This window comes from Helianthus annuus, chromosome 8, assembly GCF_002127325.2.
Source record: "Helianthus annuus cultivar XRQ/B chromosome 8, HanXRQr2.0-SUNRISE, whole genome shotgun sequence".
Lineage (NCBI taxonomy): Eukaryota > Viridiplantae > Streptophyta > Magnoliopsida > Asterales > Asteraceae > Helianthus > Helianthus annuus.
The window spans coordinates 17,703,202-17,847,380 of record NC_035440.2 but is presented as its reverse complement, the minus strand read 5'-3'; the positions used below and the strand labels follow the sequence as shown (position 1 = coordinate 17,847,380).

General features: G+C 38.5%; 3 protein-coding genes, 2 long non-coding RNA genes and 1 pseudogene across 5 annotated transcripts in view; 2 read left to right on the top strand and 4 right to left on the bottom strand.

Moving 5' to 3' along the window:
- LOC110872251 (cinnamoyl-CoA reductase 2) overlaps positions 1-1,527 on the bottom strand; it is a 3,325-nt gene extending 1,798 nt beyond the window's left edge. Inside the window, exons 1-5 of the mRNA XM_022121025.2 lie at positions 1,275-1,527; positions 1,027-1,196; positions 549-734; positions 204-366; positions 1-108 (exon numbers count right to left, since the gene is read on the bottom strand). The exon at positions 1-108 is cut by the window's left edge and continues 82 nt beyond it. Of these exons, the coding sequence (XP_021976717.1) occupies positions 1-108; positions 204-366; positions 549-734; positions 1,027-1,196; positions 1,275-1,395 (748 nt within the window). The 5' untranslated portion in view covers positions 1,396-1,527. The remainder of the gene's footprint in view (positions 109-203; positions 367-548; positions 735-1,026; positions 1,197-1,274) is intronic.
- A 33,819-nt stretch (positions 1,528-35,346) lies between these two features.
- LOC110872250 (cinnamoyl-CoA reductase 2) lies at positions 35,347-41,388 on the bottom strand. Its single transcript, XM_022121024.2, has 6 exons — positions 41,181-41,388; positions 40,910-41,079; positions 39,587-39,772; positions 39,181-39,343; positions 37,855-38,044; positions 35,347-35,750 (listed from the first exon to the last, which is right to left on the bottom strand). The coding sequence occupies exons 1-6, from the start codon at positions 41,299-41,301 to the stop codon at positions 35,612-35,614; spliced, it is 969 nt and encodes a 322-aa protein (XP_021976716.1). The 5' UTR covers positions 41,302-41,388; the 3' UTR covers positions 35,347-35,611.
- A 7,852-nt stretch (positions 41,389-49,240) lies between these two features.
- LOC110869667 lies at positions 49,241-101,807 on the bottom strand (annotated as a pseudogene).
- Positions 101,808-101,961: 154 nt separating this feature from the next.
- On the bottom strand, positions 101,962-127,576 carry LOC110869665 (cinnamoyl-CoA reductase 2). The gene is made up of 6 exons (XM_035975917.1): positions 127,334-127,576; positions 108,049-108,339; positions 104,051-104,236; positions 103,654-103,816; positions 102,789-102,925; positions 101,962-102,281 (listed from the first exon to the last, which is right to left on the bottom strand). The coding sequence occupies exons 1-6, from the start codon at positions 127,574-127,576 to the stop codon at positions 102,219-102,221; spliced, it is 1,083 nt and encodes a 360-aa protein (XP_035831810.1). The 3' UTR covers positions 101,962-102,218.
- A 1,060-nt stretch (positions 127,577-128,636) lies between these two features.
- LOC118481192 lies at positions 128,637-130,789 on the top strand. The gene is made up of 3 exons (XR_004864777.1): positions 128,637-129,585; positions 130,174-130,252; positions 130,737-130,789. It is a non-coding gene; the product is annotated as an uncharacterized LOC118481192 (long non-coding RNA).
- An 895-nt stretch (positions 130,790-131,684) lies between these two features.
- On the top strand, positions 131,685-134,402 carry LOC118481191. The gene is made up of 3 exons (XR_004864776.1): positions 131,685-133,220; positions 133,788-133,866; positions 134,350-134,402. It is a non-coding gene; the product is annotated as an uncharacterized LOC118481191 (long non-coding RNA).
- Positions 134,403-144,179: the final 9,777 nt, after the last annotated feature.

Genomic DNA, 144,179 nt, shown 5'->3' with positions numbered 1-144,179 from the left:
TGTATCTTCCATTGGCCTCGGGTTTCTCGTATACTAAAATCAGTGCTTCCGCTAGATCACGCACGTCTACAATCATCCGCAACATATTCTCTACTTCTTCATATCCTTCTTTTGGTTACAAATTGGTAAATAATAATATGTTGCATTAAATAGTGAAAAGGTAAGTTGCATAAATTTGTGAAAAGCTTTATAAAAGTGCAAACCTTTAAGATGCTTAATAAGAACCAAGCTACTAAAATTTACTGTCTTCTGAAGCATAGGCCCAAAAATATGAGTTGGGCACACGGACAAAAAATCAATACCATTCTTTTTTGAGAATTCCCAAGCCTCACTTTCGGCTTTTGTCTTAGAAAGACAATACCACTCCTGTATAACACAGTAGAAATTTGTGTTAAAATGACTTTTTATTGCAAATGAACCACTATTATATACATGTTACCTATGAATGAGTCGGTTCGGGTTATTTATTTATTTTTTTTAACGGGTCAAAAGGCTAAAAACAATTTCGAGAACTAAATTTTGGAGAACTAAAGTATCATATTGCTTACATTAATTGATCTGCAGAATTCTTGGTCAGACCAAAAAGTCTCATCCAATGGCCGATCCTGGGGTCGATTAGGTATGATCGCAACAGCAGCTACAGAAGACACATACACAACTTTCTTAACGTTCACTTCACAGCATGCTTTAAGCACGTTGAGTGTACCATCAACAGCTGGCTTAATCAGTTCTACCTGCAATCAGAGTAATTCTGATGAGGAGCTGATCCAAGAGATTTGGTCAACAAACAAGAAACTAACACCTGGGCCCATCTAAGGGCTAGGGCCGGCCCGTCCCTTTCTGCTCCCTCGCGCCTATTTATGGTTTTCATTTCAATTTTCTAGTCAATTTGTAATATCAATTTTCTTGACTTGAGAACTCTATCTCTGTGTCAAATTATCAAGATTTTAATTTTGAAAAGTCAAACTGGAAAAAGTCAATGTTCTCTGTGCATCCATAACTGATATGTAATCCAAAGAAACATACCTCAGGGTCTGGTACAGAAGTAGGTGGAAGAGGACTTGCAGTATGAAACACACCATCACATCCAGCAATAGCAGCACGAATCGACTCGTAATCCAAAAGGTCTGCTTTAAAAAGCTTCAACTTCTCAGATGCTTTCTCCAGCTTCTTTAAATGACCATATTTCTCGTCCACTAAAATCGATAAAATTAACGAACAATTTCAATATTTGATGATGAAGATATAACAAGGTTATTGGGGAAGAAGATTACTAGGGTTTCTAACGGTGCCATGAACGGTGTAGTTTTTGGAGAGTAAATGCTTCACTAACCACGACCCTACAAAGCCTCCCGCACCTGTAACGCATACAACTCTCGCTTTCTCCGCCGCCATGAAAACGCAGGTGGTCTAGAACTATACAATTTCTTCAGCTTGTTTCGTAAAAGTCGGTGGAACATTGACCGGGTAGTTTAGTAATTTTGAATTGTCCAACGATTCAGCCTCTGTCCTCTTGCACCAAACCCGTTTATTTAACTGAGTGTAGAGTTCTTTATTCTCCACGCTATACATTTTTGGCACGTGAAAATCCAAATGAATTTAAAAGTATAATTTAGGAAGTGATATACCAATATAATTAGTTTATTATTCAATTCAACTAGGTTAGTTCCCCGTGTATTACACGGGTTGAACAATTTAACAGTGGTGAATTCAAGGTTTTTTTATCAGGTTTCTTTTGTTAGATTTTCACTAATTCTTACTATTTTTTTTTTCCAAATTGTATAAGGTTTCCACTAATTTTTTCATTTTTTCCAAACCCCCAAAAACCCCCTAGATCCGCCACTGCAATTTAAACTATATATTAAATATTTCTTGTAAATGCAAATCAAAGACGAACACATTTATATATATTTGATAAATAATGAAACTAATATTAATAGTAAAAAAATCTCATACATGTGTATACTCATTTAAGTAATCGATATACATTTGATGTTATCCTATATTTTTTTGTATTCGATTAACATTTTTCTATTTAGTATTATCTACAATTAATAGAAGATTTATATGAAAGAAAAGCGGGAAAACTCAAAAATATGTGTCTTCCATGAATGTGGATTCGCCTGTTTGATTTCAACACTGGTGAAGAAATTGGTACGAGTGTTGCAAATTGTACTAAAACATAATATTAAATAGAAAAATATTTATCTGATAATTATAACCCTCTTATTGAAATTTGAAAAGGGTTTCACGCTTTTTTGCAGCTGGTCTTTTAAGTTTTAAATTCTAGGATCAGGCTAAAACACACTTTGCCATTAATCACATAATTTTTTGGATTTTATTAAAATTCATGACTACATTATATTATTATAAATATTCCAATGGTGCCCAGAGAGTGCTCGGAATTGAGTTTATTGGCCATTCAAAAAAATAAAATAAAATAAATAAAAATAAAAGAGATTAAGTATATGTATATGATAAATATATGATGTGATTAATAAGGGTTGAAAACATACTGATTTGCATCCCAGAATTTAACAGACGGTCCATCTGCAGTGGTTACAGGTGATTTGTTTCAAGAGTATGAGCCATTTTCCCACTTCTCACGTCCCATAGCCTGCCATAATAATAATAAATATCACATAATAATTTTTTCAAAAAAAAATATATATATATATATATATAATATGAACAAATTCAAGTACCAAATGAATGAATGATTGAAGAACATATTAGGTAACATAAATGTATGCAACCACAAAAAGAATAAAATATCTAGGAGTGTTTAGATGTGAATTTAGAAAGAAAACAAAAACACCCTGCCTATAAAAATAGTGTTTGGTTGTGTTTCTGCTATTTGAAATTTTAACAATTCACATATTCAACAGAGTTATAATGGCAATTTTGAACTGTTTGACGTTTTTAAAGAAACTCGTTATCTACAATTATTTAAACATTTTTCTATTTAATATTATCTTCAAATTAGAAGATACATTATTAGAAGATAAATATGAAATAAAGGCGGGAATACAAAAAATAGGCGTCTCCAATAAATGACACGTGTCACAAATCGATTTACTTTATTATATGTATAGATTTTCTTTTCTTGATTAACTTTTCAATTTAGGAAGTGATCTTTTGTTTTAAATTTTTAACAACGTTAGTTTTCATAAAAGCTTGGTTCTTTACTGTGATGGATTGAATTGATACCGTTTAAACAACTTTGTTAGCGATACCAATATGATATTTGTTTTTATGGCTTTCAATATAAATTTTGCAAAATACAGAGTTGTATAGGCAATAGAGTATTTTTAATATCGTATGTTGTAACGAGTGTTAGGACTGTACCAGTACTGTCACCAACCGAAGTGATATCGACTTAACAATACTGTTACCACGTTGATTCTGATTGAACAACGGTTTTGGTATTGATACTATCGAAACCGTTACTGATATTTGTTCTGTTAGTTATCAATTCAAGTAGATGTAAAACACGTCCTTTCGGGCATCTTACGAATGTATTTTTCAATCTTCTAAATGGAATAAAATTGTTTTCTAGTAAAACTTCTTTTATGTGTTCGAATAACGTTTGGGATTTGATTGAATTACCTAAGAGTGTTCATAACCAAACCAAATCCTAATATAAACGTTAAGACACGAAGAAGCATGATTGATTGTCAAAGGGTATACCCAGGAAGAGATAAATTATCAAAGAAGCTTTCTTACCTATCTTACAAAAGAATTCTTTTAGGATCATCACTGTTCTAGTAGCTTATAATAGTTTTGAGCTACATTATGGGGGGGGGGATAGTGCACGGTCCTCCCAACCGCCAGAGTGATCTCACTCCGGGAGCCGCTACCCGACCAAGCTAGCTTCGCGGTGACTTCCCCATGCCGAGTTTTTACCCTAGGCGACATATGTCACTCCCAAGACTCGAACCCGGTACCTCTGGGAAGAGGTGGGTGTCGGTGGCCAACTAGGCTACCCCAGTTGGTTAGTTTTGAGCTACATTAGATGAATATTAAAACAACTTTCCCTAACAACTGGCTGACATATGTACATGTTCATAAAACAAACTGAAAGTTCTAAACTTAAGGTTAAAGAACATTTTGTCTATAAGCTAATAAAATCCATGTGCGGGTTAATGCAAACATCATAATGCGATGAAATCTTAACGCAATTATTTTCATCAAGAACCAAGTGGATTAATGTACCTACCTCAAGATGAGTGGGAGCCACTAAGATAAACTTGTCTCTATATAGATGATATTCTATTGGCAAGTATATGTTACATAAGTCAAAGCATTGTTAACAAAAACTTTAATATAATAAATCTCAGAGATATCTCTTACGTGATAGATATCATAACATACTGAGGTAGACCTAGTGGGACATTAGTTTCATTCCATAAGTTTAACCTTAAATGGATCCTTACATATGTAACAGACAATACTGCTATCCTTTAGAGGATAATATGATAAATGAGATTATTCCTTATGCTTTCATTAATTAGAAGCCTTATGTAAGTTCAAGTCTATACTTGTTTAGATATTACTCACATTGCAACATATTAGATATGTCTAGATTAATGTGAAGCATCTAACAGAGTATTACAATATCTTTAAAAGAAAACGGGAGGCTATAATTTTAAAGAAGAAGTGAGAACTCAAACCGGTTGATTACTCTAACTTTGTAATATTCAAAGATGACAAAATGTAATTTCGGGTATATCCTTATGTCAGCAGACAAAACCTATCTCATGGAAGAGTCATAATGGACTAATATCGACAACCTAAGTTATAACGACATAATATATTGTTGATCACAAAGCAATAGTCACTAAATGTTGTTGGAAATTTATCAGTGGACTCATAAGTTTATTAACTACATATAAATTATATTGAAGACTTATTGTTATAAAGTCAGCTACCATGTCTCCTTGAACAGTAACAGGTTGAGATGTGCTGCATTAAATTTCGATAAAAGATTAATTATTCGTTTATGAACGAATTGAGGAAACTAAATCTTTGTATCGAATACATTCATGGTATGCTTAAGGATCCTATAACTGAAGGTCTATTACCCATAAGTCTTATTAAGAGAGCTCATAAAAGAGACGGGTTTTAATTGATGACCATGTACAAATGCATATCGTACTATGAATGAATGACTAACTATTAATTAATTTTCCTCATCAGTTTGTTTTTGTATGTGTCTAATATATGTTCTGCCAGTATAATGACATATAGACAAATATAAATACAAATCAAACTTTAAAGGGCTTACTTATTTTGATCATAACTGTTAGGTTTTAAATTGAGGCTGTAGTATGTTTAATGGGGTCCTGAGTCGAATGATGATTCAACGACTATATTTCTCTGCTACGGTTCTTGGTTTAAAGCTAAAATGAGTATTAACTGTTGATCATACTTATCTATTGCTCATGATAAATGATTATTCGGCTAAGTGGGAGAATGTAAGATTAAATATTATATATATATATATATATATATATATACGGAGCCGCTAAAATAGAAACCATCCCCAGTTGTAAGAACCGCGAGAACCACTCTCAACCAATCAGAATAAGGGGTATTTTAGTCATTTACTCTAAATGTCAAATCTTTCTCTCTCTTGCATTTAAAGTCTCCAGACAACTTTTGTCATATCTCAATCCCTTCTCTCTCTTAATTTTGAAATACTCCCATCTCTCTTAAAATCCTTCATCCCTACCAATTTACTAAACTAATTGCAGAGAATTCACCACTAACCTCTCTTCAAACCATAACCCCCCACCATATTTCATCATCTTCGATCCCCCTCTATAAACCCCCCCAACACCCCCTGTTCTCGATTTAACGGTCGGCCAACACCCGTCTCGGCCACCACAAGTACTCCTCCGCCGCCGCAACCGCCACAAGACTCCAATCCGTCAGATCTTTCTCTCTCTACTTGCTCACTTACCGGAATCAGATGTTATCTAGGTGGTGGTGGTCGCTACAGATCGGTACCGGTGGTGGTGTTTGGCAGAGTTGGTGGTGGTGGCATTGCGTGAAGGGCGGTTGGGGTGGTGGGCACCCACACCTGTGACGGCGGCCCCCACGTTTCTCCGCCGACATTGGTGAAGGTTACCGGTAAGGTTTAATGGCGACGATGGTGTTCCTTGATTCTGATTGTGTAAGTTGTTTTGAAACAAATTACGATTTGTGTTTTCTTTGATTCTGATTGTGTGAGCTGTTTTTGAACACAAAATTATGATTTGTGTTTTTGAGATTTTTGGCAGTGATAGTTTTTTGAATGCAAATTATGAATTGTGTGATAATTTCTCTGTCTAGAAAAAATGATTTGGGGTTTTGGGAGTTTTGGGATTTTGAGATTTTTGGCAATGATGGTTTCTCTCTCTAGAAAAAATGGTGGGTGTTTTGATCTGTGTTCTTGATTCTCTGGTGATTTTGAAAAGTGAACTATGTGGGTTTGATGTGTTGAATTTTGGGGCGGTAATGATGCAAAAAAAAACGCATATTTTGATGACGATGGCGCGGAAAGGATGGTGGAGGATAGATTTTTTAACCTGCAACCCCACTTTGCAGCCTCTGATTATCGGAAAATCTGAGCCCAAACACCGTTTTTTCAAGAATCCACTCGTTGTTTTGATTTTGGTTTGTTGGGTTTTTATATTTTTTTTTGAGGCGTCGATGATGATAGCAATCTATCTGAGTCACCTACCGAGTTGCGATTTTCTGGGTGCGTTTGTTTTGTGTAAAAAACTTTTAGAAAAAAATAGGGAAAACGTCACATAAATGTAACCAACTTTGATAATTGTTCTAATTAAGTCATCCAAACTTTTTTTGTCCCTCTAAAGTAACTAAACTTTAATTTAGTGTTTTAATAATATGTAATTACCAGGTAATCAGGTCATATTTTTTTCTCTTATTTTTTTTAAATATCTAGAAATTAGAAGATAGAATAATAACAACAATAAATCAGATTATAATAATACTGTAAAAAATTTAATGAAAGTGTAATATTTGCGTATGTCTTAAAGCGAAACTTGACCTTGAAGACACCCACACACACCACCGCTGCAACTCCCACCTCTTGCCGCCGCCCCTAAGTCGCCGTTTGGAAGCCCTCCGCAAGCAACCAAACGCTGCCCGACAACATGCCTGCAACACCCATCTCAACCCTTTGTCACTTCTCTCTCTATCTACTCTGTTTCTTTCGAAGTTCCGGCAAGAATGGAGATTCTCCGGCGAACAGAGGCTACACCGTAACCCGTAGTCGAACGCCATCAGTCTACATCTCCATCACGTACCATCTTCGTCGACCACCAGTAACACCACAGAAACCTATAACCGTCGTTCTACGATTTCCGGCAAAATTCATTTTCCAGGTCTGTTCAATTCTGCAACTGAGATACTAAAATGATATGCTATAAGTTACTTATGCATTTTGTTTATGTTTATAAGCATTTAAGAGAGTTTAATTGGTTGAATCAAAAACATGTCTACGCAAGTTTTGGCCATTTGAGTATAGTTAGAATAGGAAATGAAGAAGACGAAATGGCTGAATCTTAAGCATTTAAAATTACAAATATGATTTATTTATTTTTGCTCATTAAAGATTTAAAAAAAAATCAAAGAAACTTGGCAATTTCTTATTGGTGACCTGGTAACCTGATAATTACATAGTATCGGAACATTAAATAAAACTGCAATGACTTTAAAAAGACAAAAAATGTTTTAGTGACTTAATTGGAACAACTAGTAAACTTGATTACATTTCTGTAAAGTTACCCCAAAAAAATATGTTAAAACCGTAAACCTTTTTAACGTAAAACGTAAATTTTATAACGTAGAACGTAAACTTTTTAATGTAAATGTAACATTTGTGCTTGTAATCATTGTGAACAGTTCAATTATCAATAAAATAATGTTATTTGATCCGAATGTTTGTTTCATTGTGTTTTACATTTTTCGTGTTTTGACTTTTATTCAATTCCAAACTCTACATCACTTTCTGGAGAGTTATACGCTAACTGGTGCGTAAACGTACTCAGTTTAGTGCGACAAATACTCCGGAACATCAACATATACTCAACATACCTTAAATAACCTTTACATAACTTAGAAATAAGTTTTGAAGGTTTTGGTATAGCAAAAACAAGTTAATTCGCTTACAGGGACTAAACTTGACAAACTGCGAAAGTATGCCAATTTGAACTGTAACGAACATTCCGGAACATGTCCATAAGTTAAACATACCATAAATATCCTTTACATAGCTTAGAAATAGGCTTTGAGAGGTTTGGTATGCTAAAATAAACTTTTGGATCATTCAGGGACTAAAAGTGTCAAAAAGTGCATAAGTTTGCACTTTCGCGCATAACTTACGTTCTGAATACATCCGGACATCCAAAAATTTATATAAGCATCCTTATATTATGCCTTAGTGTTTGGCATGAGAAAAATCCATTCGTCGCGTCATTTGGATCGTCTTTCACGCTTATGCGCATTCCGTCGTAATTAAGCGAACATCGCGATCGTACGGCCAAACGAACCGACATCCGACATATTTTTGGGCATGTTTCATGTCCACAATGTTTAGGCATCATTTTAGGGCCTTAAAGGTGACTTTACAGGTCTTAAAGGGGCTGGAAATAGCTTAAAAACGCAACAGGGGCTGAATACGTAAATTCTGCAAGTGGTGCAGATCAGACGGGGCTAGGCGACCCGCGTAAGACCTGCACCCACTTTCACGCGGGCCGCGTGAACATGTCTGACAGCAGATTCTGCATTTAATGCAGAATCTGGCCTTTCGTTCGATCAAAGGGCGATGCCTTTTCACCCAAATGAAGGGCCAAGGGTCAAATACACTGAATCTAACCCCTGGACACGTGTACGCACGAGATCAAAGCACGTTATTCGATAAAACGATCCTAACGGTTCCACCTTTCCTATAAATACCCCCCCCTTTTTGTGTAAAAACCCACAAATCAGATCTAAATGCTCTAAGTTGATGCTTATGCTTCATACCTGAGCTATTGGATCTTGATTAGCACTCGGGGACCCTCCGTAAGTCTTCTTTCGCTCTTTTATTCGCTTTTCGAGTCCGAAAGTCAACGTTTTGTTGACTTTCTGCATTGACCAGCTTATGGTCGATGCGAAGTTCATGGAACTTCATAACGTGAGCGTGATCACGATGGTCATGGTCCGTAGTGACCATACCTACTGATCACCACGCTATCTAGGCTCGGTGACGAGTCGTAGTTTCGGCCAAAATGTGCATTCTTGCATATTTTGTAACCAAACTACTCGTGGGCATCAAAGCCGTTTGTTTTGATGTCAAACCTGTTTCTAAACTTAGTTAAGCATGTTCTAACATGCTTAGCTCGTCACTTTAGTTTAGTGCTTATATAGGGTCGTAAGGTAAGCGATCTAAACCATCGCTTATGCTTTCGAACCCGACCCTTTTGGTCGGTCATTAGGATCCGACCAAACATATTAGGTGACCATAGCTATAACCTTCCGAGGTTATACCTTGTGGTCACGATGTTAGGCGTTCCGAGCGCGTTCTACGCGAACGACGCGTTAGGGTAGCATAAGCTACCTAAACGGGTCGTGATGGACCGTAAGCACTTAGATTAGGTTTCATTTTAGTATGTGGGCTTTGTTAAGCCATATTACACGAGTCTCCATACTCGTTTGGTTTACGAACCCGCGTACTGTCCGATCCTTCCGATTTGGTCTGGTATATTAACATAGCTACCAATTAGGTGCCGTTGATATTCCGTGACCTCTCGCATTACCTGGTTATTTCACAAGAACAACAAAGCAACCTCAGGTGAGTACATAGAACCCCATCTTTTACTGTTTTCCAAACTGTTTTGGGGTGAAACACATGTGCCTATCTGTTACTTTCATGCTTTCCATGTTTTCACATCGTATATCTGCTATGCTCATTAGTACATTATAGTACATGATTTCATTACATTTTATGCTATGTATGCCCATTGTGTGCGTACTTAGTACATTGATTTACATAACATATTTGCTGCATATGTTTACTCAGCATATGGGCACCTCGATTTACATGAACATTTCTGTTGCATATGTTTACTCAGCATATGGACACATCGATTTACATGAACATTTCTGTTGCATATGTTTACTCAGCATATGGACACATTGATTTACATGAACATTTCTGCTTCGTATGTTTACTCAGCATACTTAGTACAATTGTTTACATCACATGCCTTCATTTTGTTATGACATTTGGTTTGTTTAACATGGGACAATACATTCATTAACACTAGCTACGCCGTTCGTTAGTAGGTAGTGGTACCATAGGAATTGACAACTCCCATTCCTGAAGTCCTGGGTTTGATAGGACTGGAAGGAATGACCGAATTCGATATACATAACTTAGATAAACCTTTAATTTGTTTAAGGGTTTATCGTCGCAGTCTCAAGGCTTGGATGTATGCATAGTTTACAATACCGCATAAATGTTATTATCAACTGAGCATGCATTTTCCGCAGAACATAACGTTGATTTAAACCGCGTTTTACTTCAACGACTTGTTTTGTGCATATGGTTTAAGTTGATACATTTCGCTTACCATACATGATACATTTTGGGATTACACATTACCTGATTTACATTGAACATAAACACGTCGACATTGACATATACATTTGGTGGTTTACATTTGAACATAAACATTTGACATGATTTACAATAACACTTGACATTTGGTTTACACATGAACAACTCACATGGTGGATTGGTTTGGGTAAATGATTTAAGTAACGTGGCGTATGTAATATGATACAAACCTGGTGGATACGCCGCTGGTACTTCCTACATATAAATGTTTGTATAATATTACATATCGTGGCGTTATCAAAGTCATTTCAGTTTAGACACATTACACTTTACATAAGTAACATATTCTTCACAAGACATTATTTTCACAAACAACTTATCTTATTCAACTCATTTTACTTGATTATTCATTTAACCTTGCACTTATCTATACATATCATTTGATGTTATCGTTTTTCAAATGATTTACAAAGCAAAACAAATTACAAGGTTCATGACTGACTGTTATTAAACATTCTTTAAAACTCAAGTCATGAATCCCATTTTCACAAAACCTATGTATCTCACAGGCATTTTTATGCTGACGTACCTATTTTCACATGTGTTTTCAGGAGCTATTCCATAGGGCGATGATCATGATTCTAGGGCGGACCTGTGCCTTAGAGCCTAAAAACGAAGCTAGACTAGTTTAATCATGTTATAAACTTTGTATTTTCCTGTTTTGAAACAATGGAACACTCTTGTCAATAAATAAAATGTAACTTTAATTTCCATGGTTGTATAACAATTAATTCTGTCCACGACACTCCCCGGCGTTTCCGCCGCGGTTGCATGTTACACGCGGCCGGGGTGTGACAGAAGAGTTGGTATCAGAGCCAATGGTTATAGGGAACTAGGTTATTAGTAATGCTTTGACCTAGACTATAACTTTAGGACCCTAACACAAGTTATCTTGTGTTTAGAGTTTATAACATGCACATCACCTATCCTTAGGTGATAACCACAACGGGAACTTCGGTTCCGAATCCGCTTTGAAAATTAATCATCTGTTCTAGGATGATTGATTACTAGGTTTTGAACCCTCTGTTATAAGGTTTTGAACCCCTTTGGATTTTCAAAAATCCTGTCAAAGTTTTGGGTTAATAGTGTGAACATGTGCGAACTGGAAGGGTGAATGCCTGTACCCTGAGTTTTCTGTCTAAGGCTAGAGTGTTCGTACAAATCCACATAATCGGACCAGTCACTCTTACCTGGGAACTCTTGGGGTGAGTGTTCACTTATAGGCGAGCATGTCTTCGCGATACACTAATCCTGACCCATTTACTTTGACTAGACATTTCATGTCGCATATTTGCTTTGCGATGCATAACCGCCATCTTTGCTTTTGTTGCTTTTGCTTCATCTCATTCTCTTCATCCAAACATCTCACTCGTTTCATTTCATGTTTTTCTCTTCTAGAATGCCTCCTCGACGCGACAACCAGATAGCTACTGCCGAGCTGGCGGAGATTATTGCGCAGCAGATGGCTGCTCAATTTCCGAATCTCTTTGCTCAATGGAACCAGGCCAACAATAACAATGGTACATGCAAATACAAGGATTTTAACCAGGCTAAGCCACTCAAGTTTAGTGGTTCTGAGGGAGCAACTGGGCTTCTTCAGTGGTTCGAAAGCATCGAGAACACTTTTCGCCATGTGCAATGTCCGGATAATCGCAAGGTCGAGTTTTCTTCGAGCGTGTTTCAGAAGAGGGCTCTTACATGGTGGAATGGGGTTATGAGAGATCAAGGTGCAGAAGTTGCTCTAGCTCAGACATGGGCTCAACTGAGAGCTCTTATGATGAGGGAGTTTTGTCCTCGTCATGAGCAACGAGCGTTGGAGAAAGAATTTGATGTGTTGAAGCAAGATAGTGGCGAGCACAGGGCTTATACAGATAGGTTTGAGGAGCTGAGTCTTCTTTGCCCGAATATGGTTACCCCACTCGATAAGGCCATCGAAAGATACATAGACGGCCTACCTGACTCAGTACAAGACATCCTTACTGGTAGCAACCCTACCACACTTCGTCAGGCGATCGAGTTATCAGCGACGTTGACTGAGTCGCAAATTCGAAAGAATAAATTGCACAGGAAGGGTGATAAGGGCAAGAAGCAGTCGGCTGACAAGGAGGATAGTAAGAAAGGCCAGAACAAGAATGGAAAAGATTCTGGCTCATCAAAGAGGTCAAGGAAGCGTAAGGCTTCCCAAAATTTTGCTGTCACTGCCCAAGCAAACCAGGCAGCTCCCAACCAGCCTCCAGCAAAGAAACCCTACTCAGGAAGTGCACCTTTGTGCAATCGATGCAACAGTCACCACCAGCCACAATATCAGTGCCGTTTCTGTACTAACTGTGGGAAGTCAGGTCATCTTGCCGATGTTTGTCGGTTTGCTCAGAATCACGCAGTCCAGAACCCTGCTCAACAGGTTGCTCAACAACAGGGTCAGGCTGCACGACCAAACTACCCACCAGGTGCTTGTTATAACTGTGGGGATCTGACCCACTACAGAAATCGGTGTCCAAGACTAGTCAACCAGAACCAGAATGCAAACCAGAATCCGGCACCGGCTCGAGGTCGAGTCTTTAACATGAATGCACAAGAAGCACAAGCAGACAACGAGGTGGTGAACGGTACGTTCTTTATTAATAATCAGCCAGCATCTATTCTTTTTGATTCGGGTGCCGACAAGAGCTTTGTGTCATTGTCTTTTGAGACAATGCTTCGCGTGTCTAGAACGAAACTAGGTAAACCTTTGACAGTAGAGGTTGCCAGTGGTGAACCCATTGTTCTTAATTCTGTTCTACGCAACTGCCAGTTGAACCTTAACGACCATATTTTTCCTATTGACCTCACGCCAATGCAACTTGGAAGCTTCGACGTTATTGTGGGAATGGATTGGTTATCCAAGCATCGCGCAGAGATAGTTTGTTCTGAGAAGATTGTTCGTGTACCGCTATCGACAGGTGAGATCCTACAGGTCCATGGTGAGAAGCCTGCCGGTGGTCTCAAACTCATGTCCTGTTTTAAAGCACGGAAGTATCTGCGAAAGCACTATGTAGCCTTTTTAGCACATGTTACAGCAGATAAGGGCAAGGGTAAGTCTATTTCAGATATTCCTGTCGTTCGGGATTATTCCGAAGTATTCCCTGAAGACTTACCTGGTCTACCTCCAGCACGCCAAGTCGAGTTCCGTATTGATCTCGTACCTGGTGCAAATCCCGTTGCTAGAGCTCCATACCGTCTTGCACCGTCAGAGATGCAAGAATTATCTAAACAGTTGCAGGAACTCTCCGACAAAGGTTTTATCCGTCCTAGCTTTTCACCCTGGGGTGCTCCCGTTCTCTTTGTAAAGAAGAAGGATGGATCTTTTAGGATGTGTATCGATTATCGTGAGCTTAACAAGCTTACCATCAAGAATCGATATCCCCTACCTCGCATTGATGATCTCTTCGATCAATTGCAAGGTGCTTCATACTTTTCAAAGATTGATCTTCGATCTGGATATCATCAGCTCCGTGTGCATGAAGAAGATATTCCAAAGACAGCGTTCCGTACTCGTTATGGACATTACGAGTTCACAGTCATGCCATTCGGTTTGACTAATGCTCCTGCTGTTTTCATGGACTTAATGAATAGGGTCTGCAAGCCTTATTTAGATAAGTTCATCATCGTTTTCATTGACGACATTTTGATATATTCTAAGACGCGAGCTGATCATGAGCAACATCTTCGTCTTACATTGGAACTCCTAAAGAAAGAACAACTTTTCGCCAAATTCTCCAAGTGTGAATTCTGGCTTAAAGAAGTTCAATTCTTAGGACATATTGTCAACGAACAAGGTATTCATGTAGATCCTTCCAAGATCAGCGCGATTAAGGATTGGGATACACCTACTACCCCTACTGAAGTTCGTTCTTTTCTTGGTCTAGCGGGTTATTACCGCCGCTTCATAGAAAATTTCTCGAAGATTGCAGTTCCTCTAACTGCTCTAACTCAGAAGAACAAGCCATTTGATTGGGGAGTCAAACAAGAGGAAGCGTTTCAGACTTTGAAACAAAAGCTTTGCGACGCGCCTGTCCTAACATTGCCTGAGGGCAACGATGATTTCGTCGTTTATTGCGACGCATCTAAATTAGGACTTGGCTGCGTCCTGATGCAAAGAAACAAAGTCGTAGCATACGCATCAAGGCAGTTGAAGATACATGAAAAGAACTACACCACTCATGATCTTGAGTTGGGTGCAGTTGTCTTCGCTCTTAAGATCTGGAGACACTATTTGTACGGAACAAAATGTGTGGTTTTCACTGACCACAAAAGTCTTCAACATATCTTCAATCAAAAGGAACTCAACATGAGGCAAAGACGTTGGGTTGAACTTCTAAACGACTACGACTGCGAGATTCGCTACCATCCTGGTAAGGCGAATGTCGTAGCCGATGCATTGAGTCGCAAGGAACGTATTAAGCTTCATTGTGTACGTGTCCAATCTGTTGTTCAAACCGATATCCAAGCCCGTATTTCTCAGGCTCAACAAGCCTGTGTTTCACAAGGTTTAATGGATAAGGAATTTCCTTATCACATAACACCTGCTCTTGAACTGAAAGACAATGGATCGTACTATTTCATGGACCGTTTGTGGGTCCCAAGCCAAGATGATCTTCGTACCTTGCTTATGGATGAAGCCCATAAGTCTCGTTATTCCATTCATCCTGGCTCGGATAAGATGTATAAGGATCTTCGTATTCAGTATTGGTGGCCTGGTATGAAGAAAGACATTGCCTTATACGTATCAAAATGCCTTACTTGTCTTAAGGTTAAGGCTGAACATCAGCGTCCTTCTGGCTTATTAGAACAACCAGAGATCCCAGTTTGGAAATGGGAAAACATTACTATGGATCTCATTACTAAACTCCCGCGCACAAAGAAAGGTCACGATGCCATCTGGGTAGTCGTTGATCGTCTTACCAAGTCAGCACATTTCTTGCCAATCCGTGAGGATTATTCAGCTGACAGACTTGCTCAAATCTACGTAGATGAAATTGTAGCCAGACATGGTGTTCCTTTGAGCATCATTTCTGACAGAGATGCTCGTTTCACTTCTCATTTTTGGAGAACCATGCAATCTGCTATGGGGTCTCAACTCAATTTAAGCACAGCTTATCATCCGCAAACGGATGGTCAATCTGAAAGAACAATCCAGACACTGGAGGATATGCTTAGAGCTTGTGTGATAGACTTTGGTGGTAGTTGGGATTCACATCTTCCATTGATTGAATTCTCCTACAACAACAGTTATCACTCCAGCATCAACATGGCTCCTTTCGAGGCTCTCTATGGTCGAAAATGTCGTTCACCAGTCTGCTGGAATGAGATTGGCGAGGCTCAACTTACTGGACCTGCCCTCATTTTAGAGACAACAGAAAAGGTAAAGAAAGTTCGTGATAACCTTCAGACAGCTAGAAGCCGTCAAAAGAGTTACGCGGACCTAAAACGCAAACCCTTGGATTTTCAAGTCGGTGATCGTGTATTACTTAAGGTCTCACCTTGGAAAGGTGTGATCAGATTCGGAAAGAAAGGAAAACTTGCACCTAGATATGTTGGACCATTCAAGATCGTCGAAAGAATCGGTAAGGTAGCCTACAGACTTGAGTTACCTCCTGAACTTGGAAATGTTCATCCAACCTTTCACGTATCCAATCTCAAGAGGTGTTTAGCCGATGAGAACCTCCACATACCGCTTGATGAAATTCGTGTTGATAAAACACTGAAATTTGTTGAGAAACCGGTAGAAATCATGGAACGTGAAGTCAAATGGCTCAAACGCAAGCGCATTCCTTTGGTCAAGGTTCGTTGGGAATCTAAGCGTGGACCCGAGTTTACTTGGGAACGTGAAGACCAAATGAAGGCAAAATATCCGCATCTTTTTCAATCAGTTTCCTCTAAATAAATTTCGGGACGAAATTTCCACAAGTAGGGGAGACTGTAACATTTGTGCTTGTAATCATTGTGAACAGTTCAATTATCAATAAAATAATGTTATTTGATCCGAATGTTTGTTTCATTGTGTTTTACATTTTTCGTGTTTTGACTTTTATTCAATTCCAAACTCTACATCACTTTCTGGAGAGTTATACGCTAACTGGTGCGTAAACGTACTCAGTTTAGTGCGACAAATACTCCGGAACATCAACATATACTCAACATACCTTAAATAACCTTTACATAACTTAGAAATAAGTTTTGAAGGTTTTGGTATAGCAAAAACAAGTTAATTCGCTTACAGGGACTAAACTTGACAAACTGCGAAAGTATGCCAATTTGAACTGTAACGAACATTCCGGAACATGTCCATAAGTTAAACATACCATAAATATCCTTTACATAGCTTAGAAATAGGCTTTGAGAGGTTTGGTATGCTAAAATAAACTTTTGGATCATTCAGGGACTAAAAGTGTCAAAAAGTGCATAAGTTTGCACTTTCGCGCATAACTTACGTTCTGAATACATCCGGACATCCAAAAATTTATATAAGCATCCTTATATTATGCCTTAGTGTTTGGCATGAGAAAAATCCATTCGTCGCGTCATTTGGATCGTCTTTCACGCTTATGCGCATTCCGTCGTAATTAAGCGAACATCGCGATCGTACGGCCAAACGAACCGACATCCGACATATTTTTGGGCATGTTTCATGTCCACAATGTTTAGGCATCATTTTAGGGCCTTAAAGGTGACTTTACAGGTCTTAAAGGGGCTGGAAATAGCTTAAAAACGCAACAGGGGCTGAATACGTAAATTCTGCAAGTGGTGCAGATCAGACGGGGCTAGGCGACCCGCGTAAGACCTGCACCCACTTTCACGCGGGCCGCGTGAACATGTCTGACAGCAGATTCTGCATTTAATGCAGAATCTGGCCTTTCGTTCGATCAAAGGGCGATGCCTTTTCACCCAAATGAAGGGCCAAGGGTCAAATACACTGAATCTAACCCCTGGACACGTGTACGCACGAGATCAAAGCACGTTATTCGATAAAACGATCCTAACGGTTCCACCTTTCCTATAAATACCCCCCCCCTTTTTGTGTAAAAACCCACAAATCAGATCTAAATGCTCTAAGTTGATGCTTATGCTTCATACCTGAGCTATTGGATCTTGATTAGCACTCGGGGACCCTCCGTAAGTCTTCTTTCGCTCTTTTATTCGCTTTTCGAGTCCGAAAGTCAACGTTTTGTTGACTTTCTGCATTGACCAGCTTATGGTCGATGCGAAGTTCATGGAACTTCATAACGTGAGCGTGATCACGATGGTCATGGTCCGTAGTGACCATACCTACTGATCACCACGCTATCTAGGCTCGGTGACGAGTCGTAGTTTCGGCCAAAATGTGCATTCTTGCATATTTTGTAACCAAACTACTCGTGGGCATCAAAGCCGTTTGTTTTGATGTCAAACCTGTTTCTAAACTTAGTTAAGCATGTTCTAACATGCTTAGCTCGTCACTTTAGTTTAGTGCTTATATAGGGTCGTAAGGTAAGCGATCTAAACCATCGCTTATGCTTTCGAACCCGACCCTTTTGGTCGGTCATTAGGATCCGACCAAACATATTAGGTGACCATAGCTATAACCTTCCGAGGTTATACCTTGTGGTCACGATGTTAGGCGTTCCGAGCGCGTTCTACGCGAACGACGCGTTAGGGTAGCATAAGCTACCTAAACGGGTCGTGATGGACCGTAAGCACTTAGATTAGGTTTCATTTTAGTATGTGGGCTTTGTTAAGCCATATTACACGAGTCTCCATACTCGTTTGGTTTACGAACCCGCGTACTGTCCGATCCTTCCGATTTGGTCTGGTATATTAACATAGCTACCAATTAGGTGCCGTTGATATTCCGTGACCTCTCGCATTACCTGGTTATTTCACAAGAACAACAAAGCAACCTCAGGTGAGTACATAGAACCCCATCTTTTACTGTTTTCCAAACTGTTTTGGGGTGAAACACATGTGCCTATCTGTTACTTTCATGCTTTCCATGTTTTCACATCGTATATCTGCTATGCTCATTAGTACATTATAGTACATGATTTCATTACATTTTATGCTATGTATGCCCATTGTGTGCGTACTTAGTACATTGATTTACATAACATATTTGCTGCATATGTTTACTCAGCATATGGGCACCTCGATTTACATGAACATTTCTGTTGCATATGTTTACTCAGCATATGGACACATCGATTTACATGAACATTTCTGTTGCATATGTTTACTCAGCATATGGACACATTGATTTACATGAACATTTCTGCTTCGTATGTTTACTCAGCATACTTAGTACAATTGTTTACATCACATGCCTTCATTTTGTTATGACATTTGGTTTGTTTAACATGGGACAATACATTCATTAACACTAGCTACGCCGTTCGTTAGTAGGTAGTGGTACCATAGGAATTGACAACTCCCATTCCTGAAGTCCTGGGTTTGATAGGACTGGAAGGAATGACCGAATTCGATATACATAACTTAGATAAACCTTTAATTTGTTTAAGGGTTTATCGTCGCAGTCTCAAGGCTTGGATGTATGCATAGTTTACAATACCGCATAAATGTTATTATCAACTGAGCATGCATTTTCCGCAGAACATAACGTTGATTTAAACCGCGTTTTACTTCAACGACTTGTTTTGTGCATATGGTTTAAGTTGATACATTTCGCTTACCATACATGATACATTTTGGGATTACACATTACCTGATTTACATTGAACATAAACACGTCGACATTGACATATACATTTGGTGGTTTACATTTGAACATAAACATTTGACATGATTTACAATAACACTTGACATTTGGTTTACACATGAACAACTCACATGGTGGATTGGTTTGGGTAAATGATTTAAGTAACGTGGCGTATGTAATATGATACAAACCTGGTGGATACGCCGCTGGTACTTCCTACATATAAATGTTTGTATAATATTACATATCGTGGCGTTATCAAAGTCATTTCAGTTTAGACACATTACACTTTACATAAGTAACATATTCTTCACAAGACATTATTTTCACAAACAACTTATCTTATTCAACTCATTTTACTTGATTATTCATTTAACCTTGCACTTATCTATACATATCATTTGATGTTATCGTTTTTCAAATGATTTACAAAGCAAAACAAATTACAAGGTTCATGACTGACTGTTATTAAACATTCTTTAAAACTCAAGTCATGAATCCCATTTTCACAAAACCTATGTATCTCACAGGCATTTTTATGCTGACGTACCTATTTTCACATGTGTTTTCAGGAGCTATTCCATAGGGCGATGATCATGATTCTAGGGCGGACCTGTGCCTTAGAGCCTAAAAACGAAGCTAGACTAGTTTAATCATGTTATAAACTTTGTATTTTCCTGTTTTGAAACAATGGAACACTCTTGTCAATAAATAAAATGTAACTTTAATTTCCATGGTTGTATAACAATTAATTCTGTCCACGACACTCCCCGGCGTTTCCGCCGCGGTTGCATGTTACACGCGGCCGGGGTGTGACAGTAAACGTTAAAACCGTAAACTTTTTAACGTAAAACGTAAACTTTTTAATGTAAAAACATAAATATTTTAACGTAAAACGTAAAAACGTAAAATGTAAAACATAAAAAGTTAAACGTAAAACGTAAACTTTTTAACGTAAAACGTAAAACGTAAATTTTTTAACGTAGAACGTAAACTTTTTAACGTAAAAGTTAAAACCGTAAACTTTTTAACGTAAAACGTAAACTTTTTAATGTAAAACGTAAAGTTTTTTAACGCAAAACGTAAAAAGTTTAACGTAAAACGTAAAAAGTTTAACGTAAAACGTAAACTTTTTAACTTAAAACGTAAACTTTTTAACGTAAAACGTAAAATGTAAATTTATGAACGTAAAACGTAAACTTTTTAACGTAAAATGTAAAACATTTTTTATGTAAACTGTAAAACGTAAAAAAACAGTGTGTATAAAACGGCGCGTTGAAAAAACGACGTGTGAAAAAGCCGGTCGTAAAAACGGCGATGACGCGTGAAAAAGCCGGGCGTAAAAACGTAAAAAGTTTAACGTAAAACGTAAAACGTAAAAAAAATTGTGTTTGTTAAAAAAATCTGAATTTAAAAATTCCTTTAATAAAAAAATTATGTTTAAAAAATAAAACTAATATAATAATACATAATAACTAATAAAAAACAACAAAGACTAAAGACAAAATATAGTCATTTTACTAAATTACACTTTTGGATTAAAATATTAAAGACATAATAAGACAAAAAGTATTTAATATTATTTTTAGTTACTTTTAATCTCATCCATTGATCTTGAAGATCTAATGGTTAGGAACTGGTTCTCGCGGTTCTTACAACTGGAGGTGGTTTTCATTTTAGCGGTCCACTATATATATATATATATATATATATATATATATATATATATATATATATATATATAGAGAGAGAGAGAGAGAGAGAGAGAGAGAGAGAGAGAGGGGCCGGTTAACATACAAATACACTAATTGTACATTATGTATGTCACACCCTGGCTTTGAGGAAACGTGGTTAATTTGGTGTGACTTCTTAATACCATAGCTTAACCATAACAAGCTATATGAATTTAAAAACCATGCAAGATCATCCATTAAATTAGGTTTGAAAAGTAAAATACCATAACAATGTCTCAACGGAAACACATCCTAACAACATAAACATTGTTCAACAGACACAAACATCAACATGACATAAACACAGTTTAAGAACTGTGACTCGTCCAGGAAAAAGTCACATCCCTTAAACTTGGATGACCTCGTAACTAGTGCAGCGGGGAAAACGTGCGATACCGTGCCAGATCCTTTAATTCCCTGAAATACATGTAAGTTGAAAAATCAACAATAATGTTGAGCGAGTTCATGTGTAAGTGAGTAAATAAACCTTTGTATGTATAAAACCCTGGTATGTAGCAAATAAGGAAAAAGAGATCGCCAATGGTTTGCAAGGCCATTGATATGTGTGAAGTGCAAGTAGGAAGACTCAAACCTAGCAGATTTATGCGTCGGGCATAAAGTCACCACCTGGTCCATTAGGCGGGCTCAGGGGTTGGGCTCGCTACACCCAGATAGATCTACCGCTACTGTCCCTCGGTCCTACCTTGAGGATTAATGGCCTCAAGTTTCCGCCTACCCACTCACATGATCTAAGTCGTAAACCTCCTTACGCTAACCATACCATGTATAAAGTATTCGTAATCAAAGTAACATGTATTTCACCCCCGCAGTTTAGAAAACTGAAAACAGTTAAGAGAAAAGGGGGACATGAACTCACAGTGGTGCGTCTCTACCAAGTATATCTCCTGATCAAGCAGCTGTGCGACGACCTACACGTACTAACTCTATTAGAAGGACGGCCGTGCCTTAGCTTTTTGGTTTAAGTTTTTGGGAAATAGTTAGACAACTATTTCGTGTTTACATTCTGTAAATACTTGGTAATTATTTTCCTTCCCAAGGATGGGGGATCTAATACATGTGCGTTCGTAAAATTCGAAATATATTATTAAGTCTCACTTAAAATATACTTTAATCCTTTCTCCAAAATATAAGTATTTTTCTCAAAAATATTATATTTTAATACACATAATTTTCCCAAAATAATACCTTGACAAAAATACGCGTTTGTAAATATTTCCTTAAATGCGTAAGTTACGTTTTATAGATCGTATGGTAATAATAATTACCGGTGTAACTTAAATAATTATCGCGAAGGCGTTTGTATCATTTTGGAATTGTTAACACGGTAATATTATTTTTACCCTAAAAATAATATTTGTATATTTCGCAAAATAATCATAAACACCTAACAAGTGACGTTATGAAGAAAAATATATCTTCCAAATATATATTTATCACGTTTTATTTTGTGAAAACCCCACCTCCGATATTTTGTAAATAAAGTTGTGGCGAAACTTATATAGGAAAACAAGTCAAAATGTATCTCTAACACTTGTAGAGAAAATATTTCCAAGTGTTAGGTTTTTAGAAAAATTTCGCCAGAGTTTCCCCTGTAACTGGAGGTGGCCACGCTTTCAAGCGTATCTTTTTCTTTTATGATTCAATTCAACAATATTTTCATTCAACCAAAACAATGTTCAAAGCAACAAACTAGCCAATAAACATGTAAATCGCAAAAATTACATGAACTTGTAGTTTATCCAAAAATATGAAGTAAATCCCATTACTTTTAGTGGATCTTTTTATAAATCATTCTGGTTTCGTAAAAGCCTCGCTTTTAAAGTAATTCCATCTTTACAACTTCTTGTAAAATTTGACAAAACTAGTTCTTTGTCGAAACTTTAGTGTTACACATGTGTTTACATACACACTTGTGTGTTTTAAAAGTTCATTCTTGTTAGTGTGAGATCCGGTTTTTAGAAAATAAGATTTCTTTGACACTCGGTCTTTTGAAAATACCGCTTGTAGATCCGTAGATCTAGTAGTTTTAAACACTATTTTGTAAGTAAAATCGTTTTTACACAAGTTCAAGTTTCTCGTGTGGTAGAGTTTCATCACTTAACCCTTGTTACACCAAAACAACTCTATGTCATGATCCATGATCATGACCAATCCGGGTTAAACGATGATCCGAGCTACCACAACATAGATCGGCCTCAAATAACTACACAAAACAAATCTTACAAAATTTACACAACCCTTGTGCTATTAACCAACATATTCATCATTTTAGTAAGCTTTTAACACTTCATCTTGTAAGTTTACGAGTTTTAACCGTCATATTTCTTTTTAACCACTTTGAAATAGATCAAGAGTGCGTTTATAGTAACTTACTACTAGCTCGAGGCTAGGGAAGATTCGAGTCGAAGAATGAGTGGATAAAAGCAATGAGAAGAGGTCCTTCACCTTCCGAATGCACCGAGCCTCCTCGTATGTGATCCTTAACCCTTGAGTGTATGTAAAATGGCAATAATGAAAATGGAAAATGGTTGGATGGAAGTGAATGCTCTCGGCAATGAGTAACAAAGAAAGGAAAGAAATGCAAATTTTCTTTGTTGAGTGTTAGGTTATATGTAGTGGACCTTTGACCATTCACCCTAATTAACCCAAGGATAATATGTAGTCAAGATCTTTAGCACTAGGATTATTAAAATCAAAAGGTGTAAGTAATTGTCCCCTCATGGGAAACGAACGGTCAGGGGGGGGTAAGATGGTTAGATTCGGACTAAATAGTTAGTGGTTAAATTAGTTTAGTTGGAGATCTAATTAGTGTATTATGTGGTGTGTAATTTATAACGGGTGTTAGGGTACTCGGGGACCCTAACTAGCTCAGAAAAAGAAGAATAATGTCAATGACAATAATTTTATGTCCCGGGTTAAATCCGGTTGTATGGTTGGATATTACTCCGTTAAAGCGCTAAATAATTATTTAAAGTGTCGTTAATATTATTTTTTTTAGTGACCCATTAATTCACCAACACTTTGGAAAGTGTCTAGGACTATTTTGCCAATTTTTTTATTTTTTTTTGCACTTTACTAGTTTAGATAATGCTGAATTTTTGTATTAAAGTGCAGAATTTTGTACTCAAAGTACATTTTAGGCACATCCGGTCAGTATAACTATCACCTAGTGACGCAGTTCTACAATCCTCACCTCCCTACACTCCCTACTAGTGTAGTAATCTATTCCCGGCTCATACTAGCCATAGAGACAGTAACTGTCTGATGCTCATAGAGACAGTAACTGTCTGATGCTGGCTATGTCAGCATGTTTACTGGGTATCCCGTATAGTGTGCTCACTGTGCTTTTGTGCATCAAGGTTGTCACTGATGTTTGTGTAAAAATAATAGAGTGACAGTATAAAATGTGATGCATGAGTATGTATGTATCAGAAATCAGTAAGCAGTTTAATCACAGTTGTAAGCAAGCACAGTAATTAAGCAGTAATTAAATATTAATTTGTTCGTACGGATACCTGGTTTGGTGAGGGTTGTCACAATGTACGCTACAACAACAACCGTCCGATCATCTCATTTAAAAGCGCGTGTTTAACAATTAAATTAATCAAATTAAAATTAATAAAAGAAACCGCCAAGGTTAAACTCGTCCATAACGAGAACAAAACCCCTGATAATCAGCACACAATAACTCACAATCATACCGTAAACCCAAAATCAAAACATTGCATTCTCCTTCTCCAAACGTTCCCTGCTACTCTCCATTGCGATTTCAACTACGAGTCATGAATATTGAGAAAAGAAGCAAAGCAAACAACGACAGACCACAAGCGAAGAAGATGAATCCAGGTATCTATTTACATTTGCGATTTTATAGTGGAATATACAGGAGCTTTAAAGTCAAATGCGATTTTGTTTGTTTATTAACGTTTTAACTAAAACGTATAGTTTTATAACATTACATATTGATAACAACTTCAATTTTGCTAGGGTTTATTACTGGTATGTTTATTTATTAGGTTTTGCATTTTTTATGCAGTTTTCTTAATGATATCTGATAGATGTGCGATATCATATAGGGTTTTGTGGTGGTTTTATGACATTTGCGATTTCATATGATAAAACAAAGTATGTCAAAGGTTTTTTGTTTTAGGTTAGATTAAACTTGCGAATTGATATAAAGGCACATGCGATTTTATATCATAAGTTTGTTGTAGTGTTTATGATTTATAATGATTGACTGGTTTAGGTAATGCTTATGTAACAAATGCGAAATCATAACTCATATATGCGAACTGATAAATAACACATGCGAATTGATACCTAACACATGCGAATTGATGACTGTTTTACATGATTAACTGATAAATGCTATTTTGTAAGTGTTTTTTAACTATAGCATGCGATTTTGTAGAAATAGAATCTGATGATGACTTTGAAGGACCAATATCAACTCTGATAAAAATTAACAAGAATAGAAAGAGATTGGTGGTTGAAGAAAGTTCAGAAGATGATGACTTTGTTAAGCCACCCCCAAAAAAGAAAAAAAGATGAAAAGAAAGCAGATAAGAGGAAATCAAAAATACAGACAAAAAAACATTCAAAAAAGGTGCAACAACCTAAAACAGAACATAGGGAGTTCTTCAAATACAGCAATGAAGCAATACTGCTGAGATGCCAACCTAACTCATATATGGATACTGTTAGAAGATTTTCAAAAAAACAGATTGATGATGTGAGGGATATGGGATTTGGAGCTATTCTGGATATCAACATCAACCATATTTCGACAAGATTGGCATATTGGCTAGCGAGAAACTTTGATGAGAAGTTCGATAAGCTAAACGTAGGAAAACACCAAATAAAAATAACATCGGACACAGTTTACGAGGTATTTGGAATACCAAAAGGTCCAAAGAAGGTTGAGATAATAGCCGATAAGAGAAAAGTCAAAAAGCAAGAGAAATTTGAAAAAAGTCAAGAACCGGGAAATGCTGTCTGGGATACATTCATCCGCCAGTGGGGGCAAAATGCGAGAATTACCCATGGCTTAATTGCAAATACAATGGAAAATCAAAGAGACGGAGGGAGTCTGTTCAAATTAAATTTCCTTGTATACTGGATGACCTTCTTTGCAGAAATTACAAAGGCAACACTTGCAAATGATAGATGTTTGCTCAGTGTAGAAGATGTCGAGGAAATAAAAAATCTAGATTGGTGCTCATATCTACTCGAAACCTTGCGTCGGACACGAGCGGGCTGGAAGAACTATAAGATACAGTTCGTGGGACCTGTTGCCTTTCTTACGGTATACATTACTACACTTAATAACATATTTAAAAAACTAGTTTGTTCCTTTATATAAATAAATGATCTTGCGATTTATACAGCTTCTATACACGCATGAGTACAACAAAAGACTTAACCTGTTTGAGAAAGCCGTGGAGATACCGGTTATTCGCTATATAACATCTTCGGAGATTGATAAAGTCGAAGATCATATTTCGGATAACGGAGCTCTATGGATATCAAGTGAGAGTGAAGAAGAAGAAAATGAAGAAGAAAATGAAGAAAAAAATGAAGAAGAAGAGGGTCCTCCGGAGGATGATTATACACTACGACCACCGGTTGACACCACGATAAGCTACAAAAGAAGGACTGCGCGCGGAGTACAAAACAAAGAAATCGGGGCAGAGCCAAAAGATAACGAGATCATTGATGATTTCATGGATTTCAGTTTTGAAATCAATGAAATGTCTCAGATGAACATTGACTTTGAAGTGGGAACGCAGACGCAGAAAATGATGGATTATTGCAACACTCCTGCTCAACTTTCACCATCGGTATTCTATGACACAGCCCACGAACAACAACTAGAGGCTTCGAGAGCAAACAAAAAGGTAAACATACAAAAATATTAATTTAACTTATTTAACTTAATCAATTATATTTAACTTCTAGATTGATAGTATCTTAACTTGAAAATTACAGAATCTGTTGAAAAAAATGAAAGCAAATGTCAAAAAATACCTTAAAATGGTTCGAGATGTTCAAGAGATGAACAACTTAGTGTCAGAAGCAAAAACTAAGTGTTTTTGGGATCCGGAGGTTATGAAGGCTTGTAAAGAGTGGGATCAGACACTTCAAAATAATTCCATTTGTGTGCCACCTGATCCGGTTCAAGAGCATGAAACTGCAGCCTCTCCTGTTCATCAAGAACCTGAAAACCCAGCTTGTGAAATACATCATGAAGTTACTACAACCGAAGGAGGTAGAGAGGATGAAGAAGCTCAAAAAGTAATATCAACAGTTTTGGTACAAATGGCATCAGAAGGTAAAACATGCGAACTCAATATCAACACATGCGATATCATGTAAAAATTCACTACATTTTGCACATGCGAAACCCTACAAAAACACATGCGATTTGTTAAAAACACTTTAAAATTTGATTTCGCACAAATATTTCATGTATAACCCTGCGATTTTGATTCTACTGTATTAAGTTAAATATTTTGTATCTATAGGTATACTGCAACCAGATGATGGAGGAGTCACAGACACCCTTATTGCAAAAATTCAAACTGTGGAACCGGGTGTATATACTTACCAAACAACTGCCAACGGTAAGAAAACCCTTTACTTTAGGAGAAAAATTAAACATCATAAATTATTGTATATCTTAAATTACTCTGGTATGCAGAAACTGGTGAAAATGAAACTGTTGTCGAAGAGACAGTGAACTTGGCAGAATCTACACAAAAAGTTCAGGAAGAAGTGCCAGAAAAAGACCCTCGACAACTCGATACGAACATTGAAGTTGAGAAGGAAAAGGAACCTGAATGCCCACAGGTAACTGCTGAAGAATTGCATTCAGTTGAGTTGGTTTTGAGCCTAGGACCCATGTTGGGAGAAGAGAAAGAAAAAAAACAAACTAAGGGGAGAAAACCCTCAAAGACAAAGCAAGTTCCAAAACAACTTATACCAAAAGGGTTAAATGAACTGCTTTATAAGACAATAGAACAAGCAAAAATAAGAGGTGAGAGAAGATGTGCAGAGCTTGGAGACAAATTTTGTTCCCCTTACTGCAATAGAGTGGTAAACATGCATGAAGCACTCTTGACCCAAGAATTGAGTGTGATCCGCTTCACATTTGCTACCTTTGCAGACTTGCAATAAGTAAAAAACATATATCAACAAACAAACATGTAAAAAAAATATACACAAAACAAAAACTAATTATTTATTTTATGACTGGTAGAGAAGAATTTTACCGATCAAAAACTGAGGTTGCAACATTCAAAGCTGTGTTTGAAAGCTTCTACAGGGAACAATACGTAGCATTGAACGGAATAGATGCATTTGTAGATATTCTAAACCTTGAAGAGAAGAAAAGGGATAGAAAATCATCACCACACAGATTCTTCTTGTATTCCACAATGATGGTATGTTTTCATATACATTTTGTCATTTTGAAAATCTAAAAGTAAATGCATATTAAATGATTTCGCAAACTAGTTATATCTAAATCGCATGTATTATATTTTTGCTTTTGAAACATTTTCATACTGTTGTAATTTCGCATGTGTTATATATACTATTCGCATGTGAAAAAAAAATCAATTGTTTGCATTTCTCATACTGTTGTAATTTCGCATTTGGTACATACACTCTTCGCATGTGAAAAAAAAACCATTGTTTGCATGGATTTGACTCTGGTTACATAACATACAGCCAAATATCTATTACGACGAGAAGAAATACACAGACAACCAACGACTCAAAATATTTGTCTCTAATTTTGAAGACATGTTAAGTAGATATGAGGTAAAAAAACTTGAATCGGTTGACCTGGTGTTTATTCCGGTACTTCAAGGTGACCACTTCTATGTCTTGTGCTTCAACTTAGAATCCGGCAAAATTGAGCTGATTGATAAGTCAGTAGCAGAACAAGAGTTTGAGAAAAGATACAAGGGGCTTCCAGACACACTGGTAAATACAAAAACTTTTTTCATATACATGTTATATTTTATGTAAAAGCTACTAACACAATGTTACAATGTTACAGAGAAGGGTATTGGTTTTATACCTACAAAATGCTTTAAAACCAACACCGGCTATAGAAGAACTTGCAACCTCAGTGATAGAAAGAAAAGAAATGGATTGGAGGACAAAGAATAACGGCGTAGACTGTGGAGTGTTTACGATGCGTCACATGGAAACGTACAAAGGAGACCAAAAACCATGGGTGACAGGATTTGTGAATGAAGATGAAGTAAACAACAGACAGAAAGCACAACTTCATCTCCTAAGGACAAGATATCTCAGCAAAATCATTCTATCAGAACACAATATGCATCGTCAAAAAATAATTAAAATGGCCAATGCTTTCGACAAAAGGCCAGACAAAGAGAGGTATCTGAAAGATCTGGATAACATAATCCCAAATAGGATGAGTACATATTTTGACAGGGAAAACTAAACTTCATTTGATGATGTATTTATGTTACATATTTCAACTGTTTCAACTGCTTTAGTTCCCTTATTAATTTCGCATATATTGGTGTTTCTGAATTGGCAATTGTGTTTTTATTTCGCATGTGTTTTGTTTGAAAATCGCATATTTCACATTGAATTATTAAAATTTGGGAAATACAAGTCCATTACATAACAAAACATGCAAATTTATTGGAACATACACCAGAAAAAAAAAAACAAAAAGTTCATTCAAAAGATGAAAGAAACTCTATTTTCATCTTCATTGAGCATCTTAATACAGTTATTGCACCGGCCAACTCTTTCAACTGTTTCTCATCCCTCTCACCCAAATCCACCATAAACATAACTGCAATTTCTTTAAGACTACTCACTTGCATCTGGGATAACAAGTTCAGAATTTCTTGTCTTCTCTTCATGTTTTTCATTACACGAGAAATGTTGGCCTCCAACATCTCTTGACAAGACTGATCCTCTTGAATCTGTTGCTGAATCATTTTCCTCAAAACCTGCTTGATACTTGGTTCAGAAGAAGAAGAAGAGGATGTTGGTAGATCTGCCATTTTTTAATTGGATGTTTGCAATAGTGATGAAAACATAAAATATATAATAAAAAAAATTATTGATATGAATAATTGAAATCAATTATTGAACTGAATTATTTGATTTCAATTATTGAAAGACACTGTGCGAAAATAAAAATAATTACTCATAAAGATTGCGAAATCAAAAGCTACAATTGATAAAAACTTTAAGGTTTGCGAAGTCTCGAATTAAACTTGCGAAATTATACATTAAACTTCATTGTTTGCGAAATGACTATTTTTAACATGCGAAATTATACAACACATCCATTCTTTTACTGGTTGGATTATTTTAAAACATCACATGCGATATATAAAAAGACACATGCGATATAGTAACACAACAATTAAACCCAATAAACACTTATCTTCTACCCTGATTGCAAATCTAATAATAAAAAAAAATCTTCAAATAAAAAAAAAAAAAACCAAAACTCAAATAAATGACGAATCAATCATTTTCTGAAAATGGCCGTTCTGTGAGGAATCAAACAAAAACCCTACAATCGAAATAAAACGAAGAATACTTAAATGGAACGGTTAGGAAACGAACTGCATAATTGACGGGATTCCATGATTAGCAGTCGAAAATGTTAGAATAGAATGTCTGATATACCCTTATTTATAGAAATTGAATCAGGACGCGTGTATGACTGTTGTTGTAGCGTACATAATGTACGATAGTGAGATTTGTACCATATTCTTTACCTATATATATATATATATGTGTGTGTGTGTGTGTGTGTATGTGTGTGTGTGTGTGTGTATTTAATCTAGTAGCCATCATTATCATTTATATAATATGGATCAAAATATATTAAAACCTATTATAAATTAGTTGGTAATTGTTGATGGGTCAGATTACCCTTATTAACTAATTGGGTTTCCCTTTGGGTGTATAAAAGGAGATTAATAGGGAGGGATTAGGGTTAGACATTCATAACATCACACTAAAATCGCCCCTCCTCTCTCTCAATTACTACGAGTTCTTCAACCCTAAGAACTCGGTACTATCATCAAGAACATACATCCTAAAGGGGAACCTGATCAAGCTGACAACTATATCGAACTTCATTGCTGCGTCTCTGCCTGGATTCTCTGCTGGCCTATCTGCTATATCAGGTATTATTTACATGTTTTCTCTTATGTTTAAACAGAACAGATCAACAATATTAAATTTATTTTGATTTCTTTATATTTATCGTAATGATATAGCATGAATGCCACTCTTTCTAGGTTATGGTGTTACATTAAAGGTAATAGGGCATGATGGGTATAATGGAAAAAAGTATGACCGAAATATAGAAAGATGCTACTTTCATGGCTAGATGGATATAAACACACATATATGGTTGCGAGAATAACTTCTCACAATTGGGTAGTTCAAATAGTTAGTGACTTAAAATTTCTTAAAGAAATGTCATTTAAAAATAGCTTGAAAAAACTTGTTCTTAATAACCTTGTATAATTTTCAAGCTAAGTAGAGTTCAAGTGACTCATTTAAATTTTGAGTCAAGCTCAAGCAAAGGAATGCTAAATCAGTAGCTTGATAGAATTATTTTAATTTTAATGTCTTATTCCATTTTTTTGGTTTCAATTCTATAACTTGGCTAAAAATCACACAGGATAGCATTTAGATAATATGGTGTTTTTGTATGGGATTAGGGTCAGTAGCGGACACAAGAACCTTTTTTAAGGGTGTGGAAATCTTTAAGGATTGTATGCCCCTAGCTATATAATAATTGTTGGATCCATAAAATAACGGATGATATTCAAAAGTTAAAACATGACCTTTTGATCAAGACATAAACAGTTGACGAAGTATTCTCCTCCCAAAGATAGTGAATCTTGAACACTAATCAAAACATCTGTTTGAAGACATTCAAAGATCTGTTTAAAGCCTTGGAACCACTGTTGAAGAAGAAGAAATTGTTGTTCAAGGCCAAAGCTCTGTTGAAGCAAAGCACTTATCATGAAGACCAAATATCTGTTGTGGCCAAATAGATGTTTGATACAAGCCAACAACAATTTAGCTAACAACAGTTTGAAGAACAAAGGTGTTTTCCATGTAACAATATTTAGCGTAGAATAGATTTTTCATGTAATAGAATAGATGTTAGATCTCCGCAGATGTTTGCTAACATTTGTGGAATCTTTTCTATCAGGAATGTTAGATGTCATTATCAGGGTGACGTCAGCTGATTGCAAAAAGACTTCTTGTACTTAGTATAAATAGATCTCACCTGTTAGAGATCTATTTATCACTTCATTTCATTGTCTTTTTGTATGAACAAAATTGTGAGTGATCAGGTTGAGGGGAGATTGTATAGTCATCATACTGTAATTGTAATATTTGAATTTCAATAGAAAACATTTTTTGATATATCTTCCCGCTAGTGTGTTTAATTTACTTTGATTTACAATTTACAAATTGTATGTTCTTCATGTCTTAAATACAAAAGTTTAAAAAACTCAGATCCTACAATTGGTATCAGAGTTTTGTCACATTAAACTCAATTTCACAATCAGTTTAATATACAAAGATCAGCTCGTATAGGTTTCACCAGAATAATAAAATCCGACAGGACCCAACAATCAAAACGAATCCCTAAATCCGTTTACAACAAGACCCGAGTTGTGCTTCCACCGGAACTTGTGAAACCCAATTCGTGTCAGAAACACTGATCTGCATGTGAGTGAAGGTGTGGTGGTGGAGTGAAGGTGAAGTGAAGGTGTAGGGGGGAGGGATGGTGGTGGTGGTAGTGCAATTGGGAAGGTGGCGGTGGTGGTGGTGGTGTGTGGTGAAGGTGGAGAGAAAGAAACGGAGATGTGTGTGTGTGTGTTTGTTTGTATATAATTATATAAATAGGTAAAATTAACTTGTAAATACATTGTGTTTTATTGACATGTACATTTGGTGTAATTGACTGAAATGCTCGTAGAGTTAACCTTTTAGATGGTGTTAAAATTTTGGACATAAAAGGTTACAAAAAGAGCGGTCAGGTACTTAGGACATTAAACTTTTTGATTTTGGACTTAATTGGTTAAAACCATTAAAACACATGGACTCGAAAAATAATTTACTCTTGTATTTATATAAAAGGACATTAAAAAACAAAAAAAAAGAAGAAAAAATCCACCAATAAACAATAGATACTGTAGTTGCTCCTTTTTATTGTATTTATATAGAATAGAATGTGCAAATGTTTTATGATTTTTATATTAGTTTAAACGATAGATGCTCTAGTTGAAGCCTGTTATTATATTTATATAGAACTAGAATTTTTACCCTCCGTGCGTTGCATGCTAGTATGGTGGTATAATTTAATGTACAAATTGACATGTGGATTTGAGATATTTTTCATACTCATGCTATGTAGACAAACTTGTATGCTCACCGGGCATTTTGTGTTGACGGATACTTTATATACATGTTACAGGAAATTGATGATGAATTCTCAAGAAATCTATTTAGGGTGGATTAGAAACTCGCCAAGATTTAGTTATGCATTATTATATTTTAATTATTAAACTTGCATGTTGTACTTTACTTTCTTTGAGACAATGTAACGTTTTGTGATGAAATGAAATTTAAATTTGAAGTTTAATTTATTGTCACAATATAATGTTATGTTATCTTTGAGCAATCTCGTTCATCTCACTTTGATGTTTCTGTTATTGGTTATGCTGTGACAGATAATAAGCCATCCTAACAATACCGAAAGAAGATACTTCATGAAAACCGGGAGAGACCAAGTGGTGGTCTCTCTCCCAAATCTAAAACCTTAGTTTGCAAATAACACAAGGATATGTATATATAGGCCCACCACCTTCACTTGGAAATTCCAAACTACAGTGGACGATCATTTGTAAACAAACAAAGTTAAACGAAAAATCCTTCTGTTTGACCAATTTAAACGAATGAGTCTAAAGACATTCGTTTGACCGTTTACTAACTATTACATAACTAGCTAAAATGTAATCTATTCTATTCGCACAGCAGCGGGCACAAAAACTGCACTAACAAATTCCCCCTTGTCCGTTGCTGTCGAATGCTGAATATGCAATTGCAATCGATCTTCAGTCAAGCATCTGTTGATGTCAGTTTCTTTGTGTTTAAACAGATTCCCCCTTGAGCGATGATCCAGGTACTTAGAGTCTTGGCTTGAGTCTTCATAGCAAAACCAAACCCTTGAAGCTTCTCGTATCAGATTTTCCCTCAAAGTACACATATCTATGTCGAGTGTTGTGCAATGCCCTCACAAGGCAACATTGACCGATCTTCCATTGATCTTCCAATACTCTTAACCAGCTTTTGATAAAGGTTCCATTCTTCAAAAAATGCATCAAATCTTGACCTTGTCATAAAACTCTATTCCATTTTAGAGCATACTGGATTGGTAAAGTCTTCCGGTGAACTATCTTCTGTAAACCATCATTTTAGTGGAGGCGACCAAGTAATGCACTTTGATCATCAACATCAGTACTTAGGAAGTCAGCTAAAAGGGTAATGTGGTTGTGTAGAAAAGTAATTGCTTTAGCTACCTTTCTCTCTCCTCTTATTTGAACTTACTGGTGACTAGCAAAGCTTAAGAATCATTCTTCCTTTCTGATTATTTTAAGTTGTGTGATGGTGTTTGGCCACTAAAATCCAATCCCAATACTAACCCGCATCATTGGTATCAAAGCTAGCATTCCTCGAAGCTCAAGACCGTGATTACAAAAAGTGTAGTGAAAAGATAGATCCATTGCAGGTTATTGGCGATCAGGTAGAACAATGAGTCTGACAATAGTGGTTTCAACAACAATTTAAAGAATCTTCCCAGTCAATTGTTGCTTTCACAAAGATCAATTGCTTAAATATACACGCAAGGATCATGCTCAATCTATAATGGCCATGCGAGAAGCAATCAAAGATTTGGCCAATACCATTAATAATGATCAACATAATCAAACAATTAGCGCTAAATTCGTTTCAGAGCATACAAACCGTAGTGATATATGCGCTAAACACAAACTTAATGCATTTCATCAAATATGTATGTAAGTTTAGACTTTGCAAGGATACAAACTTGTAATCTAACCATGGATGTAGGTAACTGAATGAACCACATAAATCTAAGTAATCATGAGTCTTTTTGTCATTTGTATTTGTGTACTCACTAGTATTCTCCTTACAAGTGATACAATGCCACAACAGACATGAAGATACTTAACTTTATTAGTTATATAGTACATTGTGTGGACCTTCTCCAGCCCGCTCGGAGCCATTAGTCACACACGTGGTCCACGCCAAAAGCAACACAAGTTTAACTTATTACAGAACTCATAATACAAGTACGAATAAAAGTACAAACCAACTTCATGAAAAGGACCAGATCTAATACTTACTAAGAAGACCGTTTTGGGCGTAATTCTCAACCGAGTCAACAAGCGTTTCTTCAAGTGGTCTGTAACTCCAACCCAGATCCTGTAGTTTCTGAGCAGTAACCGAAGACTTATCTTTCGACTCGATAAATCTACCAACAAGTTTAAGTAAATGAGGTTAGTATGAGAAGAAACACACACAAGATCAAAACGTTCCAAGCTGAACTTAAACTGAATAAGAGTTAATCATCTATGATTCATGCTTCCAAAACTAACATTTGAGGAATTGAGGGTCCACACTTTCACAAAAAAAAAATAATAAATAAATAAATAAAGCACAAATGTATCTTAAAAGCTGACATGGCAAAGATGATAAATAAAGAACTAGATGAACTCTAAAATCTTGTAAACAAAAATACAAATCCTAAAATGTCGATTTTGAAAGGGTTAATACCATAGAAAATCACAACATGCTTTGTTTTTTTTGAGTAAATTGCCATTTTGGTCCATGAGGTTTGACTACCTATGAAGTGGTATAGCGGTGTTAATATTTTGAGTAAATTGCCATTTTCATCAGTTCATCATTCAACAAAATTAAACCTAAATCATTCAACAAACTTTTGCCTAAGCGGTGGTATGGCGGTGTTATAGCGGTAATCTTTGTATCATGCATATTTTATGTAGTTACATATAATATTAATAATAATATCAAAATTTATAGTAATATCATATTATCATGCAAAATATTAGTAGTCATATCAAAATCCAAAACATGAACTGAGGAAGTCCGGCGATTTAGAGATTTAGGTTTAATTTGTTGAATGATGAACTGATGAAGAACCAGCAAATAAAACTTTTGGTCTCGATTGAGGTTTAATTTTGGGTTTGGGCCTTTACTTTTGGGTTTATTTATAAACAAAAAGTTGATTAATGTGGGCTTTGCCTTACTTTTGGGCTGAAATATGAAAAACCGCTAAAAGCAATGCTACGACCGCTATACGGGTTTCAAAATAGCGGTGCAATAGCGGGATTTAGCACCGCTAATAGCCGGACCGCTATAAGGAACCGCTATGGGTTCGTATGTCTGCTAAGCGCTATAGCAGTGCTAGCTATAGCACGCTGCTGACTGCATAAATGACTACTTTTGCGACTTTCATCGAAAGGGTTTTTTTTTTCCGCATTCGGATCCAAAAGATTTGAAATCTTGCCATTCTCATCCGACTTGTTAACTCCATCCATAGTTTTTAACGTTAAGTCAGGGGTATTTTTGCTTTTTTGGACATTTTTTGTGATGATTAAAGGGTTTGGGTGGGGAGAAAGTCCACAAAGGTGGATCTTTAATTCTTATAGAGGTTTTTTTTTTTTTTTTTTTTTAAATAAAAATGTCTAAAAAGGCAGAAATGCCCCTTATTTAATGAAGAAAAATGGATGGAGTTAACGACTCGGATGAAAATGGCAAGATTTCAAACTATCCAGATGCGAAAAAACAAACCTTTGGACGAAAGTCGCATAAGTAGCCAAACCTCGGGGACAAAATGACATTTTACTCTTTTTTTTACGGAAAAGTCCATCAACCTAATTTTGGTATATTCTCTCAACTTGTGAAAAATACACGGAAAAGTCACTATACTAATTATTGTACACTAAAGAAACATGTCTAAAAAGAATGTATATTTAGAATTTATTTTTAAATAATGACTTGTTAACTCTTAAATAGGTTAAAATAAGATGGTAAGACCATGTGTAGTGGATTACATGAATAATGCCCCCACCTATGGGCATTGTGCGACAAGTGTCATCCCAGTCAGCAAAGGGGCATTATGGGCGTTTTTCACAAATAGGCGTAGTGGGATAATGCCCAATAATGCCCCATCAATGATTACCCAATTATTTAAAAAAATTAAAAATAAACTACATAATATTAGTTGTAATATTCTTATTGGCCAAACACATCAATGATTACCCATCAATGGCGTGGTTTTAAAAACGCCAAAACAAAATTTGGCCAAGAAAACGCCCGAAAACGCCGGGCCGTAGTGGCTATGGGGCGTGTTTCGGCGTTTTTTTTGAAAATTAAAAAAAAAACGCCCCACTACGGGGGGTCTAAGTGAATAACTTTTTTTTTGCGAAATATTAAATGCCACTTTATCAAACTTTGATGAATTTAAAAGTTAACAAGTAGTTATATTGAAAGAAGTTTCACAAGTACATGCATTTAATCAATAAAATTTTCATTTGCAGGAGAAAGAAACTCACTTCTTTGGATACTTGTAGTCAGGATAATGCTTCTTCAAAATTTCTACTAGATCCTTTGCCCTAATCTGATGAGATACGCATATGTATCTTCCATTGGCCTCGGGTTTCTCGTATACTAAAATTAGTGCTTCCGCTAGATCACGCACGTCTACAATCATCCGCGACCTATTCTCTAGTTCTTCATATCCTTCTGCACATAAATAAACACCATGGTTAAACTATTTGAAGTGTATTCATTAAACTCAAGATCTTCACTTTTTATGTAACAAACTTTAAAAGGTTACGTGCTGTCGTGCTATATAGTAACTAAATACATCAAAATTAGGGGTGCAAACGAGCCAAGCTACTAGCGAGCTACTCAAGCTCGGCTCGAAAAAAAACTCGAACGAGCCGAGCTTAAACGAGCTCGAGCTCGATCCCGAGCCTAAAAACAAACTCGTTTAGTAAACGAGCCCGAGCTCGAGCCGGCTCGCGAGCCTAAACGAGCTTTCTGTTTATATATTTTTTATTAATATATTAAACATATATTTATATATAATTACCATTTATATAAATATAAAAAAATAACTAAATTATATGTATAATAAAATTATAACTAATATAAATTAATTAATAAATACTAAACGAGTCGAGCCCAAGCTAAGCTCGAGCTTGAAAAATTACATTCGAGACGAGCTCGAGCTTTAGAAATAAAGCTCGAATCGAGCCGAGCTTGAGCTCGAGCTTTCATATGTTAAACGAGCTCGGGCTCGGCGCGTTTGCACCGATTCAAAATCATAGTCGTTAATAGCGAATAGCGACAAGGGACCTATATGTTACATAGCGAATAGCGACAAATAGTGACCGCTATTTTATATATAGCGATACACTAGAAAAAGAATTTTGAAAATTTTTATATGTATATTATATCAAAATACCTTGGTATATATGCTATTTTACATGTATATTTAACAAAAACCTATAAATCCAGCTATTTTATAGCTATATCTAATTGATATTTACATCAAAAAAAAAAAAAAAAAACTGTCGCTATGACCCAAATAGCGACACTTGGTTGCTTCGCTATATAGCGCGCTACAGCGGTCGCTATAGCCGCTATTGACAACTATGATCAAAATCAATTTTTTAAAGTTAGTTACCAAAAATGAAGATCTTGAGTTCAATACATACAATCAAATATGTGCAAGTTTGATACATTTGTTGTATGTCTGATCAAATGGTTACAAATTAGTAAATATCAAATATGTTGCATTAAATAGTGAAAAGGTAAGTTGCATAAATCTGTGAAAAGTGAACAGTGACACATGGACATTATAAAGTGCAAACCTTTAAGAAGCTTAATAAGAACCAAGCTACTAGCATTTACTGTCTTCTGAAGCATAGGCCCAACAATAAGAGTTGGGCACACGGACAAAAAATCAATACCGTTCTTTTTCGAGAATTCCCAAGCCTCACTTTCGGCTTTTGTCTTAGAAAGACAATACCAATCCTGTATAACACAGTACAAATTTGTGTTAAAATGACTTTTTATTGCAAATGAACCACTATTATATACATGTTACCTATGAATGAGTCGGTTCGGGTTATTTATTTATTTATTTATTTTTATTAACGGGTCCAAAGGGTAAAAACAATTTCGAAATTAGCAATTCTCTGTGGCACATTTTATCCAAAATCTTTCATTCTTGTAAAGTTAAGCAATTTTGGAGAACTGAATTATCATGTCGCTTACATTATTTGATCTGCAGAATTCTTGGTCAGACCAAAAAGTCTCATCCAATGGTCGATCCTGGGGTCGATTAGGTATGATCGCAACAGCGGCTACAGAAGACACATACACCACTTTCTTAACATACACTTCACAACATGCTTTAAGCACGTTGAGTGTACCATCAACCGCTGGCTTAATCAGTTCTACCTGCAATCAGATTCTCATTTGGTCAACAAACAGAAAAGCAGTAAACGACGCAAGAGATTTTACGTGGTTCGCTCGTGATGTGCAACCTACGTCCACAGGAGCAACTAAGTTTTCGTATTATTGAGTTATAGCAATTACAAATATAGGAGATTCATTATATTTATAGACTAGAATTAGGATTAATCCCTTGCTAAACAAGAAACTAACACCTGGGCCCATCTAAGGGCTAGGGCCGGCCCGTCCCTTTCTGCTCCCTCTTTAACTCTCGGTTATGCCATGTGGGACAAAGCCTACATAATCCGTAACAATTTGAAAAAGGAAAACAATGCAGGAATGGCCAAAACTTAAGACGGGCATAACTTGGGCTAAGAGGGGGGTTACGGGGCCCAATAGCCAAATAATCTTAGGCGCTTTGCCCCAGTTGTCAGACGTGATTTCCGTCATTTACGTCTCCGAAATTTTGTCAATCTTCAATACTTTCTTTTTTTTTTTTAACTTAAAACGCGTAAATAACTGATTAGCATCTAAGTAGTTAATGCATTAAAATATCGGATATCGGTCAAGGACTGATATTTGAGATATCGGTTATCGCGGTGGGATATCGGTAATTTTAATATCATGCTAAATTTATATATATAGCAATTTAACACTAACAATTCAGTATACTTTCCTACCATTAACAAATTAACCTTTTGCAACTTGCAAAACACTAACAATTGTAGCATGTAGCAACTGACTAAGACTTAAAACAATAACATTTAACACTAACAACTAACAATTAAGACTTACAACACTAATAGCAGCAATAAGAAGAAAGACGAATGGTAGAACTAAGAAGAAAGGTACTGACGTCAGGAAACTTGATGATATATCGGTCAAATATATTGGTCAATATCACGTATATTATTGGTACTGATATTTTGACCGATATTTGCACCAATATCTCGGCAGAGGACCCGGGATATTAGCTACATAGATTAGCATAACTTATGTGCCTATTTATGGTTTTCATTTCAATTTTCTTGAGAACTCTATCTCTGTATCAAATTCTCAAGATTTTAATTTTGAAAAGTCAAACTGAAAAAAGTCAACGTTCCCTGTTCATCCATAACTGATATGCAATCCAAACAAACATACCTCAGGGTCTGGTACAGAAGTAGGTGGAACAGGACTTGCAGTATGAAACACACCATCACATCCAACAATAGCTGCACGAATCGACTCGTAATCCAAAAGGTCTGCTTTAAAAAGCTTCAACTTCTCAGATGCTTTCTCCAGCTTCTTCAAATGACCATATTTCTCATCCACTAAACCAAAATAGGACCACAAATCGATAAAATTAACGAACAATTTCAATATTTGATGAAGAAGATATATATATAACAAGGTTATTGGGGAAGAAGATTACTAGGGTTTCTGACGGTGCCATGAACGGTGTAGTCTTTGGAGAGTAAATGCTTTACTAACCACGACCCTACAAAACCTCCGGCACCTGTAACGCATACAACTCTTGCTTTCTCTGCCGCCATGAAAACGCACTACCAAGGTCTAGAAGCGTAAAATGAAATATATAAGTTTAAATAGGTTGAATTTACTTTAAATAGGCCGAATTTTTGTAATTGATTTTTGTTACCAAAAATTCGATTTTAATATTACTTGGTGAAAATGCACCAGCAAGGTCTAGAATTGGTTGAATTTCTGTATTATTATTATTATTTTTTTAATCACTAATTACCAAAAATTCGATTTTAATAGAGAAAAATGCCCGGATAGTCCCTGTGGTTTCGCCTTTTTTCACCTATAGTCCCTATCTTTCTAAAACTACTTGAATAGTCCCCAAGTTTTTGATTTTTGTTCTCGGATAGTCCCTGGGTCTAACTTCAGTTACTTTTCTCAGTTAAGTGGGTGTTGAAATGACCAAAATACCCTTTCCTTAAAAGGCCAAACCATAGGGACTATCCGGGCACCTTCTCTTTATAAAACCCATCCACCCTTCATCTTCAACATTAAGAAACCCTAATACCCACACCCTGCTTCTCTTTAAATCCACTACCAAACACCCCCTGCCTCTTGTTTTCCCTACCGACGAGCACAAGGGAGTCCGACTGGACTCCGGTGACGGGTCTAACTAGTTAATCGGCTGGCAAGACACCCCCAAACATCTCCCCTCGTCGACAAAACGGACCACCACCGTCCGGTGGTGGTGAGCGATGGCTGCGGAACCAGAGAGACAGAGAGGAAGAGAGAGAGAGACCGAGGAGAGGGAGAGAGATGGCGGAGGTTGGTGAGTGGCGACGGGTCGCGGCGGTTTCATTCAAACTGATTTCATTCAGATCTGATATACAATTCAGATCTGAAACACATCACTATTTCATTCAAACAATCGAATCTAAGTTGTTTCTACATAATTTTCGAACATAATCAGTGAACTTTGTTTCGGTGAAATCGAATGAGTTTCGATTGATTTTTAACGTGTCTAGGACTGATTTGAATGAGTTTCGGTGATTTTCGAACTGTTTCGGTTTGTTGATTAAGAGTTTCGGACTAATTCGGGTTGTATCGGATCAAATTTGTTCAAGTTTCTGTGTGAATCAGTGTTTTTGATCGAAGTTTTGAGATTTCAAAAATTATAAGACAATTTTAAACTGTTTACATACTTATTGAACAACTATATTTGAATGAACTGATCTGAATCTGAGTTGTTGAAAGAAGCTGGTGTCGATTCGTATTTCGATCTAGTTTCAGATTGTTTCGTTTGAATTTCGGACAAATTCGGTTGATTTAAGACAAATTTTGATGTGTCGTATGTGCTTTTCGAACCGATTTCGATTGATTTTCAGAGAGTTTCAAGTTGATTTGATCTATTTCGGATCAAATATTGTTAGTTTCGGACTGATTAAAAGATGGTGTTGGTGTCCCGCCTGAACAATGGTAAAAGATGGTGGTGAAAAGACGGCGCCTGAACATCGATAAGGTGTCGGCACCGGAGATGAAACAACTATGGAGAAGATCTAACAGATGGAGAAGAAGGGTGGGTGTGGGGGATTTTATAAATAAAAATGAAGAAGGTGCCCGGATAGTCCCTATGGTTTGGCCTTTTAAGGAAAGGGTATTTTGGTCATTTCAACACTCACTTAACTGAGAAAAGTAACTGAAGTTAGACCCAGGGACTATCCGAGAACAAAAATTGAAAACTTGGGGACTATTCAAGTAGTTTTAGAAAGATAGGGACTATAGGTGAAAAAAGGCGAAACCACAGAGACTATCCGGGCATTTTTCTCATTTTAATATTACTTGATGAAAATGCACCAGCAAGGTCTAGAATTGGTTGAATTTCTGTATTATTATTATTATTATTATTTTTTTAATCACAAATGAGTTGATTTTAATATGATATATTTCGGAGTGGTTGTTTTGTATCTTAGGAGTTGTTTGTCAAATTTTGAATCATTAATCGTTTATAGGCCAATGTCTAACTAATTTAGATAAAAGGACATAATCATTCAAACTTAGTATAATGCTTAACCATTTAGAGAAAAATGTCTATACCATTTAAATATTTGTTCACAAAACAAACAATTAAACTATTAAGTATTAAACCACTAAGATATCTGAACCATTAAAAGCGGAAAAAACAAAATTAAATGAAAATATAGTTGGTTCATATTGCTTTTTTCAACTCAGCAACCCATTGTTTACTTTTGTATTTGAAAAGTTAAAATGAAAGTAGTTAGCAAAAAGGGATTTTATTTGTTTATGCGGTCGATCTACCTGCAACCATTTGTATTATTCAATCACTATCATTATTTTATTTTTTATAAATAAAACTCAATTTTATGTCGAGTTAATAATTTTACTTTCTATCTATGACATTTTCTAACATGTATTCATCAATATATAGTTGAATTCTTCTATACCCGATATATATCCCGTAGATAAGTAAATGTGATTTTTTCAGTGATGTTTGGTAGCCTTTGAATGGTTATTAAGAGGCTATCTCTTAATGGAACCATTAAGAATTTTATCAATGAGAAGGTAGAAGAATGTGACATGTGATGATTTATCATTCAGATGTTACCTCTTAATCATTCAGACTTGAGGTTACCTCTTATTCATTCAGAGGTTTTAAACCATTAAGATGTAGCATCTGAATGGTTATTAAGAGGCTACCAAACAGCCCCTTAATTATTTACACGCTTATTTTCATGGACGTATAAACTAGCTACCTCATGTAATCTAAATTAGTTTTTAAGTTTAGTTTAGCTTTTAGGCTTTTTGTTAATTTAGGATTAGGATTAGGTTTTTGGGTGTGAGGGGAGTGGGGATTTAGGTTTTTGGGAAGTGCGGGTGGAAGGGGGGGGGGGTTAGGTAGAGGTGTACAAATTGGTTTTTTTCAAAAACCGGTTTCGGTTATTAACCGAACCAGTTTTTTTCACCCAAAACGGAAACCGGTTTTTTTTATAACCGGTTTCGGTTACTAACCGATTTTTCAAGTCCAAAACAATAACCGGCTAGGACCGGTTTTCCCAAAAAACCCGGTTTTAACCGGTTTTTTTAAAATTGGTTTCGGTTATTAACCGGTTTTTCAGATCAAGATTAGTAACCGGTCACAAACCGGCGGTTCAGTTATAAAACCGGTCTGGTTATAAAAAACGGTTAAAAAATTGATTTCGATTTTTTTCCCGATTTCGGTTCTAAAACCGGTATTTTTGTACACCTCTAGGGTTAGGTTTTTTGAGGGGTCTATGTGTGTGGGTGGGTGGGTGTGGGGGGGGGAGGGGTTAGGTTTTTTTGGGGTTTATGTTTAGGGTTTAGTTTTAGATTTTTTTTTTGAAGGGGGGGGGGGGGTTAGGTTTTTGGGGGGTGGGGTGGGGGGTTTAGGTTTTTGGGGGTGTCGGTAAAGGGTGAGTTAGGTGGTTTAGACTTTTTCGTATTATTGCATTTGTCTAGTACAATTTTTTTTTAAAAAAATGTTTTTTTATATATTAAATATAGCGAATTTTAATTAAAAAAATTAAAAAAAAATTGGTATGTTTTTTATGCTTTTTTTAATTAGTTTTTTGGTTTTCTCATTTAAACTAGTTTTTTCATGATCCATCCCCTATATATATATATATATATATATATATATATATATATATGAATTGCTTAACGTACAATATTCCTTAACATACGATGTGTACGAGATGAATTACGCACGTTATAAAACTTAAAACCTATAATCACGCATGTTGAAACCCATAATCACGCATGTACAAAATCAGAAATCACGCATGGGGTAAAAAACCTAATCACGCATGTTATAAAACTAATCACGTGTATGTTATATTTTCATAGCGTACGCAATGTACGTTAAGCAAAATTGTACGATACACTTTCACTATATATATATATATATACACACACACACATATGAGAAAGTGTATTGTACAATCTGGGTTAACGCACGCTGGGGAAATATAATATGCGTGATGTAACACCTCGAAAATTTGCGTCCTATAATGTATTGACACGTGTCATAAGCTTGAACGTGTTAATGAATACTATAGAGGGACTAAAGTTGACAAACATAGAAAGTATGTGAATTCAAGGGTTCAAAATGACAACAAGGGGTAAATATACTTTACAGTAACCCTACATGATGCTCATACCTTCAAACGAATAAGTCATGGACCATACGGAACTAAATGTGGAAGAAAGTGAGAGATTACAAACTACAAGGGTTAAATGTGTCAACATGTTTAAGTTATACCTCTGATTGACCTTTTAGCAAACCCGAAGCTTTGTAACGGTAAATTATGCTCACTAGAATAAGTGATTAAAATTTCACAAAGTTTTGATGAAGAATGAGGGAGTTATGACAATATTCGTATACTAGGGGTTAAAAGCGTAAACGTTGAAAGTTATGATTTTTCGGGTAGTAACAATGTAACCAAGGACCTAACAAAAGGGGTATAAGTCTCGAGGCCCTTATATGTAAATAAGAAGGGCTCATAATGCAAAGAATGCCCTTTCGAAAAGCCAAGAGCCAACCTGCAAATAGTGAAAAGTTTGGAAATCAGATCAGAAGGCCCACGCGGGGCGCGTAAGCCTGGTAAAAGTCTTACGCGGGCCGCCTGGCTTGCCCAGATGCAGAAACTTGTGACAGCAGCCTGTTTGAGCTCTTAACCGACTTATATTGCCCTTAAACACTTCCAAGAGCTGCCTAAACTAATCCTAAGGCCTTAGGGACACTTGTTAATCATCAGGGATCATGTATAGCCTTAGTTGTCATGATCATAATGGATCAAGAACACTATAAATAGCCCCATTGTTGCAAGACTTGATCATTCATTCACAACTTCTCTTCTGATCATCTCTGGAGCTCAAGAGCCTTCTCCAAGCCTCTCTGGTCGTGCATTAGACCTTAGTAAGTATGCTTGACCTTTCCTTATTGAGTTCTCGCTTAGTTTTAGCTTAGAAGTCAAGCCATCGTAATTAACGGTTGACTTAACAATAAATCACTATTGGTCCAGTGATTAGTCAGATCAAAGGTGGTTATAAGTTGGTAATCATGTGGGCTTTAAACCCTTAAAAGGGCACCCTCTGATTCCCACTCTAACTAGGTCAAATGTCGGGTCAAACTTGTTATTAAAAAGTCAACAGAATGCTTAATTTACAATTTATGCATAATTAGCAATGTAGAACACATACAACCTATTTGATCATTAATATAACTTGGTAATTAGTGTAAGAACATGTCTAAACATGTTCAACCCGACAATTTACTGTTTAGACCCGGTTCGGAACCAAAAGTCGCAAAGCTTTGACTTTTTCCTTGACTTCAGTTCTGACCCGTTTTGGTATGATTTAGAAATACCTTAGAGCTCTATTTGGACCAGGTTACATGCTAGTATAACCCTCTATATTATACACCATGGTTCATTAGTAACCAATTAATACGCATGATTCCATTAATTGCCCATATGTTGACCATTATGCCCTTTTCACCTTAAAACGTGATTTTTAAATATGTAAAAGAGTAAAAACCTTAGTCACTGATATATAAACTTGTACCCAAAGTTTGACATCAGTTTGAGGTGTAGTTTGAGAGTTATGCTCATTAGCGTAAATTGAAAGCTTTATGTTAATTAAACGACATAATTAGCGTATGGCCTATCTAAGCCTACTTTTTGATATCAAACTTATTACCCACTGATGTAATGTATTATTTTGGGATTTTTGAAGATTTTTAATTAATTTTAGGCTGAGCATAACTTATAGTCGTAGGCATAATCCGGTAATTGTCGGTTTTGCCCTTACGGGCTATAAAATGAGTTTTACATATCTAATTGACTCCAAACCTCTTGCTACTGATTACATATGATAAATTAATTATTTTAAGCCTTCTGGAATAATAAAAATATCAGCTTTATGTATAGAACCCGGAAATGGCTTCTAATCGCCTTTTTAAGCGTTTTTAACGCATAGTATGTACTAGAAGTATTTTAAACATACAAGGGTTGATACATACTGAAATTTTAGGCAAATTATAATATTTTAGCAGTAAGCAAAAGTTGTTTAACTCAGACTTCAGTATTGAGCTTTACGGCTTATGTGAAATTACCAAAATGCCCCTACGGTGCATAGTTTGGTTATAATTGATAAATTTCACATATATACTTTACCCTACTGTTATAACCTAGTAAACTAAGTATTTTTGCTGATATTATCAGACCTGTAACTCAGGTTAATACTGAGACTCTTTTATAAACTTGAAAATGATCAAACTACCCCTACGAGGCATAGTTTGTGTTTAAATTCGTTTCGGGCATAAAAAAAGACATCTTACTGATGTCACAACACATTTGAAGCGTATTAACTTAGGAAACCTGTATATGGCTCTTATGAATACTCGTTACGCTTTTTACGCGTTCGGTTCGGTTTATGTAACTAGTTCGCATAAATTAGCCGAAACGGGTCAAACCTTATCGGTTTTATCTCAAAATCCAGAATGTGTATGAAATACCCATATTAAGCAAGTCTCCGAACTTGATGGGTCTAAATCACATTCTATTCCGGTCTTAGCCTAATCGTGTGTTTGAACCGTATAATTAACCGGTCTAAGCTTAGGCTTAATTAAAGACCCGTTAGCATTCTAATTGGTTATTTATACCATCATTCCAGACTAAGAGCCTTCCGGTAAATTGTACCTATGCTTACTTAAGTGAATACGGCTGAGTTGTTATAATTCTTGCTATTTAAGACAGGAGCTAGCTCAGGTAAATACTCTTAACTTATTTTCCCTATTACGGGCTTGGGATACGGTAATATAAATACCGCATGGTCAGGTATGGGATTCAAAGACCAATAAGTCGGGAAATCCAAATAACCTGTTTTAATTCGTATTGCTTGACTGAAACATTGGGGGTTAATGCGACCGTGTCCTGGATATCCTTGACTCGTTAAATGCAATGGCCACGACCTAAGCACGGGGTGTAGGCATACACCTGACAGATGCCATATGTTTATTAATTAATTATACCCAATAAGGGATTCCCAATAAGGGAATAGTGGTGTGTCGGTTAATCACGAACCGGCATAGAACCGGGCCCTGTATGTAGAGCAAGATATGTAAAATTGATAACATGAGATATAGTTTGTCCCAAGTATAAAAGATTAATTTTGCCTTGTGCATTTTAATCAAAGTGTCAAAACATCTTCGTGCTTTGAGCACCTAAACAAATTTTCACAGACAATCTCAAATGAGTCGGTTGAGTGTATTTACCAGTGAAAACTAACGTATTTTCAAAAGTCTAAGTGACAGGTACAAGTACGTAATAGGCTGGAAGCTGCTCAGGACGTTAATAAGGAATCTTGCAAGTTCTAGGCGTCTAAAGTCTGTTGAACAATATTTATGTTTGAGATCCGCCTGTGGATCCTTTACTTTCCTTGTAATACTTGGATATTACTTTTTATTCGGATTGTAATATAATTATCTTTTGCTTCCGCTGTGCATTTATATATTGTGTTGTTGACTATGCTGACATCAATTACGTCATGATACTCCCCACCGGGCCCATCGGTGACACGTGGAAATTTGGGGTGTGACACGTGATTAGGGATTTTGAGTTTTATAACGTGCGTAATTTCCAGCGTATACATCGTACGTTAAGGAATATTGTACATTAACCAACCCTTATATATATTAAGGCCCCTCCACACACCTTAGGTCCATCATCTTAGACTCATCCCCCACACCTGCTTACATGAACCCTTACATAACGGATCATTATTTGAGAACTACCCTCCTCCTCCACACTTAATAGTCCTTAGTTACCTACAAATCTAGTATACATAGAAATTAAATGATTACCATTTCTCACTTCAAACCCTTTTCACATTAAAACCTAGTATATAATAATAATAATAATAATAATAATAATAATAATAATAATAATAATAATAAAATTATTTATATTATATTTATTATAGCAAATAGCTCACAACACAATTATTCCCATTAGATATTTGGCTCAGTTTTAGTTCAATACACTTCATATGAAGTAAAACAGAATCTGCTGGAAGCACATGATTACCTTCCACCAGCTGAATATGGTAATGGTAAATGATCGTGGTTGCAACTATCTTCAACTGAGATAAAGCCATATTCTTACCTAAACAAGTTCTTGGTCCAGCATTACGTAGGAATCCGTTCGTGTAAAATAAATAAAATAATTTATTAACTTGAATTACAAGAACAAAACAGAATTACAACTGAGAGAATAATACTATTACAACTGAAAAAGGGAAAAAACAATAACAGCAAACGCGAACAGAATAACTGTTCTTGGCTGAGGATCGTGTTAAACACGGGTCCCTTAAAACAAATTTCGTGTCTCCCAGGAGAGCACGCTTGTTTCCAGGATACAACAGCCGCAAGCAGTTGCACTGCCGGTCTTGACGCCAACCCGAAGGTGTACCTCGAAAGCTTGAAGGAAAGTGAAGAATTCTGCAGTGAGAAGATTGTACAGAGCTTGTGTTTTTCAGTGTTCAATCTGGTGAAAGGAGCCTCCTATTTATACACCATGTTGAACTCGAAACTGAAAAATTAATTAAATGGGAGAATTAAACTACATTAGACGTCTTTAATACACGTTAATTCGTCACTTAATTCTCAGTCAAACGCATTAACTTTGTCAGTTTCGAATGCTGAAACGTAACTGCACAGCATTAACTGCTGCTGGAAGCCTCTGGGCGCGCGCGCGCATGTCTGCACCCTCATGCGCGGTGCGTTCATTTGGCTCACTGCTATGCGTGCATGCGCTTCAGTCCCATGCGCACCTAAGCCACGTCACCTGGTAGCCTCTACGAGCACGCCACACAGTCGCGCCATTTTGGCTCACTTAAGTGCGCCGCGTACGTCACCTCAGTGCCCATGCACCATGCGCAACCACGCACCCCTATGCCATGTGTACTCACGCGCGCATACGCATGACTGTCACGTCATGCGCCGCATTACCTACCACTACCACTTGGTCCTTGCAACCCTTGTGCTCCACCACGCGCACGCGGTTAAAAATACAAAGGCGGCTCTCAAGCAGCTCGCGGCGATGCGAAGTGCAAAGTGCCCCATCAAAGCGCCACATTGCGCCTCATCACCCAAGCCACGCGCGCGCGAGTGTACGAGTGCGTGTGCGAGTGTGAGATAGGGTGCTCCGCACCCTTCGCGAGTACACTAGTGAGTGCTTCCATGAAACAATAAGGATGGAGAGTTCCCACTTAAATACACCTTTAAGTTCCATCTCTCATCCGATGTGGGACAAGGTGCCACTTTCCCACTTATTTCAGCATTCAAGTTTCAAACACCAAACTTTGAGCATCGATTTCTCATTCATCTTAGCTCCGTTTTGGACGTGGTTTAGTTCGTTGCGAAGTCCTTCCAACGTAGAACACAAACCCACAAACAAATATATAAAACCTGTTCATTTTATTATATTTATTTCTAGTCCAAAATAGGAAAAAATCATTTTCCTATATTTGTGAAAAAATGCTATTTTCACAAAATTTCTAACAATCCCCCACATGAATAGAAATCGATCTATCAAGTTTCAACGATACGCGTTCAACAGTTGAGCATTGCAAGATAGGTAGGTGTAACCTTTGAACCTCCTTTTGTGAAGCATACTTAGCCTCCTAGGGTCTTGTAGACGCGGGGTCTTTGAACAATCCTCCATTTATGTAGGCGACAATATACATTCACACAATGCTCTCCCTAGTCGAGTTAAGACCTAATGGTTATGTCCGTTCATGGTCATGGAACACGTTCGTGGTTCTGCGAGAGCTCTAGGATTTGCGCCTCCCCACAAATCCATTCGAAGCGACCCTACTTCTCTCTAACATAGGTGATTCTCTCTAACATAGGTGATTCCTCTGAATCATTAAAAACATCATGGTTATTTTGGATTTCCTCAAAATCCTTAACCTCAACATGCTTAACCTTTCCTTCATGTCACTGATTGGAATGGACTAGGAAGTATACCACTCCCTTTGTGAATTTTGGGGCACCCCCCACAGTGACTCCCTTTGGGTTTATAATTAAGTTTGCCTATTGAACCTAGATCTTGGGATCTCCAGTCAACTAGCTTAGGTTTCCCTCATATTCCCTTCATCTATGGGCTTTAGTCCCATTCCTCTTGACAACCTATACACCTGTTAGTGCATTACGTCTATTGACTTCGTCTTGTATCATGTAATAGGATAGGTTAGGATAATCAGTGCACGAGGTTCGAGAAACGAATATTAGTGGATATCATGCTGATTCCGCTCGAAATGATCAAATGCCATTTGGAGCGAAATCAGAACGTTCTGATTTCGCCCCAAATGACACTTGATCATTAGGAGCGAAATCACCTATAGTATAAATAGTGCATTGCTTGATTCATTTGGCACAGAACCTGAACTTGTAACGAAGTGCTGCCAATTTGTCTCCAGGTTGTAATTCAGTGTAATATCAATATAAGAGACATTATATTTACTTTGAGCGTTCGCGTCATTGATTCCGCCTTTGATTCGGATAAACAACTCTTCTGATTGACTCATTCGGGTCCTACAACGATCCTACAAGTGGTATCAGAGCTCAGGAAGAAGAGTTTAGCTCGACTGCAATTATATTCTGACTTCTACACCTTCTTTTTCGATTTGGACAAGATTTCATGGACGAAATGGAATGAATTTTTCACCGAATGTGCATAACAGTGTAATAACAAAGCCTTGAAAGTTTGAGATCAAAATACGGACTAAAAATGACAAAAATTGGACAAAAACCAGATTCCGCTCGAACGAACAGATTCTAGTTTCGCTCGAAAAGTCAGCTGATTCCGCTCCAAAACTTGATTTCGCCTGAAATTAATAGTTGATTCCGCTTGAAACAGTGATTCCGCTCAAAATTCAGATCAGATTTCGCTCGAATTGTCAATTATCTGATTTCGCTCCAACGGATTGATATCTGATTCCGCTCGAGAATTAACCTGATTTCTCTCTAAAACATCAAGTTCTAATTTAGCTCGAAAACCAAACACTGATTTCGCTCAAAAGTGATTCCTGTGATTTCGCTTGAAGAATCACTATTCCGCTTGAAAGTGGATGTCTGTTTAAATTCAGATTTCGCCTGAACTGTTATACAAGTGATTCCGCTCGAAAACCTTATTTCGCTTGAAAGAGGGTTTTTCACGTCAAGATCATTTCACGTTAACCGAGTGACAGTATATTTCAAGTTGGTTGATATTGCTTGTGCTGATTGTGTTTGTTTGATTGTCAGTCTCCAGGTAATTCAAGAATTTCAAATCATGGCTGATTTTGATGAAGAGACTACGCGAGATGGGAAATTGAAAAATACAGAGAACCATTCAAAGAAGCCCTAAGAGCCAAAAGATGGAATGACGAATTAGAATGTTACATGGATCCACGGGGTAATCCAGTTGTTGACCCATCAAAGGTGGATTTTGAAGCTGTATAAAATCTGCTTCCAAGTCAGGCTACTCTCAACACAAGAAGGTTATCTGATAAAGAATATTTGCCGGATTTGGTGAACAAGATAAGAGAAGTTTGTGAAGCAAGTTTGCCAAAGGTGGTAGAAAAGAAAAAGAAGAAGAGAAGAGATGAAGAGGTGAAAAAGATGGTTGAAGATCTGAAGAAGAAAGCTTTAGAAGAAGTCAGAATGGAAGTAGTAAAAGCTAAGAAAGAGAAAGAAGTTGTTACTGAAAAACAGAAAGTTTTTGAAGAAGTAATTTCAAAGAAAGAAGAATCTGAAAAGCCTGTATCTGTGAAATCTGAACCAGTGATTAAGAAAGAGGTTGTAGAAGACACACCAGTCTTTGAGAATGTTCAGAGGGAGAAGAAACAGGCTGAAGATATTCAAACTTTGAAAGATAAGAAGAAAGCAGATGATGAACAGATTTTGGAGTTGCGCCTGAACTGCGAAAAATTTAGATCTGAAAATGACAAACTTTTAAAGAATGTTGAGAGTTTGTCATTAGAAAACAAAATTTTTAAAAATTTAGAAAATGATTTAAAAAATCAGATAAAAATATTAGAAAATGAAAAATCAATTTTTGAAAAATATAATTTGGAAAAGCAAGATTCAGTAAATTCTCATCTTGAGAATATCATTCGACTTGAAAAAGAAGCCGAATGTAATAGAAATAAAATTGCTGATTTAGAAAAGAAGTTGAAAAGTTTTGTGACTTCTGCACCATATGTGTGTCCAAAACCGATCAACGTTGTTCCAATAAGTGATAAGGTCACAAATTTTGACAAAGTCAAAATTGAAGATTGCGATGACAAAGCTGATGATGAAATAGAAAAAGAAAAGAAAAGAAAAATATTTTTAGGTTTACAAGAAAATTTTCAAAATACTGTTTTGCAATCTACTGAAATAGGTGAATGCTCAAAGCAAAAACCTGTTAAAAAGAATGCAGAACAGAAACAAAAGATAAAAATTTGAAAAATTCTAAAAATGTAAATAAAAGCTCATCAGATAAGTCATCCAATCGTTATAAAAAATCACAAAAATTTAAAAATGAAAACTCACAAAATGTTGGTAATAAGTGGTGCAGGTTTGACCACAGTGCTCAAAAGCTAAATCCAGTATTGAAGAGGAGAAATGACTATCACCAAGCCCAACAATGTTATGATCTGAAGGTTTTGACTGAAAGAAGTGGATGGTACGATAACAGAGTGTGCTACACTTGTGGTGTTAGAGGACACATTGTTGTTAACTGCCAGAATTGGAATTATGAAACAAGAAGATGCTATAATTGCCATATCAGAGGACATATTGCCAGAGATTACCCAAGGAGATCGATGGGAAGGTCGAGGGTTGAATCTCAGAGAATTGTGAAGAAACCAGTCAATGTCAAGCCCGAAGAACAGAAGATTCTAGAACAGAAAGTGAAGCTTTCACAGGGGCAAAAAGACAGACTGAGGAAAAAGGGGAAGAAAGCACGAGAGTATTTGGAAAGGATTTTGTCCTCGGGTTCACCGGTTGGTATGAATAAGAGTTCTGATGAATCGATTAACTCAACTGCAAAGCCAAGTAAATCGAATTCTTCAGATGCAAATTTGAGGACAAAAGAGAAGAAAAAGGAAGCTGTTGGTGATGAATCTGGCTCATCAAAGTCAGACAAGACAAGTTCGGGCAATGAATCTGATTCCACAAAATCAGAAGAGCCACAAGTTGAGGTAAAAAAAGGAAGAAACAGTTCCTTTAATGAATGATGAGGATTTTCCGCCATTACAAGCCGCAAACCTAAAATCAAAAGGTGTTGATGCTGGAAAAATGTTTAATAGCAATGTTAAACATATTTTTAGTAAGATGGCTGATGCTAAGGAAAAAGGAGTGATAGAATTTTATGAAGAAAAGAGAAAAGCTCAAAATGCATCTAAGGCTGGTCAGGCTTGGGTGTCAAAATCTGTTGGTTGAATTCCTGACTTGCCGGAGCTTCCAGGTTGGTAAGTGTGAAGCAGGTATCAGCATTTTTCTTGAGAAATTCACAGGATGGTAACTGTGATATTTCGACTTACTAGTGGTTAATCAAGGACATTAAGTTGTACTTGATTTTCTACAAGTGTTTGTGGAAATTGATCTTATATTGTTAAAATTTTACAAAACGGTTTAAAGAGTAAAAGGTGATGATGTGAATCCCTAACCTACGAGTGGTTGGTAAGCAAACTATTATTCCGGAAAAACCATTTTAATTAAAACAAACTTAAGTGTTTTGAAATCATAATGGGAAAATAGTTTGATGTAAAGTGGAGTTTTGATTGAATACGCCGAAACCCTCACGGCTGAACAAACATGATTACTTTCACCAGATTGAAAAACGGTTTTCAAACTGTAAAAATCAATGGGTTGTAAATCATGGGGGTACTTTATATTTGTTTTTCTGTGAACTATGCTATATAGTATGTTATATTTTCTGTAATTCGGTACACAAGAAGCAGAACATGGATGGAGAGATAAAGCTATCAGTATCGTGTTGTCAAATTTTCTTTAATGGTTTTGCATTTTAGGGGGAGAAAAATTGTTAGAAAATACAAAAACATTAGAAAATTTTGAAAAAGCCAAAACCATGATAAAATTTGAAAATTGAGTTTTTGCGTAAAAAGAGGAAATGATAGTACATCAGTTGATAGTTACAATATGCTAAAGAAATGTAATGATTAAATAGTGTTAAACAGTCTCACTGATGATATGTCGATAGGTTTTTATACACTTAGTAAATTTTTTCGGGATATAAATCTAATTCAAACTTACTTATTTCGTGGGGAACACTACTTGGATATATAGGTAATCCCTGAAATATCGTTTGAAAGGTCCCTTATTCTGAGATACTAGGTCTATATGCTCAGTGATATCTGGGGTATTATTCCGGGACTTCTGCTGAATGGAAGTTCTGACCTAGTCCCCGAATAATACTTTCCGCAAAATGCTTGAAACATAGCATCGCCCTCAGCAAGCTGATGAAACAATAAAATTGATAGTCGCTGCTGTTGAAATCACAAGATCCTCTAAAGGGGACACACCTAAAAGTCGAAGCCGTAATCTCTCTGCGTATACGAAAGTATCGACCTGAGCTCTCACGGCCCTCGCATTTAACCCCTGACAGACATCATCTGTGGTATACTCACCTGTAAGACTGAATATTGGGATCTGGATACGGGAGTATATTCAAGAGGTGGGACACATGAATGAGTTTAAGTTCTTAAAACACATAATTTGTATCCTGAATCAGTTGAAATTTGTGTGAAAATTTAAGTGGACCAGTATATCGACAATCTAAGTGAATTGTTTAATTCTTAATGTGTAAGTAAGCTTAATGGTACTTGTGACTTGTCAAAAACTGATATGATCCTCTGACGCATACTCAAACAAAAATATTGTCTGTAAATATGTTTGTACATATTTCTTTATTGCTTTATATTTTCAGAAAATACAAAAAGATTTTGATTTCTGATTTATTTTCGACAACCGATATCTGTGATGCTGAGTTTCAAAATCTAAGTAAGCTGATTGTGTTTCTGAAATTAAAACAAGTTCATTAATTTGAAACTTGAAATGTTTATCAAAAATCAAAAACAGTTTGTGATATCTCCAAGGTCATTAAGTTGGACTTGGATGATTAGCTGTGGGGGATTTGGATGCTTATATTGTTATAAGAGCTAGTTTCCGATACGATTCGATGAAACTGCCAAATTCATGAGAAGTGTTTTAGAATGTTTGAATTGCCAGATTACGATTTCTGGAAAATGGATCTTTAAAATGTTATTACTTATAAATGTATGAGTGATTGCAGATAGTCCAGACTACGATTCCGAGAGCAGAGTCTAAGGGGGAGTCTGAAGACAAGCTGGAAGTTAGAGGGAGCTTATAGCTGGAAAGCTAGGTGTCGATCCCTAAAAGCACGGAAGCTTGACGAAAGGGGGAGCCTTATGATGAAGTTGTTGATGATAGAGCCAGTGATGAGATCCTGGTATAAATGTCAAAGAGTAAAGCTGATCAAAGAGAAAGATTGAAAGATGCTTACAATGTTACAATCTGAACGAGAAGGCAAAATGATCAAGACTGAAGAGGTGTTATGATAGAGATTAGTCACTGAAGACTTCGTCAATATCCGAGGGCGAGTCTGTTAGTGCATTACGTCTATTGACTTCGTCTTGTATCATGTAATAGGATAGGTTAGGATAATCAGTGCACGAGGTTCGAGAAACGAATATTAGTGGATATCATGCTGATTCCGCTCGAAATGGTCAAATGCCATTTGGAGCGAAATCAGAAGGTTCTGATTTCGCCCCAAATGACACTTGATCATTAGGAGCGAAATCACCTCTAGTATAAATAGTGCATTGCTTGATTCATTTGGCACGGAACCTGAACTTGTAACGAAGTGCTGCCAATTTTTCTCCAGGTTGTAATTCAGTGTAATATCAATATAAGACACATTATATTTACTTTGAGCATCCGCGTCATTGATTCCGCCTTTGATTCGGATAAACAACTCTTCTGATTGACTCATTCGGGTCCTACAACGATCCTACAACACCTTATCTGTGCTTAAGCCTTTTGTTAACGGGTCCGTAATGTTCTCATTTGACCTAACAGAGTCAACTAAGATCACACCCGTTGAGATAAGTTGTCGTACCGTGTTGTGTCTACGTCGAATGTGCCTTGATCTGCCATTGTACATCATGCTTTATGCTCTAGCAAGAGCAGACTGATTGTCACAATGTATGCAGATCGCCGTCAACGGCTTTGGCCATCTTGGAATATCTTCCACAAATTGACGTAGCCACTCCGCCTCTTCCCCGCTTTTATCTAAAGCGACGAATTCGGATTCCATCGTGGATCTAGCTATAACCGTTTGCTTGGAAGACTTCCAAGCTATAGCTGCGCCAGCAAGTGTAAACACGTAACCACTTGTGGATCTGTGATCCTTTATATCCGATATCCAGTTTGCATCAGTGTATCCTTCGATCACTGCTGGATCACGGGTATAATGTAATCCATAGTCTCTTGTGTATCTTATGTATCTAAGCACCCTCGTGATAGCTTTCCAATGATCCTCGCTCGGATTACTGGTGTATCTACTTAGCCTGCTCACAGCATATGCTAAGTCGGGTGTAGTACATGTCATTAGATACATGAGACTACCAATGATCCTTGAGTACTCTAACTGAGAAACACTCTCGCCTCTATTCTTCCTTAGGCGTTGGGTATTATCAATTGGAGTTCGAGCTACACTCGTATCATCTGAATTGAATTTCCCAAGGATCTTGTCCACGTAGTGAGATTGACTCAACACAAGACCATTTTGGGTTCTAGTGATTTTCACTCCAAGAATCACATCCGCGAGACCCATGTCTTTCATGTCAAACCTCGCTTTCGACATGTCTTTCGTTGAGTTGATCATGTTACCATCACTCACAATGATAATCATATCATCTACATAAAGACATAAAATAACATAACCTCTTGGTGTGTCTTTAAAATAAACACACTTGTCGCACTCATTTATTTTGAAACCATTGTCAATCATGACATGATCAAACTTTTGGTGCCATTGTTTTGGAGCTTGCTTCAAGCCATACAAAGACTTGACCAATTTACATACTTTGCCCTCGTTTCCTGGGGGTGGAAAAACCCTCGGGTTGTTCCATGTAAATTTCTTCTTCTAAATCGCCATTTAGAAATGCGGTCTTTACATCCATTTGGTGAACTTCCAAATTTCTTAGAGCCACAATTGCAAGAACCAATCTTATAGAGGTTATTCGCGTAATAGGCGAGTAAGTATCAAAGTAATCTAGACCCTCCTTTTGTCTAAATCCTTTGATCACTAACCTTGCCTTGTATTTATCAATACTTCCATCGGCTTTCATCTTCCTTTTGAATATCCAACGATATCCAAGTGGTTTACAACCAGGTGGAAGATCTACTAACTCCCAAGTATGATTTTGCAATATAGAATCAATTTCATTCTTAATTGCTTCTTGCCATTGAGGACCTTCTGTGGAGGTAACCGCTCGCGGTAGGTATTGGGCTCACCCTCAACCATGTAGCTCATGAAGTCTGGACCAAAGGATTTTTCAACCCATTGTCGTTTACTTCATCTAAGCTCACCCTCCTCGACCTCAGGTCGTTCATGTCTTTCATCTATCCTCGTAGATGAACTTGGTCCTGCTTCATCTAACCATGTAGACGAACTTGGACCGGCTTCATCAACCGCTCTTGATGAAGGCGCATGTGTTTGTCCTAACATAGGAAACACATTCTCAAAATATGAGATGATATTAGGATTTGCCTCCATGATAGTGTGTTTGTGTACATCGGGATTCTTGGATTCATGTACAAGAAAACGATGCGCACTACTTTGATGTGCATTGATGTACTGTAAAGTACATATTTTTATAGTGTATATTTCGGTCAGTTTTCAGTCGTTTAGAGTCTAGTTTAGGTTAGAACTGCGATACTGCTGACGTTAAGCTTTAATTTCAGGTCCCGTAGCTTAAAGTGTTGAAAAACGAGTAAAACCGAGCAGTTTGGAAGAAAATCGGGATTCGTACGCGCGTCGGAAAGGCTGGAAATCAGAATGGAATAAAAAATAATAAAATTGGAAGAGGGGGGAGCCGCGTCACGCGACCCCCCCTAGACGTCACGCGAGGCCTTGTAATTCCGAAAAAATTAGGGTTTTGATGATGGGATTTCCAAGAAACTAGGGGACAACTCTGATTACGAATCAAGAAACCCTAGGACGAATTTCGAAGGTGATTTTGAGCATTCTGGAGTATTTTGCCTAACAGGAATCAACCGGTCGAAGCTTGGATCGTTAGAGTGAAGATCTTTCGGGTTTTATCTCCCGGTGTTCCTTATTTTCGCTTTTTCAATACTCTACGATGAATTCTTGTTTTAGACTTGTTTTGTTTGTTTTGAAGATCATGATTCTTGGCTAAATTTTAGATACTACCTATATTTGATGATGGTTTAACTTATGTTTGGATCTTTTAACGGTTTTTATTTATTGATTATGGATTGACTTTGAAAGTAAAGTGTTCTAGATATTCTGATTTGGTGTGAGTGCGTATTTACTTTTGATTGTGGATTGTTTACTGTTTCACATAGATTTTGGTGGATGTCTTTCACATAATAGATCTGCGTTGATTATTTGCATCCTTGCGGGTTCGGGTGATCTTTGGGTAAATCGACCGATAGCCTTAGAAACAGTAATTAAAATATAATTAGAAGTAAATATTCTGCTTAACTTGTCGCTGAGAGGCTCGAGTTAGTTATTAGGTCGCGGTGCAGTATATAGCTAATTTAGATTTTGAGAGAAGTCGACGTTAGTTCCCTAATTGCATTTGTGTCTAGTAAACCAAGTTAGAACCTAGAATTGCCTTAGATTGTCGCGCTTAGAGGTAGATAGTCGTATTAGGGCACTTTTAGAGTCGTTAGAGGACTGAGAGGAAATCTAACAGTCGGTATTCATAACAGCCTTGTAGGGTTTCCTAGGTTTCTTCCTGAGAAGGGTCGGGAAGTCTTAGCATTGAAATACCTTAAGGTTTAGTATTTAACGATCCCGGCTCCATACAACAATAAAACCGTTAGAAGTCCATTCATAGTTAAACTGGATTCAAGTCTAGGTAGACCTTAATCTCATCTGAAGTAAAACCCTAGTTTTCGTTCGTGACTTAGCTTAATTTTAATTTAATCACAATTTTAGGATTTTAGTAAACCCCCCCCCCCCCAAAACACAACATTTGTTTAGTCGTGTCAGTGTCTAGTCTAAGTTTAGTAGTTAACGTAATTCATTAGAGTCCTTGTGGGTTCGACATCCGGACTTACTTTTCTGTGCTAGAGTCGACCGGTACACTTGCCGGTGAGTAGTTTAGTCAGGATAAAGAGTTTAGATTTTTATTACTTGAGTCTTAATTTAGGGTAATTTTAGTTTAATTAGTTGAACTACTTTTTCCACATCAAGTTTTTGGCGCCGGTGCCGGGGACTCTTGGCAATTGCGTTAACTTCTTTGTTTGGATTTCAACTGATATCGTTACGTGCTTTTTGTGTGTCTGTGAGTCGTAGGAGTCCAAGTAGTTTTAGTGTCTTTTTCGTATTTCTTTGATATTTTGTTGGAGTTGACTTACTTGTTTTATTCTTGGTTTTGCAGTTCATGCCCCACACGCGTTCGCAGGTACCAGTGAAGCCAACAATTGACAAGTCTTCCTTCTCCACACCAATCCCTCAGGTTCAAAAACCCCTAACTTCATCTTCAGCCCTTTCTGACTCTACACTTCCATCTAAACCACCGAACTACGACTTCACCCCGAAGTCATCACCCCATAATTCCCCACCACCCTCCCGTCACCCTAGTCCACCACCAGTTCACCAAATGGCCGAAAACCAAACTGTCCACCAGCGTTCCACCGCGGGTTTTACCGCAAACTCACCCATCACCCTCCTTGCAATCACCAATGATAAGTCTTGGCAAATTCCTTCATACATCATGACTGCCATTAACAACTCTTGTCAATTTCACGGTCGTGATGATGAGGACGCGCCAGCACATATCAACCGTCTCACCCGTCTGTGCAGCACCTTCGGCATCGAAGGTGTGAATCTTGATGCCCGCTATCTCCAAGTCTTCCCCTTTTCGATTGCTGGCCGCGCAACCACCTGGCTTGATTCGCAGCCAGCAGGTACTTACACCACTTGGGCTGGACTTAGAGATGCCTTCCTTGCTAAGTATTTCCCACCTGCGAAGGCCTCCCGCCTTCGAGATCAGATCCATTCCTTCAGAATGGAGCCTGACGAACCTTATCACTTAGCATGGGAGAGGTTTCAAACATTGCTCTCGCGTTGTTCCCAACATGGGCTGTCGGATTGGGCCTTAGTAGAAAAATTTTATAATGGTCTTACCCCTGAGTGCAAGGCCCGATTCGACACATCCGCAGGAGAGCACCTAATGGGAAAGAAAACTATGGCTGACTGCAATGACCTCTTTGAGAGCTTCGCTCATGCTGATATAGATCATAGTGCTACCGACAGGAATTCCAGTCCTGTGATTACTTCCTCATCTTCTCGAGGAGTGAATCAAGTCGTTTCAGACTCAAAGGTAATATCTCAGCTTGACTATATCACCAAAGAGTTGCTAGAAATTAAGAAGAAGGTAGATAGATGCGAGGTTTGTAGAGGGGGACATGACACCATAGATTGCCCAACCATCACCCTAGAGCAGGTCGAGTATTTAGCAGGTCAAAATAGGGGTCCAACTAACCCGTTCAACAATAGTAACTCTAATTGGCGTGCTAACAATTATCGCTCCTCAGGTAACCCCCCTGGTTTTCCGTCAGGTCAATATCAAAGTAGGGGGCCAGGTTTTTTAATCTAGTGGGGGTCGGGTCAAACAGGTCAATTTGCTAGTTCAGGTTCGGGGGGGCAGTTCAGAGGTGAGGTGTCAAACCAAGAGGTTCAACCTAAGAGTGAGGGGTCGGGTGGTAGTTTGTCTAGGATAGAGGACCTTCTTTCCCAATTACTAGTTAAGGATCAGGCTACCCAACGTACCTTAGAGGACCACGCTACGCTCCTAAAGAATAATCATTCAAGCTTCTTAGACCTTCAAAGGCAAGTTGGGGATATTGCACGCCAGTTGCAAGAACGACCTCCCGGTCAATTTTCAGGCAACACAAGGCCCAACCCATCTGACTCTTTGAAGGCAATTTCGACCCATAGTGGTAGGACCTTAGGAGAGATAGTGAGACCTGAGAGTGTTGAGATAGAAGAGGAGGATCCCGTAGATGAGGAGATTGAAATGGAGGCGCCCGGTAAAGTGCAACCTAGGTTAATCCCAGCAAGTACCGCACACACCAGAGCACCTTCGAGTGAGAAGAGTGTAGGAAAGAAACCCATTCAAGTTGTCCCATCACCCAATGTTGATATTTCCCGTGCTCCGTTTCCTTCCCGCCTTAAAAATCAAACCTATTCCAAAGAGTACGGGAAATTTCTAGAGATCTTTAAGCAACTTAGGATCAACCTTCTGTTCATAGAAGCTCTCCAATCCATGCCCAAATATGCAAAGTTCCTAAAAGACCTTCTAAAACGCAAGGATATGTTAGGAGAGGTTTCTAACATCCCCCTTAGTGGAGGATGTTCCGCCGTAGTGTTGAACAAGGTCCCGGAAAAATTGACGGATCCGGGCCTTTTTACCATCCCGTGCTTGTTTGGGTGTGATACCGAGTGCAGGGCCCTAGCCGACCTAGGAGTGAGTATAAACCTAATGACATATTCTTTGTATGAGAGGTTAGGTCTAGGAGAGTTGTCACCTACACGCATGTCTTTGTCGCTAGCCGATAGATCCGTTAAGTATCCACGTGGCATTATTGAAAACCTTTTAGTCAAAGTGGATAAGTTCGTCTTCCCCGTAGACTTTGTCGTTCTTGATATGGAAGCCGACGAAAAGGTTCCCATCATTCTAGGACGCCCATTCTTGTGTACCGCCAAGGCCATCATCGATGTCTTTGACGGGAAAATCACACTTCAAGTCGGTGAGGAGAGGGTCACTCTCGAGATAACACGCTCCATGGAACACCCTAGTGGTTCCGATGATCTTAGTAGTCCTTGTCATTCGGTCTATTTCATAGAGTCTTTCTTATCTTGTGTTGACCATTGCTTTGACTATATTAGTGGAGCCGACCTAGTTGAGAGTAGGATAGATGAGGTAGTTGAGAAGGTAGAGGAGGTTGTTAGTGAGAGTGAAGAGATAGACGAGGACGAGTGGGTCCCCGAAGTACTAGAATTGAGTGAAATTAAGAGTGAGAGTGAGAGTACACCTATAGAGAAGCCCGCCCCATTAGAACTCAAAGTCCTCCCGTCCCACTTAGAATACGCTTTCTTAGGTGCGGGTTCCGAGTTTCCCGTCATTATTTCGTCTAAGTTAGAGGAGGGGGAGAAGGGTAGGTTACTAGAGGTGTTGAGAGTGAATAGGGAGGCCATTGCATGGCACCTTTCGGATATTAAGGGCATAAGCCCCGCCTATTGTACCCACCGGATACTCATGGAAGATGACTATAAGCCGGTGGTGCAACCTCAACGGCGGCTCAATCCGAACATGCAAGAGGTCGTTAAGAAAGAAGTGCTTAAGTTGTTAGATGCCGGGGTGATTTACCCCATTTCCGATTCACCATGGGTTAGCCCGACCCAAGTCGTCCCAAAGAAGGGTGGGATGACGGTGATCATGAACGAAAAGAACGAGTTAATCCCTTCCCGTACCGTTACCGGTTGGCGTGTATGCATAGAGTATCGAAAGTTAAACGACGCCACCCGGAAAGATCACTTCCCCTTACCATTCATTGACCAAATGTTGGAGCCTCTAGCGGATCAACAATTCTATTGTTTTCTCGATGGATTTTCGGGTTATTTTCAGATCCCCATCGCCCCGGAGGATCAAGATAAAACGACGTTCACATGCCCTTACGGCACTTATGCGTATCGCCGCATGCCTTTCGGGTTATGCAACGCTCCGGCAACTTTCCAAAGATGCATGGTCGCTATATTCCAAGACACGCTTGAGACTTCCATGGAGGTTTTCATGGACGATTTCTCGGTTTATGGCACCAATTTCGAACAATGTCTTTTAAATCTTGATAGGATGCTTAAGAGGTGCATAGAGAAAAATCTTATGTTGAATTGGGAGAAGTGTCACTTTATGGTGACGGAGGGGATAGTTTTAGGACACAAGGTGTCGAGAGAGGGTATAGAGGTGGATCGGGCCAAGATATATACCATAAGTAGATTGCCTCCACCTACTAGTGTCAAGTCCGTTAAGAGCTTTCTAGGTCATGCGGGCTTTTATAGGCGTTTTATAAAAGATTTTTCCAAAATCACACGCCCGATGACTAGGCTTTTGGAGAAGGATGTACCTTTCGTCTTCGACGAGGAATGCATCAAGGCGTTCGACTTCTTGAAGGAAAAACTCGTGAGTGCCCCGATACTTGTGTCGCCCGATTGGAGCTTACCTTTTGAGCTCATGTGTGATGCGAGTGATTAAGCCGTAGGTGCGGTCTTAGGTCAAAGAATCGATAAACACTTTCATCCAATGTACTACGCGAGCAAAACTCTAAACGATGCTCAAGAGAACTATACCACAACGGAAAAGGAACTCTTAGCCGTAGTGTTTGCGTTTGATAAATTTCGCTCATATCTCGTGCTTTCCAAAACCACCGTGTTCACCGACCATTCCGCTTTGCGATTTCTGTTTCAAAAGAAAGACGCAAAGCCGCGTCTTATTAGATGGATTCTTTTGCTCTCCGAGTTCGACATAGAAATTAAGGATAAAAAGGGAGCGGAAAATGTGGCCGCCGACCATTTGTCACGTTTAGAGGATCCAAAGAGAGAAGAGGTGCGTGAGGATTCCATAGGAGACACTTTTCCCCACGAAACCATAGATTTTGTTAGTGCCGAGGCAGTGGGTTTGCCGTGGTTCTCGGACTTGGCGAACTATTTAGCGACCGGTGATCTTGTGAGGGGTATGTCCTACCAACAAAAGAAGAAGCTTCTTAGGGAGGCTAGGAAATACATTTGGGACGACCCATACCTATTTAGGATAGGTGGAGATAGAGTGTTTAGGAGATGTGTTTCAAAGGAGGATGGTTTAGACATCCTTAGACATGTGCACGAGGGTTTAACGGGAGGCCATCACGGAGCAAATGTGACGGCACAAAAGGTTTTTGATAGTGGGTTTTATTGGCCAACGGTAGTTAAGGATGCCGTAGAGTTTGTTAGGACTTGTGACCGTTGCCAACGTACTGGCAACATCTCATCCAAGGATGAAATGCCTCAAAATCCCATCCAAGTCTTAGAAATCTTTGACGTGTGGGGCATTGACTTCATGGGACCTTTCCCATCCTCAGGTGGGAATAGGTACATCCTCGTGGCCATTGATTACGTTTCGAAGTGGGTCGAAGCTCAAGCTTTGCCCACCAATGATGCCCGAGTGGTGGTGAGATTCCTTAAGAAGCTATTCACGCGTTTCGGAGTCCCTAAAGCTATCATAAGTGACCGTGGCACACATTTTTGCAATTCCGCCATGGAAAAAGCACTTGCACGCTACGGTGTCACTCACTGTCTTTCTACCGCATACCACCCGCAAACTAGTGGCCAAGTAGAGAATGCTAACTGAGGGGTGAAGAGAATCTTAGAGAAAACGGTAGGAAAAAGTAGAAAGGATTGGTCGGAAAAGCTCGACGACGCTTTGTGGGCATTCCGTACCGCCTATAAGACACCATTAGGAACGACACCCTTTATGATCGTGTATGGCAAAGCTTGCCATCTTCCGGTAGAGTTAGAGCATAGGGCGTTGTGGGCATTAAAAACCGTAAACCTTGACCTTACCGAAGCCGCAAGGAGGAGATTCTTCCAGATTCACGAGTTGGAAGCTCTAAGGGATGCTGCCTATGAACGATCATGGAGTATCAAGGAGAAAACCAAGGCATTGCATGATAGGCGGTTGCGAGGCTTGAAAGAGTTTAAGGTAGGTGATAAAGTGCTTTTGTTCAATTCACGTTTGAAATTAATAGCAGGGAAATTGAAATCGAGATGAAATGGCCCGTATGTGGTGAAAGAAGTGTTTCCATACGGCACGGTTGAATTATACGATGAGGTCGATAAAGGTGTATGGAAGGTAAATGGTCATAGACTAAAACATTACTTGGGTGGTCCTATTGATACTACCGAAGAGGAAGAAATTCCTCTAGAGGACCCACCTACCTTCACCGATCAGTGAGCGCGAAAAGCTTCACGTGTAGAGTATGTACCGTTTGTAAATTTCTTAATTTTTCGTAGCTTTTCGGTGTTTGTTTTGTGTCGTTGAGAATTTTGCAGGTTTCATCACCGATACGGAACGGAGAAAGTTTGAGAGAAAAGGTCCCAGGTAAGTGTCTTGGACACTTAGAACAATTTTTGAGGGTTTTGGATGGTTTGGGAAGAGTTTCAAAATTTTTCTAAGGCATGAAACAAATTTTTGGACGAAACATTCTGTGAAAAACGACCCCTCGCGCAACGCCTAGGCCCTACGCGTCACGCGAGGGCTAAAGGTCCAAAAACAAAATTTTTCCTACCCGTCGCGTAACGCGAGGCCTTCCATGACCCCCTACGCGTTACGCGACGCCCTGTTGACCCTTTTAAAATCGTTTTTTGCAGAACCTGTCGCTGCAATCTTCCTTTTTCCCCATTTCTAAACCCTAAAACGCGAATTTTACTAAAACCACCATAACTCACTCATTTTTCCACTTAATCACCCCATTCTTCTTCCTAAATCACCACAATCACATTCCCCACAATCTTAACCATCAATTTCACCCGAATTCGCGTTCCATTTTCACGTTTTTGGACAAATTCGTGCACAAGAAGTTCAAGACTTCATTCTTCTTGCTAAATCCGAATCCAAGGTATGTTTTCTGTGATTTCTCACTAGTAGGTAGCTTTATTGCTTAGTTTTAGTGTCGGGTCAGTCATGTCTTAGTTTTAGGGTTTGTGTAGGGTTATAAAGTTGGGATTTTTGAGCTTTTTATCATATAAGTGGTATGCGGGTGGTTATGTTTGGATGTTTACATACAAATCGGGTCTGCGGATGGTTAAGGTTGGTTTGCTTGAGGTTGTTTGAGACATGAGGGGTATGTTTGGACAACTAGACAACACGTTTGAGTTTTACGGGTTTGTTTGGGTATAACTATGAATTCTTGCTAAAAAAAATAATAAGTTTTTGAACTGATTTTTGCAAATGAAATTAGTTTTCTAAACAGATTTTGTTGCCACCAAAGTTGTGTCAAGGTTTTAAAATGTCAAACTCTCACGTGTTTTCGCCTCAAGTGTAGGGATATTTTGGCACTTACGCTTAATTGAGGACAATTAAAGTGCCGGGAGGAGATAGTGTACATTGAGTCGTAGGTCGTTCGAGTCATTGAGTCGAGTAGTATCTTTAGAGTAGTAGTTTGAGTCTAGTGTCGGGTTTACTTATATGCATGTACAAGTTCACAACTTTTTGCCCGTACTCAATCTCCATTCGGGTAGAATGATGTGTAACTTTAGCTTTTGTAAACGGAAACCCATGTTTTCGAAATTAGCCGCGAATGAAATGCTATACGGCTATTTCATATATATAAAAAAAAATTAAAAAATTAAAAATACCAAAAATAGCTTGTGATTACTAACAATCTGCATTGTTTCTCTTGTCAAATCTTTCTTGTTTTGCAGAACATGTCAGGTGCAGGTTCGTCGTCAAACCTAAGGAAAAGAAGAATCAAGTATCGTGGGAATGACAGGAGAGTGTATGCCTGGATTGAGAGGTTGGTTGATCATCCGGTATTGGATTTTGAAGAGGGTACCGAAGAGAGGGTAAAGCTTAAAAAGTATGTGGTAACTCAGACTTTGGAGCATCGTGTCATGAATTGGGAATGGTTACAAAGTATGGGAGTGAGTGAGCGTGTGGCAGAATTATTAGGGCCGAGGCTAAGAATGGCAATGGATGCTTGTGACAGGCCGCAGTATACCGAACTTACTATCGAGTTTCATTGTACCTTCCGTCACAAAGAGGGTGCTTTTTCTGAAGATAATGTGGTATCATTTTCATTGGGCAGAAATCTTTATGAGATGAACATGGCTCAGTTTGGGATGGCCCTAGGTTTGTACACACGAGAAGAAGTGGCGACGGAGGAGTTTGTTAATGGTTTTAGGGGTGTGTTTAATCACGCTCGGCCGAGATGTTTAGGCCCGGCGGACTAGGCTGAATTTTGGGATACGATTTCGACCCAACCGTTCTCGCACACGAACCTTATCACATCGGTTCGTGATCCTATATATAGGTATATTTTGAAGGTGTTGGCGACGACAGTTGTAGCGAGGAAGTCGGGAGAGAATAAGGCGAATTGGTTGGATATTTTCGCATTGATGTGCATGGTTGAAAAGCGAAACTGGAACTTGGCTAGTTTCTTTGCGTGGTCGTTCAATAGGCCTCGTCGAGGAGGAAAAAGGGCTGATATGGATCTTGGCCCTTAAATAGCTCGGTTGGCACAGAATATTGGGGCCCTCACAAAGTATAAGATTGAGCAGATGAATGTGGGAATGCCAACGGTTCGTTGGGATGTTGCGAACCTACAGTTGGCAGGTATTCTTACACACTCGGATCCGCCAGAGTGGAACTTCGAGGTTGGTGCTCCTCCACCACGACAGCCGGTACCTCGACAGAGGCGTGAGATTCCACCACAGCAGCCAGTTAGACCACCGAGACCCGACCCGTTCACTCCTGAGGCTGCTTTTGACTATACGCAGCAGAGGTTTGATCAGATTGAGAGCAGGATGCGGGTTGACCATCAGTGGACCATGCAGAGCCACCACCGACATGACGACATGCTCAGGTACATGATGTCGGGTATGTCACTAGATGCTCCGATACCTCCACCCTTTGCAGGATTACTACCTCCACCAGTTTATGGAGGCGAGCAGCGTCAGAGTGGTTATGCGTATAGTGGTCAGTTTGGTTGGCAGCAGGCTGGCGGTTCGGGAACGCAACAGATGGAGGAAGATTCTGAGGAGGAGTGATGTAGCAGACTGCAGCAGCATATATATATCCTTTCATGTTTTATTTTATTTATGCTGTTTCAGTAGTTCGATATGGTTGTATCCGTTAGATATATTTTTATTTTCTGTTTGAACTTCGGATGTTGCTACGGTAAACGTTTGTAGTAGTATGCTTGGTATGGTACTTATGTTTAGGTTTATGATGTGGAGCCGCTTTCCGTTCGTGTGAGAGAGAGTTTGGTATTGTTTGCTGAGCACGTTCGGTATTGGAGGGCTTATGTGGAAACGACTGGCACTTTGACAGTCTCACATATTCAGTTAAGTCGTTTTCCTTCTTGTTGTTGTTGTTGTATTTTTATTTTTATTTCGTCGTCCAGTTTTTATTTAGGTCGTTATTTAGTAGTAGTTAGGTATTGTCGAGTCGTGTTTTCGTTCTTGCATTAGGGACAATGCAATCTCTAAGTGTGGGGATGGGAATACATGTAAATAATCGAGTCTTTATTATAAAAAAAATTAAAAAATTGAAAAATCAGAAAAATGTCTTTCGAATAAAAAAGAAGTTTGCAAAATAAAGCGGAAAATGATAGAAAAGAAAAAAATTTTGCTTGGGTTCGAATAATAATAATATGAGATTTAAATTAATCGAGCTTGCGTCTAGTTAGGGATATGTGGATAGGCCCGGGTTTGGTTTTAAGTCCCTTTGAGCTAATATACCTTAATTGTCGGTCCGCTAGTGGGTTTTCGCCTGGGAGATATGGGAAACTGAAACCGCCAATAATAGTATAAGGGGCATCGTTATAAGTTAAAACCGTTAGAGTTTTTGATCATAAAAAAAATAGAATAAAAAGTGGGCTAGAAACTAAATGAAAGTAATGCAGTCCTATGTAGTTTGTGGTTGGGGATAGCGACTCTACAGCCGAATTACCTCTAGGGTGTGTGAAATCGACCGTGCTAAAAAAAATAAATAAATAAGTACCGAAACCTAAGTAATCTGTGGTTGGGGATAGCGACTCTACAGCCGGATTGCCTCTTGGCTAGGGAAAGCACCGTCTAGTCTCACGAAAGAAAAAAAAAAGAAAAGCGAGGAAAAAAAATAAAAAAAAAGTTTGATTGTAAACTCTATTGGTTTTGATATAAGACGGTTGGGAATTGGTCAAATGATCGTTCTTTTAGTCCTATAAGCTTGAGGCGGGAGTAGGTGGACTGTTGATTCTAGTGTGAGACCCTAGGTGGATTGACCGCACTTAAATTAAATTCACATGATAAGGGTTTAGGATTGGATTCGGGTTTAAAGTGGATAAAGTATATTCGCAATCGCAGCAAACGCAAGTCTTGGTTTTACTTAATTATACCTATAATTTTCGACCCAAGTGAATATTTATCTCTGATTCCGTTGCATAATTCTTTTTCGAGGACGAAAAAAGAGTAAGTGTGGGGATGTTTGATGTACTGTAAAGTACATATTTTTATAGTGTATGTTTCGGTCAGTTTTCAGTCGTTTAGAGTCTAGTTTAGGTTAGAACTGCGATACTGCTGACGTTAAGCTTTGATTTCAGGTCCCGTAGCATAAAGTGTTGAAAAACGAGTAAAACCGAGCAGTTTGGAAGAAAATCGGGATTCGTACGCACGTCGGAAAGGCTGGAAATCAGAATGGAATAAAAAAATAATAAAATTGGAAGAGGGAGGCGCCGCGTCACGCGACCCCTCTAGACGTCACGCGAGGCCTTGTAATTCCGGAAAAATTAGGGTTTTGATGATGGGATTTCCAAGAAACTTGGGGACAACTCTGATTACGAATCAAGAAACCCTAGGACGAATTTCGGAGGTGATTTTGAGCATTCTGGCGTATTTTGCCTAACGGGAATCAACCGGTCGAAGCTTGGATCGTGAGAGTGAAGATCTTTCGGGTTTTATCTCCCGGTGTTCCTTATTTTCGCGTTTTCAATACTCTACGATGAATTCTTGTTTTAGACTTGTTTTGTTTGTTTTGAACATCATGATTCTTGGCTAAATTTTAGATACTACCTAGATTTGATGATGGTTTTACTTATGTTTGGATCGTTTAACGGTTTTTATTGATTGATTATGGATTGACTTTGAAAGTAAAGTGTTCTAGATATTCTGATTTGGTGCGAGTGCGTATTTACTTTTGATTGTGGATTGTTTACTGTTTCACATAGATTTTGGTGGATGTCTTTCACATAATAGATCTGTGTTGATTATTTGCATCCTTGCGGGTTCGGGTGATCTTTGGGTAAATCGGCCGATAGCCTTAGAAACAGTAATTAAAATATAATTAGAAGTAAATATTCTGCTTAACTTGTCGCTGAGAGGCTCGAGTTAGTTATTAGGTCGCGGTGCAGTATATAGCTAATTTAGATTTTGAGAGAAGTCGACGTTAGTTCCCTAATTGTATTTATGTCTAGTAAACCAAGTTAGAACCTAGAATTGCCTTAGATTGTCGCGCTGAGAGGTAGATAGTCGTATTAGGGCACTTTTAGAGTCGTTAGAGGACTGAGAGGAAATCTAACAGTCGGTATTCATAACAGCCTTGTAGGGTTTCCTAGGTTTCTTCCTGAGAAGGGTCGGGAAGTCTTAGCATTGAAATACCTTAAGGTTTAGTATTTAACGATCCCGGCTCCATACAACAATAAAACCGTTAGAAGTCCATTCATAGTTAAACTGGATTCAAGTCTAGGTAGTCCTTAATCTCATCTGAAGTAAAACCCTAGTTTTCGTTCGTGACTTAGCTTAATTTTAATTTAATCACAATTTTAGGATTTTAGTAAACCCCCCCCCCCCCCAAAACACAACATTTGTTTAGTCGTGTCAGTGTCTAGTCTAAGTTTAGTAGTTAACGTAATTCATTAGAGTCCTTGTGGGTTCGACATTCGGACTTACTTTTCTGTGCTATAGTCGACCGATACACTTGCCGGTGAGTAGTTTAGTCAGGATAAAGAGTTTAGATTTTTATTACTTGAGTCTTAATTTAGGGTAATTTTAGTTTAATTAGTTGAACTACTTTTTCCACATCATGGATATCCAATGAAAATGCAATCAACAGTCTTGGGTCCTATCCTAAGAGCCTTAGGAGGTGGTACAATCACCTTAGCTAGGCACCCCACACTTTCACGTATTTGTATGAAGGCTTCCTTTTTCTCCATAACTCATATGGAGTTTCGTCCCTGTTTTTCAAAGGTATCTTGTTCAAAAGATAGTTTGCTGAGAGAATGGCGTCCCCCCACATTTCTCGGTCCACTCCCGAGCTTATCAACATGGCGTTCATCATTTCTTTCAATGTGCGGTTCTTTCGTTCCGCAATGCCATTTGATTGTGGAGAATAAGGAGGTGTACACTCTTGTACAATGCCACTTTTTGCGCATAAATCCGCAAAAGGTGCAACATATTCACCTCCTCGATCGCTTCTCAAAGCTTTTATCTTCTTTTTAAGTTGATTCTCAACTTCGTTTTTGTACAAGACAAACTCCTCTATTGCTTCGTCTTTACTCTTAAGTAAATACACGTAGCAATATTTCGTATAATCATCAATAAACGTGATGAAGTACTTATTTCCTCCACGCGTGGGAACCGCTTTTAAATCATACACATCGGTATGAATTAAATCAAGGGGTTTGGTTATTCGTTCAACCAATTTAAGCGATGATCTCGTACGTGTGGATTCAACACATGTCTCGCATTTGTGATCGGACTCGATATGGAATGTTGGTATCAAGTTTAATTTAATTAAACGTCGTAATGAATTAAAATTTACATGTCCTAGTCTACCATGCCAAACATTAGAAGACTCAACCATGTAAGTAGAAGTAGAAGTTTCATTCAAACTTTTGTTTTGGTTTACAACCATTACATTCATTCTAAACATACCATTAAGGGCACAGCCCTTTCCAACAAACATTCCACGTCTAGACAAGACAAAATTGTCCGATTCAAACACTAGACGAAATCCAAACTTGTTGAGCATCCATCCCGACACGAGATTGTTCCGTATCTCTGGGACATAAAGCACATTGGTCAAGGTAAGCTCCTTGCCCGAAGTCATCTTCAAGACGACCATGTCTTCCCCTTTGATGCTTGCGGTAGCTTTATTTATCATATAAAGCTTTTCTTCACCCGAAGCTTCCTTGAATGTAGAGAAAAGCGCCTTGTCTCCACAAACATGGCGGGTTACACCCGTGTCAACGAATCATCCTTTTGGGTTTTCACCCATCGCGTTGACTTCTTCAATCATAGCCGCTTCCTCGGTTATCATTGCCATTAGAAGCATACCATCCTCATCAACCATGTGCGCACGCTCACGCTTAGGTTTCTTGCATTGGTTAGCACGGTTCCCCGTCTCGTTACAGTTGTAATAAGTACCTTGGAAAGGCGCACACTTCTTTTTCACGGCCCCCTTTTTCGGTCCAAGGTTGTTAACCTTTGCTTTCCCTTTGTTGTCCTTTTTACCCTTGACTTTTTTGCCCTTTGAGGACTCCCCAACTTTCTCCATGTTTGCCTTAGCCGAAGCTTGCAAAATGGTGCCTTTTTGGGCCACCCTGTTGTCCTCTTCTATACGAAGACGGACGACAAGTTCCTCAATTGTCATTTCCTTTCGCTTGTGTTTAAGATAGTTCTTAAAATCCAACCAAGCAGGAGGCAATTTCTCAATCATGCCTGCCACTTGAAATGTCTCGCTAAGTACCATTCCCTCAGCGAGGATGTCATGAAGTATAATCTGCAACTCTTGGACTTGGTTCATAGCAGTCTTGTTATCAACCATGTTGAATTCCAAGAAACGGGCGACAACAAATTTCTTTGTTCCCGCATCCTCCGTTTTGTACTTCTTATCCAAAGACTCCCATAATTCTTTGGAAGTCTTGATACTATAGTACACATTATACAGCGCACGAGAGACCGTTGAGTACATAGCCTCGACATATGAAATCCGAGTGCTTCCAAGCCTCTACCGCGCTCAGAGCCTGAGCCTCGGTCTCCCATTCCGCAGGTTGGGGGAGCGGTTTCAGTTAAGAACCTCGCAAGGTTCATGGTGGTCAAATAGAAGAACATATTCTGTTGCCACCTTTTGAAGTGGAGACCCGAGAAATTCTCGCGTCGTTCAGCATGATTCGCCACTGTGGACGCTCCCATAGTGTTGGCAGGGGTACCGACAACAACGTTGACGTTAGTATTTTCAGTCGACATTCTGAAAAATTCCACAATACCAAGTTAATAAATTTGTTAGAATAATAAATGTGCTGATTTATTATTTTACTAACAAAATCGATGAGTAACAAAATCAGCCTCGTAGCTTCTAAGTCCAACTTTGAAGACTACAAGAGAAGATCTTAGAACCCAAAGACGAAGAAGGAGTAGAAGAACAGAATCTGTTTTGACAAAGTCGCTACTTTGAATCAAATCAGGAAGAAAAATCTGTTTTTTTTTTCAACACAACTGTATGAATTCAAAACTGGTTCGAATTCACAGCAGTATATGTTTGTGATTCTACACGAACGGTGTTTTAAAAAAAATGTTTTAAGATTGTAGGAATCCGTTCGTGTAAAATAAATAAAATAATTTATTAACTTCAATTACAAGAACAAAACAGAATTACAACTGAAAGAATAATACTATTACAACTGAAAAAGGGAAAAAACAATAACAGAAAACGCGAACAGGATAACTGTTCTTGGCTGAGGATCGTGTTAGACACGGGTCCCTTAAAACAAATTTCGTGTCTCCTAGGGGAGCACGTTTGTTTCAAGGATACAACAGCCGCAAGCAGTTGAACTGCCGGTCTTAACTTCAACCCGAAGGTGTACCTCGAAAGCTTGAAGGAAAGTGAAGAATTCTGCAGTGAGAAGATTGTAGAGAGCTTGTGTTTTTCAGTGTTCAATCTGGTGAAAGGAGCCTCCTATTTATACACCATGTTGAACTTGAAATTGAAAAATAAATTAAATGGGAGAATTAAACTGCATTAGACGTCTTTAATGCACTTTAAATCATCACTTAATTCTCAGTCAAACGCATTAACTTTGTCAGTTTCAAATGCTGAAACGTAACTGCACAGCATTAACTGCTGCTGGAAGCCTCTACGCGCCGTTTTGGCTCACTGCCATGCGCGCATGGGCTTCAGTCCCATGCGCACCTGCGCCACGTCACCTGGTAGCCTCTACGAGCACGCCACACAGTCGCGCCGTTTTGGCTCACTTAGGTGCGCTGTGCACGTCACCTCAGTGCCAATGCACCATGCGTAACCGGGCGCCCCCATGCCATGTGTACTCGCGCGCGCATGCGCATGACTGTCACGTCTTGCTCCACATCACCTACCACTACCCCTTGGTCCTTGCAACCCATGTGCTCCACCACGCGCACGAGGTCAAAAATACAAAGGCGGCTCTCAAGCGGCTCGCGGTGATGCGAGCGTGCAAAGTGCGCTATCAAAGCGCCACATTGCGCCTCATCGCCCACGCCACGCGCGCGCGTGATAAAGGGTGCCTCGCACCCTTCGCGAGTACACTAGTGAGTGCTTCCATGAAACAATAAGGATGGAGAGTTCCCACTTAAATACCCCTTTAAGTTCCATCTCTCATCCGATGTGGGACAAGGTGCCACTTTTCCACTTATTTCAGCATTCAAGTTTCAAACACCAAACTTTGAGCATCGATATCTCATTCATCTTAGCTCCGTTTTGGACGTGATTTAGTTCGTTGCGAAGTCCTTCCAACGTAGAACACAAACCCACAAACAAATATATAAAACCCGCTCATTATATTATATTTATTTCTAGACCAAAATAGGAAAAAATCATTTTCCTATATTTGTGAAAAATGCTATTTTCACAAAATTTCCAACACATTATGTCACGGCCCCAGCCCCGGTTTGACCCGTTCAGGAGCCGCGGGACAGGAACCCCGTGGTATTTATTAATTAATGCGACAGCGGAAGATTTTTAACAGGATCTTTTAAAAACTTGAAATGCCCGTTTATTTATTTCATAATTCCATAATTTACAATATAGTGATTTCACTGGGAAATCTTTATTTTACAAAGTTTCTTTATTATAGATTGAGCCACTTCCTTAAGCTTGTAGTGCTTCACGGCACTTTTCTTGGATCACAACAGATCACCTGAAACATGTTTGAAAAAGGTTTTGTCAGCGGGAAATACTGAGTGAATCATTCTTTTTGTTAAAACGGCATATTGTTATAATTTACAACATTGAGAGTTTTTAAATTTGCTTCTTTAAGATTGGCAAAGACTCAGTCACTGCAATTACAACTTTGTTATAATTTTACAGTATTAAGAGCGATTACAATATTTATATATCAACCATAACCCACGATATTTGTCACTCGGCCACCAATTGGCTACCTCGTTGTCCAATTTGGTGTCTATGACTATGGTCATATCACCCATTGGCTAACCCATTATCCAATGGTGACGGTTATCAAGTAATGTATACAAAACCCCACATACCGGCTGTTACTTGGTGATTACAAAGACTTAATCCCTGTAATTATAACTTTGAAAATAATTTGGAGTTTTGTAAAACAGTTGAGAAAAAGAGAATGACTCACATTGCAGGTTTATGCGGGCAGAGTTTAGCTTACTGATTAGCCTGTTAACCTAATTTAAATAACAATGCACACGAACTGGGTTAGTAACTAATACAGCATTTACGACAATTCACGAGATTAAACCCTCACAACAAATGACAAAGTGCGATACTTAAACATCCATCGAATTAACGACGAATGACAAAGTATAAACCCTAATTTTAGCAGCACTTAAACATTCGTTGGATAGTTTCAATCGATCTGACGTTGAATCGTAATAGCGATCGAGTTATTACCCTGTTTATCGTGGCAGCGTTTAGTGATTTGTATGTGTTTGTAGTAATTAAGTGATATCTCAGCGTATAATTGGAAATTGAACGTCGAACGAACACCAGAATTCAAGTGCCAACCCCCCTATTTATGCTGGAAATCTGGTTCCCTCGCGTGGCGCGACAGGGAGACCTGTCTCCTTCGCGTGGCACGACGGGCCTATTTCTAGCATAGGGTGGCCACGTTCATGGGTAGCTCAGCTGAGTTGGTCGTTTGACTAAATTCATTTCCTATAGTAAACTGTTTAGATAATCGTCAGCTAGGGTTTACCCCCCCCCCCCCCCCCCCCCCGGAGTTTTAGGGGCCCTGATCCTGATTGTTCTGAAAATTTTAGGGTTTATACAGGATTACTTGGGTTTCTCAATTAGGGTTTCTTTATTGGACAATTAACATAATAAGTAATAATTTTAGTAAGAGTTGTTACATCCTCCCCACCTTAATAAAAATCTCGTCCTCGAGATTTACTGGAATAGATGAGGAGATTTTCGCTTCATTTCTGATTCCAGTTCCCAAGTGTACTCCGGTCCTCTCTTTGAATCCCACTTGACTTTGACTAGCACTAGTCGTTTGTGCTTGAGAAACTTAACTTTTATGTCTTCTATCTGCAGTGGCTTCTCCACAAATTTTAATTTTTCATTTACCTCTACATCTTGAAGAGGTACTACCAGGGATTCGTCAGATAAACATTTCTTGAGATTGGATACATGAAACACATCATGTACTCCAGCTAGTTCTTCTGGTAGTTGTAAACGATAAGCAACTGGTCCTATTCGTTGGATTATGGGAAATGGTCCTACGTACCTTGGACTTAACTTTCCTTTCTTACCGAACCGAACGACTCCTTACCAAGGAGAAACTTTCAAGAGTACCTTATCTCTGACTTGAAATTCCAATGGCTTGTGTCGATTTTCTGCGTAACTCTTCTGGCGATCTCGAGCCGTTTTCAGTCTTTCCTTGATTTGAGTGATCATGTCAGTGGTTTCTTGTACTATTTCAGGTCCTGATAATTGACTTTCTCCTATTTATGCCCAACAAACTGGAGTTCTGCACTTGCATCCATACAGTGCTTCGAATGGGGCAGCTTCGATGCTTGAATGATAACTATTGTTATAGGAGAATTCGATTAAAGGTAGGTGATTATCCCAATTTCCACCGAAATCTATCACACATGCCCAGAGCATGTCTTCCAAAGTTTGTATCGTCCTTGATTGCTGTTTCCTGAACATTCTTCAATCGTTCCATTAAATCTACTTGAAGATTTAATCTAAGAGCACGAACTCGCTTTTGCTTTTCATGATACTTACGACTTAAGGCATCAGCAAATACGTTTGCCTTTCCTTCGTGATATTGAATATCACAGTCGTAATCACTTAGGATTTCCATCCATCTTCTTTGCCTCATGTTCAATTCTTTTTGCCCAAATATAGACCTTAAACTTTTATGATCCGTATAGACAGTAAACTTACTCCCATACAGATAGTGTCTCCAAATCTTAAGGGCAAAAATTATTGATCCTAATTCTAAGTCATGAGTCGTATAGTTTTCCTCGTGCTTCTTCAATTGCCTTGATGCATACGCAATTACCTTTTTGCGTTGCATTAATACACAGCCTAATCCTAGTTTAGAAGCATCGCAGTAGACTTCAAAATCTTCCGTTCCTTCTGGAAGGGCTAAGATTTGAGCATTTGTTAACTTTTGCTTCAGAATCTTAAAAGCTTCTTCTTGTCTGGGTCCCCATTCAAACTTAACTGCTTTAGAGGTTAGCTTAGTCAATGGCATGGCTATTTTAGAAAAATCCTTAATAAAACGCCTATAGTATCCAGCTAATCCTAGAAAGCTTCTAACTTCTGTAGCTGATTGCGGGACCTTCCATTTGGTGATTGCTTCTATTTTAGTAGGATCTACGTGAATTTCTTCGTGATTCACCTTGTGACCTAAAAATGGCACTTTTTGTAGCCAAAATTCACACTTCGAGAATTTGGCGTAAAGCTTTTCTTTTCTTAACAACGTTAAGAGTGCATGTAAGTGCTCACAATGCTCGTCCTGACTTTTGGAATAAATAAGTATATCGTCGATGAAGACAATTACAAATTTATCCAGGTATGGTTTACAGATCCTATTCATCATGTCCATGAATGCCGCAGGTGCATTCGTTAGTCTGAAGGGCATGACTGTAAACTCATAATGACCATACCTAGTTCTGAAAGCTGTTTTAGGTATGTCTTCTTCTTGTACTTTCAACTGATGGTATCCGGAGCGTAAATCTATCTTAGAAAAATATCTAGCTCCATGAAGCTGATCAAAAAGATCATCGATCCTAGGTAATGGATATCGATTCTTAATTGTAACCTTATTTAGCTCCCTATAATCGATACACATGCGCATCGATCCATCTTTCTTTTTCATGAACAACACTGGTGCTCCCCACGGGGATGAACTAGGTTGTATGAATCTTTTACTTAGTAATTCATCTAACTGCTTTTTCAATTCTAGCATTTCAGTGGGTGCTAGCCGATAAGGTGCTTTAGCTATCGGTGTAGTTCCAGGAATTAGATGAATTCTAAATTCTACTTCCCTATCTGGTGGTAATCCAGGTAGTTCTTCTGGGAATACATCGGGGTATTCTGAGACTACTGGGATTTCCTGAAGTTCCTTACTCTTTGTGTTAATGATTACGGAAATCATATACACCATTCCTTGTTTCATTGAATAATTGGCCAATTTCATTACGAAAATGAATTTCAGTGGCTTTCGAGGTTTATCTCCTGTAATTAAAATTACTTCTCCTGTGGGGGTACGAATTTCTATAGAATTTTTATCACAAAGGATTCGAGCATGGTTGGCTACTAACCAATCCATTCCTAACACGATATCGAATCCGGCTAATTTCATAGGTAATAGGTTTGCAGAAAATTTATGGCCTAATAGTTCTATCTTTCCTTCTTGCAAAACCTTATCTATGTTAACCGAATTTCCAGCCGCCGTTTCAACTGTAAAAATCTGCCTAAGGTTGGTCAAAGGTAAATTAAGATCTTGGCAGAATGAAGTATTGATAAAACTTTGGTTTGCACCAGAGTCAAATAATACTTTTGCATACACGTTATGCACTAAGAACGTACCAGCTATCACATCTGGAATGAGTTCTGCTTCTTGAGTGGTCAGTTGGAATGCTCCGGTATTCTTCTTAGTAGCTCTGTCGGTCGTTTTGGCTTTGTTGTCTGCTGGTTTAACCAATTTGGGGCATTCGGTTTTGAAGTGCCCGGCTTCTCCACAGTTATAGCAAATTCTGGTCTTTTTCCTACAATCTTCCTCACGATATCCTATCATTTTGCAAAAGTTGCAGGTTTCATTGCATTTTCCAAAATGTTTCTTTCTGCAATTCCTGCAGAAAGGCGAAGTGGAAGATTGCCCGGTTCCCCTCTTCTTGAACTTGTTATTATTACCCATACGAAATCCTTGGGTAATTTTCTGAGCCAATTCCTTTTTCCGGTTTTCTTCTCTTGTGAGTACCAGCTCGTCAGTTAGGGTGTTAGCTAGTTCTACCGCATCGTCAATAGTGCGAGGTCCTGCAGCTTTAAGGATATTACGGATCTCACCAATTAATCCCCAAATGTAGCAAGAAATGAGTACCGGTTCTGGCGAAGCCAGTGTTGATACCACTCTAGCATATTCGAAGAAGGTCGAAGTATATCCTCGACAATCTACACTCATCATGCGATGGTTCAGGAATTTATTTGCCATTTGTTCCTTTTCATATCCGGGACAGAATTTTCTTTCTATTAACTGCTTAAATTCCTCCCAATTCATGGCATAGGCCATATTTCTTCCTTTGGCTTGAAGTACCGTATTCCACCATTCTAGCGCCCCTTCTTTGAAAAGATGCGACGCATACATAACCTTATCCTCTTCAGCACATTTACTTATCATGATTACTGCTTCGGTTTTCTCCAACCAACGCAGTGCTGCAGTTGCCCCTTCATTGCCTGCAAATTCAGCTAGTTTACAAGCAAGAAATTCTTTATAAGTGCAACCAGGCGTTGCAACTTTCATTTTCTTAAGGAGTGGGGCCTGCCGTGGATCATTGTCGTGATTAGCATGACTGCTGCCTCCGTTTACGCTGTTACTAAAGTTATCTTCTTGAGTACGTTTACTAGGAATGATTTGTTGAGGTTCAACAGGTTTCTGGGCAGCAGCCAGGATTGCTGGAATAGCATTGGCTATACCTTGAGCAACGATATTCTCGATATCTTGCCTATTGAGGAAGTGATCCTCATTGTTATGCTCAGATTGATTAATCTCATTAACTGGTTCATTATTAGCAGGTTCCATCTGGTAATTAATGTATATTACTAATTAGCATAAAGTGATTCATAACTAAATATAGCAAAACAATTGCACATAATCACACAATTCTTTCAACACACGTATAACCAAAATTGTCGATTTCTCGACTTCCATTTTTATAGATAATATTAGGCATCCGTACACACTGTTTATTTTACAGAAGTTTTATTTTTAAGTTATTTTACAGAATTATATTTTTATTATTATACAACTACAGCCTTCCAATCACACTATCCCTGGTCAACTAGCACTTTAGAATCGACGTTCCCTCTCGTCGTATTTCCAGGAAATTTGTTCTCCTACCTCCCTGATCCTATTCCCTGCACTCACCAGTTCTTCGCCAAAATGGCGGAGTTCAGCTAGGTTTTCATTGCTCATTGGTGGGTTTGGTATAGGTTCTGGGTCGAACTGAGAGAAAAAGGTACAAGGACTATTTAGTAGGTTTTGAAATTGCCAGTCGTTAGTCCACCACTCGTCCATTTCTCCTAAAGGTCGGGTATGGATTAAAGGTTCTGGTATAGCTGGTTCCAAGTTTATTGAAAGTTGGGTTTCAGCAGAGTAAGGGTAGAGGTTGTTATTGATAGGTCTAATAACATCACAGCTTGCTAGTAGATGATCTAATTCCTCCTGAAATGGAAATTCTTCAGTTTGCTTAGAACTTTCCCCAATTTCTATTCCTGTTTGCCTAGAATTTTCCTCGATTTCTATCCCTGCTGGCCTAGAACTTTCTCCGATCTTGATTCCTTTTCCTTTATCCATAGGATTCTCTATTTTGGGAATTTTCCTAGTTGCTGGTTTCATCCTGCGTACTTTCCTCCATCCTACATATCTTCTCTTTTTCTTAAGCTTTGATTTCTCCGGAGGTGGAGCTTGAAATTCCATAGGTTCTTTTATATCGGAAAAGTAACCAGTAAAGTCGTTGGAAACTTCTATTTTCACAGGATAGAGATTGAGATTCTCTAGGGCATCAGATAACTCATTCATGCTATTTAGCAGATAAAAGGCTAAGTTAAAATCACAGATAATCCATTTAAATATTATTGCATACCATATGACAAATTTTACACAAAGGACAACTGAAATTTAAACATACTAGGTTTTATTGTAAACTTATTTATTTACTGGGTAATATTGTCTTTAGGGTTTCTGGATTGTAGAAGATAGGAGTGCTAATACTGGGTCAGGGTATTGGTAGTTTAAAGGTTAGCATTTACTGCTACGGTAGCTAACATACAAAAATCCGCCCATTTTTCATCTAACTCATCTTCCCAAGATGGTTTACTACTTATTTCCTGTGTCTTCTTAGGCATCCTGACTTGTTTTGGCTTCTTTATTTTCTCTTGGCTTTTCCTAATAATCAAATTTCTTTTCTCTGGGGTAAGTGGATTCTCATATTGTGCCATACGGACAAATATTCATTCTTCAAGATCTGCTAGGTATTTTGATGAAGTTCCTTTTTCTTTAGGTGAAGTATCTAATTTATGATAGATAGCCGAAAGTCTTTGTTTACCCATATTGTAACTAACAAATAGTCAGTTAATAAAACACATAATCACAGAATGGCAATCAGAAATTAAGTATTTCTCAAATACTTAATAGTCTTAAATCAGTGGCTCTGATACCACCTTTTTTCTGTCATGGCCCCAGCCCCAGTTTGACCCGGTCAGGAGCTGCGGGACAGGAACCCCGTGGTATTTATTAATTAATGCGACAGCGGAAGATTTTTAACAGGATCTTTTAAAAACTTGAAATGCCCGTTTATTTATTTCATAATTCCATAATTTACAATATAGTGATTTCACTGGGAAATCTTTATTTTACAAAACATGTTTCTTTATTTTAGATTGAGCCACTTCCTTAAGCTTGTAGTGCTTCATGACACTTTTCTTGGATCACAACAGATCACCTGAAACATGTTTGAAAAATGTTTTGTCAGCGGGTGTAACACCCTTAATAATTTGAACAGTAATAAAAGATAATCATAAGAACTTTATAGAAATTCAGAGTTTTCAAAATCATTTCGCGTTTAAGACCATACACATTTGTGATAATAGCAATCACATCCAAGAAAGTGCATAACTAGTTTAAAGTAACCCTTGCTAGTAAACTAATCACTATTTTAAGGGATACAAAACATGATCAACAAAAGAAATTACAACATGTTAAAAGTTTAGACAAAATTGAGTTTAGTGCGGAACCTTCAAAATACGTGTTCGGTTCTTGACATGTACTTGATCACCATCCGGAAGGGCTTCATACATACCTATGGTCAAACACTAAAATATTAGTTTTGACAATAATACATTACGTATAAACGAATTTTAACAACGCAAAGCATCAAACAAAATATAAATTTTCTGGGTTCCACCGTAACTTACGGTGTCACCGTAAGTTACGGTGAACCTGGAATGTCTCTTGTACTACCGTAAATCAGGAGATTCACACCGTATACTTTTGATGTCCACCGTAACTTACGGTGGAACCATATTTAACTATTTTTCAACTTTAAAAGTTTATAACTTTTTACTCATTAGTCCGATTTAATCGATTCTTTTACCTACGAGTCTGTAATAAGATTACGGATCCAACCATATAAATTACACATCACAGAAACCGAGATACCGACGTTCGGCTCACAATTTCTTTGTTTCAATATCTTCAACCCATTAACAAAGTACATGATTCCATATTTCCATCCTAAGGACACATTAGACATAGTTACCCAACTTCCCGGGCTTATGACCTTGGAGTATACGCGCCATACCATGGCTTCGCGTTTTCTCCGAACTAAAAACTTGTTTTCTCGGAATTCAAGCATCCCGTTTCAAACGACACCTTCTATTAAATTCTATTGTTTGACCCGATATACCGGGTTCGCAGACTTAAAATATCATAACCAATTTATTGATGTATTACCATCTATCACCTAGCAAAATATGAGACTTTTAAGTCTCTACTCATGTGATTCGTTTTCAAGCAACATTTTGACCCGTTTGGCTATCTAGTGAAAACCATCACTTTATTATCATACCAAACCAAATTTCTAATGTTTATTTTGACCCGTTTGATGATCTGGTGAACTTCGCCACTTTAACGATACATCAAACGCATCAATTACAATCCGACATCGTTTGTACATTAAAACTAAACGTTATTACATAATACAACGAGACTAAAGTCACGTACCTTAAAGCACACCTTTTCCGCGGGTATCGCTTCCGGCGTGTCCACTTGACGTTCCGGATTCCTTGCCTAAAGAGTTCAATTCATAACAAGATTAGAACTCTCTTTCATAAGCTTTAACGCATTCATTCATAACATATGCAAATCTGCGTTTTTAGCAATCTTTAACATTTTAACCCTCATTTAGGCGTTTTATCAAACACCTTGCGGGTCAGATTTCTACATGATCTAAACCAAGTTCATAACTTGAATTTACCACTCAAATTAACTTCAATTAGACAATATACACATATTTTAACATCAACAATTTCAGAGATTATCCCACAATTTCAGTTTTTCACTAGAACAAGAGTCTTAATCCTAGTGTTTATCAAGTTCTACTAACTCACTAATCACCCACTATGGTGATTTTGATCCTTACAACTAACATGCAAGATTTTGACAAGAAATCATCTAGGGTTTGTCCCTAGACTTCACATTACTTCCAATTTCATGTTTTACAACACATAATCAAGCTCAACCTTCGATTTCAATCACATGCAAGAATTTGAGTTGTATCAAAACAACCTAATTTGACATACCTTATGACCTCCTTGACGAGGAGATCACGATTCTATGTTCAGATTTCGATTATAACATGATTTGAGCCTTCAATTGAGAGTTTTAGTAGATGTTAGGGTTTTGGAGGTGTGGGTGTCGCCCCCTTCCTGTTGTTGATCGACCAGAACCTCAGTTTGAGGTGTTTGGTTTGTTTTATTAAACAAAATAATAACAATAGTTTCAAGATTATCAACATTGGTCCCTCCACTTTGTTTAATATTTAGTTTTGGTTAATCTAACCTTATTTCTAGTTATTCATAGACTCATAGTTAACTAGGTTATAATTTCCTAGTTAGATAAATTCTTGTTTATTTAAACTTTATAATTTTAAATATAAAGTTTTGTATTTTCGGGATGTTACAAGTCCACCCCCCTTAAGAAGGGTTTCGTCCCCGAAACCGTAGTACGTACCAAATAGTTTAAGGGTAGAGCCGTTGCATCTCTTCTTCGGATTCCCACGTGGTATCCGCACCCTTCCTGTGCTCCCACTTAACCTTCACTTGGTTTATTACTTTGTTCCTCAGACTCTTCTCTTTTTGATCTAAGATTGCAATTGGTCTCACTGCATAGTTGAGGCTGTTATCCACCTCAATGTCATCATAGCTGATACGAGCAGTTTCCTCTGCTAAGCATTTTCGGAGATGTGACGCATGGAATGTGTTATGAATTCCACTCAACTCCTCGGGTAGTTCAAGGCGATATGCTACCTTACCAACCCGTTCAGTGATCCTGAATGGCCCAATGAACCTCGGACTCAACTTTCCTCTTTTTCTGAACCGTATAATTCCTTTCCATGGCGATACTTTCAGCATTACTTTATCGCCAACTTGAAATTCAATAGGTCTATTTCGCTTATCCGCATACGACTTTTGTCGATCCTGAGCTGCTTTTAGGTGAGCTCGAACCACATCAATTTTCTCATTCGTAGTTCGGATTATGTCAGTATGTGCTAATCCTCGTGGTCCCACTTCTCCCCAACACACTGGCTTCGACACTTTCTACCATATAGCATTTCATACGGGGCCATTTTAATGCTCGACTGATAGCTATTGTTAAATGAAAATTCGACCAAGGGTAGATGGACATCCCAACTACCCCCGAAGTCAATGATGCAAGCCCGCAACATATCTTCCAACGTTTGTATCGTTCTCTCACTTTGCCCATCAGTTTGCGGATGATAAGCATTGCTAATGTACAGTTTAGTTCCCATTTGCTCTTGAAATTCACGCCAGAATTTAGAGGTAAACCGAGTATCTCTGTCTGACACAATGGATATCGGCACTCCGCGACGTGCTATGATCTCATTGGTATACACTTCTGACATCTTCTCGGATGTATAAGTCTCACGAATCGGAATGAAGTGAGCACTTTTTGTCAATCGATCTACGACTACCCATATGGCATCAAATCCGCGATTGGTTTTGGGCAATTTGGTTAACAAATCCATCGTGATTTGTTCCCATTTCCAAACTGGGATATCCAGCGGTTGCAACCTACCATATGGCTTTTGGTGCTCCGCTTTGACTTGTAAACAAGTCAGACACTTCTCCACGTACTTCACAATATCTCTTTTCATTCCGGGCCACCAATAGTTTTGTTTTACGTCATTATACGTTTTGGTCGCCCTCGGATGAATTGAATAATGAGATTTATGGGCCTCGTCAAGTAGGCGCACCTTGGCCCCACACGTATTTGGAACCCAAATTCTCCCAAATCGAGTTTTCAATCCTTGATTACCATCCTCCAGGTCTTTTAGTTGCCCAACTATCCTTTCCTTCTTCACATTTTCTTCCTTGATTGCTTCAATTTGAGATTTTCGGATTTGTTCAAGCAAACCCGATGTCATAATTAATTGCATCGATCGTACTCGAATAGGCATATAATCCGTCTTTCGGCTCAATGCGTCTGCCACTACGTTAGCCTTCCCGGGGTGGTAATGTATTTCACAATCAAAGTCTTTGACAGTTTCTAACCACCGCCTCTGCCTCATATTTAATTCCTTCTGATCGAAGAAATACTTTAAGCTTTTGTGGTCGGTAAAGATAGTGCACTTCACCCCATACAAGTAATGCCTCCATATCTTCAATGCAAACACCACTGCTGCCAACTCGAGGTCATGGGTAGGATATCTCTTCTCATGAGCCTTTAGCTGTCTCGAGGCATAGGCTATAACCTTGCCCCGCTGCATCAAAACGCAGCCAAGTCCCGAATGCGATGCATCCGAGTAAACTGTCAACACCGGCGCATGGGTCAATTTTTCCTTGAGCGTTTGGAACGCCCTTTCTTGATCCTCAGCCCAAATAAACTTTTCATCCTTACGGGTTAGTTTGGTCAACGGCGTAGCAATTTTGGAGAAATCTTGTATGAATCTCCGATAATAACCCGCAAGCCCCAAGAAGCTTCTAATTTCCGAAGGATTCTTCGGTGGAGTCCATCTTGACACAGCTTCTATTTTTGAAGGATCTACTAGCACTCCGTTTGCAGTAATGATATGCCCAAGAAATTGCACCTCTCGTAACCAGAAGGCACATTTTGAGAATTTCGCATACAATTTCTCTTTCCTGAGCGTCTCCAACACTTCACGCAAATGACTTGCGTGTTCTGCTTCATTCTTGGAGTATATCAAAATATCATCGATAAACACTATCACTGACTTGTCTAGCATGGGTTTGCAAACCCGGTTCATGAGATCCATGAAAGCCGCGGGTGCATTAGTTAACCCAAAGGACATCACGAGAAACTCGTAATGTCCGTACCGTGTACGAAAGGCCGTTTTCGGTACATCCTCCTCTTTGACTTTCAACTGATGATACCCAGATCTGAGGTCGATTTTTGAGAACCAACTTGCACCTTGTAATTGGTCAAATAGGTCATCAATTCTTTGAATAACTAGGGATACTTGAGTTTCATTTGATCTTCACGTTCCCATGTATACTCTGGGTCACGACGGGAGTTCCAACGAACTCGAACAAGAGGGATTCTCGTGTTCTTGAGGACCTTAACATCCTGGTCCGTGATTTCGACAGGTTCCTCGACAAACTGCAACCGCTCGTCGATAGTGAGTTCCTTCAAAGGAACTATGAGGGTCTCATCTGACAGGCACTTCTTCAGATTTGACACGTGAAAGACATTGTGAACTGCCCCGAGTTCTGCTGGTAAGTTCAGTTTGTAGGCTACCCTGCCTATCCTTTCTGTGATTTCGAACGGTCCGACATACTGCGGATTAAGTCTGCCCCGCTTGCCAAAACGAACCACACCCTTCCAGGGTGAGACTTTAAGTAAAAATCGGTCCCCGACCTGAAATCCCAACTGCTTCCTACGCTTATCCGCGTAGCTTTTCTGATGGTCACGAGCTGCCGCCATGCGTTGCCTTATTTGTGCAATCTTTTCCGTGGTGTCCACTATAAGTTCTGGACCCGTGATTTGACTATCCCCCACCTCTGCCCAACATAGAGGTGACCGGCATTTACGCCCGTACAATGCCTCGAATGGAGCGGCTTGTATGCTGGTGTGATAACTGTTATTGTATGAAAACTCCACTAACGGAAGATGCTTTTCCCAGCTGTGGCCAAATCGATGACACATGCCCGAAGCATGTCTTCTAGGGTTTGAATCGTGCGTTCAGACTGCTCATCCGTCTGAGGGTGATATGCTGTGCTCATGCCTAACCGCGAGCCAAGAGCTTCGTGTGTTGCTTGCCATAATTCTGAAGTGAATCGTGCATCATGATCCGAAATGATAGAGGTGGGCACCCCGTGCCTCGAGACCACTTCCTTTAAGTAAATGTCTGCTAATGTGGAGAACTTGTCCGTTTCTTTGATTGTCAAGAAGTGAGCAGACTTGGTGAGTCGATCCACGGTCACCCAAATAGTATCGTTCCCACGCTGAGATCTAGGTAGGCTTGTAACAAAACCCATGGAAATTTCCTCCCATTTCCACTGTGGTATCTTTGGTTGCTGAAGTAGGCCTGATGGTTTCTGATATTCAACTTTGACTCTCGCACAAGTCAAACATTTGCTGACGTAGGTTGCGATGAGGGCTTTCATGCTTGGCCACCAATACGTTGTCCTGAGATCGTGGTACATTTTGTCCGATCCTGGATGTACCGAGTAGCGAGATTTATGTGCTTCATCCATCACAAGTTCTCGTAAACCGCCATATAGTGGGACCCAAATACGCCCCGTTACATAGTAGGCGCCGTCTTCCTTTTGTTCTAATCGCTGCCTTGAACTGCGTAAGGCTTCAGCCCTGACATTTTCTGGTTTCAATGCTTCTACCTGAGCATCTCGTATCTGAGCAGGAAGACTGGATTGGATAGTGAGCTGCAAGGCTCGTACACGCCTAGGTGTAGTATCTTTTCGACTGAGGGCATCAGCCACAACATTGGCTTTGCCTGGATGGTACTTGATAGCGCATTCGTAATCATTAAGTAACTCGACCCATCGTCGTTGACGCATGTTCAATTCCTTCTGCTTGAAGATATGCTCGAGACTCCTGTGATCGGTGTAAATAGTGCACTTGGTACCGTACAGGTAGTGTCGCCAAATCTTAAGTGCAAAATCAACAGCTCCCAGCTCTAAATCATGCGTCGTGTAATTCCGTTCATGAACTTTGAGTTGTCGCGAAGCGTAGGCAATAACTTTATCATGCTGCATCAATACACAACCAAGTCCCTGTATTGATGCATCACAATAGACCACAAAATCATCCGTGCCCTCTGGCAATGAAAGAATAGGTGCGCTGCATAGCCTATCCTTTAAGTACTGGGAAGCGGTTTCCTGGGAATCTCCCCAACGGTAGGTGACACCCTTCTGTATCAACATTGTAAGCGGCTGTGCAATCCTGGAGAAGTCTTTAATGAAGCGTCTGTAGTACCCCGCCAAACCCAAGAATTGGCGTATTTCCGTTGGTGTACGCGGTGCAGGCCAGTTCCTGATCGAATCTACCTTGGATGGATCGACATGAATCCCATCCCTGTTTACCACGTGGCCTAAGAAATGGACTTCATGAAGCCAGAAGTCACATCTTGAAAACTTGGCGTACAGTTGTTCTGATCGTAGAAGTTCCAAGATAAGCCGTAAATGCTGCTCGTGTTCCTCCTGAATCTTGGAGTAGATCAGGATGTCGTCGATGAATACAATCACAAATTTGTCTAAGTAGGGTTTGCACACCTTGTTCATAAGGTCCATGAAAACTGCAGGCGCGTTCGTAAGCCCAAATGGCATGACTAGAAACTCGTAGTGACCGTAGCGAGTTCTGAATGCTGTCTTGGAGACGTCCTCATCCCGGACTCTCAACTGATGATACCCTGACCTTAGATCAATCTTGGAATAGTAACTCGACCCTTGCAACTGGTCGAATAAGTCGTCAATGCGTGGAAGAGGATAACGGTTCTTCACTGTGACCTTGTTCAGTTCGCGGTAGTCTATGCACATTCTGAAAGTGCCATCCTTCTTTTTCACGAATAGTACTGGAGCTCCCCAAGGCGAAGAGCTTGGACGAATGAAACCTTTTTCCAAGAGCTCTTGTAGTTGTTTTGACAGTTCTTCCAGTTCGGTTGGAGCTAAACGATACGGTGCTCGAGCTATGGGTGCTGCTCCTAGAGCGAGCTCGATTTGAAATTCGACCTGACGATGAGGCGGTAGACCAGGTAAATCTTCAGGAAACACCTGAGGAAAGTCGCGTACAACTGGTATATCCTCCAGTTTCTTTTCCTTCGCTGATGCATCAGTGACGAGTGCCAGAATGGCAGTGTGACCCTTTCGCAAGCATTTCTGAGCCTTCAGAAAAGAGATGATACCGACCACGGCACCACTTTTGTCGCCTTGAACTTCGAGAGGTTCTCTACCAGAACGGGGAATTACGAATAATCTCTTCTTTGCATAGGATCTCTACTTACTGCTGCTGTGGCGATTCTGATTTGCAGGTCGTGGGCTCCTGAATCCTTAGCTTCATGGCCCATCTTGAGACACCTCTAGCAACGTCCCCCGTTGCACTAACCACTGTGGTGTCTGTTGCATTTGTTACACAGTGGGTGAATTCCCCAATATCCACCCTGCCCCTGACCACCAGAAGTTGGCTGACTCGGGCTCTGGTGATCACTATTCTTGCGCTGTTGCTGTGCTTGAGACTGAACGGTAGCGGAACCCTTGCTGGAATACCCATCCCATTTCCGCTTGTTGTCACTAGGAGTAGCGGGAGTAGCAGAAGTGGTAGCGGTAGTAGTAGCGCTGATACAACTAGGCAGCCTGTTCTGTTCCACTGCCTGATCCGTGAGGCGATGAGCGAGGCGCTGAATGGCCTGAATATTATCAAGATTAGCCGTTGTCACATGGCTCTGTATCTCTGGCGCTAATCCCTTGAGGTACAACTCAATGCGCTTGATTGGAGGTTCCACCATGGTTGGCACAGCACGGCCAGCTCGTTCGACCGTTTAGTATAAGCTTCGATCTCTGACCCAACCATTTTTAGATGATACAACTCTTCTTCCAACTTATGAATATCTTCCCGTGTGCAGTATTCACGTTTAATCAGTTCCTTGAAGTCATTCCAAGGGGTGGCGTTAGCAGCTGCCAATCCTAAAATCTGCACTTGTGCGTTCCACCAAGTTAACGCAATCCCCTCTAAGGTACCAGTGGCATACTTGACCCTGCGAGCCTCAGGGCATTCACACATTTCAAATACCGACTCTAGCTTCTCAAACCAATGGAGGAGTCCCACTGCCCCCTCGGTGCCACTGAATGTGCTTGGACGACAGTCCATAAAGTTCTTGAATGTGCAGACAGGTTGCTGTGCGTTCTGACCTGTTGCGCGAGAAAGATAGGTCAAGGTTAAGCGCGAGAGTTGGGTCACGAGAGTAGGATCTAGCATCCTAGGATAGGTTTGGAATTGCAGGTTATAACTCCTGCTTGTGCGGCTGCAAGCGCCGCAGCAACTTGTTCGTTAATGAGAGCCGTCAACTGGGCTTAAGTCATGTTAACACGTTCAGACATGATCTTCATAGTAAAAGTAGCGTAAGTGAGAATGGTTCGCGAGTAGTGCGATGTCAGAAGAGTGTAAGCACATAAGTATTCTCATGTAATAGGGCCATGTGTATCTAAGCATACTACGAGCAAAGTTCTATGCATTTATAGCAAGCAGGTAATAAACATAACCATATTACCTAGGATGTCGAGTCTTGCACGTGGAGCGAAGCGTCGTTGTGGATCGTTGAGAGCACTGTTCTGGTTATAGTCTGGTTTTAATAAAAACGTTTTCCCATATTAAAACCAAGTTCTCTATAACCAATGGCTCTGATACCAATCTATCACACCCCCAAAATCCACACGCGGAGTATCACCGCCTTGGGAGCGTGACTGACCAGGATCAAGCCACCAATCATATCGAACACAACATTTAATAATAAAAGTAGATAATGTAATTCATCACGACATGATTGATGTTCAAAACCAAACTTTGTTTAAGTAGCGGAAGCATGTAAATAAACCCAACATAAATGATACTGTATGAAATGTCATAAGTGTTTAATTAAGCATTCATGATCCATGCCCACAACGTCCTGCTCCTCCCCGTGCAAGCTCCATGTATCTAACGACCTGCAAGGCATGCAGCAGAGAGTCAACAACTAGTTGAGCGAGTTCACAGTGTATAGTTCAGTAATGGTAATAGTATGAGTAGCATTATGTTCGTTCGTTCAGTCATGTATCGTATTAGTTTCCATCGCGGGCCTCTCGGCATGTATGCGAAGATTTGGGGTAATACTCCCAAATATCCTAGACTATGTATATTTGTATCGCGGCCACCCTGGCATTACTTGCGAAGTTTTAGTATCTATAGTTCGCGGCCTTCCCAAGGCATGTGTGCGAATGATTAGTCATAATATCGCAGCCAACCCCTGGCGTGTGTGCGAAGATCAGTTCAAATGGGTATACAAGTCTAGCCGTATCTTATCTTTACTCTTCCTCTCCCGAGGACCATATCTTTAGGTTCGATTAACTAAGTATGTAAGAAGAAATCATTCAATCCCATTCCCACCCTGGGAACCCCATGCCTTGGCTGTGTGAACTCACCTTGGTTTGCTCGGTATGCTAGGTTATGCACTCACAAGTAATCAGTCAAGTCCTATTGTATGCACGTATAATAAATCAGTTCAAGTTTGTAAAGTTTCACGTGCAATTTAATACCATAGAGCATGTTTGACAATCGATATCATGCATCATTCATCAGTTAATCACATTCGTACAGAATCCACGTTTCACATAAGGGCTTTCTCAATTTAATCTAACCATATCATCCGCACTTAACTGGATTAATGCACTTTGCATAGTTCACATGCATAACAGAGTTAAATCAGAACCATGCTATAGTTAATTCACGCAACGTGGTTATCATGCGGAGTTAATCATGTTTAACATACATAGCATATTTAACAGCGTTAGTGGCTTAGCAAAGTAACCTTCATATCTTACAGATTCAACATGTTATAACATACACTCATAGCTTCATTTTAAATCAACACACAAGTCGGACAGGGCCTTGCCCTTCTTAAAACTCGGACAAGTGTGTGTGTGTGTGTGGGGGGGGGGGTTTCCCCTGTTAAAGGTCGGACAAGAGTCCCTAGGCCAAAAGTCGGACCATGGGGGTGGGTTTAAAGCTCGGATCATGGGGTTTAGGGATTAAAAGTCGGACAAAAGAGGGCAAGGGTCACAAAGTCGGACCCCCCTTCAAGTGGTTAAACATCGGACCAACATCACAACTAAAGAACTCATCAACATATAGAAACTCGGACCCTCCTTTGCTTGTTTTAAAAGTCGGACCTTTTCTTTATTCAAAAGTCGGATTCCTTGTGTATTCAAAAAAACTCGGACTAATAAGCATATGTATAAAAACTCGGTTGACCTTAAAGTTCCACTTGGCCGACACAATCAGCCAATGATCATCATTTAACCGTCCATCCCCACCAATCATAATAAGTTCATGGAACTTTCTTTGACAAAAAAAGATTTCTTATTTACACAACACATCCCCATGTATGCTAGTGATTTGTTCTTGTAGCCTGCACCTTTTACTAAGCCGCCATTTTTGTAGTTATCATTCCCCCACCCTCAAGATATTATTGGACCTAAAGCATAGTGGCCGACAACTATAAAATCAATAATCATCACTAAAAAGTTGAGCCACCATCCTACCAAATCTCGGTTACACACACACACAAGTATCATTTTAATATTCATGCAATACATACTGACAATTCATGTTAAATGATCATTATCAATAGTCAACACACCATCATATTACTTTTGTTAGTCAATCTGCACATAAAGGATCATCTAGTATTTGTGTATGTATATCGATGCCATTCACATGTTATTCAGCCCACATCCCAATCATCATGAGTATCAGTTCACAGAATCACATCCCAAGTAATTATTATTATTAACACAAACAATGGCCGACAACCAGATAACGCATTCAGAGGATGATTATGATTGGACCGATAATTCCTGAAACTGATTTTTTTTCTATTAGGCCGCATATATTATCCAACTAGACATCCTTATGCAATAACAAACTAATATCATGAATGCTACACATATTATTAAACAACAGTCATGATCATGAATAATGATTAACGAGTTATCATACCTATCAAATACAAGAACCAGAAAGATGATGTTTCGAAGATCAAGAGCTCCGATGGGGGTTTGCCTGCCGTCAGGTTGATGAAAGGTAAGGGAGAGGTGATTAGGGTTTTGCCCAATGTCGTTCTCACGTAAAGGTTCTAATAAAACTATATCTAATCGTCACCTAGGCCAAGCCCACTTTTGATTTCGTTGGCCACACTAGTGGACGAAAACACTTATGTGTTTTCATCCGGGAGTGTTTTCGTGGGTGGGAGTGATTTCGGCTAAGGGGTCCAATTTGTTAATATAAAGCACGATATTAAACATGTCACTAATACAAAACATATATTACATACACACTTAATGCACACCATATAAATCATATAATCACAACATGATTTAATATATTACAAACATGTCACTAAGTCCAGTAAACAAACAACCGAAACAATTAACGTGCAATGAATGCGAAAGTGGAATCTCGGAAACTCGAGTTGTCACATGCTTTCCACTTGGAGATGTCAACTGTATCTCCTTTCGGAAACATATCACCTTTGCATGATGTCGGGATAACCAATCCATCCCTACCACTACTTGAAATTCTCCCATTGACATAGGGATCAAGTCTATCAAATATTCCTCATCATCAACGCTTATTTTGCAATCTCGACATACATCACATACAAGAAAACTTTTGTTATCACCTATTTCTACCTCTAATGGCATAGGCAATTTTGTTAGTACAAAAGAAGGATGTCGAATAAATCCATATGAAACAAAAGATTTATTCGCACCCGTATCAAATAACACATGTGCAGGAATTGAATTTATGGCAAATATACCTGAGACCACATCGGGCTCTGTTTTTGCCTCCATTGCTGTCAACTGGAAAGATCTCGCCTTTGCTCTTGGTGTCTTAGTATGTGTATTCTTGTCATCTTTCTTTCCAACCAACTCCGGGCACTCAGATTTCTTGTGACCCGGTTGGTAGCATTTGTAACACACCGACACCTTTCCCGGGCACAATGCAGCCGTGTGTCCCGTCTTCCCATATATAGGACACGGTTTGTCCTTGAACCGGCACTCACCTTTGTGCCCCTTCCCGCATATCTTGTAGTTTGATGACCCGCCTTTACCTTCTTGTTTCTTTCAGGATTCTGTTGTGCGCGCCTTTTTCGTTGGGCTTAGATTGACTATCTGAGCCCTTCTTTCACCTCTTTCAATCTGTTTCTTCAACTCTATCTCCCGTTCCCGAGCAACGTTTATAATTTCGGTGAGAGTCTCATACTTTGAAGGAGTCATAAACTCCCTATACTCGGCGCTCAACATATTATAATAATAATATATTTTCTGCTCCTCATTCGTTATCAACTCATCACAAAACTTCATCTTATCCATGAATATTCCCGTAATTTTGTCAATGACTGCCTTGGGACTGTGATGTTTAAGAAACGGCGTCTTAAACTCATCCCATGTCATAGCCTTAGCCGCTTCGCTTCCAATTTCCTTTTTTTTGTTATCCTACCAGTCTTTCGCTTGACCCCTTAACTGACCCGTGCCATAGGCTACGTAGTCATCCGGATCACAATGAGTCCTTTCGAACACCCCATCCATATCGCTTAACCATCGCTGACATATGATCGGGTCAACCTCCCCATTGTAAATAGGCGGTTTGCACGCCATGAACTCTTTATAAGAACAAGATTTTCGTCCTCCTGACTTCTCCTTTGCTAAATTGGTATTATCCTCCAATTTCTTGATTCTTTCTTCCACCACTGATAATACCGTGGTTTGGATTTTGTCGATGAAACCCGACAAACTGTTTTCGATTGCTTTTCCTACCTCTTCAGCAATCACTTCTCTCGTTTGCTCGGTGACTCTTGGCACCGCATCACCATTGCCTTTATCCGTCATCTTTAACTGAAATGTTTACATTAAGCGTTAACATTTCATTTATGACGTATGATTTATTCACTTCGGTTTGTTCAAGTTCATAACTTGTTTTCACCGTTCTTATTTAATGCACTTTCCGGGTTTGAGTGTGTTAACACGCTCTTCCCATGCATTTCCATTCATTACTTCCCTTTTTATACTTAGTAACTCTACTTTAGAACAATTAACTCTTACCGGATGTTTGATCAAGCTTGAACCGAACACTTGTTAACAACCTTGAGCTCTGATTACCAACTTGTAACACCCTTAATAATTTGAACAGTAATAAAAGATAATCATAAGAACTTTATAAAAATTCAAAGTTTTCAAAATCATTTCGAGTTTAAGACCATACACATTTGTGATAATACCAATCACATCCAAGAAAGTGCATAACTAGTTTAAAGTAACCCTTGCTAGTAAACTAATCACTATTTTAAGGGATTTAAAACATGATCAACAAAAGAAATTACAACATGTTAAAAGTTTAGACAAAATTGAGTTTAGTGCGGAAGCTTCAAAATACGTGTTCGGTTCTTGACATGTACTTGATCACCATCCGGAAGGGCTTCATACATACCTAGGGTCAAACACTAAAATATTAGTTTTGACAATAATACATTACGTATAAACGAATTTTAACAACGCAAAGCATCAAACAAAATATAAATTTTCTGGGTTCCACCGTAACTTACGGTGTCACCGTAAGTTACGGTGAACCTGGAATGTCCCTTGTACTACCGTAAATCAGGAGATTCACACCGTATACTTTTGATGTCCACCGTAACTTACGGTGGAACCGTAAGTTACGGTGGGTTCTGCATTCTTGCCCTTTAACTATTTTTCAACTTTAAAAGTTTATAACTTTTTACTCATTAGTCCGATTTAGTCGATTCTTTTACCTACGAGTCTGTAATAAGATTACGGATCCAACCATATAAATTACACATCACAGAAACCGAGATACCGACGTTCGGCTCACAATTTCTTTGTTTCAATATCTTCAACCCATTAACAAAGTACATGATTCCATATTTCCATCCTAAGGACACATTAGACATAGTTACCCAACTTCCCGGGCTTATGACCTTGGAGTATACGCGCCATACCATGGCTTCGCGTTTTCTCCGAACTAAACACTTGTTTTCTCGGAATTCAAGCATCCCGTTTCAAACGACACCTTCTATTAACTTCTATTGTTTGACCCGATATACCGGGTTCGTAGACTTAAAATATCATAACCAATTTATTGATGTATTACCATCTATCACCTAGCAAAATATGAGACTTTTAAGTCTCTACTCATGTGATTCGTTTTCAAGCAACATTTTGACCCGTTTGGCTATCTAGTGAAAACCATCACTTTATTATCATACCAAACCAAATTTCTAATGTTTATTTTGACCCGTTTGACGATCTAGTGAACTTCGCCACTTTAACGATACATCAAACGCATCAATTACAATCCGACATCGTTTGTACATTAAAACTAAACGTTATTACATAATACAACGAGACTAAAGTCACGTACCTTAAAGCACACCTTTTCCGCGGGTATCGCTTCCGGCGTGTCCACTTGACGTTCCGGATTCCTTGCCTAAAGAGTTCAATTCATAACAAGATTAGAACTCTCTTTCATAAGCTTTAACGCATTCATTCATAACATATGCAAATCTGCGTTTTTAGCAATCTTTAACATTTTAACCCTCATTTAGGCGTTTTATCAAACACCTTGCGGGTCAGATTTCTACATGATCTAAACCAAGTTCATAACTTGAATTTACCACTCAAATTAACTTCAATTAGACAATATACACATATTTTAACATCAACAATTTCAGATATTATCCCACAATTTCAGTTTTTCACTAGAACAAGAGTCTTAATCCTAGTGTTTATCAAGTTCTACTAACTCACTAATCACCCACTATGGTGATTTTGATCCTTACAACTAACATGCAAGATTTTGACAAGAAATCATCTAGGGTTTGTCCCTAGACTTCACATTACTTCCAATTTCATGTTTTACAACACATAATCAAGCTCAACCTTCGATTTCAATCACATGCAGGAATTTGAGTTGTATCAAAATAACCTAATTTGACATACCTTATGACCTCCTTGACGAGGAGATCACGATTCTATGTTCATATTTCGATTATAACATGATTTGAGCCTTCAATTGAGAGTTTTAGTAGATGTTAGGGTTTTCGAGGTGTGGGTGTCGCCCCCTTCCTGTTGTTGATCATCCAGAACCTCAGTTTGAGGTGTTTGGTTTGTTTTATTAAATAAAATAATAACAATAGTTTCAAGATTATCAACATTGGTCCCTCCACTTTGTTTAATATTTAGTTTTGGTTAATCTAACCTTATTTCTAGTTATTCATAGACTCATAGTTAACTAGGTTATAATTTCCTAGTTAGATAAATTCTTGTTTATTTAAACTTTATAATTTTAAATATAAAGTTTTGTATTTTCGGGATGTTACAGCGGGAAATTCTGAGTGAATGATTCTTTTTGTTAAAACGGCATATTGTTATAATTTACAGCATTGAGAGTTTTTACATTTGCTTCTTTAAGATTTGCAAAGACTCAATCACTTCAATTACAACTTTGTTATAATTTTACAGTATTAAGAGCGATTACAATGTTTATATATCAACCATATACCCACGGTATTTGTCACTCGACCACCAATTGGCTACCTCGTTGTCCAATTTGGTTTCTGTGACTATGGTCATATCACCCCTTGGCTAACCCGTTGTCCAATGGTGACGGTTATCAAGTAATGTATACAAAACCCCACATACCGGCTGTAACTTGGTGATTACAAAGACTTAATCCCTGTAATTTTAACTTTGAAAATAATTTGGAGTTTTGTAAAACAGTTGATAAAAAGAGAATGACTCACATTGCAGATTTATGCGGGCAGAGTTTAGCTTACTGATTAGCCTGTTAACCTAATTTAAATAACAATGCACACGAACTGGGTTAGTAACTAATACAACATTTACGACAATTCACGAGATTAAACCCTCACAACAAATGACAAAGTGTGATACTTAAACATCCATCGAATTAACGACGAATGACAAAGTATAAACCCTAATTTGAGCAGCACTTAAACATTCGTTGGATAGTTTCAATCGATCGGACGTTGAATCGTAATAGCGATCGAGTTATTACCCTGTTTATCGCGGCAGCGTTTAGTGATTTGTGTGTAGTAATTAAGTGATATCTCAGCGTATAATTGGAAATTGAACCTCGAACGAACACCAGAATTCAAGTGCCAACCCCCCTATTTATGCTGGAAATCTGGTTCCCTCGCGTGGCGCGTCAGGGAGGCCTGTCTCCTTCGCGTGGCGCGACGGGCCTATTTCTAGCATAGGGTGGCCACGTTCATGGGTAGCTCAGCTGAGTTGGTCGTTCGACTAAATTCATTTCCTACAGCAAACTGTTTAGATAATCGTCAGCTAGGGTTTACCCCCCCCCCCTGAGTTTTAGGGGCCCTGAACCTGATCCTGATTGTTCTGAAAATTTTAGGGTTTATACAGGATTACTTGGGTTTCTCAATTAGGGTTTCTTTATTGGACAATTAACATAATAAGTAATAATTTTAGTGTTACACATTAAATATTGGGAACTTGTATGATGGTTCATTTTTTATTTCTCCACTCTTAAAAATCCACCTTTCAGGTTTAAACTCCATGCAATCCTCCCCCATATTGTTTTCATCCTTCCCATAAAATGAAAGGAGAGAATAACGCTGGGGTTTTGATCAACTTGGTGGCCCTTGGAAGGATTCCTGGTTGTGGCAGAGATTTGTTGTTGAAAGGGACAGGGGGTATAACCTTAAGGATTCACATAAAGCTCCATGAAGGTAAACCATTTTGTCTAACTCTGTCGTGCTCCATCTTTTATGTCCATTGACCTTCAAATGCGTTTGGACTCTTCTAAAATCATATCTTCTACGGTTGAGTTTCTTGCAAGAAGTTAAAAGAACCAGGATAAAGCGCTGGTGACGCTATCTTTTCCTGCAGCCGCTAGATTAACTAAGGTGTCTCTTAGAAATTTTGTGAGATCCAAAGAAGTGCCACTATAATCTTTTAACTCTCTCATGATGGCTGTGAAAAATATGAACCTTTCTGCCTCATGGCTCACTCTATCGTATTCCTTTTGTTTTTGAGCCATGAATTTGTATATGAAATGATCTAAAGATTTCCATGCATCGCTCAACTTCTTCTCATTCCCCACCCTATGAATATGTTGCAATTTCCAAAGGAATGGAGGTGTAACATGCCTAAGCAAAATAGCTTCTTCACCATCTATAAAAGCTTTCGAATACGGGATGGAAGGAAAATCAAGAGATAAACTTTCCGGGTCATTATCAAGGAGTAACTTGCATAGCGTGTAAAAAAAAACCTTTGAAATACATCCTACTAATCCATCTCCGCGCCACGCTCACAAAAAGATTCAAGTGTAGGTAAAAGCCCATATCTCACCGTCGGAATTGAGAATTCCATCGCCTAGGGCATCAAATATCCTTCGAAATTTGTCACCTTTGGGATAATTGCTGAAGTTTTTGCTTAGAATGTGGTAGATATCTAAAGGATCGGTGGTGAATAGCATGTCCATGTTGGCAAACAAAAGGCCTTTGAACATGAATGTACCACGACTTTGTAACAGAACTGAGGTGGTGTATTCATGAAGCCGGTGAGCGTTTACAAGCAACGTTGGTGTCGTACCAAAAACTGGCCAGTTTGTTGGAGTAACAACTCTCTGTTTTTTATGTATATACATTGTTATAATAACTGAAAGGAGAATGAAAAACAAGGAGAGAATAACCGAGTATTCAAGAAAACCAATGGAGGAAAAGATATAAGTTTATGTTGTGTTATATGCTGCTCCCGCAAGTAAGCCAAAAAAAAATTCATGCTACCTTAATTTGATGTTCATTCAATTTTCCTGTTATTCGCCATTACTACCAGTACGTACTGTTGTTAAATAAAGAAAAGTAGTCATATTGATGAAAAATGATTTTTTTGCATGCTACAAATGTATCTTAATTTGATGTGGTACATTCATTCAATTTTCCTGCTATTCGCCATTACTACCAGTACTGTTGTTAAATAAAGAAAAGTAGTTATATTAAGAAAAGTAGTTATATTGATGAAAAAAGTGGTTGCCCGTTCCAGTGCCTCCCAATCTATGCACTTAGGATCCTTTAGATTCATCTCCACAGCCTCTCCCCTACTGTTTTTTGCCCCTTTGCCGCTCCATTTACTTTAGTGTATGTTGAACACTCCTCTGGCGCAACCGACACTTGACACTCTGAAACATCACCTGAAAAACTTGTCGGGATTTGCTTAGAGACCTTGTCATTCAACGAGCCCTCAACCATTCCTGTTTTGCAAAGCCTGTCTTTTTTTTTTTTTTTTTTTTTTTTTTTTTTTTTTTTTTTTGCGTTTTTTGAAAATAGTGGAACCCGGAGAGAAGGTAATGTTCTCCAGATCAAAAGGATCCATGGCACTTATATTCAGGCTCAGGCCCAATGGTCTCCTGCGATGGGCTGTAGATTTAACTTTCCCATGTTTAGGTTGAGTAATAGGCTCACATGAGCGGCCCACCTCTTCACTAATTTCCCCAGGCTGACCCCCAAAGTAGAACCGGCCCATTCCAGGCTTTATGTCCCTAGAGAGAGCCTGATTACGTTTAGCGCAGTTTTAGTTGGACCCAGCAATCTTTTATTATGTGGTTCACCCACACAATTTCCCAAACGACAGCAATCCATTATATACCACTCTTTAATTTTTTTTTTTTATAAAAATGAGAACTTCATTAGAAACACACCTCCAACCCAATCTGATGAGATACGCATATGTATCTTCCATTGGCCTCGGGTTTCTCGTATACTAAAATCAGTGCTTCCGCTAGATCACGCACGTCTACAATCATCCGCGACCTATTCTCTAGTTCTTCATATCCTTCTGCACATAAATAAACACCATGGTTAAACTATTTGAAGTGTATTCATTAAACTCAAGATCTTCACTTTTTATGTAACAAACTTTAAAAGGTTACGTGTTGTCGTGCTATATAAGTAACTAAATACATCAAAATTAAAATCATAGTTGTTAATAGCGAATAGCGACAAATAGTGACAAGAGACCTATATGCTACATAGCGAATAGCGACAGATAGTGACCGCTATTTTAGATATAGCGATACACTAGAAAAAGAATTTTGAAAATTTTTATATGTATATTATATCAAAATACCTTGGTATATATGCTATTTTACATGTATATTTAACAAAAACCTATAAATCCATCTATTTTATAGCTATTTCTAATTGCTATTTACATCAAAAAAAAAAAAAAAAAAAAAACTAGCTATTGCTATTCACACTATTGGTCGCTATGACCCAAAATAGCGACACTTGGTCACTTCGCTACATAGCGCGCTACAGCGGTCGCTATAGCCGCTATTGACAACTATGATCAAAATCAATTTTTTAAAGTTAGTTACCAAAAATGAAGATCTTGAGTTCAATACATACAATCAAATATGTGCAAGTTTGATACATTTGTTGTATGTCTGATCAAATGGTTACAAATTAGTAAATATCAAATATGTTGCATTAAATAGTGAAAAGGTAAGTTGCATAAATTTGTGAAAAGTGAACAGTGACACATGGACATTATAAAGTGCAAACCTTTAAGAAGCTTAATAAGAACCAAGCTACTAGCGTTTACCGTCTTCTGAAGCATAGGCCCAACAATAAGAGTTGGGCACACGGACAAAAAATCAATACCGTTCTTTTTCGAGAATTCCCAAGCCTCACTTTCGGCTTTTGTCTTAGAAAGACAATACCAATCCTGTATAAGACAGTACGAATTTGTGTTAAAATGACTTTTTATTGCAAATGAACCACTATTATATACATGTTACCTATGAATGAGTCGGTTCGGGTTATTTATTTATTTTTTTAACGGGTCAAAAGGCTAAAAACAATTTCGAAATTAGCAACTCTATGTGGCACATTTTATCCAAAATCTTTCATTCCTGCAAAGTTAAGCAATTTTGGAGAACTAAATTATCATGTTGCTTACATTATTGGATCTGCAGAATTCTTGGTCAGACCAAAAAGTCTCATCCAATGGTCGATCCTGGGGTCGATTAGGTATGATCGCAACAGCGGCTACAGAAGAGACATACACAACTTTCTTAACATTCACTTCACAACATGCTTTAAGCACGTTGAGTGTACCGTCAACAGCTGGCTTAATCAGTTCTACCTGCAATAAGAGTAAGTATGACGAGGAGCTGATCCAAGAGTAGACAGATTCTCATTTGGTCAACACACGAACTCGTACAAACAGAAAAGCAGTAAACCACACAAGAGATTTTACATGGTTCGCTCGCGATGTGCAACCTACGTCCACAGGAGCAACTAAGTTTTCGTATTTTTGAGCAATTACAAATATAGGAGATTCAGTACTAGAATTAGTATTAATCCCTTGCTAATCTTGCTAAGCAAGAAACTAACAACTGGACCCATCTAAGGGCTAGGGCCGGCACGTCCCTTTCTGCTCCCTCTTTAACTCTCGGTAATGCCATGTGGGACAAAGCTACATAATCCGCAACAATTTGAAAAAGGAAAAATGGCCGAAACTTCAGACGGGCATAACTTGGGCTAAGAGTGGGGTTGACGGGGCCCATTAGCAACAGATGAAAGGTCTCGACTAGCCAAATAATCTTAGGCATGGTTGTAAAAATCCTGACTAGTCTCCGATTAATCACTAATCGGTGGTTCAGCGATTAATGGCCGATTAACCGCTAGGCGGTCAATGGCGGTCCTATTCTGGCCAGATTCCGGCCAAATTTCGACCGAACCTTATAAATTTCCGCCAATCACTTAAAAAAATGGGTCAATAAGGGATTAAAATATGTTTACTTTAATAAACTACATATAAAAATGTGTGTGCATATATATAACTAAAAATTACATATAAATATCCCAATCTGATTAATCCTTATTATTCCGGATTAGTTGGTACCCCTTAATCGCTAGTCAGTACCCCACCGACTGACTAGCGCCTAGCGATTCCTACAACACTGATCTTAGGTGCTTTGCCGCCGCTGTGAGACGACGTGATTTCCGTCTACGATTTTCATCACTCAAGATTTTTCCCAAATTTCGTCAATCTTCAATACTTTCTTTTTTAACTTAAATAGCGTAAATAACTGATTAGCATACATCAATTTAAAAAAAAAAAAAAAAAAAAAAAACCTCTATCTTTGTGTCAAATTATCAAGATTTTCATGTTGAAAAGTCAAACAGAAAAAATTCAACGTTCCCTGTTCATCCATAACTGATATGTAAGGCTACTCGGTATGGGGACGTCCCCGGGACGTCTTGGTCCGGCGCCGAAGGGCACACCATGCCCCCCCCCCCCACGTCCCGTCGCCAACGTCCTTCTACCGACGTTTAGGACGCGCACAAACAGACAAAAAATGGTGGGGACCGATGTGCATTTGACCGTTTGAAAAAAAAAATTAATTCAGAATTTTTATTAATTAAAAACAAACGGTCATAATTTAAAAAACACCTCATTTCACTTCCATTTTTATAAATACTCACCTATTTAACCCTTTTTTCATTACTTTTCACTCTCTACCAACCCACTCTCTCACATTTTATTACCACTCTTCCCTTTTTATAAAAACTCATCATATTTTGTACCATTTTTTACCCGCTACCACCCCATCTCTCGCTAAAAAATTATCATGGCTTCACCCATTTCTTCCATTTCTTCAATTTCTTCTATGTCTTCATCGTCTTCCTCTGCGTGGTATTCATCATCTTCGGAAGAGGGTGCTATTATGCACAACATGATTATGAACGCGGCTCAGGTGTTCATGGCGGCTGATGAAGGGTCGTCCCAACGGCTAACTAGACGAGCAAAATATAACCGAGACCAAGAAGGTATTTTACTTTTTTTTCCTTATGTTTTATATAGATTTGAAAATGTATTTTATAATTAATTTCATTTATGTTTCGTTTTAAATTTATGGCCGGCCACGATAGACTAGTAGCCGATTATTTTGCCGATGAACCCGTGTACCCATCCGAGATTTTTCGATGTCGGTTCCGCATGAGTCGTCCACTATTTTTACGTATTGCAGGCGACATGGCCCAGTCTGATCCGTTTTTTACTTTGCGAAACGACGCTAGGGGGCAAAGGGGTTTCAGTGGCATACAAAAATGTACGTCGGCCATTCGCCAACTTGCGTACGGTTACGCACCCGATGCATTAGACGAGTATATTAGGATGTCTGAAAGAACCGCACGTCGATGTTTGCACAAGTTTTGCCAATGGGTTGTCAAATTGTATAGCAAGCGATACCTGCGGAAACCGAACGCAAACGACGTTCAAAAATTATATCAAGCACACGAACAGAGACATGGTTTCCTAGGAATGCTCTGGAGCATTGATTGCATGCACTGGCAGTGGCAGAACTGCCCAGTTGCATGGCAAGGTCAGTATACTAGGGGAGATCATGGACATCCGACTATCATTCTAGAGGTTGTTGCGTCACAGGATCTCTGGATATGGCATGCTTTTTTTGGTCTACCTGGTTCGCTCAATGACCTTAACATCATATACCAGTCACAGATATTTGAGGATGTAGTGGCGGGTACAGGTCCAGACACAAGCTTTACGGTTTCAGGGGTGGAATATAGGCGAGGTTACTACCTAGCCGATGGGATATACCCAACGTACTCGACAATCGTTAAAACTATCCCGCACCCGACAGACGACAAAAGAAAAAAGTTTGCGAAGTTTCAAGAGGGTGCGAGAAAAGATATTGAACGGGCTTTTGGTGTTCTACAAAAAAATGGCACATCATTTCACATCCAGCACGTTCGCAAACACCAAAGAGGTTACGACACATTATGTACGCTTGTATCATCCTTCATAACATGATCATTGAAGACGAAGGGAGAGCGATATGCGAGTACAACGAAAACGCGTCTACTGGAAATTCTGTTCCAATTAGTAAGGAACAACAAGATTTGAACGCTTTCGCTCTACGTAACGAGTACACACATCATAACCTACAAGCGGACTTGGTGGAGTACATTTGGAACAACGCTCAAAACGAACCCGGCCACGACATGGAAGACGAAGACTAGTAGCTTATTTTAATATGTTAGGATATTTTTAAGTTTATTTTTTTTAAATTTATTTCTTTAAGTTTCATTTTTTTTAAGTTTATGTAATGTTTTTTAATATTAATGAAAATATTTTGTTACTTTATTTGGTAAATGTTAAATAAAAGTTGAAGATTAAAAAAAATAAAAAAAACATAAAAGTGGTGGAGGACTATGACTAGGACCATCCTCCCATGTCCTCTAGTTTTGGAGGATGATCCATACTTGGGAGGACTATGATGTGTCGCCATGGTTTAAAAAAACGGCCGAGGCGGTAGTACTGCTCAGTTCGAAACGGAGGAAAAACGCATATGAGGCGGCGCCTCAGGTTCAGAAATTATACGGACGCCTCAGTTGAGTGAGGCGTAAGTTTCAGATATGAGGCGGTACGAAAATGGCGAGGCGTAAGTATATTTTTTTAGGCGGGATTTTAATGATGGATTAGGGTTTTTAGACGCCAAAACCATATTCGCGGCAATAAAAACTAGCGCCATTATTTTTTTTTTTTGTTTCTTTAAATAGCCTTAGGGTTTTTTATTAGACATCCAAAAAACACAGGCATCTGACATTATTTGTGTTTTTTTATGTTAAGAATTTGATGAAATTTGAATCTTCTTTTATGTTTTTAACTGCTGATTTGATGAGAAAACTCATTTTTTGATGTTAAGTATTTATTATTTTATGATATATCTAATTTTAATATTTATTTATTAATACCGCCTCAGCCTTACGCCTCGTTCCGCCTCAATACTTACGCCTCGTGAGGCGAAGGGAAAACGCCTCGATACTCGTTTCCGTTTTTTTAAACCTTGTGTGTCGCCTACGTGGCGGATCATCCTCCAAGGATGGACCATCACCATACCTTGTAGTCTAAAATCCAAACAAACATACCTCAGGGTCTGGTACAGAAGTAGGTGGAACAGGACTTGCAGTATGAAACACACCATCACATCCAACAATAGCTGCACGAATCGACTCGTAATCCAAAAGGTCTGCTTTAAAAAGCTTCAACTTCTCAGATGCTTTCTCCAGCTTCTTCAAATGACCATATTTCTCATCCGCTAAACCAAAATTAGACCACAAATCGATAAAATTAATCAACACTTTGAATATTTGATGATGAAGATATAAACAACATTTGCAGGCATCTTCGGGAGAAGAGGTGCACCAAATGTCTGCAGTCTGCAAAGAGAAGATGGTTTGTTTTTTTTTCAACAAAAACCTTCTCTTCTATTCTCATACACAAACACACACAGACCAGTACTCTCTCTCTCTCCCTTGAACTCTCTATCTCTCTCTACAAACTCTCTCTCTACAATCTGTCACCACCACCGACCATAGCATCACCACCACCGCACCACCTCCGCCATAACATTACCGCCATCATCTACCGCCAAGAACAACCACAACCACCCACCCCCGTCTACCTTCATCTACCACCACAACCACAACCCCAAGCACCCACCCCCGTTGCAACCACAACCATCGCCTTCGTCGTTCCACCACCGCCAAGAATATCAAAACCTACCACCGCCGATTTGGGGGTTTTGTTCCACCACCGATTTGGGGGTTTTGTTCCACCACCGATTTGGGGGTTTTGTTCGATTTGGGGGTTTTGTTCTACGGTCTCCGATGATGATGGTGGTGATGTATCAGGTGGCGGTGGTGGTGGGCTTATGCAGGTGGGATAGGTGCGACGGTGGGATGGGGTGCGACGGTGGGAGAGGTGTGACAGTGGGATGGTGGCAACATGTAAGGTGAGGAGAAGGGGTCTGTGATGTGAAAAGTGTCTAGAAGAGGTGAGAAGATGTTAGAAGACATGGGTTGATGTCTGCGTGGGGAAGAGGTCTCGCAGACCTTTTTTAATGAAAGGTCTGCGAGAAAACAAAAAAGTTGCAGGACCCAAATGTCTGCGCACGTCTGCACAACGCAGACATAAGTGGCCTTCTGGCCAAAAAACAAACAGCACCTAAGAACATGTATAAGGCCTTGGGGTGTACTCTAAATTCATTGGTGTTAAATATGACATGACAAGTGAAATGTCTTTCAAACGATTCCCTCCCCATGTTAAAGGGTGTTAAAACCTCCAATGGTTAACATGTTAACTTAGTTAAAAAGGATTAAAAAATTAATGTTATTTATTATCATTGTTTATTTTAGCTAAGGAGTTAATGAAATGGTATTATTATTATTATTATCATTATTTATTTTGTATTTAATTGAATAGTTAATATTAAACTAATTAAAAAAATGGTGAGTGAGAGTTAACAAGGTTAAACCATTTCTTTAGGATGAGGTGGAGTAAACAGGTGATGTGATGCTTATATGGAATTAAGAAGGGTTGAAGTATACCTCATGGCCTAGTGTCTAACTATTTATAGGCAGATGTCTAACCAATTTAGATAAAAGGACGTAACCATTTAGACTCAATATAATGCTTAACCATTCAAAGGCAAATGTATATACCATTTAGACATCTGTTCACGAAACAAACAATCTGAATTATTGAGTACTGAACCAGTAAGATATCTGAACTATTAAGAGCTCAAGCAAATAAGAAAATATGAAATGTAGTTAATTCATATTGCTTTTTTCAACTCCTCAACCCATTGTTTACTTTTGTTTTGTTTTGTTTTGTATTTGAAAAGTTAAAATGATAGTAGTTAGCAAAAAGGTATGACGCTACTTACATATAATTGAATTTTATTTGTTTATGCGGTCGATTTACCTGCAAACATTTGTATTATTCAATCACTATCATTATTTTATTTTTATTAATAAAACTCTATTTTATGTCAAGTTAATAATTTTACTGATAGAAACAGCTAAGGGAGAGTATGTAAGTGCAACTCTTGTTAGGTAACTGTGTTTTATTAGTTCTGGTCAACAAAGTTAAAGTCTCAAGTCAAAGTTGTTGAATTGTTTATGTTTGAAACAAGTCTGAATTTGTGAATTAGGTGGTTGTCTGAATTTGTGTAAACAAATTCGGATACTATGTCTTGTTTCATATCCAAATTTGTTAAGCTTGTAATGTAGTGTCATAATTTGTTTGTCAAATTCGGACTAGGGTTTGTTGTCAGGACTTAGTGTCCGAGTTTGTTGAGTTGTTGCCCTAGCCTATATATATGTGTATAGGTTAAGTTTTAGGCAAGTTTTGTGCAACTCTTACAAACTTTTGTAATTCTCCATCAGTGTGATTGTGTGCATATTCTAGAAAGAGGGAGACTATGTGTTAGTGAGAGAATGCTAGGTTTAGATCTTAGTGATCTAAACCAACTTGTAGATGACGTATACTCTTTCGGTTTGTAAATCTGTGATGATCGGTTCGATAATAAAAAAGATTCATCTTCTACATCTTTCTATTTTGTTTGTTTATGTTGTTTCACATCATGAATCAAGTGCAATGTTGATGTTCATCATCAATCTAGGGGTCCCGTGGATTTTCACACGGTGATAAACCTAGTTAGATTAAAAACACAGTGTCAAAATTAGATCTATTCAAAAAAGGCCATGGCCATCAAAATCATCCATAAGAAAATAAGAGGCAATCTATACCGCCAATTAATATAAGTGATCCTAACGTGTGGTAGACATCTAAATTTTATGTATGATGGCCACGGGCATTAAAACCACTAACCATCATTTCATAGTAAAATCCCGTTACTACCCTTCATGTACATATCAAGCAAACTACAACAATCTATATCGCCAATTAATATAACTAATCCTAACGTGGTGGACCTCTAGATTTTATATATGATGGTCCCGGGCATTAAAACCACAACCATCATTTCATTAATACCATCACTACCCATTATGTATATATCAGGCAAACTACTACAATCTATATCGCCAATTAATATAAGTAATCCTAATGTGGTGGACATCTAGATTTTATATATGATGGTCACGGGCATTAAAATCACAACCATCATTTCATAGTAAAATACCATCACTACCCATCCTGTACATAGCACGCAAACTACTACAATCTATATCGCCAATTAATATAAGTAATCCAAACGAAATAGACATCTAGATTTTATATATGATGGTCACGGGTATTAAAACCACAACCATCATTTCATAGTAAAATCTAATTACTACCCATCATGTACATATCACACAAACTACTAATATACACACATTACAATACTTATACTACACCTACCACCCACGCATTCTAGATTTCACCATTGACACTGTGTTCCAGAGTTTACTAACGGAAGGAAAGGAAAGGAAAGGAAACAAAAAGAAAGTAAAAATATTTTGTGTTCCAGAGTTTCATTTAAGGAAGGAAAAGAAAGGAAAATAAAACATGTCGTGTTCTCGAGTTTTATTTAAGAAAGGAAAAGAAAGGAAATGACAGGAAAACTAGGCTAAATTATTTATTTTTTTTTTCATTCCGATTTAGGAGGAAACGGTGGGAAAGACAGTTTTTTTTTTCCTTTCTCGTCCTTTCCTTTCTCACTTTTGTTTTCTTTTCTTATTCCTCATTAAGTTAACTCGGGAACAGAGCGTGAGTGTATCTTTAAATACTTTTATTTATTAATATTGAATAAATATATTTTATTTATCAGATTAGATTTAGACAAACCTAGCTTGGTCCAAGAAGCTACACAAAAAGTATATAAAATTATATCATTAAGAAGCGTCCCAATTTAAAAGGAAAGAAAATATTATATGATTGATTAACAATGAATCACTTGATAAAGCCCAAAAAGAAAATTAATGACATTAACTGTATGCTTCTTGTTCTTGTCTAAAAGCTTTTAGAAATGAAATAAATTGACACCATGGCTATTTTTGATGTTTAAATGGTGGATTTTAGATCATATCAGTTTTGTAATTTAAGTAAATGAAAAACTATATGCTATAATCAACAAAAGTATATAAAAGAAAAATAGCGAAAGTAGTTCTTTAACCAGTATACTATCCCTCTATAGCATGTGAGAGTATTATTAACCATATAAGCAATGAGTTACCGAATTTCATAGTAAAATGAATCACCTTTTCACTTGCACACAAAGTTAGGTAACAACTCGCATACGACCGGTCCCGATATTTTCTTTATACCAATTATAGGCTAAATTATATGAGTGCAACTCACATAAAAACCTAGGTAACAACTCTCAGAATCAATGTTTTCTTTACACCAATTCAAAGGGCCCCGACTTTATTGTTCGCTTAGGGCTTTCAAAAACGTTGGAACGGCCCTGATACTAACGTACCCTTGGCTGACACATGCTTGCTTTGCATTGTTTTTTCTGCATGGCGTTTGCTTTTTTAAGACACTAAGAGGTTGTGTGTTTACCTCTTAATAAGACTCTTAATGGTTCAGATCTCTTACTGATTCAACATTTAATGGTTCAGACTGTTTGTTTCGCGAGAAGATGTCTGAATGGTTCAGACATTTGCCTCTGAATGGTTCAGACATTTGCCTCTAAATAGTTAAGTTTTATACAAAGTCTGAATTTGTCAGACATTTGCCTCTAAATGGTTAAGCATTATACTGACTCTTAATGGTTCAGAGCTCTTATTGGTTCAACACTTAATGTTTCAGACATCTTACATCTTACTGATTCAGTACTTAACCATTCAGAAATTGTCAAACAACCCCTAACTTTAGAAAACAATTATCAGTCCCTCAATTTAAAATATACAAACAAAGAGATTGTTACACCACTATTTAAAGGTTGTTGATCCATTGAAAATCACCGAAGGATCACCATGAGGGCCAACAAATTAACCTACAAAAGGGAGAAGTTATAGTTTTCTAAATATATGTCAAAGATCTTCGATATTCATAAATGAAGTTTTGAATGATGTATATAATACATTAAAAAGTGTAAGAAAATTTAAACTTCAAGGCTGAGGGAATTTAAGAATTAGATTTCTTTTGGGCTTTTAAGAGCATTCTCATTCAATCCATCAAATTATACATATATTCCACTAAAAAACAACTCCTATATCAATATATTTTTACTAAAAAAAAATACTTTTTCTCTCTCCTTTTCAATTAAATAATATTATCGTTACATTTTTCTCTCTCCTTCACTCACAACCACTTTCAATATATATTAAAAAAATTATACTGGGTAAACAGTGTCCTCCCAAATATACAGATGAACAGTAACATTTTCTCTCTCCTCCACTCACAACCATTTTTTATACCCTTTATAATATAAAAACTACCCCTCACATATTTTGATGGTTTGGATGAGAATGCTCTAAGACTATGGTAAGGGTCATCCCCAAGGGGATAGGCCGCCACGTAGACCGCCATATAAGCGGGTGTGAGGATGGACCTAAAGGGGATTGACCAATGGGGTGGGGGATGAACCTCTTTATGTATATATATATATGTGTGTATAGGTTTATGTGAGAGGAGGTGGCCCGACGAGATAGGCTGTTGGCGGACGAAGAGGACGCGGACGGTCCTTGGGGGCCGGTGTGTAGGCCCGGGACGCCCACCGACCAGTCTAAATAGTTATCGGTGTGCGTGACTTTGCAACGTAGTAAAATGTGTCAAATGTGATGTTGAATAACTTATTTGTGTTGGTGGGTGGAAACTAGTTCAAATTTGCGGTCTCTGGGTCATATGTATACCAAAGGAGTACATAAACATAGGCGGGTTTTGTAAATGTTGTCATGGATCCTTCATGTATGCTAGTGGCAACATCTTCTAGGCCGCAAAATGGTTACCACATCATTAAGAGGAACACATTATCGATTAATGTTGGAATTGGTGGTCTCTGAATATTTGAGACTATGAGTGCCCACGAATGATCTACCTATATGCCCAAACGTGCAAATTTGGAAACCTACCGTGCATATCATTGTCACTAGGATCGTGCCAGCTGCCGCGTAAGTATGCCTAACCCTTTGTGGTTTAGTTTTTACATAGTTTTAGCTTAAAAGTCAATCCGTCGTAATTAACGATTGACTTAGCGATAAATCACAAATGGTCCAGTGCTTTGTCGAATCAAAGGTAGTTATATGTTGGTAATCATGTGGGCTTTAAACCCCTAAAAGGGCACCCTCTGATTCCCACTCTAACTAGTCCAATTGTCGAGTCAAACTTGCTTAGAAAAAGTCAACAGAATGCTATTTTGCGATTTTATGCATAATCAGTAATGTAGATAGCGTGTAACATGTTTTAACACTGAAATAACATGATAATGAGTATATTAACTAGTCTAAGCTTGTTTGATCCGACCATTTACTGTTTTGACCCGGTTCGGAACCAAAAGTCGCAAAACTTTGACTTTTGCTTTGACTTCAGTTCTGACCCGTTTTGGTATGAGTTAGATATGCCTTAGGACTCTCTTAGGACCAGGTTACATGATGGTATAACCCTTTGTGACCGGTTCGTTGTTTGTCCGAGTCTTTAACCAATTTCCCTTAAATGCTTAAAAGTTGACCGTAACGCCCTTTTTACTTTAAAACGAGAATTTTGGACACGTGAAAGGACAATAACCTTAGTTACTGATTTATAAGAATGTCTCTAAAATTTCACGTCAATCCGAGGTCCAGAATAGGAGTTATGCTAAATAGCGTAATTACGGAAACTTTAGTAATTAAATGGCGCAATTAGCATAACGCCTATCTAAACCCAAATTTCGACACCAAACCTTTTACACATTGATGTAAAATAATATTTTGAGATTTTTAAAGATTTTTAATCATTTTTAGCCTGCTCATAACCTGCGGTTATGGCATCGGTTCGGTAAATACCGAATATGCCCTTTTCGGACATAACTTGAGTTCTACAAAGTATTTTGACCCGATTCCAGTTGCTACTGATTTTAAATAACAAATAAAGTATTTTGGACTTTCTAAACTGTTCGGAAAACTCAGATTTCATGTAGAACTCAGAAACCCCTTTTATAATCTTTAAAATGACCGAAATACCCCTACGGGGCATATAATGGATTTAAACTCGTTACGGGCATTATGAAAGGTATCCTACTGATACCACAACCTCTTTAAAGCATATTGACTTAGGAAACTTGTGTAGGACTCTTACGGTTACCTGTTACGCCTTTTGCGCGCACGGTTCGGTTTATGTAACTAGTTTACATAAACTAGCCGAAACGGGTCAAACCTTATTGTTTTGACCTCAAAATCCAGAGTGTGGTTATATTATCCATATAAAACAAGTCTTCAAACTTGTTGGGTCCAAACCACATTCCATTCCCGGTTTTTGCCTTTCACGCGATTAAACCGTAATTTTCCTATGAAACTGACCGGTCTAAGCTAAGGCTAAATTAAAGACCCGTTAGGATTCTAATAGGTTGTTTTAAACCTTCGTTCCAGAATAGGAGACCAGTAAAAGAAACTTGCATTGTTTATTAAGGATTATTACTTGCTCAGGTAAATACTTTTAACTTATTTTCCCTATACGGGCTTGGGTTACGGTATATAAATTACCGCTTGGTCGGGCATTAAATCTTCCATCGTATGGTGGTTAATTGAATAATTTAATCGACCCGTTTAAATACGTTTTGTTGGCTTCACGCCTTTGGGAGCTTAATGACCATGTCCCGGATATCCTTGGCATCATTTTACGAAATGGCCACGACCCCGACACACGGGTGTAGGCGTACACCCGTAATGTGTCTATATTATTAAAGGTACAACCGTTGGTTTTCCCGCCACGGCTTTTATGTTTTGTGGCGTGTCTATTAACCTTAAACCCGGCACGACCCGGGTGACCGAACGCATAGTGAACATGTAATTCTTTTATAAGATTTAATTATAAATTATCCCAAGTTATAAAGAGTTTGTGCCATGTGCATTCAAATCAATTTATTAAACATTTCACAAAAGTGTCGGTTGAATGTATTTACTAGTGTAAACTGACGTATTTTCTCCAGAAAGATTAAATGCAGGTTCTGTACGAAATAGGCTGGCCGCTCCTTAAGCATCGTTAGAGTCTCGCAAGCTTGGGATGCCATATCTGTTGAACAATTATTTTTCTATCTTATTTTGATCCCCTGTGGATTATATTTCGACGATTGTGATACTCGGATATTACATTCTATAGTTGAAATATATTTATCTTTATGCTTCCGCTGTGCATTTATATATTGTGTGGTTTGACTATATTGTTGCCAACTACGTCACGATAATCCCCCACCGGGCCCACCGGTGAAACACGTGGAAATCGGGGTGTGACATATACACTATACAATCTTATATATCCATGGTTAGTAACTTAGTAAAAGAAAATAAGAATTATTTCATCTTTGAAAATCATATTGTTCTTGCTGGACAAACCCCACCACCTTTATTTCCTGTATATAAGGATTATCCCTTCCTCCAAACTGGCCTTTTTCTTGTGGTGAAGTTCAAGCAAGCCTCAACTAAAATAGTGGCTATATTCTTATTCAACTGACGACTAAGAAGTAAGATCGATACAAATGAAATAAAAGCAGAGCAAATCAAGAAGCACAGAGGCAAGTAACAACGATCATAACAACTAAGCTTCAATATGATGACCTCAATTTTAGGGTTATCGTGTGGTTTGAAAAGGGTTTTTCATATTAGGGTGTTTTTTTTTTGGGAAAATTGAACTCATACAAAGTGCTTGTAAGCCTCAATTCATAGAAACAATTCAATAGGAAGAGTAAATAATATGAAGGAAATGAAGACAATAACATCGAATGTAGGTTAACAATACGAACTTACAAGAGACGATGGATCGAGTGAGCAGTGTTGAATCGATGGGAAGAAAGGCCGATAGTGAGAGTAGAGGAAGAAAAAGAAAGATCTGGAGTTTTGTGGATAAATTTTTGGCAGAGGTGTATTTTAAGAGATTAAAGAGAAAGGGTTGGTGGTAAACCACCGACCTTTCTCTTTAAGATTTGTAACACCCCGAAAGCGGGTTTGGTAATCAAACCCCGTTAATACAAAAAGACGTGTAAAAGTAACCCGGTAAATATTAGGATTTAAATAGATAATCCTAATATTAAATATAAGTGAATCAAAGTTTTAAGGAATTGAGTTTGTAAGAGCCCCGAGTTAACGGGACTTAAAATAAACCTAGTCATAGATTCCCCAAACCTACTAAATTAACTAGGAATATTTAACCTAGTTAATTAGTGGGGATAATGTCAAGAGCAATTAGGTTGTGATCTAGTTAAAAATGAACCAAATATGAGATGGGGGACCAAAGTTGTTAAGTTTGAAATTAAATATAATTAAAACAATAAAATTAAAACCAAACACACACTAGTGTGTGTGTCTGGTTCGATTAAACACAGGGGGCAGGGGGCGACACCAGGGTTTCTTCTCAAACCCTAAATTCAAGAAAATGATCAAATTGAAGGTCCAAATCAAGTCTAAATCGAAATCCAAGTACGAATTAGTGATCTCCACTGAGAAAGGAGTCACGAGGTATGTAAATTTCATGAGAAATCTCTAGTTAAATTTCTGAGCAAACCTAGAGAATTCAAAAATTGTTGATGCATGCTTGTTACATGGATGAAATAGGAACATTGTAGTGTTTAGGAGTAAACCCTAGACAAGTATATATTGAAATCATCCTTAGCTCAAGTAAATTGAGATTTTTATTGATGCTAAATTCATGTATGAGATGTTTTTAGGGTTTTGATTGCTAAAAATGGTGTTATGATGTCAAGAACATGCTTAAATTGAAAGCTGAATTCAAACAGCTCCTGATCAGAATTTACAGCCGACTTGTATTGGCTGTAACCTGAACAAAGCTTGACAAAAACATGTGTTTCTTGAGTTTAAAATGTAATTCCAGGAAATATCTTTAAAACCCAACTGGAATCACATTTTTTTGACGAAAATTGAGCGTTTTATGAATTTTTCCGTATCGAAGGTTCAAGCTGCGTTTTCTGGCAGAATTTGCAGCCCATTACGAATGTCATAACTCAATTTAGGAATTTATTTATGACCTCAAATTTTTACTATAGATAGTTTTAAGTGATTAAAATAATCTCCAATTGGAATTTCGTCAATTGGATAAACGAGGAATTTTAAATGAATTTTTCCGTAAGCTGCAGTCAGAAGTGACGAATCTGATTGCAAGTTAGTAAATGAATTTTTATGAATTTTTTGTAAAGAATTGGATCTTGAAATTTTAACACAAGGCCTAACCCTCCCTGAGGTACGCCACATAAAAAAATCATAATTTTTGAAGACTTGTAAACGGGTTAAACAAGTCACCAAAAATAGCTCATTTTCGGTGATATGAAATGCCTAAATGAATCGCGGTCTACTTGGTTGTGTGTAAAACGTGGTTATATTAAGTGTTTGGATGAATGCATAGAAATGTGTAAGGTGGAAGATCATATTAAATTATGGTTAATCTAACCACCTTGTGAACATTGAATAATAGTTTGGCGCTTAACAAGAGAGGTGGAAGCTTGTGGATGAAGCGGGTCAAACGTAGCGAGTATGGAAAGAAAAGCGTGGCATGGATGCAAGGTAAGTGAAGCTTACACTCCCTTTGTAATTACATTACATTTATTTGTATGTATTAGTCATGAAACATGTTAGGTATTGGAATTATGACGTTCCGGCATGATGGAACGCAAGTTGGAATAAATGAAAATGGTAAGAAACCATTAATTAGGTTTAAGGGGCGAGATGGTATTAAAATACCGTCACACGTAGATAAAAGGTTATTTCGACTAAACGGGTCAAATGGTGTGTTAATACCATTAACAACAATAACTGATGACCGTTTGTTGAGTTTTGCGATCACAGGAATTAATTTAAGGCTTGCGTTGCTTTAAACTAACAAGTTAAAGAGCAAAAGGTATTTAAACGGGTTAATTTTCTAACCTGAGCCAGGTACGCGTAAATTGGTGAAGTATAAGTAGACATTTTAACGTAGAAATGTGATGTGTGGAAAGAGAAGAGCGAGATTTAAACTTAAATGTTTAAATCTCCTAAACGGGTCAAAATGAATTATGCGCATAGCTTGGGTATTGGTCGCATAATTCATAAAAAGTTATGTTCATGAGTTAAAGACTTTTGAGTTAAGTAGTAGTCCAAGGTTTTAGAATGATTTAGAAACAAGCCGTCTAATAGATTATGAAACGGGTCAAATAATTGTATAAGAGATTTATAAGCCGTTAGCTTATAAATCAGCATCGTTACAAACCTTAGTGTTGTTTACATAGGAGACTGCATTACGGTTAATATGAAACAAGAATTGTGTAAAACGGATGTGTAGATTTGTCACACCCCGATATTTCCACGTATTACCGGTGGGCCTGGTGGGGAGTATCGTGACGTGGTTGGTAACATTACAGTCAAACAACACAATATTTAATATGCACAGCGGAAGCAAAAGATAGATATATTTCAACTTTAATAAATTTGTAATATCAAGTATCACAAATAGTTGAAAGCAATCCACAGGTGGATCAAAAATAAATAGGAAACATTGTTCAACAGTTTTGACATCCAAGCTTGCGAGACTTATTGTGGACGCTAGGAGAAAGCCAGCCTAGTTCACGTAGTACCTTCACTTAACCTTTTTGGGAAAGTATGTCAGTTTACACTGGTAAATACAATCAACTGACTCATTTTAGAAGGTTTAATAAAATTGATTTAAATGCACGTGGCACAAACTTTTTATAACTTGGGATAATTATTTGAACATAATCTTGTAAAAGAATTACATGTTCCTTATGCGTTCAGTAGCCCGATCCGTAGACCGGGTTAAAGATCAATAGACACACCACATTATTATTTTTGGCACTGACGGGTGTACGCCTACACCCCGTGCTTAGGTCGTGGCCATCTCGTAAGATGATGCCAAGGATATCCGGGACATGGTCATTAACCCCCCAAAGGCTTTAAGCAAACAAGACATTTCAAAATGGATCATATCAATGATTTAACCTCTATTCGATTAAAGATTCAATGCCCGACCAAGCGGTATTTATATATACCATACCCCAAGCCCGTATAGGGAAAATAAGTTAAAAGTATTTACCTTTGCAAAGTAATAATCACAATAAGCAAGTGCGTGTAGCTTTTACCGAGTCTCTTATTCTGGAACGAAGGTTTATAATAACCTATTAGAATCCTAACGGTTCTTTAATTAAGCCTAGACTTAGACCGGTTAGTTTAAAGAAAGATACGGTTCAAACGCCTGATTAAGCGAAGACCGGAATAGAATGTGATTTAGACCCGACAAGTTTGAAGACTTGTATAATATGGGTAATCTAACCACATTCTGAATTTTTAGATCAAAACGATAAGGTTTGACCCGTTTCGGCTAATTTATGCAAACTAGTTACATAAACCGAACCGAACGCGCAAGAGGCTTAACGGGTAAGCATAAGAGTCATTTACAGGTTTCCTAAGTTAATACACCTTAAATATGTTGTGATATCAGTAGGATACCTTCCATTATGCCCAAAACGAGCTTAATCTCAACATAAGCTCCGTAGGGGTATTTTGGTCATTTAAAATATTATAAAAGAGATTATTTATAATTCTGAGATTCGGGTCCGAATACATCAGTAAAATACTTATTTTAACAGGTTATACCAGTCGTGATAAGTCTCGTATGACAAAAATGGTTTTAATAATAAACTATGTGTTTAATGCGCTTAAAGAGCCATTTTAAGCGATTTCCGGGTTATACTAGAAATCTGAGTTTTCTGATCAGGTTATAAAGTTAAAAATACTTCATTTATTATATAAAGTCAGTAGCATTTGGATTGGTGTCAAAATACTATGTAGAACTCATTTTATAACCGAAAAGGGTATAATCGGTATTTACCGAATCAACGTCATAACCTTAGGTTATTAGCAGGTTAAAAATAATTAAAAATCTTTAAAAATCCCAAAATATTATATTACATCTGTGGGTAAAAGTTTTGGTGTCAAAAATTGGGTTTAGATAGGCTTTTTGCTAATGACGCCGTTAAATTACTAAAAAGCGTTCTAATTACGTCATTGAGCATAACTCCTAATCTAGACCTCAAACTGATGTGAAAATTTAGGGACATGTTTATAAATCAGTAATAAAGATTTTTGTCCTTTCACATTTCCAAAATTCTCGTTTTATGATCAAAAGGGTATTATGGTCAACATTAGGCAATTAACGGAAACGCGTAAACGAATCGGACAATCAATGAACCAACCCCAGAGGGTTATACTATCATGTAGCTTGGTCCTAAGGGAGCTCTAAGGCATTTCCAAATCATACTAAATCGGGTCAGAACTGAAGTCAAAGCAAAAGTCAAAGTTTTGTGACTTTCGGTTCCGAATCGGGTCTAAACAGAAAATTGTCGGGTCGAACATGCTTAGACATGTTCTTACATTTATTACTAAGTTATGTGAGTGATAAAATAGGTTACACGCCTTCTACATTGCTAATTATGCGTTAATTCAAAAATTATAGTTCTGTTAGCTTTTTAATACAAACTTTGACCCGACATTTGATCTAGTTAGAGTGGGAATCAGATGGTGCCCTTTTAAGGTTTATTGCCCACATAATTACCAACTTATAACTACCTTTAATTCGACTAATCGCTGGACCATTAATGATTAATTGCTAAGTCAAACGTTAATTATGACGGTTTGACTTTTAAGCTAAAAACTAAGCAAAACTCGATTAAGGAAGGTCAAGGGTACTTACCAAAGTCTAATGCACGACCAGGGATGCTTAGAGAAGGCCCTTGAGCTCCAGAGATGATCAGAAGATGAGTATGGGGTGAATGATCAAAGTTGCAACCAAAGAGGACTTATATAGTGCTTTAATCTCACTAGATTGTTGACAACTAAGTCTATCATTGGTCATGGATCATCCACAGATGTTCCCTAAGGTCTAAAAAGCATGTAGGGGTCGCCCATGGAGTGAAAATATTTGTTTTAAGTCGGTTACAAGGCTGAACAGGCTGCTGCCTGTATTTTTCAGTATCTGGGGACCGTACGCGGCCCGCGTAAGTTTATGTTAAGACTTACGCGGCGCGCCTGAGACCTGCTGTCAGTTTAAAACCTTTTCAATTATTACATCTTGGCTCTTGGTCCTTCGAAAGGTCACCCCCTATTATTTCTTGTATTATGGGCCTTCCAAATTGACTTATAAGGGCCTCAAGACTTATACCTACTTTGTTAAGTCCTTGGTCACTTTATGTTTACCCGAAAAGTCATAATTTTCAACGTTGACGCTTTAACCCCTCCTTACACGAATTTGATCATAACTTTCTCATACGATAACGAAACTTTATGAAATTTTTATCGTGCATTCTAGTGAGCATAATTAACTGTTACAAAGCTTCAGGTTTGCTAAAAGGTCACTCAGATGTATACTTTAAACATGTTGACACATTTAACCCCTGTAGTTTGTAATCTCTCACTTTCTTTCATATTTAGCTCCGTATGATCCATGATTTATTCGTTTGAAGGTATAAACATTTTGTAGGGCTATTTTAGAATATATTTATCCATTGTTGACATTTTGAACCCCTATATTCACATACTTTCCATGTTTATCAACTTTAGTCCCTCTAGAGTATTCTTTCACACGTTCAAGCTTATGACACGTGTCAATACATTATAAGACGTGAATTTTCGAGGTGTTACATCCTCACCCCCTTAAAAGAAATCTCGACCTCGAGATTTACTGAAACAATTGAGGGTACTTTTCTTTCATTGTGGACTTTACCTCCCACCGGTACTCGGGACCTCTACGGGCATCCCATTTAACCTTTATTATCGGTACATGCTTCCTTCGAAGCTTCTTAACCTGTCGATCCTCGATCGACACAGGTTTTTCAACAAACTTCAAGCTCTCTTCTATGTGCACATCTGTATATGGTATGACTAGTGATTCATCAGCGAAACACTTCTTCAGATTACAGATGTGGAATACATTGTGAATACCACTAAGCTCTTCAGGTAATTTTAACTTATAAGCAACTGATCCGACACATTCGATGACCTCGAATGGTCCTATGTATCTCGGGCTTAATTTACCTTTCTTACCAAATCGCATCACTCCCTTCCAGGGTGATACTTTAAGCAACACTTTGTCACCTACCTCGAACTTCAGAGGTTTACGCTTTAGATCTGCGTAGCTTTTCTGCCTATCCCTTGCAGCTTTCAGGTGGTCACGAATCTAGACAATCTTGTCCGTCATTTCAAAGACTATTTCCGGTCCTGTCAGTTGGACATCTCCAACTTCCGCCCAATAAACGGGCGTTCTGCACTTTCTACCGTATAAGGCCTCGAAGGGCGCAACCTTGATGCTGGTATGGTAGCTATTGTTATATGAAGACTCGATTAATGGAAGGTGGTTATCCCAGCTACCACCTAAGTCAATTACACATGCACGAAGCATGTCTTCCAACGTTTGGATTGTACGCTCACTCTGTCCGTCCGTCTGAAGATGGTAAGCCGTACTGAAATTTAAGCGCGTGCCCAAAGATTGTTGGAAACTTTTCCAAAAATGAGATGTGTATCTAGTATCCCTGTCAGAGATAATAGACACTGGTACGCCATGTAGAGATACAATCTTATCCACGTACAATTGGGCTAACATGTCGGAGCTATAGGTCTCCTTAATGGGTAGGAAATGTGCTGACTTAGTCAGTCTGTCTACGATCACCCATATAGTATCATTTCCTTTCCTTGTCTTAGGTAACTTGGTGATGAAATCCATCGTCACCATTTCCCACTTCCATGTGGGATGTTCAGGCTGTTGTAGCAAACCTGACGGCTTTTGATGTTCTGCATTGACTTGCGCACACGTCAAGCATTTAGCTACATAAGCAGCTACAGACTTCTTCAAGCTTATCCACCAATAGTTTGCCTTTAGATCCTTGTACATTTTATCAGCTCCAGGATGAATGGAGTATTTAGAACTGTGGGCTTCTTGGAGGATAACATCTCGAAGTCCTCCATAAACTAGAACCCATATTCATCCATTCAATCTCAGAATTCCGTCCTTGCCCTGAGATAGCTGTTCCTCAGTTACCCGTAGCTTTTCATTAGGATAGTTAGCTTCCAACACAGCTTCCTTCTGTGCAGCTAACAACCTTTCGTTCAAACCATTCTTTATCTCAATGCTCTTGGCGTTGATTCTTATAGGCTTCACTCTTTCCTTTCGACTCAAGGCATCAGCGACTACATTCGCCTTGCCCGGATGGTATCTTATCTCACAATCATAATCATTCAAAGTTTCCATCCAACGTCATTGCTTCATGTTCAAATCCTTTTGGTTAAACATGTGCTGGAGGCTCTTGTGATCAGAATAGATCACACACTTGATACCATATAAATAGTGCCTCCATAGCTTCAGTGCAAATACAACGGCTCCCAACTCCAAGTCATGGGTGGTGTAATTCTTTTCATGCACCTTTAACTGTCGTGAAGCATATGCAATAACCTTGCCTTTCTGCATAAGCACACATCCCATCCCGGTGTGTGATGCATCACAATATACCACAAACTCTTCTATTCCATCAGGCAATGTCAACACAGGAGCATTGCTCAACTTCTGCTTGAGAATATCGAAGGATTCTTGCTGCTTAGGACCCCAATCGAACTTTACTTTCTTACAAGTCAATGAAGTTAGGGGTGCAGCAATCCTTGAAAAATTTTCAATGAAACGCCTATAATATCCCGCCAATCCTAAGAAACTGCGAATTTCTGTGGGCGTCTTCGGCTCTTGCCAATTCATGACAGCTTCAACCTTAGCGGGATCTACTTGGATTCCGTGTTCACTTACCACATGTCCAAGAAATTGGACTTCACGAAGCCAAAATTCACACTTAGAGAATTTGGCGTAGAGCTTCTCCTGCTGAAGTAGTGAAAGAATACATCGAAGATGCTTCTCGTGGTCAGCCTGACTCTTGGAGTAAATGAGAATGTCATCGATGAAGACGATGACGAATTTGTCTAAGTAAGGTTTGCAGACATGATTCATGAGATCCATGAATGCAGCTGGTGCATTTGTGAGCCCAAAAGGCATCACTAGGAACTCGTAGTGACCGTAACAAGTCCTAAATGCCGTCTTGTGTACGTCTTCATCTTTAACCTTTAGTTGGTGATAACCTGACCTTAAGTCAATCTTAGAGAAGTAACTTGCCCATTGCAATTGATCGAACTGATCATCGATCCTGAGCAATGGATACTTATTCTTGATAGTGACCTTATTAAGCTCGCGGTAATCGATGCACAGACGCATCGATCCATCCATCTTCTTGACAAATAATATTGGTGCTCCCCAAGGAGATGAACTAGATCTAATGAAACCTTTGGCTAGCAACTCATCTAGTTGTGTCCTCAATTCCTTCATCTCTGTTGGTGCCAACCTATAAGGCGCTCTAGCAACAGGTGCTGCTCCAGGGATGATGTCAATTCTGAATTCTACTTGTCTATCTGGTGGTAAACCAGGTAGTTATTCAGGAAAAACTTCCGGATATTCAGAGATGACAGGGATGTCCTCAATCTTAGGCTTTGGCTCATCGAGAGTCACTTGTGCCATGTAGATGACACAACCCTTCTTTAAACACCTAGAGGCCTTGAGCATAGACACTTGCTCAGGCAGTCCATACTTGGTATCTCCCTGAATGGTAAGTGATTCACCAGACGGAGTCTTGATCACCACTTGCTTCTTATTGCAGACAATCTGGGCCTGGTTATGAGATAACCAGTCCATACCCAAAACTATGTCGAAACCGGCTAACTTCAAAGGAAGTAGGGACAAAGGAAAAGAGTGGTTCTTAATGGATATGAAACATCCATCTAATATGGTTGAGGCGGTTTCTAAGGTGCCATCTGTTAATTCCACTTCATATTTCACACTTAGGGTTTTTACAGGTAAATTCAGCAATTTGCAAAACTTATTATCTACAAATGATTTATCAGCTCCTGAATCAAATAGCACTCTCGCATAAACATCATTTATAAGGAAGGTACCTGTGATCACGTTGTCGTCCTGCATAGCTTCCTTTGCATCCATCCTGAAGATCCTAGCATTGGTCTTCTTCCCTTCCTCAACTTTCTTTGCATATTTTGGGCAGTTTGTCTTAATGTGCCATTTTTCATTGCAACTGTAGCACGTTGCGTCTTTCAGCTTCTTACACTCTAGGGTCTTATGTTCCGAGGATTTGCAAATCCCATAAGGCATCGGCTGAGATTGGGATTTTGAGTCAAGTCTGCACCTTCCAAAGTGGTGCTTCTGACAAATCTTACACTTGGGCTTATCTCCAGATTGATGCCCATCCTTCTTAGAACCAGATCCCTTCTTGTTAGGGATGGCAATCAAACCCGAACCCGCTGGGTAAACCCGAAACCTGACACATTTGGGACGGGTTTGGGGTCGGTTAATTGGGTTTGGGACGGGTTTGGGAATAGTTTTTATTTTTTTCGCGGGTTTGGGACGGGTTTGGGATTTAGTAATATACCCGTTTACCCGACCCAATTACCCGATAAAGTGTACCCGTTTACCCGATTGTATACCCGATATAATTTCTTTTATATTATTAAGTATGTGTGTATATATATATATATATATATATATATATATGATACATCCATTTTTTACACATATAGGTATTCTATTTGTATACATTGTAGTAATTTAATATATATTTTTGTAATGACAATACAAAATGTAACCGGTTAGTAGTTACCCGATAAATACCTAATGGATTTTGAGATAAGTATACCCAACGAGTAATCTTTTTAAATTAACGGGTTTACCCGAAACCCGCGGGTATACCCGATACCCGATGGGTATTTACCCTCTAGAAACCCGACGGGTTTTGGGACGGGTTTGGGACAAGCTTATCTAACCTGGTTTGGGTTTGGGATTACCTAAACCCGTCCCAAACCCAACCCATTGCCATCCCTACTTCTTATGGTCATTGTTTCCCCTGTGCTTCTTATCTGACCGTCGTGAATTGTCATCATCACACTTCCTTTTCTCGGCATCCGTGTTCCTCAGCGATCTCTTCCTGACCGCGTCCAATGTGAGGGACAAGGATATATCAGCCGCAGACCTGAATGTAGTTGGCTGAGAGGCTTTTAGAGTTGCCTTTATCTCTGGGGCTAAACCCCCAATGAAACGAGCTATTCTTTTGGGTTCCGGGGTCACCAGGTAAGGAACCAACCTTGACATTGTATTAAAGCTCGTGAGGTAAGCTTGGCAATCCAGATTTTTCATTACCAATGACAGAAAATCCGACTCAATCTTTTCTACGTCATGCTGAGGGCAGTAGTTTTCTCTAATCAATGCCATGAACTGATCCCATGTCAGATTGTACAATGGGATTTTCCCTGTAGCCTGGATCAAAGATCTCCACCAGGCTAGGGCCTCACATTTGAACGATTGAGACACAAACTTTACTACATCCTTCTCAGCGTATCCGCTGATATCAAACACGGTGTCCATCTCATCCAACCATGTCATGCTGTCTATAGCTCCTTTCTCCCCAGTGAAATCCCTGGGTTTGCATGAAACAAAGTATTTGTAGGAGCAACCCTTATCACGGGGTCCTTGATTCAGTACTATCCTTTGAGATGGAACACTTTGCTGATTTGAAGAATGATGATCGTCATCACTTTTCTTTAACTCATCCTTCTTGGAGGGTGGCTTGCTGTGAGCCTCAGAATGAGTCTTAGGTTTTGAGTGCAGTGCAGATAGGGTCCTACTTCGAGTCCCGCTATACTCATTATACTGTCGCTCTATTGCTTTTGTAACAACGTTGTCTATTAACGCTTGTAGTTCAGCACCCGCGATATTAATTCGGGCATCATCCTGATTCCCTCATGGGTGACTGTTGATCTCGTCTGATTCAGCCATTGTATCTTGAACTGTTACATAAGATATTGACAATAATTTATTTGGGAGTTTATTATTGAATTGCCTTTTAGGGCAAGTCATTAACCATGGTAAACATAGACCACATTTGGTTAATCTGTTACTCACATTTATTTAGGATTTTATTATAACCTATCCTAATTATAATACAATAACAATATTGTTAGCACAAAAGGCCTAGTCACAGGGACATTTTTAAATTATCAGCCATGATTTCAGAGAATCAAGGCATGAAGGTTTGAACGTAGTTCTTTACCTTTTTCTGACAGGGAGTCATAGACTACTACTGTCTTTTGTCTTATATGACAATGAGTATGGCCCGTAGGCACTATATTACCAATGTATGGTCAAAATATGATCATCTTAATTGATGATTTAAACCCATGATTTATAGATCATTAAGTCAGGTTAGGAATCTTTTGTAGAATCCTTATATAAGAATGACGTGTGTGATTTTAACGAATCACGTCTGCCAGGAGCGTTAACATGATTTCAGATGTTAACAGGGATTCGAATCTTTTAAACAGGTCTTACCATCTTTGTAACATCCGTCAAAAACGGATATCCAAAATCCGACCCGTTTTGATATTCGGATCCTAATACCAACCCTTGAAACACGAAATTTTTCTTTTTCGCGAATTAAATGAACGTCGAAAGATATTTTTTCTAATTTTTAATCTAATTATCAATATGGTTATTTATTTATTAGTTTAATAAATTAAATTAGTTAAATTTACAAATAATTATAAGATTTATTAATTATTTTTAGTAGTTTAGGCTAACTAAGCTAGTTAAACCTTTAGAATATTGAATTTAACCAAGTTAAACCCAACTTGGTTAGTTTTATAAAGGAACCAACTAACTGAGTTAGAAAACTCAGTTAGTTCAGTTAATCATAAATAAAAATAAGGAGGCTTATGCCCGGATTCGAACTCGTGACCTTACCTTCAGCAAACGCGCATACAACCACTCCACCATAACTCAGCTTTGTTATTATATCATGATCCTTCGATATATAAATCCGAGATTGGCGCTGGTTTCCTTTTTGAACGAAGTTGCCGCCCACAACCTTTCACAGTCTGTTTCTTTCCTTTTCTTCTTTACGTGATTTTCGGTTCCTGTAATCACGAAACATATATCAATTCCGTGTTTCCATATTAAAACCCAATCATGAATCGAGACATGTATACAACTCGCATACGGAACGAGCGAAGTCTATAAATACCGAGCCCTCAACCATTTCGACACACACCATTCGAAAAACCCTCTCTACTCTCATTCTAAAACACCATCACGTAAACTCATCCCCCTCTCGACAAGACCGCAACCTTTTCGAATCAATGGCCCGGTGCTCAAACTCTCTGTTAAAACCTTGTCGGAACACTAGTACGTTGCCAGACTAACCCGATACATATAGCCACCCTCTCACCGTTTCTTCACTCGCGAGAACGATAACGAACACATGTCGGAGCACCCTTGCAACTTGCCGGAGTTACCGGAGCCGTACGAAGATCGTGACAAGAAACCGTTTCCTGTTCGTTTCACTGAGCACGTCGCATGGGTTCGGAGTTTGCCGGAGATCGGTTCCTGTTGTTTCGGTATAAATTCCTTGTCTTTTGTTCTTCCTTTAATACTGTTGACACACATCTCATTTTAAAAATGTTCAAATGTTCAAATCAACTTAAGATATGAGTTTAATTTGTAACAGTCACGTTGATCCTTTTGATCAAAGTGTTGTAGTAAAACACAAGGTTGGTTTTGATGTTCTGTTCGATTGGCTATTTTAAGGAAGATAATGACTGATTTTGTTATTTTTCTCAAATGATTCTTCTCTTTATCAAACTATTATTATTATTATTATTATTATTATTATTATTATTATTATTATTATTATTATTATTATTATTATTATTATTGTTATTATTTTGCCTAACTAGTTATTCGGTTAACTTTGAAATTATTTCATCTAATTAAATCCTAGCCTTAAATATTTAATTCAATCAAAGTATATAAACTATGATTATTAATTCATTCCTCTTTGAACTATAATTATACATTTACTAATAAATTAACCAAATTTCGTTACAATTTTTTTTGTATATTAACGAGTCATATTTAGATTAAAATACCACATCTAAAGAATTAATTATTTAACTTATCAATAATTAGAACGTTTTTATAACTAGGTTAATCACTCTCGTTCGCTCTCTTGGATACTCCATCTTTACTCGTACATTCTTACAAGGAAGCGCAACGCACTCCAAGGTGAGTATACATGACCCATTTTCGTTTTACACTTTTGGGTGCAATATGTATTACATATCAAACATCACAACACATTAAACATCTTATGCACACTCTATCCTTACTCTATGTGATACATTTTAATCATGTTAGACATGTTATGCTACTGTAAACACCTAATGACTATGTGTTCATTAACTTCGTACAAGCCTCCCCTAACAATGGTAGCGCTATAGGTTGAGAAACGCCCCTCCTGTTCTATGAGCAGGTATTGTTAGGTTTAACTATGTCAACCTACTCAAATTCGTTTGGGTACACTTTAATTGCGTTAAACTTTGGTTTGGGCACATAGAGTAACATCGTTTCGAGTATATACTGTTAACATGATATTGTATTTCACATTTGGATATGAGTAAACATTTTAAACACGTACTATGCTATGTATGAAAACTTGTATACTCGCCAACATGTTTTTTTGTTGACATTATTTTAATACATATTGCAGGTTGAAAGTACAAGATTCAAGAATCAAGCTAGGATGAACTCTAGAAACCCACATAACATTTGAATTATTGTTGAACAATATGTTGTATTGTTTGGAACTATGTATTTCACTTTAGAATTTATGAAATGAATTAAATAAATTATTGTCACATTTAGTGTTATGTTGTTTTGAGCAATTTGTTCGTCTCATCCCGATGTTTCCGCCATCGGTTGGGGTGTGACAGATTGGTATCAGAGCCATAACTATAGGGAATTAGGTAGGATTGCCATACTTTTCCCTAGTCTATAGTAGGAGTACTCTGATACCAGATTGGTATCAGAGCCATAACTATAGGGAATTAGGAATGCCTTGCCTAGTCTATAGTTTAGGAGCTTTTTCACTATGTGTTGCTTAAAACAACTTTCCTTCTATCTTCTTTGTTTCCCTCTATTCTCTTGGACTTTTAATATACATGCCTTTCCTAAGGCTAACACAATACACACTTGGAGACTTTGAAGACACTCTTACAACACAATCGAAATGATTCATCAAGATAGGGGTGATTCCCACACTTGGTGATGATTTTCACTCAGCTATACTTTGATTTTTGCACGAAATCTACCCTCAAGTTAGGAGTGATATCCAAACCTTGTTGGGAGTTTTCCATTTCATATTCTAGTGGACCCTTATCTTAGGATAAGTACCAACCACATTAGGGTACGATGTTATCAAGTTAGAGGTGATACTCGCATCTTGTTTAACTAGTCCCACTCCTCGATTTTCGCTCTCGCCAAAGTCTCGATTTCCCAATCGATTAAGGATGTGTAGTAACTGGAAGGGTTAGGTACCGGTAGTCGGGACGTCCTGTCTAGGTTTGGCATTCGTATAAATCCATTAAGGACCCGTTGCCTACCTGGGGACCATCGATGAGAGTACTAACACCTATTAGGCCAAAGCACGTTTCCTTAATTCGAAAAGGTTTTCGATTCACTTTGGAAGTGTCGTATGTTACGTTCCGTGACAATCCATATTTTACGTTAAATCTCTTTTTATGTCATCTCAATTATTATGTGTTTTACGTTTGAGCGTTACGTTCGTTTCTACCTAGGAGACACATTTCGCACTATTATCGCAATCTAAAACAATTAACGATACTGTTGTGAACAAATTAAATTTATTATGCTTTCATCATACATGTTACTCTATGTGAAAATTCATGTCACTTTATTCATGTTATCCTATGTGAAACTATTTAAAACATTATATGCTCTGTGAAACATTATATGCTACGTAAAACTATTTGAGACATTCTATGCTATGTGACTCGTTCATAAAAAACAATTTTCTTAAGCAACCATTATGACCAATTCTCATCTATTTTTTCAGTTGAATCTTTAAAAGTCTTCTCTTTGATTTCGAGGACAAAATCTCCTAAAGTAGGGGAGACTGTAACATCCGTCAAAAACGGATATCCAAAATCCGACCCGTTTTGATATTCGGATCCTAATACCAACCCTTGAAACACGAAATTTTTCTTTTTCGCGAATTAAATGAACGTCGAAAGATATTTTTTCTAATTTTTAATCTAATTATCAATATGGTTATTTATTTATTAGTTTAATAAATTAAATTAGTTAAATTTACAAATAATTATAAGATTTATTAATTATTTTTAGTAGTTTAGGCTAACTAAGCTAGTTAAACCTTTAGAATATTGAATTTAACCAAGTTAAACCCAACTTGGTTAGTTTTATAAAGGAACCAACTAACTGAGTTAGAAAACTCAGTTAGTTCAGTTAATCATAAATAAAAATAAGGAGGCTTATGCCCGGATATGAACTCGTGACCTTACCTTCAGCAAACGCGCATACAACCACTCCACCATAACTCAGCTTTGTTATTATATCATGATCCTTCGATATATAAATCCGAGATTGGCGCTGGTTTCCTTTTTGAACGAAGTTGCCGCCCACAACCTTTCACAGTCTGTTTCTTTCCTTTTCTTCTTTACGTGATTTTCGGTTCCTGTAATCACGAAACATATATCAATTCCGTGTTTCCATATTAAAACCCAATCATGAATCGAGACATGTATACAACTCGCATACGGAACGAGCGAAGTCTATAAATACCGAGCCCTCAACCATTTCGACACACACCATTCGAAAAACCCTCTCTACTCTCATTCTAAAACACCATCACGTAAACTCATCCCCCTCTCGACAAGACCGCAACCTTTTCGAATCAATGGCCCGGTGCTCAAACTCTCTGTTAAAACCTTGTCGGAACACTAGTACGTTGCCAGACTAACCCGATACATATAGCCACCCTCTCACCGTTTCTTCACTCGCGAGAACGATAACGAACACATGTCGGAGCACCCTTGCAACTTGCCGGAGTTACCGGAGCCGTACGAAGATCGTGACAAGAAACCGTTTCCTGTTCGTTTCACTGAGCACGTCGCATGGGTTCGGAGTTTGCCGGAGATCGGTTCCTGTTGTTTCGGTATAAATTCCTTGTCTTTTGTTCTTCCTTTAATACTGTTGACACACATCTCATTTTAAAAATGTTCAAATGTTCAAATCAACTTAAGATATGAGTTTAATTTGTAACAGTCACGTTGATCCTTTTGATCAAAGTGTTGTAGTAAAACACAAGGTTGGTTTTGATGTTCTGTTCGATTGGCTATTTTAAGGAAGATAATGACTGATTTTGTTATTTTTCTCAAATGATTCTTCTCTTTATCAAACTATTATTATTATTATTATTATTATTATTATTATTATTATTATTATTATTATTGTTATTATTTTGCCTAACTAGTTATTCGGTTAACTTTGAAATTATTTCATCTAATTAAATCCTAGCCTTAAATATTTAATTCAATCAAAGTATATAAACTATGATTATTAATTCATTCCTCTTTGAACTATAATTATACATTTACTAATAAATTAACCAAATTTCGTTACAATTTTTTTTGTATATTAACGAGTCATATTTAGATTAAAATACCACATCTAAAGAATTAATTATTTAACTTATCAATAATTAGAACGTTTTTATAACTAGGTTAATCACTCTCGTTCGCTCTCTTGGATACTCCATCTTTACTCGTACATTCTTACAAGGAAGCGCAACGCACTCCAAGGTGAGTATACATGACCCATTTTCGTTTTACACTTTTGGGTGCAATATGTATTACATATCAAACATCACAACACATTAAACATCTTATGCACACTCTATCCTTACTCTATGTGATACATTTTAATCATGTTAGACATGTTATGCTACTGTAAACACCTAATGACTATGTGTTCATTAACTTCGTACAAGCCTCCCCTAACAATGGTAGCGCTATAGGTTGAGAAACGCCCCTCCTGTTCTATGAGCAGGTATTGTTAGGTTTAACTATGTCAACCTACTCAAATTCGTTTGGGTACACTTTAATTGCGTTAAACTTTGGTTTGGGCACATAGAGTAAATCGTTTCGAGTATATACTGTTAACATGATATTGTATTTCACATTTGGATATGAGTAAACATTTTAAACACGTACTATGCTATGTATGAAAACTTGTATACTCGCCAACATGTTTTTTTGTTGACATTATTTTAATACATATTGCAGGTTGAAAGTACAAGATTCAAGAATCAAGCTAGGATGAACTCTAGAAACCCACATAACATTTGAATTATTGTTGAACAATATGTTGTATTGTTTGGAACTATGTATTTCACTTTAGAATTTATGAAATGAATTAAATAAATTATTGTCACATTTAGTGTTATGTTGTTTTGAGCAATTTGTTCGTCTCATCCCGATGTTTCCGCCATCGGTTGGGGTGTGACAATCTTGGCCAAGTCTTATAAAGACATGTAAGCTAGGTTATACCTTTGAGATTCTTATTTAATATATAATAGGCAGATTATTTTAAAAGGAATGATTTTGAATTATTTATTTCATATATAATGTATTTATGCATATAATGGCAAAAATGAAAATTATAAACTTAACATTCCATTAGTTATTAAAAGGATTACACATTGCCCTAAACGGGACTTTTAATAGACAAATTACCCACGTAGGGGTTAAACTAAAATACAAGTCCACACAGGGACCAAATACTAGAATAGATGTCACACAGGGACTAAAAGACAAGTCAACGCAGGGACTAAAAGACAAGTCCACGCAGGGACTAAATACACAGATAAGTGTCCACGCAGGGACTTGATTGAAATAGGAATTACATCAATACATATAGGGATTTAATGATCCCTCTTCTTCTTCCCCTTCAACAAGCTTGCTAGGCCCTTGAGGAAACCACGGTTGTTCATACGCTCTTCTTCAAAATCTCTTTCCACCCGGTTTAACCTGTGGAGGATTTCTTCCTGTTCCGGTGGGGAAAATCGTGGTGGCTGCGACTGCGGCCGAATCGGAGGTCGGGCAGGTATTTGATACCCATGAGATGGATATCCCACTCCCTAAGGAGCTCCATACGGTCCTTCCGGATGTAGGGCGTTGTAGTTTGCCGCTACAAGGTACGGGTTGGCTTCAGCATAGTTATAATGAGTGTGAGCCGGCTGCTCAAACGGATTGTACGCCGTTGAACCGGCGTAGGTAGGAATCGGGTTACCAAAACCCATTGGTGGCGTGAAGGCCCGGCTTCGTGATCATTAGGGGCGGTGATTGGCCCCTTACCTCGTCCTCCTCTTCTAAATCTTGGTGGCATTTTTCCTGTCAAAATAATAAAAGATATAACAAGAAATATAAAGGACAAAGTTAAAATAAAAACAAATTTGGATTTGTCCTATGTTCTTTGTCTAGACTCGAAAATTTAGGAATGTGCAATTGTGTCATTGAGATTAAACACAAAAGGCTAGTGTTTAATTCACTCAATGTTGGCTCTGATACCAACCTGTCACACCCCGATATTTCCACGTATTACCGGTGGGCCCGGTGGGGAGTATCGTGACGTGGTTGGTAACATTACAGTCAAACAACACAATGTTTAATATGCACAACGGAAGCAAAAGATAGATATATTTCAACTTTAATAATTTTGTAATATCAAGTATCACAAACAGTTGAAAGCAATCCACAGGTGGATCAAAAATAAATAGGAAACATTGTTCAACAGTTTTGACATCCAAGCTTGCATGACTTATTGTGGACGCTAGGAGAAAGCCAACCTAGTTCGCGTAGTACCTGCACTTAACCTATTTGGGAAAATACGTCAGTTTACACTGGTAAATACAATCAACTGACTCATTTTAGAAGGTTTAATAAAATTGGTTTGAATGCACGTGGCACAAACTTTTTATAACGTAGGATAATTATTTGAACATAATCTTGTAAAAGAATTAAATGTTCCTTATACGTTCAGTAGCCCAATCCGTAGACCGGGTTAAAGATCAATAGACACACCACATTATTATTTTTGGCACTGACGGGTGTACGCCTACACCCCTGTAACACCCTAGTTACTAATTAACAATTTTATATGTAAACACCAACAATTAGATGTGTAGTTAAGCCTACACATACTATAAAAATACGAGTTTATTAAAACTTTTACAATTCATAAGTTATTCTACAAAACATGGTTGAATTCGTTGTTTAAAATTTGCAATGTGTCAAAGTGCGGAAGCATGTAACTATATCGTGTTCGGTCCTTCGTTGAGCTTGATCGTCTTCTGGCATCCAAAGTGTACCTACATTTCATAAACACGAAATGCTTTAGTCTTACGGGCTTTATAACATGACCAAACGAGTCCGGGAAACCATTGATTCCAAAAACAAAAATTTGAAAATGACCTCCACCGTAACTTACGGTGGCACCGTAAGTTACGGTGACCTCTGTAATAAATTTTTTCCTACCGTACAACAGTAGGCAACCACCATAAATAATTCAGCTCCACCGTAACTTACGGTGGCACCGTAAGTTACGGTGGCCCCGGCATTCAGCCTTTCCATTTTGCCGTAATTGACACGAAATCTTTCGTATCTTTTAATTCGCTGGTCCGTTTGACCTACCGTTTCTTCCTACATGTTTGTAATTTGATTTTCCATCATATGGAGTTAAAGTCCAACATCCGGCTTAATAAATTTTGAGACTTTTATGCATTCGGCTTATTACCTTTTTTACAAGATTTTGACCCGTTTACGCTTAAATGCATATTTTGACCCGTTAAGGGTATTTAAGCCTTTTAGTCTAGAACTTGTGCCTTTCTTTTGTCGCTACAAAAGTTCCATATCTAATTAATTACAAATATTCCACCACAACTATTTTGTGGCGGATTTATCATAATGAACCCCTTTTTCCCAATTTTTACCCATCGGTTGGTCATTTTACGAAAATGACCATTTTTGAGCATTTGACCCGCGAATGCGTATTCCTATGACCTTTGTTCATGTCTAATGATTCCATAACCTTTATGCAAGTTCTTAAACGACCTCGATGAGTCGTTTGCCCAATATACCCTTCAAGGGTGTTATTGTCAACTTTAGTCCCTCACTTAACGACGAATGACTCTCACTAAATATTTTGACCAAAATTGTATGTTTAACCAAGAAGCTTAGTTATACGTACCTGGCTTGGGTCAAAGTATTGACCCGTTTACTTAACTTTTGCTTTAAATCATTATAGTTAAAGCGATGCAACTTATGTTATTTTCTGTGATTACAAAACTCAACAAGCAATTATCAAAAGTTATTGTCAAATGGTGTTACCCACACCAATTGACCTATTTAGTCAAAATGAACATTTGTCCGTATGAGATGGTATTTAAGTACCATTTCATCCCCTTTAAACCTATCCCAGTTTTTCCTTGTACTCGTTTTACATAAAACCGTTTTTTTATTTGTTGATCATTACATGACTAATTTACCATTTTACCCCTTTTCCATAACTCATGATTTCTTACCAATTTCCCTTGTTCCGACTCTCATTGAATCGTGTTGGAACATTCTATACCAACCATTTTGTAGCATTCATAAACAATAATTGCAATTATGTAATTTGTACATAATGTAAAGGGGTGTAAGATTTACTTACCTCGCATCCATGCCACGCTTTTCTTTCCATTCTTGATTTGTTTGACCCGCTTCCTTTCCCAAGCCTCCACCTAGCTCGTTAAGCGTCAAACTATTTTCAATCATCTTTTCAAGGTGGTTAGTTTAATCATAATTTAATACGATTATTCCACCTTACGCATTTCATATCAAAAATTATATTTTATTGTATTATAGGTCACTTTGACTTTTGTGAAAGTCAAACATCCCTTAACATCTAAAATGCACATTCACATTCATTAGCTAGTTTAGGCATTTTCAATTTACCCGGTAGGCGTTCTTTTAAGCCATCGTTCTAACTAATCTTTTAGTTCGAGTTCGTGCTATTACTAACACTAAGTTAGCCTAGCTCTTGATTATCGAAGACACTATATTTCTTCATTTCACAAAATCTACGGGTTTTCCTCCATAAGGGAAACCCGTTTTGTCATGATATTTGGCATTTACCCAAATACTTATTCAAATCAAGTTCTATCTACGAACTAGTAGGAACCCAATTTCACTTAGGCATTTTAACGAGCACCTTGTGGGCAAGATTCGTACACTTCTTTTCTCAAGTTCTTGATTAACTTCCAACCGAGTTTCAAGCATCAATTTCAAGCCCTTATGTCTAGTGTTTATAAGTTACAACTAGAACTTGCATTATTTACCTAATGTTCATCTATTTTAACACTATAATTCTAGTGTTCATCCCATAGTCATAAAACCCACTTAGCACCTACATAACTAGTTAACCAAAACACTAATTTATGATGCTAAATTAGCGAGTTTACATCTAGGGTTTGTTTTCAAGCAATCATACAACACTAATTCAGCCATAGCCTCTCTAATCCATACATATGTGACATCCCACATCGGTTGTGAAGGGGAACGAAGGCTTCCTTATAAGGGGCTGGATACCTTCACCATCATGACGCGTTTTAAAGCCGTGAGGGGCGGACGCTGAGAGCGTGCTGGCCGCCAAAGCGGACAATATCATGGTGCGGTTACGCTGGGCTGTTACAGGTTGGTATCAGAGCCAACGCTGAGTGAATTAAACACTAGTCTTTTGTGTTTGATCTCAGTTACACAATTGCACATTCCTCGATTTTCGAGTCTAGACAAAGAACTTAGGAAATGTTCAAAATTTCGTTTGTTTCATTTTTATTTATTATTAGATTTGTCTTATATATTTTGTTGTGCAACTTGTTTGATTTTTGACAGGTTCATCATGCCGCCACGTATGCGAGGACGAGGAGGATTCGCCACATCACATGACCACGAGGCAGGGCCTTCGCACAGGTGAGCCCCATCGGCATCCCACAACACTGCTGCCCACGATCTTTGGAGATCATTTGCTGAACCAGCCAGGCACTCGGTATCACTGAGTACCTCACCATCCCTACCTCACTCCTTTGGGCCACATTCTGAAAATGGGCCCCATGACTCCCATGGATCTTTCATACCCCTACACCAGTCACCTCACCACTACCCAGCACCAGTTTATCAGGGCCTGTATAACCCTGATGCCTACTTGGATGAACCAGTGGGTCATAACCCACTAGGACCTGAAGACCACTTCTCTGGTGGCAACGAGATGGAGGTCGACGAGGACACCGATCCCTCCATGCCACCGTCCGGCACTCCCAACCATCCCATTGAGATATCGGATGGGTCACCATACAGGGGATCACCCTACAATGGTGTGGACAGCTACGAGGAGAGGTTCAAGCAGCACGACTGGGTTTATACCCCTAGCTACCATAACTCCCCCATGCACCAGTCTTACCACGGTTCTCCCGTGCACTCCCAGCATCACTCCCAGCAGCAGCAGCATCAGCAGCAGCCTCAGCAGCAGGACCCATCTGAGGCCTTCTGGCGCGACGTGGTCACTCCGTCGCCACCACCACCACCGGTCTTGCCTCCTCCGCCTCAGAGGCCAAGGAGGAACGCGCGTATGTCTACGCGAGGAGGGATTCGCATTGGCACCCCTCGACATTCAGGTAGCGGCCGCTACTCGCCGCTCCACGAGGAGTCAGAGATGGGAGAGTCTCCGCATCCCGTCTCAGAGGTTTCTTCTGCGCCTATTGCGCCACCGCCGCCACAGAACTTTGGAGAGCCAATCCCTGCGTATGCTAGCGCAGCACAGTTCAACCCTTTCGAGCGGACTTTTCCCCCAGGATATGACTACACAGGGGATCCCTACTGGTTAGCTTCAGGCTACAACCCTCTCAACCAGGAGAGTGCTTTTGGAGGTCCCTGGGCTACGGGACAATCAGCTTTTGGATACTTACCGCAAGGGTACCAGCAGCCGCAGCCTCCACAGCTACCGCAGTATCAGCCACCGCCGCCGGTGCCGATGATGTCGCCACCGCAAGTCCAAGAAATCCTGCAAGGGATACACGACGTGCGACGGGAATTGCGACATGATCGCCGACACAACCGCGGTATGTTCAAGAAGATGGTTGACTTGATTAAGGGTAAGAGTAAGAAGGATTATTAAATCCTTTGGTTGTTAGCTCATTTACTCATGTCCCTGCGAGGACATTCATTCCTGTATTCTACCCCTGCGTGGGTATATTTCTCTTGTTCTACCCCTGCGTGGGTATGTTGTTTCTGTTAACCCCTGTGTGGGTTTTGTCTGTTTGTTTGTTGTTATTTGGTTTAGCCCCTGCGTGGGCATGCTATTTGAGAAAAGTCCCGTTTAGGGCAAAGTTGTACTAGTTACTTTATTTAAAATGGTTAATTTAAGTTTTTCATTTTATCTATGCGCATGAATTTAATATTCAAATAAATGGAAAATATCAATTTTATTTGATTTGCCATTTAATAAGGATCTTAGTAAGGTAAAACCTAGCTTGAATGTTTCATTAACAGGCCTGGCCAATATGGTAAAACCTGGTTAAAAAGATTCAAATCTCTGTTAACATCTGTAAACATGTTAACATTCTTGGCCAAGCGTGATCTGTAAAAATCACACAAGCCACCCTTTTTAATAAATTATCTACAGATTATATCTGTATACAAGTCTGGTAATGACTTGATACCTACGGGTTATGACTATGTCATATAAAACAAAAAGGCAATTGTGGTTTATAACTCCCTGCCAAGTAAAGGATTATCTGCTTAATTATACAAATTTTAATCCTGTAAAAATCTAAATTTAAAATTTAGAAGTTGTCCGAAGTGACTAGGCCTATTGTGCCAATATATATATTTCATTCCCTAATATAGTTGCTAATAAAAGCCCTGAATGAAATTAAATAAATTAACTATTATGGTTATTAATACCATGGTTAATAAATCGTCTAGAACGATAATACTGTTAGGTTTCTAAATAGACCTTGCCCTTACTTTTATGTAGCTTAAAGCTACATGGCCAAATCGGAAGAAACAAACAGTCATTCTGGGGAGCACCCAGATAATACAAGGATTCACGTCACTGGTGCGGAACTGCAAGCACTGGTAGAAAACGCTGTTGCCAAGGCTATGGATAGGCAATTCAGAGAATCTAGCGGGACTCGGAGTAGGACCCGAACCGTATCGCATGTCAAACCCAAGACTCATTCTGAGGCTCATAGTAAGCCGCCTTCTAAAAAGAGTGAGCCGAAGAAGGATGAGGAGGATAACCACTCCTCCAACCACAGCAGCATCCCAAGGCAAGAAGTTTAGTCCTGTACGTACAAATATTTCGTATCTTGCAAACCCAGAGATTTTACTGGGGAAAAAGGAGCAGTTGACTGCATGACATGGATTGATGAGATGGACACTGTGGTTGATATCAGCGGGTGTGCTGATAGGGACGTCGTGAAGTACGTGTCCCAGTCGTTCAAAGGAGATGCGTTAGCATGGTGGAAGTCACTCCTACAAGCTGCCGGTAAGGCCACTCTGTACAGCATGTCATGGGAACAGTTTGTGGCCCTGGTCAAAGAGAATTTCTGCCCGCAGCATGAGGTCGAAAGGATTGAGTCGGATTTCGTATCCCTTGTGATGAAGAACCTCGATTGTCAGGCATATCTCACTACATTCAACACCTTATCTCGATTAGTGCCGTATTTGGTGACCCCGGAGCCGCGAAGGATCGCCCGTTTTATTGGGGGCTTGGCACCGGAGATAAAGGCGAGCGTTAAGGCATCAAGGCCTACGACGTTCAGATCAGTAGCTGATCTATCCCTCTCCCTCACTCAAGATGTGGTCAGATTGAGAGCTATTAAGAGCTCGGAGGAAAACAAAAGGAAACGTGAGGACGACACCTCGCGAAGATCGGAGAAACGACACAGAGGGAACAACGACCATAGGAAAGGGTCGGGATCCAAGAAAGGAGATCATCAGTCGGGTGAGAAACCCAGATGCAAGACCTGCAAGAGACACCATTTTGGGAAATGTCGTTTGGAAGCGAAATCCCAGTCTCACGAAAAGCGATGTGGAATCTGCAAGTCCACAGACCATAAAGCCTTGGATTGCAAGAGAATTAAGGATGCAACTTGTTTTGGTTGCAACGAGAAAGGGCACATCCGGCCAAACTGCCCAAAGAATGCAAAGAAAGCTGATGAGGGAAAGAAGACCAATGCGAGAGTCTTCATAATGGATGCTAAGGAGGCAGTTCTTGACGACAACGTCATTACAGGTACGTTTCTTGTAAATGATGTTTTTGCTAGAGTCTTGTTTGATTCAGGAGCTGATAAGTCATTTGTAGATGATAAGTTTTGTAAATTGTTAAACCTTCCTGTTAAAACCTTAAGTGTGAAATATGAGGTGGAATTAGCCGATGGAACCATAGAAACCGCCTCGACTGTTCTAGATGGATGTGTTATATCCATTAGGAATCATTCTTTCCCGTTATCCTTGCTTCCCTTTAAGCTAGCTGGATTCGATATAGTGATAGGCATGGATTGGTTATCGAGTAACCAAGCCCAGATTCTGTGCAACAGAAAGCAAGTGGTAGTGAAGACTCCGTCGGGTGAGTCACTCACTATTCAAGGAGATACCCAGCATGGATTGCCTGAGCAAGTGTCCATGCTCAAGGCATCCAGATGCATGCAGAAGGGATATGTCATTTATATGGCACAAGTTACCATTGATGAGCCGAAGCCGAAGATTGAAGATATCCCTGTTATCTTAGAATACCCTGAAGTATTCCCTGAAGAACTACCCGGTTTGCCACCGGATAGGCAAGTGGAGTTTCGGATAGACATCATTCCAGGCGCTGCGCCTGTAGCAAGAGCACCATATAGATTGGCACCAACGGAGATGAAGGAGTTGAGGACGCAGTTAGATGATCTATTAGCTAAAGGTTTTATTAGACCTAGCTCGTCTCCTTGGGGAGCGCCAATCTTGTTCGTTAAAAAGAAGGATGGGTCGATGCGTCTGTGCATCGATTACCGTGAGCTTAACAAAGTCACTATCAAGAATAGATACCCGTTACCCAGGATCGACGATCTGTTCGATCAGTTGCAAGGAGCAAGCTATTTCTCCAAGATCGACCTGAGGTCAGGTTATCATCAGCTGAAGGTCAAAGACGAAGATGTGCACAAGACAGCGTTTAGGACTCGTTATGGACATTACGAGTTCCTAGTGATGCCGTTTGGGCTCACCAACGCACCAGCCGCATTCATGGATCTCATGAATCGTGTCTGCAAGCCCTATCTAGATAAATTCGTCATCGTCTTTATCGACGACATCCTTATCTACTCGAAGAACCAAGCTGACCATGAGAAACACCTTCGTTGTATTCTCAAACTTCTGCATCAGGAGAAACTTTATGCCAAATTTACGAAGTGTGAATTTTGGCTTCGAGAAGTCCAATTCCTTGGACATGTCGTAAGTGAGCGAGGTATCCAAGTAGATCCCGCTAAAGTAGAAGCAGTCATGAACTGGCAGGAGCCGAAGACTCCTACTGAGATTCGCAGTTTCCTCGGATTGGCAGGATACTATAGGCGATTCATCGAGAACTTTTCAAGAATTGCTGCGCCCCTAACTTCGTTGACTCGTAAGAAGATTAAGTTCGATTGGGGCCCTAAGCAGCAGGAATCCTTCGACATTTTGAAGAAGAAGTTGAGCAATGCTCCAGTGTTGACATTGCCCGATGGCGTAGAAGAATTTGTGGTGTACTGTGATGCATCGCACACCGGTATGGGCTGTGTGCTCATGTAGAGAGGCAAAGTCATTGCCTACGCTTCTCGCCAGCTCAAGGTGCATGAGAAGAACTACACCACCCACGATTTGGAATTGGGTGCAGTTGTATTTGCTTTGAAGCTATGGAGACATTACTTGTATGGAACCAAGTGTATAATATATTCAGATCACAAGAGTCTTCAGCATCTGTTCAATTAGAAGGAATTGAACATGCGTCAAAGGCGATGGATGGAAACTTTAAATGATTATGACTGCGAGATAAGATACCATCC

What these genes read in the sequence shown, in the direction of transcription:
- LOC110872250 (XM_022121024.2), bottom strand. Translation starts at nt 41,301, where the DNA reads ATGGCGGCAGAGAAAGCAAGAGTTGTATGCGTTACAGGTGCCGGAGGT. An exon ending in TGGCACCGTCAGAAACCCTA is followed by an intron (nt 41,080 to 41,180) that starts GTAATCTTCTTC and finishes ATTTTGGTTTAG; the next exon opens with TGGATGAGAAATATGGTCAT. An exon ending in TCTTATTAAGCTTCTTAAAG is followed by an intron (nt 38,045 to 39,180) that starts GTTTGCACTTTA and finishes ATTTATGTGCAG; the next exon opens with AAGGATATGAAGAACTAGAG.
- LOC110869665 (XM_035975917.1), bottom strand. Translation starts at nt 127,576, where the DNA reads ATGACATGGTTGGATGAGATGGACACCGTGTTTGATATCAGCGGATAC. An exon ending in AATTCTGCAGATCCAATAAT is followed by an intron (nt 103,817 to 104,050) that starts GTAAGCAACATG and finishes TGTCTTATACAG; the next exon opens with GATTGGTATTGTCTTTCTAA. An exon ending in CTCATCAGATTGGGTTGGAG is followed by an intron (nt 102,282 to 102,788) that starts GTGTGTTTCTAA and finishes CAAGTTTTTCAG; the next exon opens with GTGATGTTTCAGAGTGTCAA.